General features: G+C 36.0%; 18 protein-coding genes, 1 long non-coding RNA gene, 1 other non-coding gene and 1 pseudogene across 35 annotated transcripts in view; 14 read left to right on the top strand and 7 right to left on the bottom strand.

Moving 5' to 3' along the window:
• The window catches only part of LOC140804143 (uncharacterized), an 8,286-nt gene extending 4,999 nt beyond the window's left edge, over nucleotides 1-3,287 (top strand). For both annotated transcript variants that reach the window (XM_073159971.1, XM_073159970.1), the window contains exons 15-20: nucleotides 72-308; nucleotides 753-814; nucleotides 1,198-1,254; nucleotides 1,362-1,455; nucleotides 2,065-2,205; nucleotides 2,572-3,287. In XM_073159971.1, the coding sequence (XP_073016072.1) occupies nucleotides 72-308; nucleotides 753-814; nucleotides 1,198-1,254; nucleotides 1,362-1,455; nucleotides 2,065-2,205; nucleotides 2,572-2,664 (684 nt within the window). In that variant the 3' untranslated portion in view covers nucleotides 2,665-3,287. The remainder of the gene's footprint in view (nucleotides 1-71; nucleotides 309-752; nucleotides 815-1,197; nucleotides 1,255-1,361; nucleotides 1,456-2,064; nucleotides 2,206-2,571) is intronic.
• Nucleotides 3,288-5,407: 2,120 nt separating this feature from the next.
• On the top strand, nucleotides 5,408-17,527 carry LOC140805927 (type I inositol polyphosphate 5-phosphatase 8-like). Of its 2 annotated transcripts, none has more exons than XM_073162297.1 (10): nucleotides 5,408-5,597; nucleotides 13,611-13,698; nucleotides 13,846-13,899; nucleotides 14,146-14,230; nucleotides 14,404-14,511; nucleotides 14,610-15,000; nucleotides 15,138-15,307; nucleotides 16,558-16,666; nucleotides 16,781-16,929; nucleotides 17,058-17,527. In XM_073162297.1, exons 2-10 carry the CDS (start codon nucleotides 13,626-13,628, stop codon nucleotides 17,173-17,175), a joined length of 1,257 nt encoding a protein of 418 aa, XP_073018398.1. In that variant the 5' UTR covers nucleotides 5,408-5,597; nucleotides 13,611-13,625; the 3' UTR covers nucleotides 17,176-17,527. The 2 variants fall into 2 exon arrangements, with proteins under 2 accessions (XP_073018398.1, XP_073018397.1); XM_073162296.1 differs by having other exon boundaries at nucleotides 14,143-14,230.
• LOC140804484 (uncharacterized) lies at nucleotides 8,947-13,306 on the bottom strand. The gene is made up of 3 exons (XM_073160524.1): nucleotides 11,051-13,306; nucleotides 9,353-10,909; nucleotides 8,947-9,258 (listed from the first exon to the last, which is right to left on the bottom strand). The coding sequence occupies exons 1-3, from the start codon at nucleotides 12,587-12,589 to the stop codon at nucleotides 8,947-8,949; spliced, it is 3,408 nt and encodes a 1,135-aa protein (XP_073016625.1). The 5' UTR covers nucleotides 12,590-13,306.
• A 7,980-nt stretch (nucleotides 17,528-25,507) lies between the features above and the next one.
• LOC140805531 (soluble inorganic pyrophosphatase 4) lies at nucleotides 25,508-29,539 on the top strand. The gene is made up of 9 exons (XM_073161798.1): nucleotides 25,508-25,710; nucleotides 26,580-26,721; nucleotides 26,804-26,832; nucleotides 27,655-27,720; nucleotides 27,798-27,905; nucleotides 28,547-28,612; nucleotides 28,690-28,810; nucleotides 28,965-29,046; nucleotides 29,198-29,539. Exons 2-9 carry the CDS (start codon nucleotides 26,589-26,591, stop codon nucleotides 29,238-29,240), a joined length of 648 nt encoding a protein of 215 aa, XP_073017899.1. The 5' UTR covers nucleotides 25,508-25,710; nucleotides 26,580-26,588; the 3' UTR covers nucleotides 29,241-29,539.
• A 247-nt stretch (nucleotides 29,540-29,786) lies between these two features.
• On the bottom strand, nucleotides 29,787-40,533 carry LOC140805530 (uncharacterized; annotated as a pseudogene).
• Nucleotides 40,534-41,779: 1,246 nt separating this feature from the next.
• Nucleotides 41,780-43,806, top strand: LOC140804990 (protein SLOW GREEN 1, chloroplastic-like). The gene is made up of 2 exons (XM_073161168.1): nucleotides 41,780-42,970; nucleotides 43,404-43,806. The coding sequence occupies exon 1, from the start codon at nucleotides 41,881-41,883 to the stop codon at nucleotides 42,937-42,939; it is 1,059 nt and encodes a 352-aa protein (XP_073017269.1). The 5' UTR covers nucleotides 41,780-41,880; the 3' UTR covers nucleotides 42,940-42,970; nucleotides 43,404-43,806.
• Nucleotides 43,807-57,005: 13,199 nt separating this feature from the next.
• On the top strand, nucleotides 57,006-61,654 carry LOC140804218 (uncharacterized). 2 transcript variants are annotated; one of them, XM_073160075.1, is made up of 6 exons: nucleotides 57,006-57,152; nucleotides 57,270-57,323; nucleotides 58,157-58,245; nucleotides 58,364-60,343; nucleotides 60,640-60,826; nucleotides 60,956-61,654. In XM_073160075.1, exons 3-6 carry the CDS (start codon nucleotides 58,168-58,170, stop codon nucleotides 61,528-61,530), a joined length of 2,820 nt encoding a protein of 939 aa, XP_073016176.1. In that variant the 5' UTR covers nucleotides 57,006-57,152; nucleotides 57,270-57,323; nucleotides 58,157-58,167; the 3' UTR covers nucleotides 61,531-61,654. The 2 variants fall into 2 exon arrangements, with proteins under 2 accessions (XP_073016176.1, XP_073016175.1); XM_073160074.1 differs by having other exon boundaries at nucleotides 57,270-57,544.
• A 1,012-nt stretch (nucleotides 61,655-62,666) lies between these two features.
• Nucleotides 62,667-62,740, bottom strand: TRNAR-UCG (transfer RNA arginine (anticodon UCG)). The gene has a single exon. It is a non-coding gene; the product is annotated as a tRNA-Arg (tRNA).
• Nucleotides 62,741-64,674: 1,934 nt separating this feature from the next.
• LOC140804690 (ankyrin repeat-containing protein ITN1-like) lies at nucleotides 64,675-67,892 on the top strand. The gene is made up of 4 exons (XM_073160785.1): nucleotides 64,675-64,918; nucleotides 65,301-65,882; nucleotides 66,034-66,443; nucleotides 66,574-67,892. Exons 1-4 carry the CDS (start codon nucleotides 64,897-64,899, stop codon nucleotides 67,396-67,398), a joined length of 1,839 nt encoding a protein of 612 aa, XP_073016886.1. The 5' UTR covers nucleotides 64,675-64,896; the 3' UTR covers nucleotides 67,399-67,892.
• Nucleotides 67,893-70,678: 2,786 nt separating this feature from the next.
• Nucleotides 70,679-71,998, bottom strand: LOC140804789 (probable membrane-associated kinase regulator 4). The gene has a single exon (XM_073160921.1). The coding sequence runs from the start codon at nucleotides 71,772-71,774 to the stop codon at nucleotides 70,773-70,775; it is 1,002 nt and encodes a 333-aa protein (XP_073017022.1). The 5' UTR covers nucleotides 71,775-71,998; the 3' UTR covers nucleotides 70,679-70,772.
• Nucleotides 71,999-75,055: 3,057 nt separating this feature from the next.
• On the top strand, nucleotides 75,056-77,493 carry LOC140804596 (ABC transporter G family member 20-like). The gene has a single exon (XM_073160657.1). The coding sequence runs from the start codon at nucleotides 75,153-75,155 to the stop codon at nucleotides 77,379-77,381; it is 2,229 nt and encodes a 742-aa protein (XP_073016758.1). The 5' UTR covers nucleotides 75,056-75,152; the 3' UTR covers nucleotides 77,382-77,493.
• Nucleotides 77,494-78,307: 814 nt separating this feature from the next.
• On the top strand, nucleotides 78,308-81,743 carry LOC140804401 (serine/arginine-rich splicing factor RS2Z32-like). 5 transcript variants are annotated; one of them, XM_073160403.1, is made up of 7 exons: nucleotides 78,308-78,459; nucleotides 78,933-79,048; nucleotides 80,039-80,078; nucleotides 80,218-80,313; nucleotides 80,526-80,722; nucleotides 80,909-81,016; nucleotides 81,160-81,743. In XM_073160403.1, exons 2-7 carry the CDS (start codon nucleotides 78,939-78,941, stop codon nucleotides 81,542-81,544), a joined length of 936 nt encoding a protein of 311 aa, XP_073016504.1. In that variant the 5' UTR covers nucleotides 78,308-78,459; nucleotides 78,933-78,938; the 3' UTR covers nucleotides 81,545-81,743. The 5 variants fall into 5 exon arrangements, with proteins under 5 accessions (XP_073016504.1, XP_073016508.1, XP_073016506.1 ...); XM_073160407.1 differs by lacking the exon at nucleotides 78,308-78,459 and adding an exon at nucleotides 79,770-79,876; XM_073160405.1 differs by lacking the exon at nucleotides 78,308-78,459 and adding an exon at nucleotides 79,770-79,842 and having other exon boundaries at nucleotides 80,039-80,313.
• A 1,629-nt stretch (nucleotides 81,744-83,372) lies between these two features.
• LOC140805257 (pathogenesis-related protein 1C-like) lies at nucleotides 83,373-84,279 on the top strand. Its single transcript, XM_073161509.1, has one exon. It carries the CDS (start codon nucleotides 83,475-83,477, stop codon nucleotides 84,084-84,086), a length of 612 nt encoding a protein of 203 aa, XP_073017610.1. The 5' UTR covers nucleotides 83,373-83,474; the 3' UTR covers nucleotides 84,087-84,279.
• A 133-nt stretch (nucleotides 84,280-84,412) lies between these two features.
• LOC140805258 (protein ALUMINUM SENSITIVE 3) lies at nucleotides 84,413-86,570 on the bottom strand. Its single transcript, XM_073161510.1, has 3 exons — nucleotides 86,170-86,570; nucleotides 85,076-85,321; nucleotides 84,413-84,970 (listed from the first exon to the last, which is right to left on the bottom strand). Exons 1-3 carry the CDS (start codon nucleotides 86,401-86,403, stop codon nucleotides 84,656-84,658), a joined length of 795 nt encoding a protein of 264 aa, XP_073017611.1. The 5' UTR covers nucleotides 86,404-86,570; the 3' UTR covers nucleotides 84,413-84,655.
• Nucleotides 86,571-88,314: 1,744 nt separating this feature from the next.
• Nucleotides 88,315-90,251, bottom strand: LOC140805232 (uncharacterized). Of its 2 annotated transcripts, XR_012112294.1 has the most exons (3): nucleotides 90,106-90,251; nucleotides 89,709-89,769; nucleotides 88,315-89,491 (listed from the first exon to the last, which is right to left on the bottom strand). It is a non-coding gene; the product is annotated as an uncharacterized lncRNA (long non-coding RNA). The 2 variants fall into 2 exon arrangements; XR_012112295.1 differs by having other exon boundaries at nucleotides 88,315-89,769; nucleotides 90,071-90,251.
• Nucleotides 90,252-93,122: 2,871 nt separating this feature from the next.
• LOC140804141 (probable protein phosphatase 2C 38) lies at nucleotides 93,123-96,717 on the top strand. Of its 3 annotated transcripts, XM_073159968.1 has the most exons (6): nucleotides 93,123-93,297; nucleotides 93,521-93,630; nucleotides 94,251-94,415; nucleotides 94,935-95,302; nucleotides 95,766-96,002; nucleotides 96,206-96,717. In XM_073159968.1, the coding sequence occupies exons 3-6, from the start codon at nucleotides 94,271-94,273 to the stop codon at nucleotides 96,443-96,445; spliced, it is 990 nt and encodes a 329-aa protein (XP_073016069.1). In that variant the 5' UTR covers nucleotides 93,123-93,297; nucleotides 93,521-93,630; nucleotides 94,251-94,270; the 3' UTR covers nucleotides 96,446-96,717. The 3 variants fall into 3 exon arrangements, with proteins under 3 accessions (XP_073016069.1, XP_073016067.1, XP_073016068.1); XM_073159966.1 differs by having other exon boundaries at nucleotides 93,521-94,415; XM_073159967.1 differs by lacking the exon at nucleotides 93,123-93,297 and having other exon boundaries at nucleotides 93,334-94,415.
• Nucleotides 96,718-97,263: 546 nt separating this feature from the next.
• Nucleotides 97,264-99,704, top strand: LOC140804399 (large ribosomal subunit protein uL4-like). Its single transcript, XM_073160401.1, has 2 exons — nucleotides 97,264-98,463; nucleotides 99,433-99,704. The coding sequence occupies exons 1-2, from the start codon at nucleotides 97,345-97,347 to the stop codon at nucleotides 99,544-99,546; spliced, it is 1,233 nt and encodes a 410-aa protein (XP_073016502.1). The 5' UTR covers nucleotides 97,264-97,344; the 3' UTR covers nucleotides 99,547-99,704.
• Nucleotides 99,705-101,375: 1,671 nt separating this feature from the next.
• Nucleotides 101,376-107,135, top strand: LOC140804142 (nuclear transcription factor Y subunit B-1-like). Of its 2 annotated transcripts, XM_073159969.1 has the most exons (6): nucleotides 101,376-101,532; nucleotides 101,646-101,900; nucleotides 105,334-105,469; nucleotides 105,702-105,779; nucleotides 105,891-105,941; nucleotides 106,873-107,135. In XM_073159969.1, the coding sequence occupies exons 2-6, from the start codon at nucleotides 101,659-101,661 to the stop codon at nucleotides 106,915-106,917; spliced, it is 552 nt and encodes a 183-aa protein (XP_073016070.1). In that variant the 5' UTR covers nucleotides 101,376-101,532; nucleotides 101,646-101,658; the 3' UTR covers nucleotides 106,918-107,135. The 2 variants fall into 2 exon arrangements, 1 of the variants encoding a protein (XP_073016070.1); XR_012112089.1 differs by lacking the exon at nucleotides 106,873-107,135 and having other exon boundaries at nucleotides 105,334-105,609; nucleotides 105,891-105,947.
• A 1,436-nt stretch (nucleotides 107,136-108,571) lies between these two features.
• Nucleotides 108,572-114,415, top strand: LOC140804744 (PWWP domain-containing protein 5-like). 3 transcript variants are annotated; one of them, XM_073160855.1, is made up of 8 exons: nucleotides 108,572-108,772; nucleotides 108,895-109,001; nucleotides 109,094-109,285; nucleotides 109,395-109,661; nucleotides 110,916-110,950; nucleotides 111,037-111,174; nucleotides 111,595-111,739; nucleotides 111,812-114,415. In XM_073160855.1, exons 4-8 carry the CDS (start codon nucleotides 109,424-109,426, stop codon nucleotides 114,157-114,159), a joined length of 2,904 nt encoding a protein of 967 aa, XP_073016956.1. In that variant the 5' UTR covers nucleotides 108,572-108,772; nucleotides 108,895-109,001; nucleotides 109,094-109,285; nucleotides 109,395-109,423; the 3' UTR covers nucleotides 114,160-114,415. The 3 variants fall into 3 exon arrangements, with proteins under 3 accessions (XP_073016956.1, XP_073016957.1, XP_073016955.1); XM_073160856.1 differs by lacking the exon at nucleotides 108,895-109,001 and having other exon boundaries at nucleotides 109,130-109,285; XM_073160854.1 differs by lacking the exon at nucleotides 108,895-109,001.
• Nucleotides 114,416-116,440: 2,025 nt separating this feature from the next.
• LOC140804745 (uncharacterized) lies at nucleotides 116,441-121,090 on the top strand. 2 transcript variants are annotated; one of them, XM_073160858.1, is made up of 8 exons: nucleotides 116,441-116,676; nucleotides 117,072-117,251; nucleotides 117,348-117,617; nucleotides 118,381-118,415; nucleotides 118,502-118,639; nucleotides 119,068-119,209; nucleotides 119,283-119,941; nucleotides 120,183-121,090. In XM_073160858.1, exons 1-8 carry the CDS (start codon nucleotides 116,592-116,594, stop codon nucleotides 120,957-120,959), a joined length of 2,286 nt encoding a protein of 761 aa, XP_073016959.1. In that variant the 5' UTR covers nucleotides 116,441-116,591; the 3' UTR covers nucleotides 120,960-121,090. The 2 variants fall into 2 exon arrangements, with proteins under 2 accessions (XP_073016959.1, XP_073016958.1); XM_073160857.1 differs by having other exon boundaries at nucleotides 119,059-119,209.
• Nucleotides 121,091-121,577: 487 nt separating this feature from the next.
• Nucleotides 121,578-126,852, bottom strand: LOC140805166 (ribonuclease MRP protein subunit POP4-like). Of its 2 annotated transcripts, none has more exons than XM_073161383.1 (9): nucleotides 126,553-126,852; nucleotides 124,831-125,036; nucleotides 124,337-124,372; nucleotides 124,166-124,242; nucleotides 123,776-124,038; nucleotides 123,038-123,106; nucleotides 122,887-122,945; nucleotides 122,550-122,651; nucleotides 121,578-121,885 (listed from the first exon to the last, which is right to left on the bottom strand). In XM_073161383.1, the coding sequence occupies exons 2-9, from the start codon at nucleotides 125,024-125,026 to the stop codon at nucleotides 121,782-121,784; spliced, it is 906 nt and encodes a 301-aa protein (XP_073017484.1). In that variant the 5' UTR covers nucleotides 125,027-125,036; nucleotides 126,553-126,852; the 3' UTR covers nucleotides 121,578-121,781. The 2 variants fall into 2 exon arrangements, with proteins under 2 accessions (XP_073017484.1, XP_073017483.1); XM_073161382.1 differs by having other exon boundaries at nucleotides 121,579-121,885; nucleotides 124,831-125,067.
• Nucleotides 126,853-138,008: the final 11,156 nt, after the last annotated feature.

The following is a 138,008-nucleotide window of genomic DNA, read 5'->3' as shown; positions in this document are numbered from 1 at the left end:
TGTGCTTTATTTGTAAAAAAAAAATTGATTTTTTGATCCGCGCTGCTATTCACTAGTGTTGCTTGTTGCAGGAACTACCAAAAGATAAATGGTTTTGTTGTGATGATTGTGACAAGATTTTTAGCAGGCTTCAGTTACTGGCTTCCAGCGGACCTGAAGTAATCCCAACATCAGGGTCTGCTGCAATATTTAGAAAGCATGCGGCTGTAGGCCTACACAACATTGCATTGCAATGGCACATTTTGAGTGGAAAAAGTCGCCAACCTGAGCATTTGTTGCTGCTTTCCCAAGCTGCAGCTATCTTTCGTGTAAGTGCATTATTTGGATAAGGTGTTAGACGTAGATCGTATGTGGTCTTGCAATAGCGGCAGTTTCAAACTCATGAATATTATATACAAAATATATTAATTATATGATGTCGATCATAATTTTAAGTGTTTTCGTTGGGAAAAAAGTGTTAAACTAGATTGTATATAGTCCTGCAATCACTGCAGTTTCAACTCAGGAATATTATATATGAATTATGTTAACATAATGCTGTTAATCATAATTTTTTATACTTTTACATTTACTCATCACTTGAGTCAGCAAGAATCATCACTCGCATAGCAAAACTGTTGAATCACTTGTGCTACTTCTTTGTTGTGAATAGTGTTCAGCTGTTGGCACCTGTACCAAGTTCTTTTCGGAAAATATCTTTGTCCACTTTGTTGCTAGTCATTTTTTTCATTTTCTATGAATGGTTTATTCAGGAATGTTTTGATCCTATTGTTGCCAAATCTGGTCGTGATCTCATCCCTGTCATGGTTTACGGGTGAGTTGTCTCTTCTCCATTATTTTGTTGCCAACAGCCTTGACTCCATTTGTTAAAAGGTTGGGGCTTTTTTGAACGTTGTAAAGTGTGCTTTATTGTTTGCAATGACTTACTTTGGTGCACTTGGATATTGATCTGGTAGATTACTACCTGATGCCATTGAGCAAATAATAATTGGATCTTGCATCAGTGATGATTTACATGTGAAACTATTGTGTGTAAAATAACTAATTATTGGTTTTTTAGAAAAAATCTCAGAAGTAAACATCCTATGATATTTTTCCAGTTTCTGAACTGTATGCATATGTATGATTATGGCCTACATCAGGATCTGCCGTTTTTCTCACTCTTAAGTTAATGAAAACATTAAAATTTTGATGCAGGAGGAATATAGCTGGCCAAGAATTTAGTGGAATGTATTGTGTAGTTTTAATTGTGAAGTAAGTCTCACTTTTTTTAATAATCGTGGGTGATTGTTTTTTGCTTTGCGAGTAGGCTACTTTTTTATCCGTTAGAAATGAACATTTGAACTTCTATTTGTGTGCAGTTCTGTTGTCATATCTGCTGCTCTTCTCAGAATATTTGGACGAGAAGCTGCAGAACTGCCTTTAGTGGCTACCAGTAAAAACAATCAAGGAAAGGTAAGGCCATGTTTGGTCGCCTTTTGGGAAAATGAGTATATTTCCCAGATGCAAAAACAAACCATTATTCAACTTTTCATCTCTCTGGAATCAATTTACTGATTGTCATATTATATTCAAGCTCAATCAAGTATGTTTTCAAATTTTTATGTGGCTGAACCTATTAAAAATTGAATTATCCAACACATTCTTACATGATGTCAGTGACATATCTAAAGCATAAAGCGTCATTCATAAAATAAAATCAAACGTTTACTACCTACATCCTACATTTCATATTCTGAAAAGGTTTTCTTAAAAACTCACCATTACGCAAGTCTCTTATCTGTAAAAAGTTACCTTAGAGAGTTTTTAGGCCATGTTTGATGTGAAGAATGCGGGGATTCCATACGGATGAATGTTATTGTTGAACCACGAAACTTGAGTTGATATCCTTGATTTGCATTTTTTTCTTTGTTTTGTTTATTTGATTGCAATTGTTGGAAATATTCCTTGGTATCATACTGTATGGGCTTTATTCTTTATCTCTAGGTGGTTGTTGAGTGTCTTGGTTATCTAAAGAAGACCCGATTTCCGTTAACCTGCACTGACAACTACTTATATGTGTAGGGCTTTTTTCAAGCGTTATTTTCATGCATTGAAGGGTTTTTGTATTCAATGAATGTGAAACACATTGTACTCCCTGCTGCTGAGGAGGCTGAACCCATGTGGACGAAGAAGCTTGGCTTCACAAGGACGAGCCAAGAGCAAGTAAGCACATTTTTTAATTCTCTTTACTTTTTGTGGCCTCACTTTTTCCGTTTGCTCATTTGATTGCTGGCCTTTTTTCCTCGGTTTGAATTTTGAAATGAAAATTGTTATGTTTATGATTTTTTTTATCACATGCATTTCCTTTTACTTTTGCTGATCTGAATATGTGTTGAACTGTTCCCTGAGGGGCAGCATATTAACTGGAAGTATGTTTTTTAGGAAATCATGGTTTCTACAATATTTTAAAGCCGTGTTTTTATACTTGTCATATTCGCCATAGTTTGCATTTCAGCCTGATTCAACTTGTTTTCAGTGTGCGTGGTTTGCTTGAATGTTGTCAACTTTTTATATTGTTCTGTTGAACAGATGCTCAAGTACACGAGGGATCTTCAGCTGACAATCTTTAAGGGGGCATCACTTCTAGAGAAGGAGGTGAAAGAGCAAAAAGGCGCTAGTTAAGAAGGTCGTGTGATGATGTCTGCTAGATCATGAAGGACCTCTCTTTCCGAAAAGCATGTTTGATATTAAGAGAGTCGCCATGATATCTGTTAGATCACGAAGGACCTTCTCTTTCTGAAAAGCACATTGGATATTAAGAGAGTCGCCCCGTGATATCTGTTTGATGATGAAGGACCTTTTCATTCTGTGAATCACATTTCATACCGGAGACTTGAACTGAGCGGATCATGGATCATGGAGCATCGCATCTTTTGTCACGGAGCAGCGCATCTTTTGTCACTCAATAATATATGCCGGCTGCAGTTCTTATGAATATAAAAATCATTGGTCTGCCAATATCTTCGGATTATCAAATCTCAGCAGATAAGATTTCCCATAGACTGGAAGGGAAGCAAAAAATTCCATTTTCTCAGTTGCTGAAGCATAGATCTTGTTTTTAGGTTTCTTGCTTTTATTTCTAGTGGCTCTTTAATCTTCTGATGCAACGTTATTTTCATGAAATTTATGAACAAAGCATATCCGCTGGTTTGAGCTTGTTATGCGCGCGTGGTAATGTTTTTAAGCTTATGCTTCATGTATGAGATTAGTTTGGTGGCTATGATATGGACAAGCTCGTTTGATAATCCAAAATGTTTCTGGACCACTGTGTGTGTGCATATACCGTAAATTGTAATGTAAAATATATATTTTTGTATAAAATGGAATTGAGCAAGAATAATTTTTGTTCCTATTTATTATATTTTGAAGGTACCGTGCCAAGATATATTTGGAGAGCGTGGCTTTATTGTATTTGTACTTTGACGTGTTAGGTCCTTAGCCATTGTGCAGGGGATTATTTCACCCTGCCCGTGCAGGCAGTGCCTGCACGGGAAGGGAACGGTCCGGATCACTCCTCATGAGTGATCCGGGCCCACCATCATGTATAAAAAAAAAAAAAAAATGGCTCAAATTTTTCCGAGCCGTTAGATCTACCCTGCGGGCAGAGTCTACTTTGGCTGGAGCGAAGTCCTTATGAGGTGTCGGACATTTATTTACTGATATCTAAACGACCTTTGCTTTTTACATTTAGTTAATGTTAGGCATGGCACGATACGGAAAATCTTTACAAACCAGTGAAACAAGGCCAGCGGGTTGCGTATCCTCCATCGAATGTTGACCAATATGGCCTAACCCTCAATACTTATCCAAATTATGATCAATCATTGATGATTTATTAGGCCAATATGATATGCCGACCATTGTACCTCAGTCCTCCCGTCAAACAATCAGACACTTTTATTAAGTTTAAATTATTTAATCAAGTTGTATATTTTGTGTATATATATTGATGGATGTAAGTGACGATTTTGATGCATAAAATATGTATTTTCCAAGATACACCTAATCTAACACAATTGATTATTCAAGTCCACAAACAAGAAATCTGATTATTATACAATTATTGCATCTTGGAGAAACAAAATTGCCATTTTCTTTTCGTTTCAAATCGTATTATCTATTTTTTACCGCCGTAGAAATTTATTAAAACTTTTTACTGCATTTTTCTTATGAGAAATGGACCATGTTTTTTTAAAAATTACAAATTACACACACACACACACACATATATACTTATAGGCATTTGTTTCACACACACACACACATATATACTTATTGGCATTTGTAAAACACTTGTCCAGTGGTACTTGGCCTGTCTGTCGCTTAATCAATTGGGGAAATATTTTATCCTTGAACTCTGCCACGTTAATTTTATTGTCTAAACGTATGAATTATTAATTAACAATCTGAAGGATTTGCTTAAATCACTTGTATTTGCCAGTCAACATTGTTAGTTTAAAAAATTATAAAAATGTATTACTTGCATTGACAAGTGTCTGTTGTCACGGGATGAATTGGCTCACTGATACCTAATTCCCAACATTATTTGTTGGATTAAAAGAAAACAGATGAGTAATTGTTATGATATGATCACAACAATTAATATTGATAATCATCAGGTTTTTATAATTTATGAGGAGTAGGTCTCTTGTGAGACATGTCAACTCTACCGATATTCACAATAAAACTTAATACTCTTAGCAAAAAAGTAATATTTTTCATAGATGACCCAAATAACAGATCAGTATCACAAAATACGATCCGTGAGACCGTCTCACACAAGTTTTTGTCATTTATGAGATATCGAATAAACATCTATTCAATATATGAATTACTTGACCTAATTTGAAAGATAAATTTTTTTTTTAGAGAAAAAAAAAGTTAAGAGCTAAAAGAGCCAAACTTGTTCAAGTATTTATGTCATGAAAATTTCTTGTGTAGTATCTATTTAGTCAACAAAAACATGTTTGATCTGGACTTCTCATTTTTGACATTGATTACACCATAACTTAAATGAAATTAGATGCATGTCGATTGTGGTTGTCACTTACCGTCTCACGTCTAAGAAAAAACGTTCATCTTTAGATGCAATGGTACGGCAATAAATTATTAATGAGTAACTCTCTTGTATCTGTGAGACATGTCAATAAAGTATTAATAAGTAATACTTTTTCATGGATGACCCAATAAGATATCTGTCTCTTAAAATACGACCCGTGAGACCGTCTCACACAAGTTTTGACATTATTAATTTATTCACGAAATTAATTTATAAATTGCATTAAAGTTGACCTTTTAAATATCCTCTCCAAACTAAAGTGACATTAATACCCCTCCCATGTATTTATAAATTAAGAGTAAACTGTGCTGTCTTTGTTTTTCCGAGGAAGCTTGAGTTCCCTTCCTTGTCTTGTTCATCAACAGCCAATAAAACGGCACACTCTTCAATCTGCTAAACTGAATAAGTTTTACCTATTTTTCGTCTGCAAAAGAAAATTCTTGATAAGATATAACACGCAAGAGGAGACATCTTTGCCCATTCAATATTCTTTCATGTAAGACAACTTCTATTCTTATGCAGATTAAGTTGAATTATTTTTCTCATGTCCATAAACGTAGCTTATATTAACAGATATGGATCACTCCAAAATATATATTTCCAATTAAATTATGAGTGAGATTTATTATCTTATTGTTTGCACAATATTTGGTGTTGCGGGCGTGCCAGGTGCGAAAGTGCACCGATTTGTGTGAAAATGATAAAAATCTAACTTCTAAAACAAACGAAAGTGAATTCTAAATTTGACCGTCGGTTCTAATCTCCTAAAACAACTATAACGCCAAAATGAAGAAAACTATTGGAATTTGAAGAATAAACCCCTGACATTGTTTATATTTTCAATAAACCGTAGGAATTTACAAGACATAAAAATATAACAAATCGAGTTGATGAAATCTAAAACGAGAAGACGTAAATTGCTAGAAATTTGCTGGAAAGCTTGAAAAACTATTGCTTGAATATTGGAATTTTAGCAGAGAGCTTTTGCAGATTTGTCTGTAGAGTTGAGTTGTGTTGTGTGTCCCTCTCGTTGTGTTAGCCGAGCTTTTGCAGATTTGTCTGTAGAGTTGAGTTGTGTTGTGTTGTGTTGCCGATCTCCTTTTTCTTCCTAGCCGCTGTGTCCTCTTTCTCCACTCCCCCATGATCTCCACTATCTGCTCCATTAATGCCACGATTTCTACCTATCCTCCCACGTTCTTTTTCTCTTCCGCGCTCAGTGATCAGTTTTGAATCGATTAAGAATTAGTCTGTTATGGGCTTATTTAATTGGGCTTCAGAATTAACTTGGGCTTGTAATTAAATTATTTTTAGCCCAAACAATTGCCCCCCGCAAGCATTGGCCCATTGGGCCAAAATGCTTGTGTATGAGCCCAATTTTAATTGTACTTGTAGCGGCCCGTGATTTTATCTGTATGTGAGTTGGGCTTATGATAGTGGGCTGAATAACCCAAGCCCATTCACAATTGGATTTCAAGCCACTGTCTCTTGGTTTTCTTCATTTCCGCTTTCTTCATTCTCCAGATTCAAAACTCCATATCCCACTTTCTTCAACCTCTCTGCCTCTCCTTTGTCCGATTACTCTCGTTGCCGCTGGAAGATCGCTGCCCTTAGAGCTTGCTCGCATTTCCTTCGCCGGCGTTTCTCCTACTCCATCTTGCATAATCCCACACCTCACTTTCTTCATTCAATTTCTAGATTTTAAAATCTGGCCACAACCCCTCTTCACCATTGTGCCTTCATGGTGTTTGTGAATTTGCTCCAATGAGAAATACATTAAAATTTTGTTGTTTTCATTCTCGGCTAGACAGACTCCCCAACCGTCATGGCTCCCCGGTTCACCACAGCTTCTATCGGAATCTGCTCGCCCTGCAAGAGCGAACACTACTATCTTCTCGAGCCATGGTTTTGCGGCTACCACGACCTTACAAGATTTTCCTTCGGTTGTTTCTGCTTCTTCTACAGCTATTGGTAATCTTTCTCCATTTTTCTCGAGTACTATGTGATGCTATTCTTCCTTGAAATTTCTTGTTGTCTTGATTGGAGTAGACTCTTTATTTCTTTCTGCTTTGCATTATTAACCCTGAGGCACTTTGACTCTCCTGGAGAAATTTGAGGGAATGACGACTGGTTTGCCACAATATTGATCACTGCCATGTTACTCTATGTTATTTCCATGTTGGCTCCTTGTAGATGTTTACATGCCACTGCCTTTGTTTCTTTTCTAGTATCGAGTTCCTGTGGGGAGTTGGGTGGTTTTGTGTACCCCACCGACAAACAACTGATTCAAGCCATGTGTTGGCATAACTCCCCGCTAGATCACTGACTCTCTTGTTCAATGAACGTGCATATGGCCATGAATTGGTAGCCAAGAGGTAACTCTAATATTTTCTTTGTGTGTTGCATATCACTTGGGTCACATTCCCCATACCCAAGCAGCCATTTGCATGCATTGCACTTCAGTTGGACCCCTTTCCCGCATACACGTTTATTTACTGTTCTTGCATGCGGTGATTCCGCCTTTGAGTTGTTGACTGTTGGTTTGGTGTTGTGGTTGTTGGGTGACGGATGTGGAACGAAGGTGGATTTGTACGGGGTGTTGTGTATTGGATGTTGGGAATGGGTTTTCTATTCGTTTTTAATCCACTTAACCCACTTCACTTCAATATTTTCAATCAAAACCATATGTTGGCTTAAAACTCCCCGCTCGCAATTATTTCCTCCCCTGGTTCCCTATCGAAACAAAATGAATCCAATATGATAAAAGTGGCCTACTGGCCAACTTCATTTGATCATAACCAACAGATATTTTCATTGGTGGCCCTAAGGCCTACTTCAAATCAAGTCTTACAATAGAGAACTAAACACATACAAAAATGGCTAGTTAGCCTATTTTCATACCAAAGTCCGCTTCTGGGTCCTCTTGTGGCTCGCATAGCGCCCTTGTTCTTTTATGTTCTTCCTTTATTATTCGTTGTTCCGCTCGGTGAGCTCAACTACCCGCTCAGTGTGGTCTTTCTTGCCATATTCTAAGTGGCCTAAAGGCCTACTTCACGAGCCTGTCATTGCACATGCAATCAATCATTTATACGGTGGCTGTATAGCCTACCTTATCAATGATTCCTCGTAACATAAGAATAATAAAAACATCAATCAAATTTACGTAAAAGTGGCCATAAGGCCAACTCCCCACATACTTAACTTCCTTTCAAGTAGCACGAAAGCTACTGTGGCCCTGAAAGTGGCTATAGAGTCCACTTTGTTATCCATATTTCACAATATGTAAGTAATAAAGAACATAGGCATACCAAAGTAGCTCCAAAGGTCAACTCCCTGCTTAATATCAGCCTCTCTGTTTGCTTTTATTTCCTTACCTGACTCCCTAATGAAACAAGATACCTCCAAAATGATGAAAATGGTCTGCTGGACGATTTCATTTTATCAGTTTCTTTATTGAATCATAAACAATGGATATTTACATCAGTGGCCCCGAGGCTCACATCATATGACGTCTCGAAATAACGAACTACACGTATACAAAAGTGGCCAGTAAGCCTACTCTTATATTAAAGCAAAACTTCCATACTCTTCTGTTGTTTGCACAGTGTTCTCATTCTGCTCTTTTATTTCTTCATTCATCGTTGTTGCCTCGTTTGGTGAGCTTTAACTCCTCATTCTCCGGAACTCTTTCCAGCCATGTTTTGGTGGTATGAAATCTCATCCCATGTAATTTCCTTCCAACCAGAATGAAAGCTACTAAGAACTCGGATTTTAATTATTCGAAACAATGCCAAAGTGGCCTCAAATGCCAACTCCCCGCTGGATATTAGCCTTTCTGTTCTCTTTACTCACTCCCTTAACAAGCTGATCAAATCTTGCTTAATTCCTTCTTCCAGCAATGTGCTCACATATACCATATTAGGATCATCAAATTCTCTTAAGTTGATCTCTTCCAACGGGTCTTGCACTTCGTGTTGGCCATCTTCCATTTGAGATGGCGCCATCAACAATTCATCAACTTGGAGTTCATCCTCCTCGTATTCCTCTTCGTGGACAACCTCGGTTCCATAGGTGTCCCATGCTTCCTCTCCCACTACTTTGTCCAGTACTTGCTGCACATGCGCCTTCCATATAGAGGTTGCAGCTACCTCTCTTTCTTTCTGTTTCAAATCAACCATCAATCTCCTCAATCAGCGGCTGAATTATCGGCCTAGACGGCACGAGAACAGTAGGTTTGAGGATTCTTTCCAACACCGAGCTTGGAGTTGGTGTTTGCATGTACAACGGATTTTCTTTCTTGCTGTTGCTACGAATTTTGATAGGCCCAAAATCCCCATTGTAATATCTGACCTCCACTGCACTTGCACTTGTTTGAAAGGGTTGTCCATCCGCTTCTACGACCTCCACGTCATCCCCTTTCCAAAATAACAAAAGCTGGTGCATTGAGGATGGTATGCACTGGTTTGCATGGATCCAATCTCTGCCTAACAACGCTTGGAAGTTGGCGGAGGAGTTTACCACGAAAAATGCACATAAAGATGACATACTCCCCACAGTAACATCAGCGGGGAATACCCCAATGGTTTTGGTAGTTTCCCCTGTAAATGCAGCAACCGAAACTTCCGAAGGAATCAAGTCTTCTTCATTTTTGCCGAGACTTTTCAACATTCTTACCGGAAGAACATTCACAGCTGAGCCATTGTCAATCAAGACCCTAGACACTGGTTTCCCATTGACATGGGCCTTGATGTACAATGGCCTGATGTGCTTGGTCATGGCCGGTGTAGGTTTCTCAAGTATCACCTGTTGGGGCTTATTTGGGTGGCCCTGCTTGATAATCACTCTTGAACTCCCTTCAGGGAGTTTATTTGCATGTTCTTTCTTTTGCACTGATTCTTGGGACATCAACTCCCCATCCTCTTCTTCCATCATCTTAAATCTCTGAGGTAGTATCACTACTCCTGTGGCACAATCCACAGTGATGTGAAACTCTCCAACGTAAAAATTGATTGTTTTTTCTCTTTGATCGTCCTCCTCACTTAACAGATCGTCATCAGCGTCTACTAACTTATCCTCAGTAGCCGATCTTCCAAACTTGGATTTACTCCCCACCTGATCTCTGATGACTGGACTATCAATTGTGGGTTTTTTTCTCAATTTAGCTGACTCTTCTCTCCTTGCAATAGCTCTTTCTCTCAATAGCCGTCTCTTTTGAGTCCTAGTCGGTGGCCTAGGGAACGTTTTGTGTTGGGCCATCCTCCAAGACTCACTGAACTCCCCTCTAGCTGGAAGGACGTATCTGGGCCTTTCTCTCCTGCTCTCAATCATTTTTCCTTTTGATATTTCATCCACACGCCACTCTCTATCTTGGTCAGCTGACTTTTTGTTGATTTCCATCTGTCGCGGCTCTACTCCATATGTATCTCTCTTGTTCGAGTATCTTTGGTATTGATTGCAAGATGACTCCCCTCTGAACCCTTGATTCTCATGCACTGGTCTCTCGAAGAAATGTTGGTTCCTCGGCCGATAGGCCGCGGATTCACCAATATTTCTAGGGAAATGATGTTGAACTGTTCTTACTCGATCAGTATTATTCCTTCCATTAGCTTCAAACAGTTGACCCTTTGGGATCCAACATTTCTTAATTATTAGGTCTTTCACTGCAAAGGATCGGCTTCTTTTCTCCTTGAGAAGATTCTTCAAATCTGTCACATTCACATGAACAGAAGCTACTGGGAGAAAAGAATCATCATCCACTGCCATGGAATCATGTTTGTTAGGGAACTTCAAGATTCCATGGTTAATTCTGTCCTGCAAAATATTTTTGAAAGCCCAACACAATTTAGTGGAATGATTATATGAGTCATGATACTTACAGTATTCTTGACTTTTCAAATCGTCTTTAGCAGGCATTTGATGATCGGGTGGAAAAGTGATGAATTTTTCTTTAACCAGAAAATCAAATATGTCGTCTGTCTTGGAAACATCAAATGTGTACTGCATGTCCTTAGGAGGTTGGGTGGTGCTCTTCCTATCTGACTCTGTGGATTTTCTCTTGAGTAAAGGGACTATGCACGAGCCGTTCGATCGAATCTCGGCCAGGGAAATCTCTTCTACCTCTTGGTAATAAGAGCTCACTGTTGTTTTCTTCTTAGCCGACTCCTCTGTCAATAGTTCCTCGTACTCCCCAACCTTTGCTGCAAGTTCAAAAAAATCTCTGAATTCCATACCTTGAAACTTCTTCTGGAGCTCAAAGTCTAGCCCCTTTTGGGCTATTTTGACAAACTCAGTCTCTGGCAGAAACACCTTGCACATGTTCTTTGTTTTCTTAAACCTATCAATGAACATATCAATTGTTTCTTCTTTCTTCTGAGACATCCTTGACAAATCAGCGATGCACACCTCATGCTCAGTTCGGTAAAACTGAGTATGGAATTTCTTCTCCATATCTCGCCAACTTAAGATTGAGTTTCGGGGAAGTGTGGCATACCAAGAAAATGCTGTGCCAGTAAGGGTATTTGGGAACAATCTCAGCTTCAAATTAGTAAAGTTTTCCAAGTTTTCCAGCTCCCCACACCTTATAGTGAACCTTGCAATGTGTTCAAGGCTAGATTGACTATTTTCTCCAGAAAATAGGCTGAAATCTGGTACCTTGTAACCTTTGGGAAATGGATTGTTGACATCTACGTAGTCGGGGTATGGCTTGAGAAATTTTGGGCGGCCAATTTGTCTCAAGGCCGGCCCATATAGCTCTTGAACAGTTTCTCTCACCACATCATGATCGATCACTGCTGCATTTCTGTTGGGGAGCAGATGGTGATAATAGTTTGCCCCCCGAGTCTGAGCCCCTGTACTGTAACCAGCATTCCATCCTTGAAAACTTCCATCAACTCCCTGATAACCCAAGTGTGGTATATCATCATCCATTCTTGGTTGATACAAAGGATTAGTAATCGCATGGACTTGGTTAACAGGTTGTTTCGAACTCCCCACTCCATCTGTACGTGGATATGGCCGAACTCTTCCACCTAAAGTTTCCTCCCTGTTATGTGAAGGCGTGTACCTTTCTTCCTGTTGGTTTGGGGGTGCGAACTCTGGGCGGCGAGCATCGCCAGCCTTTGAATGTCCCACTCCCTGGTCGAGTTCAGTGAATTGATTACTTCCCTGGACTTGTTTGCTTCCTTGGTCAGCCTCTTTGCCAGTAGTATTTTGCTCTCCTCGAAGGGACTTACTCGGCTTACACAAAATGGATTTCAAACAGTCAGCCATCGCCTTAGATAATGCCAGTGAGATTTCCTCAATCTTTGTATCAGTCAGTTCTCCAATCACCCTGTTTGAGACTTGGTCATTAGTAGTAGAAATCTGTAGATCCATTTCTTCAACCTGTGGTTCAACAACGTGTTGTTCTGGCTGAGGCGCTTGAGTTCCCTCTTGATTCGCCAGAGACTCCCCACCCTCCTGATTCACGTTTTCCTTTCTTCTTGGCGGCATAGTGATGGTCCCACCGGGCGTGCCAAAAATATGTTTGCACAATATTTGGTGTTGCGGGCGTGCCAGGTGCGAAAGTGCACCGATTTGTGTGAAAATGATAAAAATCTAACTTCTAAAACAAACGAAAGTGAATTCTAAATTTGACCGTCGGTTCTAATCTCCTAAAACAACTATAACGCCAAAATGAAGAAAACTATTGGAATTTGAAGAATAAACCCCTGACATTGTTTATATTTTCAATAAACCGTAGGAATTTACAAGACATAAAAATATAACAAATCGAGTTGATGAAATCTAAAACGAGAAGACGTAAATTGCTAGAAATTTGCTGGAAAGCTTGAAAAACTATTGCTTGAATATTGGAATTTTAGCAGAGAGCTTTTGCAGATTTGTCTGTAGAGTTGAGTTGTGTTGTGTGTCCCTCTCGTTGTGTTAGCCGAGCTTTTGCAGATTTGTCTGTAGAGTTGAGTTGTGTTGTGTTGTGTTGCCGATCTCCTTTTTCTTCCTAGCCGCTGTGTCCTCTTTCTCCACTCCCCCATGATCTCCACTATCTGCTCCATTAATGCCACGATTTCTACCTATCCTCCCACGTTCTTTTTCTCTTCCGCGCTCAGTGATCAGTTTTGAATCGATTAAGAATTAGTCTGTTATGGGCTTATTTAATTGGGCTTCAGAATTAACTTGGGCTTGTAATTAAATTATTTTTAGCCCAAACACTTATATTTCGTCTGCACAATAAAATTCTTGAAAAGAAATAACAAGCAAAATATATTGTTCTAAACATTTTCTAACTTTGCTGTCAACTGTTTCATTAATCTACTGCTCTGTGTTTTTCTGCTTGTGTTTGATTACATTTGCCGTTGATATCTCTATCTATAGGTACTGTTTTCTGCTTCTTGTCTGAATATTTAAATCAAGGGAAATAATAAAAAATATCGATATTCTCATCTGAATATTTATATAATATAGCAGGATTTGACTTCATTTATTCATAATATTTATACTACGATGTTTGTTGCAGTGCTTATTCCCAAAGATGGTGGTTCGAAAATGGTTTAATATAAAGAATGGCACGAATGAATTTCATTCAGATCTTTGCAAAACAAAAGGTTAAACTTATTTTTCATTACTTTTGTGTTTTCAAGTTCAAAACTTAATCAATCTTGCTTGCCCTTTTAATTTCTTTGATTTGTGCATGTGATACATAATAAACTGATTCATTGGCGTTAAATATTGATATATGCGTACTGAACCAGTTCATCAAAGAGGCGAAGGGAGAAGGAAAAGTTGCTCCGACGCTGTCGTGCCCGGTAAATTATTATCAATGTGAAATCTCATACACACTAAATTTTTCCTATAATTTTTTGGTTGTGCCATGGGCATGGAAGAATCCTGGCTATTTTCACTAATTTTATTTATAGAAAAAACGATTAATTCACATGGAAATCATTTTTTAGATTGTGGCCAGTGATGATATGCATTATTTATCTTAATTTTCACCTAAAATAAACCCTAGATGGCCTTAATTAATCTAATTATATGGTATTGTCTAGAAGAGTGGCAGATGGAAGCAAATGGCGCAATTGGACGGCCAGGATTCAAACAACTCCCGACATTTGTCACCAATAAAGTCAACCTCAGGTGATGTAAGACCGGTTACACGCAATTTGATGTAAGACCGGTCGGGAGCATTTTTTGTTCGAATTTTGAACCAAATGGTCAATGGATATAATGATTTTTTTTTTACATTTCGTCTCTTCGATTGCATTCGAAGTTAATTGAAATTAATAGAATTGTGTCTTTTTAATTTATAGTATCGTGGTGGGAACGTGGAATGTAGGAGGCAAATCGCCTCACGATGGCCTGAATTTAAGCGATTGGTTACATGAGACTAATACACCGGCTGACATATACGTGCTCGGGTAAGTCCCACACAATTTGCAATTTTTCCAAAGATCTCTAATTTATTATATCTTCCATCCCTTATCTTTAGTTTTCAACTTAGTTAAAAACTTGTCAGGTTCCAAGAAATAGTACCACTGAACGCAGGCAACGTGCTCGGGCCCCAAGATTGTGGTCCGGCTGCAAAGTGGCTTTCCCTGATCCTCCAGGCTCTAAACACCACGCCCGAGCCGGAAGAAGAGCTATACGAAAAACCCAGAAACAGCTTATCTGATCTAATGTCATCAGAAGAAGAATTTTCGTCTGAAGGCAAGGATTCCAATTCTTGTTCCAGTGAAGATGGTCCACCTAGTCCGGGTACAGTAGACCGTAAGTACTGTTTGGCTGCGAGCAAACAGATGGTTGGGATCTTTTTGTGCGTTTTTGTTGATGAAGATTTGTGTGAGTATATTAGCGGATTAAGGATTTCATGCGTTGGAAGAGGCATTTTGGGATGCCTTGGGAATAAGGTAAATTATAAATTGTCACGAAATAATGAAAATATAAAAAAAAAATACATGCAAGGGAATTTTTGGAAAAATTCACTTCTTTTTAAAATTTTATTGTATTTATTGGTTGATTCTTTCTTCCCCCGAAATGAATGCAGGGATCCGTTTCGATTAGCATGAGTTTGCATGGGACTACATTTTGCTTCGTGTGCACTCACTTGGCATCTGGAGAGAAAGAAAGTGATGCTATGAGAAGAAATTTGGATGTTTCGAAAATATTAGACTCCACCAATTTCTCCGATTCACCTTCCACCATTTTGGGTCACGAGTGAGTATTAATGTTTCTTTTCGAATTATATATATATATATATATATATATATATATATATATATATATATATATATATATATATATATTTGGATTTTTTATATAGTCTCTAGAAAAATCGGTCACTTTATTTAGGATAGGGCCAAAATATTTGAAGTTGGTTTGAATTGTATTATCTTAAATATTTTAAATCTCCTTTTAAAAGTCATAAGATTTCTAGGATCTTATCAAAATAAAATAGAATCTCATTCTAACTTATTTTTAGATATTAAATAATATTTAAATTTTATTCACATTAAGTTAAAAATATTATAAACAACTTTTGAATATTACCATACTAATCCAAATTTATAATAATCTCATAATTATAATTTAATATAATTAATATAATAAATAATTATATTTATCTCCAAGCATTTGAAGTTATGGAAACGATTTTTCCATATTCACATATGATTTCTTAAAGGCAAAAACTTGTGTGAGACGGTCTTACGGTCGTATTTTGTGAGACAGATCTCTTATTTGGGTCATAAATGAAAAAATATTATTTCTTATGCTAAGAATATTAATTTTTATTTTGAATATTGGTAGGGTTGTCCGTCTCACAGATAAAGTTTCGTGATATCGTCTCACAAGAGACCAACTCTTTCTAAATTGCATTTCTAGCTCGTCATTAATTTGGAAAGACGTATCGTGGACCATAGACCCATAATTAGAAGCTCTAATAAATTAGATAATTAATTAAACTCTTTAGTTAATTTACCCAATTTATTAACTTCATAATTACTCTACTAAAAATATGGAATTGCATTCTTCTTCATTATGGAATATCTTACCCTACAAAATTGAGTAGTCTATTAATATAATCATTAGATATGGATTAATCTTCCATAGACAATTCCTAACTAAAGCTAGAAATTTTCTGTTTACCTCTTCAATTACTTGTTATTCTCATTTATCATTAATTCACTAATTAGTAGTTCAATTTATAACTTAATTATAAATTAGTTGGGCCCAACACTCAGTTCCAGAATTAACAAACGAGATAATCATCTTTCTACTTCTCGCAAAAAGGAATGGATTCCGTGTTTATGAATTTATATTACCAGCCATATATATATATCTATATATATATATATATATATATATATATATATATATATATATATATATATATACATACATAAATTAAAAAGATTTAATTTGGACAAATTCACGTAATTGAATTTACCTCTTTGATGTTGATGTAGCAATATAATTTGGCTAGGGGACTTGAACTATCGTCTTGCATCAATCAGTGAGGATACATACGAGTTACTGCGAAGGAAAGAATGGCAAGCACTGCTTGAGAAAGATCAGGTATCATCAACGTACCCTTGTTTTGTTTTTTGTCCATTTTTTTAAAGTCAAATTCACAAAAAAAGTTCATTTTAAATAGATTAATTTGAAGTGAATATTTTATATGAAATGCAGTTGAAGATGGAACAAAAATCTGGTCGAGTATTCGATGGATGGAAAGAAGGGAAAATATATTTTGCTCCAACTTACAAATACCTCGCCAACTCCGACCACTACGTTGTGCAAACCTCGTCCCCTAAGCGCAAACGTTGGACTCCTGCCTGGTAAGACTGTTATACTGTCTCGATCGGGTCGGATTATTAAAATGATCAAATTTTAAAGCATGTTTTCATCATTCAGGATTTTGCAACTTACAAATTGATTATCGTTAATTTTATCATTGCATTAATAGGTGCGACAGGATTTTGTGGAAAGGCGAAGGGCTGAAACAAGTGTGCTATGTAAGGGGTGAATCGAGATTTTCAGACCACAGGCCTGTCTATTCTCTCTTCTTAGCACAAACAAAATGACTTCAAAAATTACATTATCCTTGGGAAGTTCATCGGAATAAGTCACTAGGAATCATGAAATGAAGAACATCCCGAAGTTGCAAATGGATTGGTTCACAAACACAGACAAAATATGACGTTTTATCAAGTAACGTAGCAAGCTGATTTTTCCCCGGCTTTGGCAGGATCCGGTCGCGTGATCATAAAGTCCTTCGGCAGCAGTAATTGGAATAAAGACACGGGAGAGTCTCCGGACTGCGCAGAAAAAATATATTCAAAGCATGCAAATTAAACAATTATCAATATACCTCAGACGTTTCGGAATCTGAGTTTGGTTCAGCAGCAAGCCTTTGCTTTTTATATCCCGGGCTATTGAGAAGAAAATCTCCTCCACGTTCATGCTTGTTTTGGCACTCTGTTTTCACTTTTTTTTTTGAATTAATAATCTTAATTTCAGCATTTAATTGCAACATTTGCAACCTGTATGTGTGCTTTTATAATATAAAAATTAAAGAGGGGGACGGACCCTTTCGTTTTCATCCACATCGGCCTTGCTGCCCACCAGAATCTTGCTAACGTTGTCAGACGCATGATATTCTCAATCCAGTTTCTAATATCTAAATGTACAAGTGGTTAACATTTGTATCGATTTGAGACAACTATGGTTGAACTTTGTGCTTTGGCTTATTGGGATTTTTCCGATTTAAATTGTAAAAATGACCTTGATTAGTGGATAGTTAATGGTAAGGAAATATCGTCTCGATCGAGTTGAACAGCCTGGGTCAAACCCATTCCTGCTGTAAAAATTTGAATTCTTCCAATTTTTTTTATATTCAAATTTGAATGTTTCTTGAAAATATATATTACATTTAAATATCAGCATTATGATTTCATTTCATTTCGATAATAATTTTGAATTATGTGTTACTTTATACATTAAATTCTCACTATCTTCTAACATATTAATAAAGTATAAATTTTTGGTACATAATATTACGATTTTTAACTTTTTAGTTAACAGTGTCATCGTGGATTTTTTTTTTATATTTAATGTTCGTAAATTGATGTTGTTGTTATTATTATTATTATTGTATTATGTATCTTAATCATAACTTTATATAAATAATTTTTAACATGTTCTAAAAAATAATTAAAATTTTTATAAAAAACTTATTCTTTTAATGAGTGACGATAATTTTTTTGATTTTTATTTGAATTTTGTATAAACAAAATAATGTGATTTTCTATATTTTTTTTATAATAATAGTTTCATTAAGCCAATATATCGAATGCATTGATATAAAAAGTCAATTTGACGATAGAAGATTGTTCTTATCAGAGTGTTATCTCAAATGGTATAAATATTTTTTATATAATAAATATTTATAGTAATATTAAAATTTAAATATGTTCATTACATAATAAAAATAACTTTTAGTGATTATTCAGACACCCATACTTTACTAATTTTAATAATTAATGGCATAAAATAACAATGTATGCGTCGCATGTGTGAGACACTAACTTCATGCATAAAAAAGGTTAGGACGGGTTATTAATCACTAACTCACATAAAAATAATATATTTTTTTATCATTGTAAATAAAAATATATTAGCTTTTCTAAATAATTTGGGTTATTAATATATAGGCCAGACCGACTAAAATATTCTTGATGGGCGTTTTTGAAATTGGGTCAGGAAGATCCACTGAAATTATTGTGCTGTCCCTCCAAAAGCCCAAACCAGTCCATCACTGTCGTCGAATAAAGAAGAAACGAATGACACGAAAGTAAAAATAGAAATATTTATAATTATGCAAAAAATTAAATAATTTCTATTAATTAATTGATAAATTAATAATTTAATATTTTAAATATTTTTTTTCGATTAAGAGAACAAAAATTTAAAAACTTAAAAATCATTGTGTTTTTACTATTGTATATACCATATTTCTTGAATTAATATAAAAACTAAGATTCATACTTTTTTTTATATAAAAATAAGTTAATATTTTCATTATGCAATAATTCACTCTTCTAGGATATCGATCGAACATACTATTATGTGATTTAAAATATTCAAATTATATCGTTACAATTATCTAAAAAATTTGGTAAAACAAAAAACGTTCGATTTTGAATATAGAGTTGTTTTTAAAAATTAAATAACAGTCGTTGTATCAAATAATTTTCACCGCATAAACAATCAGCAATATTAAATTTTAAGACAAACAAACAACAATATAATAATAGTTTATTTAGTTCCCTCAGTCATTATTGTAATTTTAAATAACTATTAATTTATGACATTTAATGGATCATAATATTAGACACTTAAATCAGTTAGAAGTTAGAAGTAGTTAGAATATAGTTGAATAGCTAATTGTATATAAGAAAATCAGATACATTTTACTTAGCGCAAGTTGTAATTCATAAGTGTTTTCACGGTTCAATGGAAAAAGGCTTCAGGCTTGAGTTCTCAATCTTCTTCCGCAATATGGTATCAGAGCCCGGGTTTCACCGTTATGTGTTGGACTGCCTATAATTAGGCCACCCGTTCTGCCCATAATTGGGTCATTTGTAAATTCCACGCTCCAGATGTTCATTCCTGGGCGTGAGAGGGGTGTGTTAAATGTCCCACATCGGTTAGATAAATAACCTTTGAGTGGCATATATTGGCTTGGACAATCCTCCCCCCTTGAGCTAGCTTTTGAGGTTGAGTTAGGTCCAAGTTCCAATCTTAATATGGTATCAGAGCAAAACATTCATTCCGCAACGACGATCAGAATTCTTTGTACATCGGAGTTCTGAATTGTGAACTCATTCCGGAATCGTGAACATTTCTTTCGGTAATTTTTTTTCGTTCCTCTCTTTTTCAATTTGGAACAAACCGTCCATGGCTCCAGCAAATCCGCCTGGTTCTTCCTCCAGTGGTCATTCCGCCATTGAAGACCCATTGAGCCCTTACTTTCTGCATCACGCAGACAATCCGGGGCTCATGTTAGTATCTCAAGCACTTACAGGAGAGAATTACATCTCTTGGAGTCGATCGATGAAGATAGCACTTTCTGTCAAAACAAATTGGGTTTCGTTGATGGATCGATCACTAAACCAGCAGCCAATGAGTTGATTCTTCTTAATTACTGGACACGCAACAACAATATTGTTATATCTTGGATCTTGAATTCGGTTTCGAAAGAGATTTCAGCCAGCATTATTTTCGCTGATTCAGCCGCGGCAATATGGCAAGATCTCCAAGAGCGATTTCAACAGAGCAATGGGCCAAGAGTTTTTCAATTGCGACGTGAGCTGGTTAACCTGCGTCAAGAACAAGATCCGGTCAGTGTTTACTTCACCAAGCTTAAAGCTCTATGGGAAGAATTAACAAACTTTCGTCCCATGTGTCATTGCGGCCAATGCAACTGTCAAGGGATAAAGAAAATCGAAGAGTATTTTCAGACGGATTATACAATGGCTTTTCTTATGGGTCTCAATGATTCCTTGGCTCAAATCAGGAGTCAAATATTACTGATAGATCCCCTTCCCCCTATCAATCGGGTTTTCGCTTTGATTGTGCAAGAAGAACGTCAAAGGGCCATTGGTTATCAATCTGTTGGCAATACTTCTGTAGGGAGTATGGCATTTGCAGTCAAAGAGGAACAACAACATAGGCATACTAACAACAGAGGATACACGAATTCACAGCGAGAAAGGCCTTTCTGTACCAAATGTAATTTCCATGGTCATACGATTGATACCTGCTACAAGATCCATGGATATCCTCCGGGATACAAACTCAAAGGGAAGTTTATTAGCAAACCTTCACCTGCAGTTGCTAATCAACTATCTGAAAATCATATGTCATTAAATTCTGATGTTAATCCTTCACAGACTGTACTTCAGAAATTTGACAAATCCCAGGTTGAGCAGCTGATGACGTTGTTTGCTCAACACCTATCAACAATGGAACCTCCACATAATCAAGCCAATGCCCACGCTACAGGTATTTGTCTCTCCATATCTGATTCCAGCAAATTATGCTCTCCTGTCAGTTGGGTTGTTGATTCTGGAGCGTCCAGACACATATGCTCGAATTTCTCTCTGTTTCAAACACATAAACCAGTACATAATTCAGTGGTCACACTGCCAAACCATGTTCAAATCAGGGTTAGATATTGTGGTGATGTGCAGATAAATAGCTACTTGACACTTAAAGAAGTACTATTTGTTCCAGAATTCAAATTCAACTTATTATCAGTGAGTTCTCTTCTAGATGACAACAAGTCTATGATACAATTCTGTCATGATTCATTCATTATCCAGGAATCCCTGACAAAGAGGATGATTGGCAAGGGTAGAAAAATTGAAGGGTTATATGTTATTGAGAATTGGAATGACGCTCAAGCTGCTGCTGTAAATCAAATATCAGTGAATACTTGGCACATGCGCCTTGGTCATCCCTCTGTTCAAGTAATGGACTTACTGAAAGAACATTTAGGATACAGCTCATCGAAAATTGATCAATGTAAATCTTGTTACATTTGTCCATTAGCTAAACAACGACGTTTGTCATTCGTTTCTAATCAACATATGTCTTCACATTCATTTGATCTTGTACATTGTGATGTTTGGGGACCACACCATATTCCCACATATAATGATCATCGTTACTTCTTGACATTGGTGGATGATTGCACCCGCTTTACCTGGATATTTCTGCTACACAAAAAGTCAGATGCTCCACAGGTTGTTACCCGATTTTACAACATGATTGAAAATCAATTTCATAAGAAAATCAAAGTTTTGCGCACCGATAATGCGAAAGAACTTGCATTAACTGAACTTTGCCATGACAAGGGGATTCTGCATCAGTTCTCATGTGTACAAACACCTCAACAAAACTCAGTTGTTGAGAGGAAACACCAGCATCTTCTTAATGTGGCTCGATCTCTTTTATTCCAATCACGAGTGCCTACCAAATTCTGGGGAGAGTGTGTTTTAGCTGCCACATTTTTAATCAATCGGGTGCCTTCACCCCGGACTCATAACAAAGCTCCATATGAGCTTCTGTATCAAAAGAATTTCAGCTATCAAGATCTTCGTAGCTTTGGGTGCCTTGCTTTTGCGTCTACATTAGCCGCCCATCGTGATAAATTCTCGCCCCGAGCACGCCCTTGCATATTTCTGGGTTATCCCTCAGGCGTCAAAGGCTACAAGTTGTTGGACATCCAGACTCAAGAAGTTTTCATTTCAAGGGATGTTGTCTTTCATGAGTCCACCTTCCCTTGCTACTTGGGCACAACAAACACAAGTGTTGACCCCTTTCCAACTGTAGTCCTGCCGAAACCTTTAGACACATCATATACAGAGAGTGGTTCTTCATGTATTGACTCCACTCACTTAGCAGCTCCTCCTTCACAGTTTGACCAGATGCATACTTCGTCTACTGATCCTCAAACAACCATCAGTACTAGGACCTCCTCAAGAGTCACAAATCCACCATCATACCTTCGTGATTATCATTGCAATTTATTGCATTCAAGAGCACCTGATATCTCCAAGTGTTCATATACCCTAAGTGATCATGTCTCTTATGATATTTTATCTCACTCATATAGAAATCTGGTGCTCAATGTTTCCTCACAATTTGAGCCTCAATTCTACCATCAAGCTGTGAAGTTACCTCAATGGCGAGATGCTATGACAGCTGAACTCGAAGCTATGGAAGTCAACAACACATGGACATTGGTTCCTTTACCTCCGGGTAAGCACTCTATAGGATGTCGATGGGTATACAAGATAAAATATGCATCAAATGGCTCCGTGGACCGACACAAGGCCCGCCTTGTTGCCAAAGGTTACACCCAACAGGAGGGTGTTGATTTTTTTGATACATTTTCACCAGTGGCCAAGTTAACAACTGTCAAAGTCCTCCTCGCACTTGCTGCTAGCCAACATTGGAATCTTGCCCAACTAGATGTCAATAATGCATTTCTTCATGGCGACCTCTTGGAAGAGGTGTACATGGATGTGCCTCTTGGATATGCTAAACGAGTTCCCCAAGGCACCGAGATCCCCAAACTTGTTTGTAAGCTGCGTAAGTCAATCTATGGTTTACGTCAAGCCTCTAGACAGTGGTACTCTAAATTCTCTCAAGCTTTACTACAACATGGATTCTCCCAATCTCATTCGGACAACACGTTGTTTACAAAGGGGTCAGGAGCTTCCTTTGTCGCTTTACTTGTGTACGTAGATGATATCATAATTGCTGGACCATCGCAGCATGTCATACAATCTTTAAAGTCTTTCCTTCAAAGCCACTTCAAGCTCAAAGACTTAGGATCGCTCAAGTATTTTCTTGGTCTGGAAATTGCCCGCACACAGCAAGGAATTTGCCTCTCCCAGCGTCATTACACCCTGCAACTTCTTGAGGATGCTGGCTTCTTGGCTAGCAAACCACTTCATACACCAATGGAACCTCGCTCGAACCTTAACATTAGTGATGGTCAGCCTCTTGAAGACATCTCGCAGTATCGTCGTCTCATTGGAAGACTACTATATCTAACATTATCACGGCCTGACATTGTGTTTGCAGTACACAAACTCAGTCAATTTGTCTCCAAGCCTCGTACACCACATTTACAAGCTGTTCAGCATCTCTTACAGTATCTCAAAGCAGCTCCTGGTCAAGGCATTTTCTTTCCAGCATCATCATCTCTTCAATTACGAGCATTTTCCGACGCTGATTGGGCTTCATGTGTTGACACAAGAAAATCAGTAACCGGCTATTGCGTTTTTCTCGGTGATGCGCTAGTTTCTTGGAAAGCTAAAAAGCAAGCCACCATTTCACGTTCCTCAACCGAAGCAGAGTACCGGGCTTTAGCCAGTACAACCAGTGAAGTTATTTGGCTCAAACAACTTCTACATGACTTCGGCATGACAACTACTGCCCCAACAACAATATTTTGTGACAATCAGTCTGCTATACACATTGCTCATAATCCTATCTTTCACGAGCGTACAAAACATATAGAAGTCGATTGCCATTTTATTAGAAACAAAATATCTGAAGGTTCAATCAAATTGCTCCATGTGCGGTCACACCTCCAGCTTGCGGATATGTTCACCAAGCCATTATCCTCCACCATGTTATCTAATCTACTCTCCAAGATGTCCGTAAAGAATATATACACTCCATCTTGACGGGGGGTATTAGACACTTAAATCAGTTAGGAAGTTAGAAGTAGTTAGAATATAGTTGAATAGCTAATTGTATATAAGAAAATCAGATACATTTTACTTAGCGCAAGTTGTAATTCATAAGTGTTTTCACGGTTCAATGGAAAAAGGCTTCAGGCTTGAGTTCTCAATCTTCTTCCGCAATACATAAATACATATAATATTATATGAAAAATAATTGTCTTATTAAATTATCTAAACTGTTAATTTATAAAACCGACCCAACTAGAGACCGATAATTTTTTAGATGTTATTAATTTATAAATGTTTTGTTGTATACATAAAAAATATTTTGTTATTATAATATTTAAATTATATATAATTAATTTTATTTGAAAGAAAGAAAATTAACATGGATATATAAATATCTTAAATAATATATTCTATTTTATTAAAGTTGAATACATGATAGTAACCATCTAGGAAGGACACTAACTTTTTCTTTTAACTTTACCCTTATATGATACCAATATTACAATTTTGTTATTTTTTTTAAAATTTCAACACACACTTTTCTTTTTATTTTTTTATATCAATAATTTAAATATCAATTTAATCTTTCTATAATTTATCAAATTTTATTTTAGTCCATCCATAATCGTAAAAAAAAAAAAGAGCAGGTCTCATGTGAGACCGTCTCACGGATCACAATCTGTGAGACGAGTTAACCCTACCCATATTCACAATAAAAAGTAATACTCTTAGCATAAAAAGTAATATTTTTTCATGGATTATCCAAATAAAGATCTGTCTCACAAAATACAACTCGTGAGACCGTCTCACACAAGTTTTTGCCAAAAAAAAATTATACACATATATCCCATGTGAAAAATAATCGGTCTATATTAACAATTGAACTCAGATGTAATATCTGACACGAGATATTTCCGCAATCAGTTCTTCCCTAACAATTGAACTCAAATGTAATATCTGACACGAGATTATTATTCCGCAATCACTTCTTCCCAAACAGGCCCCTCAGCAGAAATTAACCAACAAAAATCCACCACGTGCTCGGGCCCACACATCAGGCTCCACACTCCCGCAAGAGAATCTTTTCATATTCCACGAATTTATGCGTGTGAGAGAATTTTCTCGTCCAAAATTTCCCACTTTCCTTCTTTAAATGGCAAGGCACCACAGACAGCGGGAACGCGTAATGCACCGGCATCTGCAACCGCCCTTTACTCAACTGCTTTCTCTCTCTAGGGTTTCCATCTCTTTTCCTCCATAAATATCTGCACTCTCACCTCATCCTCTCGCTGCTTTCTATTTTGTTCTCCTTCGCTGCTGCTCACCATCCTCTGGTAGTTTCAGGTATGGCTTATATTTGGATCTATCAATGTATATCATTTTTTGTGTTTTCGGTGGATTTAGGATTGCGTGTGTGGTGATTTATGTTGGAGTTCTATGCTTGTACGTTTGTATATCTTTTCCAATCCATTTCAACCGGTTTTTTTTTCTGTTTTGTTTTTTTTACTAATTTTGTGCTATCAGAATATGCACATTTTTGTAAGTGTTTATTGGAAGCTTTGATAATGTTTTCTAGAGCTATTTTTGGTTTTTTATGCGTATTTTGGTTTGTTAGACTTGTTTATGGACTTCTTTGGAACGAGAACGTACTGCCGGCATGAAAATTATTTGGCATGCATGAAGTTGAGCGCTCTCTCTCTCTCTCTGGTCCATATGTTGTTGATAATGATACCGGAGATTCGAGGCTACTAGCTGATTCTGTTCACAGTTTGGCCCTGTTTTGAGTTTTTTCCTCTTTTACCTCGATTCTTTGTAGTTTGCGGTTATGCTCTATTCTTGAGGTATTGATAAAAGTAATATGAAACCAATGGGATTTTGAAATGTGCGAGTATTCACTCAAAATGTTTTGGTTCTTGTCCAGGTTTCTTTACTGTTGAAGTTCATCTTTGTTTTTACATTTTACGCTTGATGGCTTCTTTTCTGATTTACCCAGTCCAATGGCTAGTGGTTGATGAATGATTTACGTTTCTTTTTTATTTCGTTCCTCAAACAGCATTATATATATTATGCCCGAGTCCCTGTGGAAACAATAGTTTTGTTTCATGAATTTTGGAACTGCTAATGTTTCTTGATTTGCTTTTGCTTTTTCCCATATATATTGTCGCCACCTGACGGTTTGGTTAGGAATTTATCTTTAACAATGTTATTTACAGCCTGCTGCTATGGCTTCACCTATTGAGAAGTCAATCAAATCTGATGCTAAAAAATCATCACATCCACCCCTTAACGAAAGAATACTGTCTTCAATGTCTAGGAAAGCTGTTGCTGCTCATCCTTGGCATGATCTAGAGATAGGTATGTAACCTTAATGTCTATCGTCATTCAAAGAGCATGAAGTTAAATAAATTTGATGCTTTCTTTCTTTTTTCTTATGCAGGACCTGGAGCACCAGTTGTTTTCAATTGTGTATGGCCATTGAATTGATTTTCCCCCCTGCATTTTAGCCTAATAATTTAGAGCGTAAATCATGTGAAACAGAGTTGCTCCTTTTTTGTTGAATTTTTATGCAAATTGAATATTCAAGTTTAAAAAGTGTCCGTCACACTGCACTTCTAGCCTCAAACTTACTTGAACTTCACATACATGCAAGAAAACTGTGAAATTAGCATGTTGTAGCTGTGATTTGAAAATCACAGCCTACAGTGTAATTCAACTTTTGATTTTCGGAAATTGGAATTTTCAACTTTTCAATGGTTGAATCGAAAAATGGATGCCTTTTTCTGACTGTACCAACCTTGAACACTTTTTACCTTTTGCTTTGTCGACACTTTCCTTTTAGTAGTCCACTTTGCATGGAGAATGGGTCGGTCTTAGTTCACTAGCCTTATCATATTTTTGAAGTTAGTTTTATGACCCACTGACTTCTATTAGTATACGCATTAAGTTTTAGAGTTGTTTCAAATTTAATGTATTTGGATTAAAATGATGCGGGATCAGCATTCACCGGATATATTGTTGTGAATTTCATATATTTTTATTGGAATCAGCATATACTTGGATAAATTGGATATGAATTTATTTTAGCCGTTTTTAAGTTTCCGTAGTTATGGAATGTTATTGAGATTGACTCATAACATGTGGATGAGTCATTCTTGTGTTTATTCCATATTGTGTCAATACTCTGTACTCAAAGCAGCTAAGCTTTATGTTGGCAACTGAACTTTTTACTGTTCTGGTTATGCTGGAAAATCTTGATACATATGAAACAACCGTACTTAATCCGTGTAGGTAGTTGAGATAGGCAAGGGTAGTAAAGTGAAGTATGAACTCGACAAGAACACAGGTCTAATCAAGGTACTAGGCCAATCTGCACGTACCTCTATTTATGTTGGGTTATTGTTATATATGTTAAGATTCATTGGCATCTGCAGGTTGATCGTGTTCTTTACTCGTCAGTTGTGTACCCCCATAACTATGGCTTTATACCCCGCACTCTTTGTGAAGACAATGACCCAATAGATGTATTGGTCATAATGCAGGTGTGCAGTTCTCTCCCGAACCTTCAGATACTGTCCAAACATGTGTGGATTGTTAGTAATTTTCCAGGAAATATGGGACTTTGTTGCTTAAAAGATTCGCTGCCACGAAAGTTGAGTGCTTGTTTGTAAAACAAGTTCCATGATTTGGCTGCTTGTTATCACACGCAACTTGGACACACATGTATGTGCTGTTGTCGTATGTATCAGTGGCAAGCACAATTATCATATGATTGTCGATATGAATAGATTTTATCTTGCCATGATTTGCACATGCAGCTCCTCAAATCCAATAGGTTGAACCTTTAAACACTAAGAATGCAGCGGTACGTTTTAAGGAAATGATGCACACAACGCACTTTCATGTCCTTTGAAGGCTTACATATGAAACAATGTAAATCATTCCCCTCCAAGCTTCTCAAGGTAGAAATTAAGATTAAGACCTATGTTATGTGAAACCGGATCGCACAGGTGTATTTAAAAATTTCTCACTGGTTAATGTACATCTTCTGAGTTGTGCGAATAGCTTTTATATCTTTGAATCTTCAACAATGAAAATACGATATGGAAGATATAATTTCTAATTCCACTTTGGAAGCTATATTGATCTTTAGACTTTTAAGTGTTTCTGCAACATAAAACAGGAACCAGTTCTTCCAGGGTGCTTTCTCAGGGCTAAAGCAATAGGTCTTATGCCCATGATTGATCAGGTATAATACTTACCAATTTTTTACAATAATCATACTAGTATCTTGAAACAAAAAGAATCACATTGCTATGGGAACAGGGAGAGAAAGATGACAAGATAATTGCTGTCTGTGCTGATGATCCTGAATATCGGCATTATACAGACATCAAAGAACTTCCACCGCATCGCTTGGCTGAGATCCGCCGTTTTTTTGAGGATTGTATCCTTCACGATAATCAATTTATCTTGCAGATTTTTCTGTTGACCAAATGGTTTCTGGTTTTTCACTGGAATGTGTGTGTGACTGCCAGATGTGTTCTTTATATTTAATAATGGACTTTATGCATTTTCTTGTTACCTTAACTATCAATTAGACAAGAAAAACGAGAACAAAGATGTCGCAGTCGATGAATTTCTTCCAGCCTCGAAAGCTTATGAAGCTATCCAGGGTTCCATGTAAGTGATTGCATATATGTATCTACAGAGAACATCACAACACGTGTGCTAAACCCCGATGATTTCTTTAGTTTCGCTGCGATATGTTTTTTTCATTCAAGGTCATGTATGTGGTAAATGACTTAACTCCCTCGTAACTTTTCACCTCCAGGGACCTATACGCAGATTATATCGTGGAGAGCCTACGACGGTAATTTATTTACCACTTCGAAGGGAAGATTTGTGTATCGTTATATCAAAAACTGACTATTTCAGTGTCTTTCTTTGGTTTGAAAAATCCGTACAAGGCTGTTTCTTTTGGCTGTATGATATTATATGATGGCGAAAACTGATCGCTTGATAGATTGTTTTAGTAAAGTGATCCATGAAGAACGTTTTAGTTATTTGCTTTGTAAAATGCGGATGCCTGACAAATCTTTTTTCCCCCAAATTATGCTATCCGCCTGGCCACTTTTATTCCTTTGATTGAATATTTGAATTGTCATTTTCCTGATATCTTCTATTATTTGGTGATAAAATTAACTATTTCGTATATTCATTTGAACGGAGTTGTATTAAAGATTGTCATTTGCACAAAAAATGTCATAAATTAATGTGGGTGTGTGTACGCATTTTATGAACCAGTGTATTCCAAACTACAAAATAATATACCACACATGCAATGTTTGCTCGTGGGGCTCTAGTTTCTATCATATGTTTGTATGTAATTGTTATTATTATTATTAAAGTAAGAGGGTCGCATGCTATCTTTTGATATTTTTAAGTGAACGTCAGCAATCGGCCCTTTGATTTTTAAAAGACAAATGGAGCAATTAAGGTCATTCAAGTAATTTTAAGGCCTTGAGAATAAAAATTGACAAATCACAGGGACTCGGGACTAATCGACGGTCTGATTTTCGAGGGCATCTGCATAAATCTCTGCACACTACCTCCAAATTTATGGGATGTATCTCCGGGTGTAACGGACATTTTGTCTAGTGAGACATCGAATTCATCAAGATCAAAAGCCATCCTCGTTGGAACTCCTGTCATGGCCAGCGATTGGAATACCTATCCCGTTATAGTCATCACAAGCCTCAATGTCGTCTTCGTCTTCATCACTCGCGCCTTCGTCGTCGTAAGTACTTCTCACCATCGACCAGGAAACATAATTTGGCCGGATGTATCTTCAAGTAGATTAGTCAAAGGAAATAAGAACAAACTTTAAAACAGACTCCATAGGTCCCTCAAACTATTTTGTGTGTATAATTTCTAATCAAAATCCTAGACCCACCCAGATTACAGAAGTAAATACATGGGAGAAACGAGTAACAAACACAAAAAACAAACCTGTCACATTTCAATAATAAGCATGGATCAAAGGGAAAAAACACATCAAGTCTATCCATCCCACCAAATGCACGAGAATGTTCCGATTCTAGGAGGCCATCGTCGGCAAAGATTTGAGGCAGTGAAAATATGTGATTGTCCTTCGCCAACCGGAGAAATTCTCCCACTATTGACGGCAAGCATACCTGGACAGAAACCAAAACATGGAAGACCAGAATCAAGAACAACTCACACGGTTAACTTGGTCAGAAATTCAGGCATGGACAGAAGAAAACGACAATACAACTCAGGTGCTCAAATTTTTACCTGTAATGGTTTCAATGGGTGCCCAAGGATATCGTCAATATGCATATGAAGTAGAAGTAATTCGAGACTAGGTATCACAAGCATTTGTCTCATGCGAAAGCACAGTATATAGTGGCCTACATAACAGAACAGTTGAAAAACATTTAGAATCAGATTCCTTGCATGTTCCTTGGAAATATAAAAGCACAAGTTCGCAAAGAACTGGTAACATAAGCTATCACCACAGCTACATTAGTACGGTGGCAGTACAGGGGTTACAGGTACCTGTCGCCTTTATGGTCATAGAACCATATTTGAACACTAACGCTTATCACTCTTGTCAATTTCACCACTTACCCAGATTCATACTCGAGTAGAGGTTAGAATAGAAATCCAAACATGTAGAAGCGAATTCAACAAAAGCCTAAGTTTTTCATTACTGATGTTTTTCCCCTCTCCATGTATTATGCCGCACTCACAAATCACATCTTATCTGGTCTTTCGCGATGATTCCTTCTATCTATCTCATCCTTACGCCACTAGAACCCTTCATCGCCACCATTTTTATGTTCCTTACAGTGTCATCAGATAAGAATGTCACAAGATAGCTTTGCACCATCTACTCCAACCATAAGTCCATAACCATAACTCCATAACCATAACAGTCCCAGGTGTAGTTCCAGATCAACAATGGCACAAACGATATCTTTTCCACCTTATGTCTTTATAGCTCTATCAATGAACAGACCAAACAACTACTTTTACAGAACATGAATGTGAAGGAGATCTGTGTTAACAATAATTTGGACCAAGCAAAGGTTAGCATACAGACTCTAAAATTCAAAAAAGGGAAATTAAAAATAAAAGAAACTAATGGAAACTCAAGCTTGTAATTATTGAGAATAGCTACATAATCAACTCCTTACACACCTGGCATCCAGCATAAAAGACTTTATGTGCTTTTGGATTAATGTCACCAACCTGCTCCTTGCAGTACACATAACACCAGTTCACCACACTGCAATTTGAAAGAAAATGGATCAGTAAAAAATTTGCATCTTGTCCATCAATCCTTTTCGTTCAAGAAACAAAATGTCATACGTAATACGAGATGAGAATCAACCTTTCCAGTATAGTTGCAATAAGTGAGATGTCAACAAATTTTGCGCGCGCTAAATAACTAGCAAGATATGAAACAGCACTCATTCTGCATGTAACAATAAGCAGGTTATATATCTTGATAAGTTGAAACATAACAAGCTGAATGATAACACGGAACAATTAGAAAAGGTGAAAAAGGTGTTATATGAGATAATACAGTGACAAAAATGTAGATAAACCTAAACAAAATAATTATTGAAAAAAGAACAAATCTGACTAGCGATAATCGGTGTAACTCCAATTTACATGGTAGGAAAAAACTAAACAATCCATTAACAATCATACCAAGAATAAACCATAAAGGCAATGAATATCCGGAAAAAATAATACCTAATTTACACACTTCTCCAGCACTCACTCCAAGGATGTAAGTCAAATATTCAATCCCCACAGACCCTTCATTTTTTTGCAACTAGATAATTTTCTAGCAGCAACTTATTATATCATCCGATGGACAAACGAATATAAGATTGGACATATTAACAACAAACTCAAGAGATTCATAATTTTGCAAGTTAAACTGAGTATAAAATATATTACGCTTTTTCTTAAGAGTGATAGGATTCTTTGCTGTGTAATTTCAAAGTACATAGAACAATAGCATGCCATTTGCAGATAAAAAAAAATATACAAATACAACATAAATCTGTGCCAGGAGTTGAACAAAGAACATCAAAATTTCATAGACTCACTTCTCAACAAAAATAATATTTAGTTTATACAGTATGAACATTAAAAATAAAGCTTCAAGAAAACCTTAACCCTTACCTAAGTTCAGGATTGGGACCACTAACAAAGGTATTTACAAGCATGCTGACAAATTTTTTTCCACAACTTTCAGGATCCAGAGAGCAGGTGTAGAACATGATAAACTACAAAAGACACACAGCAAATATGGTTAAAAGTAAATGACAGCTTCCAATAAGTAAAAATGTGAATAAACAAAGAATTGATGAAAAACTACAATATTTTTAAATTATCCCAAGAAATGGCAAACACCTGACAAAATTTTGATTTATAGGCGGTCAATATAGTTATCCGAAATGATTGGAGAAGAGTCTCAAACACCTGAAACATAATTACAAGGTGAACAAGGTATGAAATTTGCATCATTAAAATGGCAAATTAAAGGAACGACGTAGATTTTACCTGAACTAGATGACCACTCTCACTACAGGTTTTAAGATGTTCAAAAACAAGTACCATTAGATTATCCAGCTTTCTAGCAACATCAACTCCACTAAACCTTTGTATCAGACTTTCCCAATCAAACTGGCACATAAATGAGATTATATTACAAAAATGATGCATAAAGTCAGAAAAAAATAGCCCATAAAAAAAAAGTGTTATCAGAATTCTAGAGAACAGTTTAACGTGTCTATGTTCTGGTACAATGTGAATATTATCCAGAATCACAAACTTCCTTAAGTTTCCAAGGTTATTGCTTCAAATTAATATCAATGTCTATATAAATAAATGAAAAAAAGTTCATGTTATCAGTCAACATCGAGTAGACATTTATCATTAATTAAACATAAAAAAGTGGATCACAATGAGGCCGTGCTGGACTAGATAAGCAATATCACCCCCACGGAGCCCATTAATATAAATATGTACTATTATAAAATCAAGAGACACCATAAATTTTCTACTATCAATTTTAGTCATTGCCACACGACAAAAAAACTGCTGTTACAATTTCCTCAGATAGCAATTTCTGGTTTTAGTTAAAACACCTTCTGAACAGAGACACACCCTTTTCTCCTTCAAAAACCAAAAACCAATTTTCTAAAACACAAGAGGAAAATAAGAAAAAAGAATTTTTTTAAAAAAAGACATTGCTCAACAAAAGGACTTAACTGAAGCCAAAAGTCGTGAATCATCAACAATGTTTGATTGAGTTTATTCTGATAGTATTTCAATAGAAAAGACACACTCAAGCCCTATAACTGTTTCAAATTACAAGAAATGAAGAATAATAAAAAAATTCTTCTAGTCCGTCCAGCGTAATAAAATAAGAAAAAAATAAGACTAACAAATGTAATGAATAAACGATAATAGGCAAACCAAAAGAAATGGGAAGGAAAGAGCACCTCATTATAATCTTGTTGAATATGATCTATAGGCACTTCAAAGGTTTCGAGTTCCTTACCCTTATGAAAATCATCCTTCAAAATGTCATTCCAATCTATTTCTACCTACAATGAGGACCAGCAGATCAGTGAAAAGTCTTCAAGAATTAATTTCACTCCTTTAAACAAACTTACATCCAAATCTCTAAGGCAATCCACAACTGCAAAAAGCAGCATTGAGCTTCCCACAAATCCACCAATCCTACCAGTCAGCAATCTCAACATATTCTCCACATATGTCTCAATGAAAACCTAAAGGAATGAGATATCAAGTTACAATAACCATACAGTAAATAGAAAAGACAGCCAAGAAACACATATCTGAATAGTGAATACAGCTTCATGTTTTCATGTCTCCGCTCAATTGCAAAGGAAATTAAGGTTGAGTGCTAAATGCTAGGGGTGTGGATCTGATTTTAGGAGCGATATGGTTGAGTTCTTTGGGAGAGGTTCCTACAAGGATCAAGAGAAGTAGAGATTCAAGGGGACCCTTCCCTCCATCGGTCCAACGTATCTCTCCGATCTATAATCAAAACAGTGGATGTAGTGTTTTGTGGTGCTGTGTGGGTCACGATGGAAGAAAATGATGAGCATCGGGGTGAGAAGATACAGACTCCACCGACAGAGGAGGGAAATTTGTTGGCCAAGTTTCAGAATATTTTTGAGGATTCTAAGGGCTTGCCCCCCAAAAGAAGTGACGAACATAGCATCCACATAAAGGAGCTTGTGGAGCAGTGGTATTGAGGCCTATAGATATGCTCATTGTCAAGAAATGAGATGGAACGGCTGGTCAAGGAAATGCTCGCGGCAAGGGTGTTTCAGTCCAGTGTTATGTGGGAAGGTCATTTGAAACATCTTAGAATAATAGTGCAAGTTTTGAGCCATCACCAGCTAGTTTTGAATCAAAAGAAATGTCAATTTGGGCTAAAAGAAGTGGAATATTCGGGCATGTGGGTTAAGGTGAAGGAGAGTCAATGGATGATAAAAAAATTGAGTGTGCAGAAGTGGCCTATGTCCTTAAATGTCAAGGAATTTCGAGGATTTCTAGGGCTAACCGGGTATTACAGGAAGTTCATAAAAGGTTACGGGATAATAGCCAAACCTTTAACTGAGCTCTTGAAGAAGAATAACTTAAACGGAACCTGGTAGAACAAAAGGCTTTTGAGCAGCTCAAAACAGCCATCAGCACTGCCCCTGTTCTTCGACTGCCTGACTTCAATAAGGCATTCATGATAGAGTGTGATGCTTCAGTTTAGGGAAGGGATAGGAGCAGTTTTATCTCAAGAGGGGAGGCCTATTGCATACTACAGCAGGGCCTTAGCAGCTCGGGCTTAGCCAAATCAACATATGAGAAGGAGTTGATGTCTCTGGTGATGGCAATTCAGCATTCGTGAGAGAATTTACTGGGTAGGAAATTCACGATTATGAGAAGGAGCCTGCTACAGCGGAGAATTAGTACACCTGACCAACATCATTGGTTATCTAAATTATTGGGATATGAGTTTGATATCAAATACAAGGCTGGGCGGATGGATGGGGAAGATGATGCACTGTCCAGAATGGGTCAGGAAGTTGAATTATCAATGCTGTCAGTTCCGATATGGTTGGAATGGGAAGAGCTCAAGTTGGAGATGAAAAATGATCCCCAGTTGCAAACAATAATTAAAGGGTTGCTGGTGGGGGTGACCATGCTTTTTACTAACTGTCCAATGGGCGACTAATGTACAAAGATCGTGTGGTCATCCCCAAAATTTTTGTTCGGGTGATGAAGTTGATTGAAGAGTTTCATGTCACACCCATGGGAGCCCATTCTGGGGCTTTCCGAGCCTTAAAAAGGATTGCTAACAGCTTCTACTGGAAACGAATACGAAAAGATGTGTACCAGTTTGTGTCTAAGTGTGACGTCTGCCAACAACAAAAATATATGGCATACCACATATCCCTGGGGAGTCTTCAGTGGTTGCTCAAGATTTGCACGATAGAGATGAGCTGTTTTGCCAGTTAAAATACAATCTCCAAAGAGCCCAACAGAGAATGATTAAGTATGGCAACAACCACAGAAGAGATGTTTCTTTCCAGGTGGGTGATATGGTTTTTCTGAAGTTGAGGTCGAATAGACAACAATCCATTTGCAAGAGGATATATCAGAAGTTAGCCGCACGGTACTATGAGGCCTTTAAAATCACTAACAGTATAGGGAACGTTGTTTATGAGTTACAGCTGCCGCCAGGATCAAGAGTGCATCCAGTGTTTCATGCATCTTGATCGAAGAAGTTTTTGGGCAGTAAAGCGCAGGGTAATGCAAAACTGCCAGAAGCATTAGAAAAAGACTTGGCTATTGCATATGAACCAGAAAAGATTCTAGCAAAGAGGTTCAAGAAGCGTGGGATGGAGCAAATTTTACAACTACTGGTCAAATAGAAGGGTCGCAGCGCGGAGGAAGCCACTTGGGAGGATGCAGATGTATTACTGACTCAATTACCAGATCACCACCTTGAGGACAAGGTGGATTCTGAAGGGGGGATAATGATACGGGTTCAAGGAACGTGGGCCTGAAACAGGGGCCCAAGATCCAATATGTATATTTCGGAGAAAAGTAGGAAATATGTGGGGGGAGGGGAGTAGAAAAAGAGTGAGGGTAGAGAGAGAAAAGTCATTCAGTTATTTTTTATTGTGGATGGTAACTAGTAGGGATGTAAATGAACCAAACGGTATGCGAGCTATTCGAAGCTCGGCTCGATAAAAAGCTCGTTTGAGTTTGTTTGTTAATCATATCAAACCAAGCCCAAGCTCGATTTTGACCTCGAAAATTTAATCAAACCAAGCTCAAGCCTAAGATATTCGGCTCGTGAGCTCGCAAACATGTTCGATAATAGGCTCTCGAGCTCGAGCTCGAGCTCGTTTAGGTGGCTCGTACTCGAGCTTGAGCTCGGCTCGTTTAGGTGGCTAGCAAACATGATTTTGGAATGTTCAATAATATACTTATTTATGTTTTTTTTTTGCTCTTATTTGTGTCGTTTTGGTTATTTATGAATGAATTTACATTTTTATGTCTGATTTAAAATTAGTTTATAGATATATTTAATTTCTAACAAGCTCGATTCAAAATCAAACTCGAGCTCAATTCTATGCTTATCGAGCTCGAAAACGAGACGAGCTCAAGCACGGCTTGATTAACATGTTAAACGAGCTTTTAACGAGCCAAGCTCGAGCCTGGCTTGATTAACATGCTAAACGAGTTTTTAACGAGCCGAGCTCAAGCTTTTAACGAGCTTAGTAATTTCAATACAAACCAAGCTCGAACCTGATAATAGAAGCTCGAATCGAGCTCGAGCCTCAAACAATTTTAAACAAACCAAGCTCAAGCCTGATACTGTTTGGTTTGGTTTGGATCGTTTACATCCCTAGTAACTAGCTGAGCTAGGGAATATAGAGCTTGTTTCTGGATTTTTCTTATTATTACTCCATCACGTCAACATACATACTTTTTTACTTTATTGTGTTCTTCATTTTCTTGTTAAGCTCAGGTGAATCCTATCAGTTTCATGGTGATGGGATTATTGATGTTCGCGAATATATACATATTGCGTGAATTGTGTGGATGTTATGTGCAGGGGCAAGGGTGTGTGAGTGAATGGCATCAGAAACAACATTTCCTAATACAGTGTGGCTCGAGGATGAACCAAACAGACGTTGGTGGGCATGTGATCCTTAGGACCGAAAAAGGTGGGGATAGATCGCAAATGCCAAGAGGTTGCATGGACAATTGGCGACTCATGGCAAGCTTCTAGGCAAAGGAAAACATTAATAAATCGATCTCCCACCGGAATGAGAGCTATTTCAAAACCGTAAGTATGAAACTTTGCATTTGCAGAGAGCTTAAAAGATTTTATAGATATTGCTTATATCAATAAGGTACATCTTCTTTTCGAGAACTCGTCACGTGAGAATTCTAAAATCAAGTATGCTTGACTCGGAGCAATCAAGAGATGGGTGACCCCTCGAAAATTTCTTAGGATGCATGTGACTAAAGATATAAGCAAACTGAAAAGAGACGTGGTAGTATAGTGGAGACAGCAGTCGAATATGAGGTGTTACATGCTCACTTATGAAGCCAATCATACAGGGCATACTTGAAAATAAAATTATGTTGACTCTATACTTACAGGTAAGTGAGGCCAATGAAATGCGAGAGAAGTATTGAAAGCCTCTTTGTGGAGTTTAAGTTAAAAACTTTGGCAGATCACTATTGTAGCCTCCGAAATCATGCGACAGAAAAATTTAAATAATAATCTTCAGCAAATTCTCAAAGTTGGTATGTCACTATGTCTGAATTTAGCTAGATCGCCAAGTTACCGCAATAATAAAAAGTAACAATATCCAGAAATCGTGTAAATGATCTTACATGTTCCTTCATCTTTATGTTTGGCATCCTATCTATGACTATCTTCTCAAGCTTCCTAGGTGAATGGACAAGACTCATCCTGGCAATTTTTAGCAAAGTTGAATGGACACGATCAAGAACTTGGTTCTTCTTAGTGAGCCCACGCGATTGTTTTAATAAATCCACAAAATAAGATGCAGAAGAGGGAGAAGTCGGTGGCATGAAATTGATAACAAGCATTTCCAAACACAGATCAACATATTCTCCTCTTGATGAAGCCTATAACAAGGTGGAAAAATAGCCGAATGGTCAATAACAAAGTATTAAGTACCTTAATACAAAAATTCCAGCAAATAGATAGGACACTTACAACTAACATACCAAGTGTACGAGCAATTCAACCAATGCATCCATAACATCAGTACCATACTCCCACAGGCTCATTCCAAATATCTGAAGTACCACAAAATATTGAATAAATTAAAAAGTAAGTCAAATCAAGAAAAGAAAAAAAAAACTTGATGCAACTGCATGAACTCACAGCACCAAGAAGAGACCGATGGTGGGTGATGTCTATGCAACGAACAGCTCCATTCACAGCTTTCAAACATGCCTGCTAGTTCATAGAAAATATTAAGTAACTCATAGGATAGTCTATGATGGATACCCACTAATTTACTTGGAAAAACAACAGCTTACCACAAGAAGGGCCACCTCCTCAGTAACAAGGCGTTCTTTACGGTATAACACTGCAACAAGCTGGTTATAGTAGTCGCAATCACCCTAAATTAGGTAAAATTTAGCATCTATTAGTAGGATTGATAGTGTAACTCAATAAGATTGATCGAACAATAACAAAGAAAAACTCCAACAATCATTATATGATTACCTCAATTGCAGCTTTAAGAGCATTCCTAATTTGTTCATCCAACTCAGAATCTGTGAAACTTGGCTCATATATGACAGGTGCTCTCAGTTTGTATCTTGTAACCTCAACCGAAACACTGGCAGTAAAATTGATAATTCAAAAAGAATTCAATTATCTAATCATTAGATCCCTCTTTGCTTTCCTAAAAAACATTAGATGAAAAGTTGGAGAGGTATTGAAATTAAATTTCAGTTAAAAAAACAGAGAGAAATGCTAATATATTTTAGGCGCCGTTAAATAAAAGAAAGTAGACAAATCAAAAAGGGAAAAAATTAAAGGAAATAGAGTGCTGCATTAATTAAAGAAGTAATATAGCATCCAATAGACAAATCAAAAAGGGAAAAAATTAAAGGAAATAGAGTGCTGCAGTAATTAAAGAAGTAATATAGCATCCAATGATTCACACACGACGTCTAAATTCCACATAAACGTTTTCTCACCAGTCTTCGGCGTAAATCTATATTTTTGGTAAAATTTCAGAATTTTTACACATACTCTATCTATTTTTTTATTATGAATTTCAATAAATAAAATTATGTCCACTAAAATACAATTTAATTTAACACAAAAAATGGCTTTAAATGATCAAATGCACTCTCTTTCATATAACTATCAGCCCAACATGGACAGGATAGTTAGTCCTTGATGTCATGGTGTCAAACATGCTATGCAATGTATGTAAAAATAGGGGTGGGTTTGTCAGCTTCCTCGTGTTCTGGTTTTTTTGGGTCGGGTACCCAAAAATGGGGTAGCATTTTTACTATCTGAACCCAAAAAATCATTACCCGATCTTCGGGTACCAGGTTCCCGAAATTTCAGGCCAAATTCTGAACAACATTCTGTAAGCCCAAAACTTTTACGGTTTTACATATATTAATGGATATATATGGAAATTAATTAAACAACAAAAAAATCAAAAAAAAAAAAACTGCATAAAAACAAGAAGAAAAACCTGTGAATCTTCATACATTGCAACCAACAAAATAATAACACATTATATCGAGAGAGAGCGCGATAGCTGGGCACTGAGAAATAGATTAAAACCGTAATTAAGATGTAGACCCGAATGGTAAAGGGAGGCTGCGACTCTCGCGAGACGATGGTTCGAGTCGGTCTTCTTTCCTCTGCTTCAATGCTTCGGCCTTCTAGTTTCTTCGAGTTCGAGTGATGGACTCAGAGATGAAAGGAGAGCAATGGCCGGGGAGTCGCGGAGATTGAAGATTGAACTTGGATGATCAATTTTCAACCCTAACCAAGAAATTGAAAGATGAGGGTTATCAGCTATCGCCATCCCAAAACTCTATTTTAAACCAACTCTATTCTAAAATAGCGCAGTTATTATACCAAATACAATATTCATCTCCAACTCATCTACTTCAAATCTTACTCTAAAAAAAAATATTCTCGAAATATTCTTTTTTATTTTATTTATTTCATTTTAAAATACTTTATAAATTTATATAATTAAATATTTTAATTTTTATGATTTTATATTTAATTATTAAAATTATATAATATTAAATTAGAATAATAATATCATATTATTATATAAAAAATATTTATAAATATTAATATAAATATTTATAATTAAAAAAACAAAAAAAATTAAAAAAAAAAAGGAAAATAGCTGCGCCACATTTGGCGCAGAGCTTTTCTCTGCGCCACAGCTCTGCGCCAAATGTGGCGCAGAGAAGAATGGTGCTGCGCTATTTTGCAAATAGCGCAGCACCATTGGAGAACGCTATTTTACTGTTTGGATTGGAGATGCCCTGAATACATGAGGAAACCAAGTCAAAATAGTAGTATTTATGTATATAATTATGGTAGGGTACGGCCGTACGTTAGAGATGGGCCCAGGTAGTTTGGTCCTAACCCGAACCCGCGCAAACATTTTCGGGTGGTTCAAGTATCTAGTCGTGTTCGGGTTTTATCTAGACCATCTATTCATAATCGGGCCGGGTTTCAGGTAGTAAATGAAAATCAGATAACCCGACAGGGTACCCAATTACAAATAAAAAAATATTGGTCTTAATATTAAATTTACTCACTAAGGACTTAATCTTAACTTTGACGTAGCATTCGTCATTTTTTTATTGTTTTTATTTCTTTTGAAGTATGTTTATAAATTATAGTGGGTCTCATGTGAGACCGTCTCACGGATCATAATATGTGATACGGGTCAACCTTACCCATATTCACAATAAAAAGTAATACTCTTAGCATAAAAAGTAATACTTTTGCATGGGTGACCCAAATAAAAGATCTATCTCACAAATACGATCGGAGACCGTCTCACACAAGTTTTTGTCTATAAATTAATATTAAATATTTGTAATAGTCGATAAATTTGTAAAACAAACAACTTTGTTTTAGCCCAAACAAGGTGGGCTAATTGAATCGAAAGAATTTGGGCATTATGGGTCTTTTGGTATCCAAACAAGGTGGGCTAATGAACCCAATGAATCGGGCACCCTAAAGAGCACTTTCTAAATCATTATGCGACTATAGTTTGAACTTGGCGGTAATTGAGGAACGTAACCGGAATGTCGTCATGCTCCCCCTGTCTCCTTCATTTTTCATTCCAAAACCCTCGGATAGGGTTCTGAATTTTTGCTATGGCCATGGCCACTCTGAATCTCACCGCTTCTAAAGCTCCCAACATTCACGATCGGCTCAATCCCCTCCGTTCATCTTTCTCTCGGTCTTTCCTCTCCCTTTCCTTCACAATCCCCCCTCCAACTTTTCCTCGCTTGGTTCATTCCACCACTAAAGCCTCTTTTCAACCCTCAAACCCTGAAATTAACCCCCAAAAACCCACTCCCAGATTTCCATTTATTTTAGATTTGCCTCCACTCAAGGCCACCCTCATCGCCGCTATCGCCGCCGCCGCTCTTTTCGGTTCTCAGTTTTATTTTGCGTTGAAACCGGCTTCTACTGCTCGAGTTTCGCCCCAAATCACTGTAGAGTCCACAGAAAAAGATGTGGTTGTGAATGAAGAAAGAGAAAATTTTCTTGAGGAAAAATTGATCTCCAATCCCTCCGATATTGATGGGCTCAAGGATCTACTTGAAATCAAGATAAGGAGCAAAAAGGTCTCAGAAGCTGTTGGGATTCTCGAAAAGTTGGTACAACTGGAGCCTGAGGATGTGGAGTGGCCTACATTGAAAGCGCATATCTATGCTGGTAGTGGGGAGACTGAATTGGCGAAAAATGGATTCTTAGAGGTACTGAAGAAGGACCCTTTACGCGTGGAAGCTTATCACGGGCTGGTCACCGTGGCATCGCGGGAGGAATCGGGCGAGGACTTGGATAATATTAATGAGAGAGTTGAAGAGGCAATGAAGATGTGTGAAAAGGAGAATAAAATGAGTGATATGAGGGATTTTAAGATGTTGCTCGCGCAGATTCGGCTTCTTGAAGGGCGATATGACACTGCATTGAAGGTTTACCAGGAGTTAGTGGAGGAGGAGCCGAAGGATTTTCGGCCGTACTTATGTCAAGGAATAATCTTTACACTATTGGGAAACAGCAATGAGGCGGAGAAGAATTTCGAGGAGTACAGAAGATTGGTTCCTCAAGGGCACCCTTATGCTAGTTATTTCGATGATAATGTGACTGCCACCAAGATTTTCGCTCAGAAGATGGAGGAGGAGGGAGCAATTACAAAGAGTTGAGAATGTAGCAGTACAACAGTTGCTTGTGGAGGTATTCTTGATTTAGTGGTCTCGGTACTGTGAGGTTTTGTGCCTTTTTCTACCGACGCTAGTAACTTTTATGGTCTTCTGCTTTTTTTTAGTTTTAGTTTTAGTTTTAGTTTGATAGGACTTTGGATTGTATATATCTATAGTATGTTCCTGCGAGTGACAGGTATGAGTTGGTTTTGTGGCTAAAAGGATTATCTGCCGTTTTGAAGTTCAAGGTTCCTTACACAATGCCAGTTAAATGGTTGATCTTGTAATGAAGGAAACACTGATGGCATGCATGGTATGTTTTCGCATAGGGTGATAAATTATGATTAACAGAATTGTGCTTTATCGTAAGTGTAGAATTTTGAATTTAACTTATTTGTCAATTATGATCAAGAAAACGAGCAGTTGTGATTCAGATTATCCTCTCAGATTCAAGAACTTGTGTGCAGAAATTGTATATGAATCAAGAAAGAACACAGGAGCTTTTTTAGGTGGTTCGGCAGAATGAATATCTACGTCCACCGGAGTCGCCACTAGACCAGTCGTTTACAAGTTACAATCAATCGAGACTCAAATCAGAACTCTAGAAAAATGTTACTCTTGTTTCTCTTCTTTTTTTTCACTAGTAGAAACACTCTAGATTATTTCTCTCTTTTGATAACTAAGCTCTCGATTCTCATTTGTGGAAAGTTACTCTTCTAAATGATCAATCTTCCTTTTATACTTGATCCGCATGGAGTCATCTAGAAGCTTTGGTCTGCGTTGTTGATTCATCAACTGCTTCCAACTCCAGCCCAGTTGAAACTGAACAACCAGTTAATTTGTTTCCCTTAATGTGACTGTCAAAATTGTTTTGTTTGAATCCGACGCTTGCTTTCACAATAAGGTCTGACTTGATTTGGTGCCAAATGAGTATGTTGATAATTCAAAGTTACGTGCATTGGGTATATCACTTACCGTTAAATGATGTGGGATATAGTGTGATTAACATGATGTGGCAGTAGTCATTTCATCTGGCGTAAATCACTTATGTAGCAAAGAAAAGGCATTTGCTGACTATCGTTGTATAGATTGAGTTATCTAACTATTGATGCGTGAGCAGTTTATTTAACCACGTTATCTGCCAACATCTTAGAGTATTTTCTGAAGTTGTGGATGGTTTAACTGATTTGCACCATAGCATGTCATTGAAAAATGTTTCTTGTTCTTAGATTTTGGGTAAATCAGTCGCCCTGGTTTGGTGATTTATCATTTTTCTTGTTTTAAACTCGTAGGGGAATAAGCCCTATGATTCTATACTTTTCCATTATCAGAATACTTGCTATTTCTCATGGTATATTTCGTTTTGGATATTCGAAGTTGTGGCTTTATGATACATCAATCTAATATGAGTGGATTAAATAAACATGTATTAAGTGATAACTTTTTCGTTTTAATTCAACAATGATACTGATGGTAGATTTTGGTGATGAGATGCTACAATACCGTGTTCATCTCCAAACACGGCAGTTCCATATTTGACCTCACATATAAACTAAAATGATATCAAAGTAGCAGCAAGAACTCAACCTAAATTTTCTCTTCTAGATTCAACTTGGGTGCCTGATTATTGTGTGATTTTGCTGTCACACCAGTGTAAAACCCCACATATGCAGAAATTTAAGTTAACCCATTCCCAAGTATTCGTGCAGGAACCCAACACTTGCAGATATGTTATGGTTGCATTCGTTAGGTATGCCCATATCATGATGCACTTGTGTTATGTTTGGGCTCAAAACCCCAATTTGTTATTGTGCCGAACACTCTAAAAAGTTTCCATCTCAAATTAATTTTATTTCATGCTCTATGTGATTTGATGAATGAGGTATTGTACGCGTAAAATACTTTTAACAATACATATAATTTGTCTACATATAAGAACATCAAACACAAATTAATTACACATGAGCTACGTGTTTAAAACTTGGTTTTACAAGTTACTTAAAAACAATAAAAGATTTGGAGTTTTTGTTAAAAAAATGGGGGCCGTATTAGTTTATAAATCGTTGGTGTAAATCGTTGGAACACAATCCGGAATTCAAGGCTTGCTATCTTTTCTTGGCTTGTCGGTTTGTGTGGAGGGTAAGACAATAGCTAGATAGTGCATTCGATTTACACGCCAGACGGCCAAATTTGTGGATCGATTCCATTGATTGTTGTCGGCTTTTGAGTGAGGCCAAAGTCTAAATTCAATTATTATTATTTTTACCATTTTTAAACGGTAACTTCAATTAAGTGTCGTGACTAAAATTTCGTTGGGAACTAAAGACTACAGCTTTTTTTGTATGTTGACTTCGTTTTTTATAGTTTATGTCCATTCCGCTAATATATAATTAAACTTTTAATGTGTGTGTGTGTATATATATATATATCCATATTATGTGTGCATACATTTTAATATAAGGTGTAATTTTATATGTGCTTTAGAACTTTGACTTGTCGAGACAATTATTTTATCAATTTCCGCATAAATGCAAACCTGTCTTTGTCGTGTCTTGTCTTGTCTTGTCTTGCAGATGAATGAACTCTCGAGTTTTTATTATTTTTTTGTCACACATTGCAGAAATGTTTGAGGTAATATCAATGGGTTTATTATGTACTTATTCGAGTGATGGGTGATAATGCATTCGTTTTTTTATAGAATTATTACAGATGCTGAATAGCTATTAATATAGTTTATAGCGTATTAGAGTCGTTAAAACGAGCTAACCAGATAGGATGACCTGTTTTTTGAAAAATTATCAATCTAACTCGTCTATAAAAAATCAGACCATTTGAGAAATTGTTTACGATTTTTTTTTCCCGATTAGATAACTTATAGTCTATCGCTAGAAGCATGTCTCCGGCGCCATTAAATATTTTTTGTCCATTATATGTTGAATTGCGCTTAGAAAAATAAAAGAAAATCATCTCCTCAAGTTGTTGCACTGTACACACACGGGATAAATTAATCGTACGAATAATAAAATAATCTGCCGTCACACTACTTTTATAACTTGGTGACTCATCGTAAATGTTTTTTTCAAAAACATATTTTGTTTCAAATGTCAGTTACATCATTGTTTAACACAGTACATACAATCAAAATTTCAAATAATTCGATGATACCATCAAATAAAATAACATAAGAGTGTGACTCGAAGTAATATCTATTTGTTTGGGCTAAAATTAAATGGAGTCCAATTAATTTTGGTTTAAGGCAAATAAGATAAATTGGTCGACAAATTGAAATACAACCCCATTAATTATTCAAAATCATGTGAATTGGTTTGGCGTGGTTCAGTTGATTATTGTGGGAAATGAAACAAGGAGTTAAGAAACTGCGTCGGATACCATACAATAAAGAATAATCGACACATCGCTCAAACTTGTAAACGCTCTGCAAAATTTAGTCATTTTACTTCAAACATATTCTATCTTTTCAGTCTACTTTAGAGTTTTTGAGTATATTTTCACACTTGTTTACCGGTTTCTTGTGGGTTTTAAATACATATGATATTATAACTGTTGCACAATATATTGAAAGATAAATTACAGTGAACTTTCGTCAAAATCGGTGAACTAAATGGTGAAGAAATACAGTAGAGCAAAGCTTAAAGTAAACCAAATCGAGACATGTACGAAGTACAGTGTCCTTAAAACAAATTCGTCCTCTCTTGTATGTGCTTCAAGGATCATCTTGGACGTCTGTTTCCCAGGATACAACGGAACAACCAGCACGAGACACTACTAAGACGACCTGAAAACGTACCTTCACTTTATCACCAAAATTTAACTGAGGCAAATAGAAAGCTAACAATATGAAATGCAAGAGAATGTTTGAAAGAGATCTTGAGTGTTTGTAAAAATCATTTACATGTGTTTGAAATGAGGAAATGAATACGCTATTTATAAGCCCGAAGATGCATACCAAGAGTCATGCAAGATTAATTAACCCAATTAATTTTCTCATTAACTCAAGGATATGAATAGCCAAAATCCTTCAATTAACTCAAGAATGTGAAAAGTCATAAGACACTTGCAAAATAAGACCTGAAAACGTACATTCACTTTATCACCGATATTTAATGGATGTCAGATAGAAAGCTAACATTATAAAATGGAAGAGAATGTTTGTAAAAGATCTTGAGTGTTTGTAAAAATCATTTACATGTATATGAAATGAGGAAATTAACACACTATTTATAAGCCGTAAAATGCACACCAACAGTTATGTAAGATTAATTAACTCAATTAATCTTCTCATTAACTCATGGATATGATGAACCAAAAAATCTTCAATTAACTCAACAATGTGGAAAGTGAAAAGATACTTCCAAAATCACGAGTCACAACTAACTCAAGAATATGGAGAGTCAAAAGACACTCCCACATTTATAAGACATAATTTTTATTCAAACTCTAAATTTTATTCAAATTTCCAATGTAGTCAAACTTGTTTTCTACAAATTATGAATTTTTAAAAGTTCAATTTTCACCGTTTCACTCAATCTGGTGCATCGATCGGACCTGACATGCTCACATTCTCATAAATTCTAGAGCAAACATCGTTCTAAAAGTGAGAATCTTGCCTAAATTATTGTTTTTGAAATTAGCACAAGAAAATGTAAAAATATAAAAACCATACATGTAAATGTGCATAATTTCTTGTGATGCACGAAATAATAGATGAAACATATTTATCATGTAGATGATTTCGGGGGCCATAAACGGGTTTGTTGCTGTGGTTTTTCGTATATTTAAATAGGCAAATTGGCCTCTTATTCACTATATTTGGTGAATCCATTAACTTCACGACATCGACTCCACATTGTTGTGGTAGGTCGATTCAAAATTAATAAAAGAGAGGGCAAGTTTGAAACTGAAGCCACACTTTGTTTAAGATCTCTAACTAAGAGTTATCATTCTCCTCATATAAAAAAATAAACATATTTATTTATGATACTCCCGTAATAGTTTGGGTCATCCATGATATTATATGAATAGTCCAAAACAGAATTAAATATACAGATCATTTTCTTTATCAGCCGAACATGGATCACCCGGGATATTTTCTATATAATTTTATCGAATGATTTTCTATAAAATTTGTTGTTTAGTAAGGCAGTGATATTTTCTCCGGAAATCAAACATATATTATTATCTAAAACTTTCGAAGCAACACCCAAGAGGGCCAATATATTATTAAAATCACTTGGAAAAATATGATGAGTATTTGATTTTATATTTCGGACGAAGTAATTTTAGTATTCATGTTATGTGATACAAAAAGGTGTTCCGTTGGATTACTAAGGGCATCCGCATTGGTGGGTGTTATAACACCCACCACCTCATCAAAAATCGTGGTGTCCACATGCCACATACACATTACATTAACACATCTATTCTCCCACATTCATTTTAACATTCACACTCATTATTTGTGGGTTCCGCTGCCCACTCATTCATCTCACTCTTATTTTACATTAAATAAATTCAATTTCAAATTTTTTAAGAAATTAAAATTATTATTATTTTATATTAATAATAATTTGTTTTTATATATGTAACAACGTTTAGCGACGGTTATTTAAAATCCGTCACAAAAAGCGACGATTTAGCGACGATTTAAAAAAACCCGTCGTTAAATGTCCGTTTTTTTGGTCGTCCATAGATAATTCAAAACACGTGGGACCCGTGTGTCAGCAGATCGACGACGGTTTTATAAAATCTGTCGCTAGTAGCGACGGATTTTATAAAACCGTCGCTAAGTGTGGAATTTTTTTTAAAAAATAAACTGCCACATGGGGCGTTCATCGGCGTTCATACAGATGAACGCCCCATGCCCTCTCTCCTGTGAGTGGGCGTTATAACGCCCACTCACATTGGAGAGGGGTGTTAAATGGGTGTTGATGTTGCTGAAATCGGTGATGCTCATTGGGAGGTCGGATTTCACTGGTGGAGCTCGGTTCAAACCTTCGAAGGGTGGTTGGGAGGTCGGATCTTCACCTTGGGAGCTCGGATCAAACACCTCGAAATCAAGAAACACAAACAAGAGTGTTAGAAGGGGGCCGAAAGGTTGTTCCGGCGTAGCCCCTCCGACGCTCAAGTCAGAGAACATAAAACTGAGAGAGAGTAATGTATGTGCAGAGAGAATGTGAATATATGAATTGAATAAAACAATGAACGGAACCTGGTATTTATAGGAGAATAATAGAGTCCTAGTTTGGCAGATTAGGATCTTCAGAATCTTCAGAAGATTTGATTAGATCTTGCCCAGATTTGATTTAGATATCATGCCAGATTTAATTAGATCTTTAATGGGCTTTACCTTTCTGGGCTTTGATCTCTGTGGGCTACGCGCTTAATATCTGAGTAAGAGCTCTCGTAGATATGAGCCCGCCTGAAGCCAGTACCTTATGGGAGGTCGGCTCGGGAGCTCGGCAGAGGATCTCCAATCGCCCCGATATTACCTTCTTGGAGGTCGGCTCGGCTTGGGAGCTCGGCGTGGGAGGTCGGCTGACCTCCCCAATCGAAAGAACTGCTGTTATGGGAGGTCGGTTGGGATGACCTCCCAGATGACCTCCCGCGCTTCCCTGAATGCAGAGTTCTCAATTAGATGGGCTACCGAGAGCGGGCCGAGCCCATCCTCAATCCGGGGGTATCACGAGTCCCCCCCTCAAGTCGAGCTGACGTTGTAAGCCAAAAGCTCGTTGTGGTTTGAGCTCTCGGTGGCCCATGGGTTATCCTGAGATAGGTCGGCCAGGTACTTGGAGCTCGGCAAACATTAAATAATAACATGATGAGGTCATACTGAGAGAGGTCGACCGGGAGCTCGGCCCAACACTTAATGAAATAATAACACGAAGAGGTCATCCTGAGGGAGGTCGACCGAGAGCTCGGCCCAACACTTCATAAAGTAATAGCACGAGGAGATTATCCTAAGAGAGGTCGGCCGGGCTATGGGAGCTCGGCCCAACACTTGATAGATAATAACCTGATGAGGTCATCCAGAGAGATGTCGACCGAGCTATGGAAGCTCGGCCCAACACTGAGATGATAACCCGAGGAGGTCATCTCGAGGGAGGTCGGCTGGGAGCTTGGCCCAAATAATAATCCGAGGAGGTCATCCTGAGGGAGGTCGACCGGGAGCTCGGCCCAACACTTCATAAAGTAATAACACGAGGAGATTATCCTGAGAGAGGTCGGCCGGGCTATGGGAGCTCGGCCCAACACTTAGATGATAACCCGAGGAGATCATCCCGAGGGAGGTCGACCGTGAGCTCGGCCCAACACTTAGATGATAACCCGAGGAGGTCATCTCGAGAGAGGTAGACCGAGAGCTCGGTCCAACACTTCATAAAGTAATAATCCGAGGAGATTATCCTGAGAGAGGTCGGCCGGGCTATGGGAGCTCGGCCCAACACTTGATAGATAATAACCTGATAAGGTCATCCAGAGAGATGTCGACCGGGCTATGGAAGGTCGGCCCAACACTTAGATGATAACCCGAGGAGGTCATCCTGAGGGAGGTCGGCTGGGATTTCGGCCCAAATAATAAACCGAGGAGGTCATCCCGAGGGAGGTCGACCGGAAGCTCGGCCCAACACTTCATAAAGTAATAATCCGAAGAGGTCATCCAGAGAGAAGTCGACCGGGCTATGAGAGCTCGGCTCAACACTTAGATGATAACCCGAAGAGGTCATCTCGAAGGAGGTCGGCTGAACTTTTTAATGAAATAATAACTCGGTAAGATCGTACCGTGGGAGGTAAGTTTGGCCGTGGAAGGTCGGCACAACCCTTCACAAAATAATAACTCGGTAAGATCATGCCGTGGGAGGTAAGCTCGGCCATGGGAGGTCGTCACAACCCTTGAAAAAATAATAACTCGATAGGATCATGCCGTGGGAGGTAAGCTCGGCCATGGGAGGTCGGCACAACCCTTCACAAAATAATAACTTGGTAAGATCATGCCATGAGAGGTAAGCTCGACCATGGGAGGTCTGCTGAACCCTTGACAAAATAATAACTCGGTAGGATCGTGCCGTGGGAGGTAAGCTCGGCCATGGGAGGTCGGCACAATCTTTGACAAAATAATAACTCGGTAAGATCATGCCGTGGGAGGTAAGCTCGGCCATGGGAGGTCGGCACAATCTTTGACAAAATAATAACTCGGTAAGATCATGTCGTGGGAGGTAAGCTCGGTCATGGGAGGTCGGCTGAACCCTTGACAAAATAATAACTCGGTAGGATCATGCCGTGGGAGGTAAGCTCGGCCATTGGAGGTAGGCACAACCATTCACAAAATAATAACTCGGTAAAATCATGCCGTGGGAGGTAAGCTCGGCCATGGGAGGTCGCGCTGAGGGAGCTCAGCTCGGCCATGGAGCTCGGCCCAATACTTGGGAAAATTATGAAACTTTGAACAACGGATTTCTTGCCGAGCTGAGGTGAGTATTAACACCTGTCCATCGTGATCGTGGTCAGACGAGCTATGCTGACATCAGAGCTCCTGAACTGAGTGTAGATGAAAAACCTTGTAAACTTGGCGTAACCAAGATGAGATGAGCTTTGAGCTCCTGAACTGTCTAAGGGTGAAAACCCTTATAAACTTGGCGTAACTAAGATGAGGTGAGCTCTGGGCTCCTGAACTGAGATCGGGTGAAAACCCTTGTAAACTTGGCGTAACCAAGATGAGATGAGCTCTGGGCTCCTGAACTGTCTAGGGGTGAAAACCCTATTCAAACTTGGCGTAACCAAGATGAGCTGAGCTCTGGGCTCTTGAACTGACTGGGGGTGAAAACCCTTATCATACTTGGCCTTATCATACTTGGCGTGACCAAGATGAGGTGAGCTCTGGGCTCCTGAACTGACTGAGGGTGAAAACCCTTTTCATACTTGGCGTGACCAAGATGAGGTGAGCTCTGGGCTCCTGAACTGACTCAGGGTGAAAACCCTTATCATACTTGGCGTGACCAAGATGAGGTGAGCTCTGGGCTCCTGAACTGTCTGAGGGTGAAAACAATTATCATACTTGGCGTGACCAAGATGAGGTGAGCTCTGGGCTCCTGAACTGACTGAGGGTGAAAACCTTTATCATACTTGGCGTGACCAAGATGAGGTGAGCTCTGGGCTCCTGAACTGACTGAGGGTGAAAACCCTTATCATACTTGGCGTGACCAAGATGAGGTGAGTTGTGGGCTCCTGAACTGACTGAGGGTGAAAACCCTTATCATACTTGGCGTGACCAAGATGAGGTGAGCTCTGTGCTCTTGAAGTGACTGAGGGTGAAAACCCTTATCATACTTGGCGTGACCAAGATGAGGTGAGCTCTGGGCTCCTGAACTGACTGAGGGTGAAAACCCTTATCATACTTGGCGTGACCAAGATGAGGTGAGCTCTGGGCTCCTGAACTGACTGAGGGTGAAAACCCTTATCATACTTGGCGTGACCAAGATGAGGTGAGTTGTGGGCTCCTGAACTGACTGAGGGTGAAAACCCTTATCATACTTGGCGTGACCAAGATGAGGTGAGCTCTGGGCTCCTGAACTGGCTGAGGGTGAAAACCCTTATCATACTTGGCTTGACCAAGATGAGGTGAGCTCTGGGCTCCTGAACTGACTGAGGGTGAAAACCCTTATCATACTTGGCGTGACCAATATGAGGTGAGCTTTGGGCTCCTGAACTGACTGAGGGTGAAAACCCTTATCATACTTGGCGTGACCAAGATGATGTGAGCTCTGGGCTCCTGAACTGACTGAGGCTAAAAACCCTTGTAAACTTGGCGTAACCAAGATGAGGTGAGCTCTGGGCTCCTGCAAAACATGGTGAAAACCCGTGTAAGCTTCAATAATTTTGAAAGAAAAAGTGTAATTTCAATAATGTAACTGAATATAGCATCGAATACTTAGGTCCTTTCTACAAAAGTAACTGACAGAATAAAAGAAATTAAAGGTATAATATCTAAGTGATGTTATTTGCGGAGGTTGTAAGCATTTCATGGCCTCCTCAATTTCTTCTCTGCCAGATCTTCGAAGTAGTAGGCACCCGAGCTAAGCTTATCCATCAACTTGAATGGTCATTCCCATCTTGGATCTAACTTTCCCACGTCCACATCTTGAACCTTCTTCCAAACTAAGTCTCCCACTTGAAAGCTCCTTTTGAATGACCTTCCTATTGTACGATTGGGCTGTGCGTCTCTTGTAAGCTTCCATCCTTATGGCCGCGGCTTCCCTCTTTTCTTCCAAGAAATCTAAGTCTGCTGCTCGCCTCTCACTGTTTCGTTCATCATAGAATATTACTCGAGAGGTCTCTTCGTCATCTCTGCCGGGAGCACTGCCTCATTTCCATAAACTAAGCTGAAAAGCGTCTCCCTGATGCCAATCTTCAGAGTGGTTATGTATGACCATAGCATGCTTGGGAGCTCTTCCACCCAATTTCCTTTTGCATTCTCACGTCTACGTCTTTGCTCAATCTTCCCACAGACGGCGCCAATTGATGTTGCTGAAATCGGTGATGCTCATTGGGAGGTCGGATTTCACTGGTGGAGCTCGGTTCAAACCTTCGAAGAGTGGTTGGGAGGTCGGATCTTCACCTTGGGAGCTCGGATCAAACACCTCGAAATCAAGAAACACAAACAAGAGTGTTAGAAGGGGGCCGAAAGGTTGTTCCGGCGTAGCCCCTCCGACGCTCAAGTCAGAGAACATAAAACTGAGAGAGAGTAATGTATGTGCAGAGAGAATGTGAATATATGAATTGAATAAAACAATGAACGGAACCTGGTATTTATAGGAGAATAATAGAGTCCTAGTTTGGCAGATTAGGATCTTCAGAATCTTCAGAAGATTTGATTAGATCTTGCCCAGATTTGATTTAGATATCATGCCAGATTTAATTAGATCTTTAATGGGCTTTACCTTTCTGGGCTTTGATCTCTGTGGGCTACGCGCTTAATATCTGAGTAAGAGCTCTCGTAGGTATGAGCCCGCCTGAAGCCAGTACCTTATGGGAGGTCGGCTCGGGAGCTCGGCAGAGGATCTCCAATCGCCCCGATATTACCTTCTTGGAGGTCGGCTCGGCTTGGGAGCTCGGCGTGGGAGGTCGGCTGACCTCCCCAATCGAAAGAACTGCTGTTATGGGAGGTCGGTTGGGATGACCTCCCAGATGACCTCCCGCGCTTCCCTGAATGCAGAGTTCTCAATTAGATGGGCTACCGAGAGCGGGCCGAGCCCATCCTCAATCCGGGGATATCAGGTGTTATAACACCCATTTAACACCCCATTGTGGGTGCCCTAACAAAAGCATGTTAATTTTGTTTTGTTGATATTTTGAAATATAATTTGACACATTAAAACATTGTCATGGACTAACTAAAATCTAAAAGTAAATTCAATATTAAATATTAAGGAAAAGAGCATTCCAAGAATGATGCAACAGTAATATTACATAAATTTCTATCAATAAGAAAAATACATAATTTCGAAGGTAAGTTAAATCAATGTGTACATGTATATCAACACAATATTATTACGTTTTAGACATTTAGAATAACTGAATTTTGGTATCATTGTCTGTTTTAATAATTTATATAAGGTAAGTCTCTTGTGAGACGGGTCAATCCTACCGATATTCACAATTAAATGTAATATTAGCATAAAAAGTGATACTTTTTCGTGGATTACTCAAATAAAATACCCGTCTCACAAAATACAACCCGTGAGACCGTCTCACACAAGCTTTTGCCAATAATATATGCATATTAATAAAGTTCTAAATTTTTGATGTAATTTACTATAGCTCGGTGAATAAGATCTTTATTTTCTAAACATTAAATAGCTAGTACTATTCCTATTTAGATCCCAGTTTTTCTCAATTTTCTATTTATTTTTAATTTATATGTCAAAATGACAGTATAGTCCATCGCTATCCTGATTTAAAATAAACTAAATGAATTATAAAAAATTCTATATTAAAAATATTATATTATTTTATATGTATATATATACATGAAAATTCTATGTTAAAAATATTATATTTTTTGTATGACACACATATTTTTATATTACTTTATGGTACACCTTAGATGATAAAAATCCCAAAACGATGTTTTTGAAAAATGAAGATATCCGATTTGTACAATTCGAAAAAAACAAAATAAAATAATGAAATCAACTGTATTATTGATTTTATATGTAATTTGGATGTTAACTCCACGAAAATTAGGCCCACAACCAATTATATGTCGTGGGGTTTGTTTTGCCATAAATACCCTCCAAATCCTAACCCTAATCCTAACCTCCCCGATTCTTCCAACATTTAATCACGTCGCTGTATTTTCCAACCGTTCGTCGCATGGCACAATCAAATCACTCCACGTGGCAGAAGGTCCCCCACGATCCCACATTATCACATGACCAACGTTACGTGCAAGTGTCCTCGTGCATTTAAATTTTCTATTAGTAGATGTGAAGTAATATTAAGTAAAATTTAATTTATGTGTTTTAATTACATAAATTTATTATTTATAAAAAATTTATATGATTTTGTGCATCACGTGACGAAAACCAACAGTGTACCATCAAAATTTAATATCGATTACGTGTGTTATCAACTGTTGAAATATTTGTTGGGAAGAATATTAAACTTTTGGTTGTGTCGTTTTACGTTTTTTTTATTGGGTTGTCAAATTTTAGTCTTAATTTTGTATATATCATTTTTAGACAATTTAATCTTTTATTTAGTATAGATTTTATATCAATTCTATATAGGAAAAAACACTAATTTTAAAAAAAACAAATATATTTAGATTGAAATTTAAATTTAACAACATAGATTAATTTTTTTAAAAAAACTAAATATGCTAAAAGAGCGATTTTAATATATTTTCTCGGTCTAACTTTATATTTGGAGTATTTGTTTTTCTGTTTTTCTTTATATTAGTAAAAATATACATATGCAACGCATGTGTTATTATTATTATTATTTTTAATTTGATCAAATAATACTAAACAATAAACAAAAAATTATTTTCAATTTATAAGAGTTGTTCAATTTAAAAGAGATGTTTTGTTTAGAATTTTTCTATATAAAATATGAAGTGACTTGATGGATATTTTTAGTATAGTAAGAAAAATAATTATAAAAATAAATATTTAATGTCATCTAATGTAAATCTCATATTTAATAATACAATGTACATAAAAATAAGAATGTTCATGAAGAAGTTATAATATTTGATTTATTTTGAACATCAAATGCCTCATTTCATAAAAAATATAGATAATACATAGAAAACATTACTTATGTATATCATTAATTTTTTTTTAATTTTGTAATTATTGCTTCCATCATAAAAATTAATGTCTCACATGTCAATTTTGTGAGACATATTTTTGATACCAAATTCATGAAAACATATAATTTTTATGTCAAAAGCATTACTTTTATACGTAAATATAAACTAGATCAACCCGTTTCACAGATTTACCATCAACGACTTTAATAAAATGAAACCATGCTAGTTATTAATAGAGTGGATCTTATGTGAGACCGTCTCATGAATCATAATCAGTGAGATAGGTCAACCTTAAAAGTAATACTCGTAGCATTAAAATTAATACTTTTCATGGGTGACCCAAATAAGAGATCCGTCTCACAATTACGACATGTGAGACTGTCTCACATAAGTTTTTGTCTTATTTAATATTGTTCAAATTGTGCGTCCAAATCTTTGTTCAAACCAATAACAAAGATTGTGTCCTAACTCTGCGTAATATATTAATAATTTTAAAATGTAATCTTTCGCGTTAAACACTGAATATGAGAAAAGAGAGAAATCTAGACATTAACACAAAATACACCAATAAATCAAAAGGAGTAAAATTCATTTAAAATCGAAAGAAGCATAAATAATAAAGTAAATTATGCATATATTATGCATTTAATTATACAATATGATGAAATTAAGTAATCCAATACTCTATTATATTGCTCGTGATTGTATGTATATGTATGTATATATAGGAAGGAATGCTTGTGCAGTGATACATAAAAAGGTGGTCTCCCCCATCGTATTTCAAACTCTCGTTTGAAAATGAGGCTCACTTGACCAAACTTCTCGCAGTTCCCCATTAATGTCTGATAGCATCCTTACTCCTCTCTCTTATCCAATTCCTCCAACGGTATGTTGTTGGGTTGTAGGCTCGGAGTTTGTTTTTGTTTTGTTTTTTTACGTATTTGTGTAACCTCTCTTCTGAGTATTGAAAGATCTGCTAAATGGGACTTTTTTTTCCTTGCAGGTGTTTGAATTGAGCTGAGGAGAAGTCAGGTTTGTAATGGCGGAGGATTTCGAGGTTATCTCGAGCTTTTTCCCGAGAATTCGGATCTGATTTTTGAATTTCCTGTCCTGCTTCTCGGAATTTTCGGCTTCGTTATTCGAAAAGAAAAGTTTTTTTTCGTTAAAAAATTATTTTAAATTTTGCTTGTCTCTCGCTGTCGGGTGTGGCTGGAAATTTCGAAAGGAATATGGAGAGAGCTCGACACAGGAAGTCCAAAAGTGTTTCTGGCTTAGATGGTATCATCTCGTTCGTTAGCTGTTTTTTGTTTAAATTTTCCGATCCATCAGCTGCCGACTATGTGATTTCATAAGTTTTGTTTTTGGGTCTTTATCTAAAGTTTTAGGCTTTTAGCTTTCATGTAAAAATTAGGAGGACGACGAAGTTGAACAGTTTCTCCGTCTTTGTCCTGTTGCACACTAAGAGAAGCTTAAATAAAAAAAAAAAACCCCGAAATTTTCACTCTCAGGGTCCTGATGATGCGTGAATTAGTGAATGAGATTGAGATGAATATTGGTTTTATTCATGCTGTGTCTAAAATATATTTTGTTTGCAAGAGTTATGAAGTGGGATAATCACTCTGGTTTTATTAGCATTTTTTGTTCCTCCATGGAATTCTCTACTTAAGTTAAGTTATAATTGTTGTGCCATGTCTTTCCTCCAGGGAAACTTTACTAAGTCTATAAATTAAAGCAAAAAAAAAAATCATTCTATCAGGAATCGATATCTGAACATACAAAGCTCTTTCCCTGACGAATTTCACTGTGACTTTTAATGTTTATTATGCTTTTTTGTTACTTTTTGGTAACCCTTTGTGGCTTTGATGGCTGAGTGATTTGTATTCTTTACAGGAAATGGGCAGATGCTGAAGCAGAAGGACTGCTCAAGATTGTCCATGGATTCTCGTGTTTATATCGATGGAAACACCAAGAATGATATGGTGAGTTTATCATTTCTTTAATCTCTATGATTTAACAGTAAGAAATTAGGAAAATCATTTGCTATTTTGCTTAGATGCTGCCATGGTTCTAAAACTTGCTAATTAAACTTTTCCCCAGCCATTTGTGTTGGAATTTGGCCAAAGCACTTCAGGAAGAGCCACTGGAACACCGATGAAGAAGTTACTGGCATGTGAACTAGCAAAAGAAGTTGAACCAAAGAGACGCTCGCCAAGTATTATTGCCAAATTGATGGGCCTTGAAGGGCTGCCGTCCCCCAGTCATGTTCATAGACAACAGCAATGGTTTGCAGAAAACCATCAGCCAAAAAATCATTTAACTAAAGCCCAAAGGAATACCCTACTCTATGATGGGCGATCAAACAGCAAAAGTCCGATGGAGCAGCTAGAATTTAAGGATGTTTACGAGGATCTGGAAGCATCACATGTAGTTAATCAGCGTCGTTCGTCGAGATGGAGTGCGAGCTCAATGCTTATGAAACCTGAAAAGGTACTCAGCCAGCAGAAGTTTATGGATGCAAAACATCTTTCTGCTGACGAAAAATTTCAGCATTTTAAAGAGATGAATGGCACCTTAGGTTCGCTAGATTCTAGTAAGACCATGTTGCTGAAATTTCTCGAGAATCCAGATTCTTTAGTTGTGAAGAATTTGCATGATCTGCAAGTTGACCATTCCAGGAAGCCATCGGATTATGCAAATTATGACAGCAATTTCAAAGCATGGAAAGCAGCCAGAGATATTTCAACTAAACATGACAACTGTTCTCATCCCAACCGCAAAGACGGTCTTCTTCTCGACCCACACAATCGCCATATAGCTCATATTTCTTGCCAGTCTACAAAGGTTCGACCAGACAACAATGCGAAAAGGATTCTTCCCACGAGGATTGTTGTTCTGAAGCCCAATCTTGGGAAGGTTCAAAATGGAGGTGCACCTCTTTCGCCACCTGATCACTTGCATGATTGTCCCCCACATCTCAGGAAAATGAACGGATATTCAAGTTTTAACTGTACCAAGACAGTAACATTTGGTAGGAAAGATTCTTCTTATAATATGGGATTCACAAAGCTCATGTCAAATGAAGCTAGAGAAAAAGCCAGGGCAATTACAAGACGAATGAAAGATGCTTGTGATGGGCCGATGGATTTGATGTCTTCTGGGTTCAGAGGATATGCAGGAGATGAGAGTTCGTATGATTCTTTTGAGAGTGAATCTGATAGTGATTCAGAAATGTTTAAGCTGACGTCTAGAAATTCTTTTGAGAGCAAGTGTGGATGCCCATCTTATAATTCTGTTGAGTCCCATTTCAATATAGAGACGAAAAAGAAACTATCTGACGGGTGGAAGATGGCTCACAAGTATCAAGATGCAGAAATTGTTGCTAAGGAGAGGTCGTTGGGTGAAATGCTAGCCAAGCGTGATAAAGAAATGAAGCCTAAATTTTCGTATGCTAAGACGAGTCTCAACAGTACAAGCAAAGAACTTGGTAGCAATAATGGATCTGCTAAGTGGAATGGTCCTCTAGGCATCAGCTCTAGGGATGGTCGGGAGGATGAAATAAAGAAAACTTCATCTAGATCGAGATCTCTTCCACCATATGTTGGTGGAAGAAGCCAGAGAAGAAGCAAATGTCGCGATGTTTTGTCTACAGCCAAAACTCTGGGACATAGTGACCCTGTTAGTAATGGTGGTAATACGGTTGTGAAAGCAAATCTACGTTTGAAAGAAGGCACTTCGTCCAAAGATTCACAATCTAGGCCCAAGAAGCCTCTTCCTTGTCTGAACAGACCCATTAATGATCTAGATTCTTCATTAGAAGCCAATTTGGAGATCCAAAGGGACACGAAGATTGTGAACTTACCCGTAAAACAACCGATGTTTCAGACTGTTTTGGAAGATGAAATCCGTGCAATTCCGGAATCTGATGCAATAAAGACTGCGGAATCTGATGCAATAAAGACTGCGGAAAATGGAAGCTCAATTTTACCTCGGAAACATTCTAAGTTGCTTCCAGAGCTAGAATCCTCCGCCGTGGATAAAGAATCTGCTGCCCGTGACCCAGAAGATACCCTTGTCCAGGTTTTGGTTCTTCACTTTTTCAAACAATTATTCTTTTTACTTGCTGCATGATTGGAAAATTGTACGAGCATCTCATTCTCTCTGTGGCTTGTCTCTGTCATTCTCTATTCCTCCCGAATATTTTAAAGGTTTTGTCCTCTTGAAATTCTTTTTTCTTTTTTCAAATTTAAAAAATATAATTTCTCTGTTGCTTGTCTTTCACCTCATACGTAGGCGATAGAAGTTCTCATGGGGCAACATAAATTTTACTTTTTACTGAGTTTATTCAATTCATTTAATTGTTCATGATTTTCCAGAAAACACACAAGGTACCATCTGATCAAGATTCTCCTACCTTGGAGCGGCAGGGAATTGAGCTGGACTCTTCAGAAAGCTCAAAGGAAGCTGATCATTTCAGTCCAATGTCAGTCCTTGAGATCCCTTTCACAGAAGATACGGCATCAAACACTGACAGTTTTGAGAGAGTCGGTGCTGAACTTCGTGGTATGAAATTAGTTGTACCATACTGTATTAGCAACTGTAATCCAGTGTGTTTCCAAGTTGTACGAGACAAACATAAAGCGAGAATGATTTTGTTTGATGTTCATTTTTCTTTTGCTTTGTTTGTTGCAGAACTTCGAATGCAGCTGCGACTTCTTAAGATGGAGTCCGGCAAATACACCGAGGAGGAGGTTGCACAAGAATCTCCAATGTGTTCTGAAGGGCAAGACACGTCCGACACCTGGGAATCTTCCTACATTTTTGACGTGCTGATGGACTCTGGTATTGAAGAATCTGGTCTCCATATATTTAAAACAGCGTGGTACACCCCAGAGTGCCCTCTGAATCCCAAGTTATTTAATGACCTCGAGAAGAAATACAACTATAACACAACTGTGTTGAAGTGTGAAAGGAAGTTACTTTTTGACAGAGTGAACTCTGCATTCTTGGGGTATTTTCAGCAGCACGTCGATACATGCCCGTGGGTCATGGAGAAAAGATTGAAATTGCATCCAGATTTGCAGAAAGAAGAGTTGAGAGAAGCTTTTGAGAAGTTGATCGGGCAAGACTTTGCGATCGAGCGGATATCAGAGACAATACTCCATCCGGAGACTAAATGGTTCGATTCGAAAGAAGAAATCGACGTGATAGGTAATGAAATTGAAGCGCTACTCGTAGATGACCTGATATTAGAAGTTTTCATGTAACTAATGTAACTTCTTAAAACTTACTTGTGTAGTTTAGTTTGTACAATTGGCGGATGAAAGGCTTGGTTTAAAGGGACGGAATCGAAAATTTAAAATATATATATATGAAGTTGATTATAAGCTACTTGTTTCGTTGATCTAGTCTTTTACATTAGATATTCTGAAACAAAATTATTGGCATGTCTATTCCGTTCACGAGAAGTATTTTTCAAGAGTAGGTGTCTTTTGACACGGTCGCACGAATCTTTGTATTCTACCGATATTCATAATAAAAAATAATACTCTTAGCATAAAAAGTAATATTTTTTATGGATGACTCAAATAAGAGATCTATCTACAAAATACGACCCGTGTGACCGTATCATACAAATTTTTGTCATTTTTCAATAGAATCCATACGTATCTTATTTTATCTGTCGTTCAAATTTAATATTTTCAAATACTTTGAAATTATTTTATGTTTTTTTTGTTTGAGAGAATAAATTATTTTATGTTAGGTCACATCCAATTTCAAGTTCTAATGCATGAAAATCAAACTCCTGGCACAATGCATATTATTTAAACATCAAATACAAGCGTCAAATATTAGAAAGATAATCAGATTACATAATATTCACTTAGCTACTTCAAGGTGGAATTTGTATCATTTAAAATTGCTTCAGCCCATAAATCGATTTAAACAATTTTACTTTATCAAAAGATCGCAACTTTTGCTCGTTTCAAATTATATAAAAATTTGAGACCGAAGGCTTGGCCCAAAATTTTTTTCATGTATTGACTCAAGTTCGAGTCTTCCCCACCCATAGATTAAGATATTATATATTTATATATATATATATATATATATATATATATATATATATGTATATATATTTAAACAATTAAACTTTGTATGGAATAAGTATTTTAACACATATATTATAAAAATTACAAAATCAATAACAAAACATTGAAACATAACTTTAAATTAAATAACAAAATAAAAATATCAATATATACAAATTAAATTAAGTGATCAAATTTAAATGCTTGAAGTTGAAAGTATTTAATATTATAATAAAACAAACAAGTAAAAGAAAATTCTATTAACCTCATGGAACCACTCTCATCGGATTAATGACAATAGTGACAAAAAACGACCACAGTGGGAGTCGAACCCACGACCTTCTGATCCGAAGTCAGACGCGCTAATCCACTGCGCTATGCGGTCTTTCTTGATTCAACATGTTATATGTTAATAATTCCTTCATAATAGGCTACGTCGGGAAAAACTAAATTCGATGCGTGTTAATTGACGCCTTTATTATACATAAAATTATAATTATATCTCTTATCAGGACTTAATATGAAATTTTTCTTTTTATTTCCTTAATTAATTAAATCTACCTTCCTTTCATAATAACAAAGCAAACTCAATTATATTTAAATATTACAAATGATAAATAAATATGATATCTTTTATCTTTACATACATTTTCCTCATGTTTTAATTTTTATTATATTTAATCTCTTAAGAAAATAAAATTAATTTGTAATTTTTCATATGTCGTAACATCATTAAATCATAATTAATTTTTGAAGCAGCCCGCAAATGCGACAAAATTCAAGGCCCATGGTGACGGGTGCACCTTTATTTTTCGAGAGCCGAGAGGTTGTGATAAAAACATATATTATTATATTATCTTGCTAAAATACCCACCCTTTAACATTTTCCAAAAATAATTAAAGATATATTATGCAATATAACACATAATATATATATATATATATATATATATATATATATATATATATATATATTCTATTTTATTTTTTCAACTTGATTTATCTCAATTCTAAAAATAGAAAATGAAAATTGAAATAATTATATTAGAATATCAAGTAGGGACAATGGCGTGTGCCAACTTTCTATTGTTTTTGATTAGGTATCTTATGAGACAGTCTCACGAATCTTTAGTATTACATTATGTCAGTTTTTCTTTTAGTTACATTTTGAAGACATTTTCTTCATGTTATAATTTTTATTATATTTAATCTCTTTAAAAAATTAAGATTTATTTAGAATTTTTCATATGTCGTAACATAATTAAATCTTAATTAATTTTCGAAGCAGCCCACAAATGCGACAAAATTCAAGGCCCATGGTGCGGGTGCCCCTCTATTTTTCGAGAGTCGAGAGGTTGTGATAAAAACATATATTATATTATTATCTAGCTAAAATACGCACCCTTTAACATTACCCAAAAAAAAATTAAAGATATATCATTCAATATAACACATAAAATCTATATGTTATGATATACACGCAATACGTGTGCCTGATTGATATTTATATATATTGCTCGATTGTCAATCAACAATTCTATTTTATTTTTTCAACTCGATTTTATGAAAAATATCTCAATTCTAAAAAATAGAAAATTAAAATTGAAATAATTATATTAGAATATCAAGTAGGCACAATGGCATGTCGTGTGCCAACTTTCTACTCTTTAATTAAATTTGAGTAAGTTTCTTGTGAGACGGTCTCACGGATCTTCATCTGTGAGACGGGTCAACCCTACCGATATTCACAATAAAAATTAATACTCTTAGCATAAAAAGTAATATTTTTTATTGGCGTGTGACCATTTCACGCATGTTTTTCCCATTAAATTATGAAATTTGAGTACTTTTATTTAATATTCTAAATTATTTATAAAATTTCTAAATCCAATCATACAACTTTAATATATTAGTCTTTAAAAAAAATGATTACAAGTTTTGTCAACATTCTTTTGCTTACCTTTTATGACCCAAAGGTCTAAACACAAAATATAAATATTATGACAAAAACTTGTGTGAGACGGTCTCACGGGTCGTATTTGTGAGACGGATATCTTATTTGGGTCATCCATGAAAAAGTATTACATTTTATGCAAAGAGTATTACTTTTAATTATGAATATGGGTAGGGTTGACCCGTCTCACGGATTAAGATCCGTGAGACGGTCTCACATGAGACCCACTCAAATATTATATTATATGATATTATCTTAAAATAAAAAAGTATAATTTTGACTAAAAAAATTATTATTATTTGTGGCCACATTAAAATATTCTAGAAGAAAGTAGACATGATAACGATAATCTCTCTCTCTCTCTCTCTCCTCTTTTTGGCTAAATATAGTTGAAAATGGAAAATGATCGAAACCCCGAAGCGTCAACCTGTTTTCAGGCCCCCCTCCATCTACCACTCACTTTAATCAATTCTGCTGCTCCGCCGTTTGCCGCTGCTCCCGTTCCTCGGACTTCTCCAATGGATCTAAACAAATGATTCTTTAGCAACGAATAAAGAAAAGAGGAGAAGGCGTTTTCGTTCGTGATTATGGGTGGCTTCAATGAAGAAGGTACGCAATGGATTATCTTTTACGCTTAACAATTTTTTTTGGTGTTTGTTTTTTGTTGCTTGATTGCCAATATATTGATTTTCTTAATAATGATGATAACTGCCAATTTGCTGTCCCCCCGGGGAGCTTATATTTTTCGTCTTCAAGATTTTTGTTTTTTTAATTCTCAATCATCGATGTATAATGATGGGAGTTTTTATGTAATGTGGGGTTTTCGGTGATAAATAAAAGATCCATTTTTTGAGAACTAGGAATGTCTTACGATTTGAGCTTGTGTTGACACTTATACGTGATTTGATGTTTCTCTTAATCCCGAATGCTCCGCTGCAGAATTTTTACGCAGATGTCTTGATTTTAATCAGATTACGATGATTGATAACAGGTGAGAAGGATCTCGAAATGGGCTTTAGTCTCGAACCCCGGACGCCTTCCCCTTCCCCTTCACCTTCCCCACGTTCCCCGGCGATAGTAGTATCAAACTCTAGCAAATATTTCACGGCGTCAAACTCCGGCAAAGCGTTGGCAGTCTCAAACTCGGGCAAATCTTTGGTTGTTTCCAATTCCGGTAAAGCATTGGTTCTTTCCAATTCGGGCAAAAGAATTGACCAATCTGGCAAAAAGAAGTACGTGAAACAAGTCACGGGTCGACACAATGACACGGAGCTCCATCTGGCAGCACAGAGGGGTGACGTTGTGGCGGTGAGGGAGATATTAGGCGAGATCAATGAACAGATGCTTAAAACGTTGAGTGCAGCTGAGTTTGATGCTGAGGTAGCAGAGATAAGGGCTGCTGTTGTCAACGAGGTTAATGAATTGGGGGAAACCGCGCTTTTCAAAGCTGCAGAAAAGGGTTCCATAGAGGTGGTGAAAGAGTTGCTGCCTTATTCTACTAAAGAAGGAATCAGGGCGAAGAATAAGTCGGGTTTTGATCCATTGCATGTTGCTGCGAATCAAGGCCATCACGGTAGTTGAATATAACTGAATGCCTGTCTATGAGCTTTTATACTATTAATTTTTTTTTTTGTAAAATTGAGAATGACCAAGAGGATCTAATGTAAAAAGCTCTATATTTGATAATCATCTAATATTGCATTGCTGCTTCTATATTTTTACAGATATTGTTCGGATTCTGCTAGAGCATGATCCAGAGTTGAGCAAAACAGTTGGTCAATCGAATGCAACTCCCCTCATATCTGCTACTACAAAAGGGCATCTAGCAGTGGTCCAAGAATTGCTTTTAAAGGATTCTAGCTTGCTGGAAATAGCGAGATCTAATGGAAAAAATGCATTACACTTTGCTGCTCGACAGGGACATGTAGATATCGTTCAAGCTTTGCTCGAGAAGGACCCTCAATTGGCTAGAAGAACCGACAAGAAAGGCCAGACTGCTCTGCATATGGCTGTTAAAGGCGTTAACTGTGGAGTCGTGAGGTTGCTTCTGCGTGCGGATGCAGCCATTGTGATGCTCCCAGATAAGTTTGGTAACACAGCGTTGCATATAGCCACTCGGAAAAAACGTGCTGAGGTGAGTTATCATTCCAAGATTGAATATGCACACTTTTTTTCATTTGATATCAGGCCCTTTCGGTTTATGGTTGTTTCTCAAACCAAGGTAACTGTCCGAGTTTAAAATATTGTTAATACTGTAATTGTAGATTGTGAATGAGCTCTTAATGCTCCGTGACACAAATGTAAATGCCCTGACACGAGACCACAAAACAGCTCTTGACATAGCCCAAGGGCTCCCTCTATCAGAGGAAACAGTAGAAATAAAAGAGTGCTTGACTCGGTATGGTGCAGTCAGAGCCAATGAACTAAATCAACCACGTGATGAGCTTCGTGAAACTGTCTCAGAAATCAAGAAAGATGTCCATACCCAGCTTGAACAGGCCCGTAAAACAAACAAAAATGTGAACGGTATAGCAAAGGAACTTAGGAAACTCCATAGAGAAGGAATCAACAATGCTACAAATTCGGTGACCGTGGTGGCTGTTCTCTTTGCCACTGTGGCCTTTGCTGCCATTTTCACTGTTCCAGGGGGAGACAACGATAATGGTGTGGCAGTAACAGTAAGCAACCCATCATTCAAAGTCTTCTTTATTTCTAATGCTATTGCCCTTTTTACGTCATTGGCCGTTGTTGTTGTACAAATTACTGTGGTTAGAGGTGAAATAAAATCTGAGAGACGGGTCGTGGAGGTGATCAATAAGTTGATGTGGTTGGCCTCAGTCTGCACTACAGTGGCTTTCATTGCTTCATCTTATATAGTTGTTGGTAGGCATAATAGATGGGCTGCAATTCTTGTTACCATCATAGGGGGCGTTACCATGGCAGGGGTTCTCAGTGCTATGACTTATTATGTGTTGAAATCTAGAAGGATAAGGCGAGTGAGAAAGAAGGAGAAGTATTCGAGGAGTGGAACTAATTCATGGCGACATTCAGATACCGATACAGAATTCAATCCGATATATGCTATTTAATGCTATCCATGGTTGCAATGGATAATATTGTGGTCAATATTCATTGTGATGCGAAAAATTCGATACCGAAGAAGGTTTAAAATAAATGTAAATGGAACCCCGAGGTCAGTTCTCCACAACTTTGATCAAGATTTGGATTACATCAGGTTTGCTTTTATATAAAAGAAAGCGCCAAAAGCAATGCATTTATCCACTAAGTAGGTTTTTTAAAGATGTATAACCTGAAACAGGTTCTTGTAGCTGGATATTTTGGATCAAGAATTGAGACCCTCCACAATATATATCAAAGTTTGAACTTAAATATCTTCGGTAAATGTAGAGACATATGAACCCTTTCCTACTGTCGAATCGGTTCTGTGTCATAATTTTATGAGTAATTACATTGTGCAATTAGTCCTTTTCTTGTAGCATAGGCTTACTTGAATCCGTGACTTGTAAAAGATTCAGAAATTTTCTTGATTCGAGCTACATGCATCTCTTCAAGAATGATGTTATTTTGTTTGAATATTGACTATTCCACCTTGTTGTAAAAAAAAAACAAAAAAAACTCAAAGTGGTAACCCATTTTTCCAACCTACTGAATACCGATAATGCTGAAAATAAATGATGTGGGCATTTTTCAAAGAAAATGTCTTCTTGAGAAAATATTTTAGTTTTCTTTGCAATTATGTTGAGGACGTATATTTTAGAAAAATAATACTAAATGACAATATGACGGTTTATTTCATCCTACCTATGTGGGCATTGCCCCCATGATAGGATGGATGGTCAAGATTTGTCCATGCATATGTAGGACCCACAATTTTTTTTTGAAATTGTATGTTTGGCAAGATCTTGGCCATCCATCCTCTCATGAGAGCAATGCCCACATGGGTAGGATCTCATTAACCGACAATGACATAACCAACGGGATTATTGGAACTGTTTTGGTCAATGTTCCTTTATGCTTAACTTTTGAATGAATCGGGCACTTACAAATGCATTGAACCGTGCTCGAATCCAACAAAATGGATCACTCCAACTGTACAAAAACAACACTCGCTGGCTAAATCATTGTACCTTTCTTATCCTCCATTTCAATGCTCTAATAATTCATTCCTTCTTGGAAGTACGATAAAAACTAGAGTATATTTTTTATGAGACGATCTCACGAATCTTTATCTGTGAGACGGATCAATCCTACCGATATTCACAATAAAAATTAATATTCTTAGCATAAAAAGTAATAATTTTTCATTGATGACTCGAATAAGAGATCCGTTTCAGAAACTACGACACGTAAGACTGTCTCACACAAATTTTTACTTAAAAACTATAAATAATTTTTTTAAAAAAAATATATCATCTTAATTAAAAGTAAACTCTTGAATAATAATTAACACTTTGTTTTCGTCGTTAAGTGTATATGCTGAGCCGTTACAATGTTTTTTTTATAAAAAAAAAATAAAACTTTATGCACGTGGTAAAATAATAAATTCCGTATTTTTTGCATTAAAGATAAAAAAATGAGGACAAATATTTATAAAACTTTTGTATAAAAATGCTTTTTACAACAGCTTTATAAAAGATTTTCAAAGTTGTTTTAAGAATAAATACGTCTTTTGATAATTATTATAATAAAAAATTTACATTTAATAAATATATATCTAGATTTTCATCATCTTGATTTTTAAAAACATGAAAACTTTTTTCAGTTATTTTTAAAAAATATATTTGAAAAATATCTTATTCAAACACATTTTAAATATTTTTCCTTTATAAAATATCTGTTAATAATAAACTACAGAAGCCGGTTTCTTATTAAGTTTCAATCATTCAGACATTTTTGGCAGTCATTATTATATATCACAGAGTCAGGTTCAGTATTTCAGACAGGATTTAATGCATACCCGAAACCCGGAATCATATCTGGAAAATAATTGAGGATATTGGAATTATTACAGCAACTTAAATTAATGCTATGAAGAACGTACGTGGTCTTTTGAAACCAAGAAGGTGTACTACTTACTACATTCAAGTCGGACCCAATAGATAAAGAAATAGAGTCGATTTAATGCTTTTGGAATCTAATTTATATATTTTCCAAAAAAAGTCCATAAATATTTCAAATTACATAATACTTCGCAACATAAACTTCTTCGAGCGCGAGATTTATTCGAGTTTGATCTATGTGATAGCGACAAAAACCTCGACCCATGCGTTGAAGATATATAAATTCTACAATCCTTTTATTCGAATATTTGCTTTGTTAGCTTTAGTTTGGAGCAAAATTAACACAGCATCCGTGCATGGAAAACAGAAAGTTGAACCCCACTTTAAGGTGTTGTAATGATATGAGTGTGTGAAAGTTTTAATTTTTAAATAGTTTCTGACGTTTTTTCATATCTCAAAAGTGCTTAATACTTTTCTTTTCTTTTACGCTTTTGCCTCTCTTTTTTTTTTTTTTTGGTTATTCCTAAAGGCGGGTTCAGGTTTGCGCTTTCGTTGAAGGATATTTATCCGATGTGTCACTTGAGGTGAAATTTTTTACTTGGCCCGTTTAAAATTAATTGACAAAAAATTATGTGAGACAGTCTCACGAGTTGTATTTATGAGACGGATCGTCATCCATGATTTCTTATACTAAGAGTATTACTTTTTACTGTAAATATCGGTAGGATTGACCTGTCTCACATATTAAGATCCGTAAAATGATCTCAAATGAGACCCACTCAAATTAATATTAAAATTGGACAAATTGTTAGAATAAAGCTAACGATGTTAATTAATAAAGAAAAAAGTTTGAATTGTCGATATCGCCCTTGGGATAGAATATTGTTGGTTGAGTGGGAATGGGTTGTTAGGTCATTTTCACTCATTTGAATCAATGGAATACTTGTACGCATCACGTGCGTGCAAATGTACGCATCGAACAAGTTGGAGTTTGGTTTTCAGCTTTAATTTTACAACTAAGTTTGTGATTTCAGCTCAATTTTGTCTTCACGTCAAATCTAAATGCAAATGAGTAGGTGTCCGTCTCACGGCTTTTATTCATAAATGAGTAGATATTCACAATAAAAAGTAATATTCGTAGCATATAAAATAATATTTTTTCATGGATGACCCAAATAAGAGATCCGTCTCACAAATATGACCCGTGAGATCGTCTCACACAAATTTTTGCCAATGCAAATTACTTAGATATTTTTTTATTCCATCAGCATTTTATATCTTTGATTTTGAGCAATAATTAATAATCTAAATAACGCCCAAAAAAAAAAAGAAACTTAATTATCTGGCATTGCGATAATCAAAAAAAGATTGAAAACAACCATTTTATAATTTACATAGATTCTGAATTAATTATTCAGAAAAATCATAGAAGAAAAACATTATTAAATGGTGCAAATCCTTCTTGAATTCTTGGCTTTCTGAGAGCTCTTGCAATGTTCGATAGCTGCCTCAATTGAACACTCAACTTCGGTGACACTACAACTCCTCCGAAACAACTGTAACTCGTGAAACCCATTCGAATTTAAAGATGATGAAGACGAACCAGTGGAGGAAGAGTTGGAAGAAGATAAAGACAAACACTTGGCCGGAGAATTACGCAGTTTAATTGCCCCGGAGAATGATTTCCTATGCACCTGATCCTCGTTAGTCGCTTCCTTATCGAAGCTATTGATTATATTAGCTATTGTTGGATATGAGGCTCTTGCATTCTGTACTCCAATCGACTTTTTCTTGGAGATTTTGATGTACTCGTTCGAACTCTCGTCCATTTTTGACAGATTATCAGCTTCTCTAGCAGAAGAGTGATCGTCGGAGCAAGCAGATTTGGTGAACAAAGATTTCAAATAAGTTCTTGAAGCTTTGAGCTTCTGCCCAAGAACGGAATAACGCTTAATCAGCTTAAATTTCTTGGACCATGACTTTTTTCTCGAGTGATTACCATTAACGAAACTGCTTAGTTCAGCAGACCATTCAAAGAAGTAATCATCAGGGTTCAGTTCACAGCTTACCCTGCAAGATTCCGATGGAGAAATGTTGCAAGAATCTAGAGGGGTATTTGAGTTTGTACAAGGTGCCGTGGAGCAAGGAGACAGGAATGGCATCGTGTAGTAAAAGTCTTCTTCTTCGAAATCTTCGCCGGCTGCGGATGCAGTGTGGAGGAGGTTTTGGACCATCTGCAGCCGCGGAGGGAGGTGGAGAGGGAGGAGTTTGCCCTTGTAGAAGAGCTCATCAGCTGGAAAAATGGAGGTTTCATTCTCACAGCAGGATGAAGACATTTGAAACTCGAATTCTCTGCTGTATGGAGATGAGTTTGCGGAGCAATGCAGCATAGAATTGAGTTCCATGTCGATGAAATCTTCATCTGTTACAAGATTCTTGGCCATTTATTTTCATGAAAAGTGAAATCAATGGCTGGATTCTAATACTTTGTGCTATACTGATGATGATAACAAGCTTAGCGAAGAATTATGGAGGAGAATGGGCGGAGCATCCTCTTAAAAGGGAGATGGTGGACACAATAGAAGTCAGAAGAAAAGCTTTGAAACTGTCAGTAGAAATAATACCTTTTTTTAATTAAAAAAAAAAACACTTTTAATTTTACAAATAAACCAACTTTTGGAATGGATATATGCAAAAATAGGTACCCAAGAATAAGGAAACACATTTAATGTTGTCGAAAATGGCAAGTTCCTTGAATGTTGCTAGATTTATCGTTTATCTTCGAGGAAAATTATATTTATTCAAAATTTGAAGTTTTTTTGCACATAACGTAAAATTTCTTTAATTATTACATCAACATTAATGGGATTTTCAAATTTTAGATTTATAAAAAATTCTTGAGATTTTGTTTCTTTTCGAATGATGGTAATGACACCAAATACTAGTAAAATCCCTTATCCGTTTGTAAATAAAAAAAGACAAAAATTTTTGCGAGACGGTCTTATGTGTCATATTTTGTGAGACATATTTATTATTTGGATCATCTATGAAAAAATATTACTTTTTATGCTAAGAGTAATATTTTTTATTGTGAATATCGGTAGGGTTGACCCGTCCAAAAAAAATCACAAGAAACCTACTCATAAGAAAAAAATTGTCATATATTTTTTCAAAATATAAATTTTCTTTTCATATTAAAATTTAAACATCTAATCCTCAACAAAATATTTGTTTTACAAAATAAAAAATTATTTTGATTCGGAACGTCGTTTAGTTAGGTATGCTTCTACTTCTACATTCAATAAACTAAATTCGAAAACAATATACAATTAAAATTGAAATCATCGGCCCATTATTCACAAGGGGAAGTTATTTAAAAATCCCCAATCATAATATTTCTTTGTATTCACTTCCTACCCACAAAATTGTGGTACTATTTCATACAAAATGTGGTACACTTCATGTGGAAATGTGGTACACTTCATGTGGAAATGTGGTACTAAAAAAGTACCTAGGGACTGAAAACAAAGAAAAAAGACGGCTGGGGACTGAAACCAAATTTCCCGTATTCAAAACCTTGTATTTCGGATCTATCATAATAATAACAATATATAAATAAATGTCATTTAATGGAAAGAATTGATTTCTCATTGAATCACACGTTGACTAGGTCAGGACATGGGCAGCTTCATATCTTTGCGTGGGTCCGATTTCTCTCCTACTCATTAAAAATATGAATAATATTATTTTTTATTTTAAATATAGATCGAATTGATCTATCTAATAAATAAAAGTTTGTTTGATCATGTCCAAGACTATCCGATTATTTGGCTGGAGGGAGCCCAATTATAATTATGAATTATTAATTTTCCTGATATCAAAATTAACAATCTTTTATTAAATATTATTATATTATGTTATATTTCGATTATTTAAATCTTAATAATTTTATTAAACCTACAAAAATACTTGGGGAGTCAATTGTGAGATTTCTATTTCACAAACAAAAGAGGAGGCCTACACCAGATAGGTCACATGTAATCTGACAAACTTCAAAAAAGTGAATGTGTGTGTGAGCTCTTTTTCGTCCGACGTGGCAAAACAACATTGGTACGATAGATATATTTGTGTGAAACTAAATACTTCTTACCAAGAAACACGCTTTCTAAAGTTGTACTATGTCTTACATTTCCAAAATCAAGACAGGCATTTAGCCTCGCAAGTTTTTCAGTTGATGATAAATAGGTTCTTGTCTTGTGCAATAAATTAATTATAAATTATCATATCTGGAAAATCACATATACTACATACTTCAGGGTGTATAATCGCCATAAAATACACAGAACGCTTTTTAATTTTTTTTCCATTTTAAAAACTGATACTCACGAAAAATTCAGAGTCCGATTCCAACAATTGTCACTAGTCTAGACGCAGGTTTCGAAATTATCATGAGCCTGAAATCACGAATAAGATCGTTAGAAGGGGGTCAGGGCCAAGAAGGTGTCACAGCATAGCCCATCTGATGCTCAAGTCAAAGACTAATGATATAAGTTGAGAGCAGCTAAGGGTGTTACTGAAAAATAATATCGTGAATGAATAAATTAAACATTCAAACCTCGTATTTATAGGAGAATACTTGGGCATGTGATGAGCTTTCTACTTTGGTTGGGGATGAGCCAGAGAGTTTGGGCTTGACCTTAATAAACTCATCCATGGGATATCAAAAACCTTTTCGAATTCGACACCTATAATATAAAGTTTTGTACCCCTTAAATATTAAGTACTCGAATCAGAGCTTAGGCTCAACTTCAAGATTTAGGAATACCAAAAGAGAAAAAATATTGGTACTCGATTTAAAATATTTTAAGAGATGTAATTCAAATGTAAGGAAGAAATTCGTCAATATTTTTCAATTGCTTCATTTGTGGTGCTATCCAAAACTCCCACTTAATTTATTATTGCTAGTTTTGGATACGATGGCGAAAGGGGTAGTTGCTGGTTGAGCTACATCAACTAACCACTTTCATACTAAAAAAAGCAAACCAATTATAAATTTAAACACACCTCCAAATTTTTTTTTTTTTTTCATTTTTAGTCATTTTTTTTTAATGTGGTGCATCTGTTGCCGATATGGCGATGAAGTACTGTAGATGAAAAATAATTAAAATTACTATTAAAAAATAAAAGGAAAGATGGATAACTAAAATTGAAATTTGATAAAATTGATGACTAAATTACAATAAATCAAATATATAAGATTAAAATTGCAGTTTTTCTTTTAACAATAAATAGTAGTAGTTATGTTTTATCGGGAAATTGATGAAACAAATATTCTTTTAAAAATTATAGGCATATTAAAGAATTTCTTGTTTAACATATCTTTTTGTCAAGAATGGGATCCAACGATCAGGACGAAGCTGAAGTGCTATGGCTCAAGAATTGACAAATAGATTAGTGACGTCGGGTTGTTCATCCCTCTTAGACTATATATATATATATATATATATATATATATATATATATATATATATATATATATATATATATATATATATATATAACTCACACGGTTAGTTGTGCATGTTTTAGCCAATATTTATTTATATGCATAGACAACTAACCCGCGAAAGTTGGTGTAACTCCTCACCTAAGTACACTAATCCATATTATATATATTTATATCCTCTCAACTTTCAAAAACCAAACGAAATAACTCTTCCAAATGGGTCACAATTTGCATTCATAGTATGCTCCAAATTCTTGAGACACCAAAATGACAAGATCCTCCTTGATCTGATCGATCCTCTTTCTCGAGAAGAATCATGTTTCGAGCTGAATGTGACAATTATTCCATGGAAAGTGACATTCCATTTTTAGGCCCCAGACATGCCATGGAGCTCCAAGAATTCAGTCGAAAGCCTAAACGCAGTGGCTCGCACACGTTACGCGAGCTTCTGCAATGGGTGGGAGACTCCACAAATGATGAATATCGTCGAGTTCTTGAGGTCCATGGTCAAGCTTTCCAGCATACATTAGTTCCCTTTACTCTTTCATTCCACAACCTTACATACAGCGTAAAAAATAGTCGAAAAATCCGTCCTGCATGTTTTAGCAGCCGGAGTACTGGTTCAAATATTTGTCAGCAATCATCAGGGACCGTGTCTGGAAACGAATCTAGGATGAGAGTTTTGCTGAATGACATCTCTGGGGAAGCTCGGGAAGGTGAAATCTTGGCTGTTCTTGGAGCCAGCGGGTCGGGGAAATCAACAATGATTGATGCGTTAGCCAACCGCATATCTCGAGAGAGTCTCAAAGGGACCATATCTTTGAATGGGGAAGTTTTGGAGTCAAAACTTCTCAAAGTAATATCAGCTTACGTCATGCAAGATGACTTATTGTTTCCAATGTTGACAGTAGAAGAAACCCTCATGTTTTCGGCAGAATTCAGGTTGCCAGAAACAATGCCTAGGTCTCGCAAACGAGCCCGAGTTCAAGTCCTGATCGATCAGCTAGGCCTACGCAGTGCTGCCAAGACTATAATCGGAGATGAAGGCCACAGGGGAGTTTCTGGAGGCGAGAGACGTCGTGTTTCCATTGGTACTGACATAGTTCATGACCCTATTTTGCTGTTTCTTGATGAGCCCACATCAGGACTCGATTCCACCAGTGCCTACATGGTGGTAAAAGTCTTGCAAAGAATAGCACAAAGTGGAAGCATTGTGATCATGTCCATTCATCAACCGAGTTATAGGATTTTGAGCCTTTTAGACCGTTTGATCGTTCTGTCTCGTGGCCAAACTGTGTTTAGCGGCTCACCAGGGAGTATTCCTAGATTCTTTGCAGAATTTGGAAACCCAATTCCTGCAAACGAAGACAAAACAGAATTTGCACTAGATTACATTCGAGAGCTCGAGGGGACACCTGGAGGAACCAAGAATCTGGTGGATTTCAATAAGTCGTGGCAAAAGATAAGAGATCCTCAAAGTATTATCCCCTCAAACGGCCCTAAACTGTCCCTCAAAGATGCGATAAGTGCAAGTATTTCAATGGGAAAACTAGTTTCTGGAGCCACAAATATGGACTCCAACCAGTCTTCCTCATTCTCATTGTTTGCTAATTCCTTCTGGACTGAAATTTTAATCATAGCCAAGAGATCAATCACAAACTCCAAACGAGCACCAGAGCTATTCGTGGTACGTTTTGGGGCAGTTCTTGTTACAGGAATGATACTCGCCACTATGTTCCGGAAGCTCGACAATTCACCTAGAGGGATTCAAGAAAGGATAGCCTTCTTCGCCTTTGCCATGTCAACAACATTCTACACCTGCGCAGAAGCCATACCGATGTTCCTCCTCCAAAGATACATTTTCATGAGAGAAACAGCTTATAATGCTTATCGTCGTTCTTCCTTCGTCCTCTCTCATGCTATAACATCCATTCCTTCTTTACTGATCCTGTCACTCACCTTCTCTGCCACGACCTACTGGGCTGTTGGACTCGACGGTGGAACCTCTGGCTTCCTATTCTTCTTCACGTTCATGTTTGCCTCATTTTGGGCCGGAAGTTCGTTTGTCACCTTTCTTTCTGGCATAATCTTCAACGTCATGATGGCTTACACAATCGTGGTAGCCATTTTGGCCTATTTTCTTCTCTTCAGCGGCTTCTTCATCTCTCGTGACCGAATCCCACCGTACTGGATTTGGTTCCATTATGCTTCTCTTGTTAAATATCCTTATCAGGGGGTGCTGCAGAATGAATTCGATGATGCAACCAAATGTTTTGTGCGGGGGATACAGGTGTTCGACGGCTCACCATTGAAGGTTGTTCCTGATAAAACGAAACTTATGATGCTGAAAACCATGAGCAAAACGTTGGGAATGAATATCACAGGATCAACGTGCTTGATTACAGGCCAAGATATATTGAAGCAGAGTGGGGTTACTGATTTGAATAAGTGGAGTTGCTTGTGTATTATTGTGGCTCTTGGGTTTTTCTTCAGGATCTTGTTTTACTTTGCTTTGCTACTTGGAAGCAAAAACAAGAGGAGGTAAAATAATACATTCGAGCAAAAGAGGATTTCTCATTGTATCTTTAGAAAATTCAACTCTCGTTAATCTAATTGTTGTTTGTAATCATATTTGTAACTATACTAGTATTTGAAAAGATTATTTTATGAAAAATTAATGATTAAAATTAGTAAGTATTAGTTTTTGAATAATGATTTAAAATTATTGATATCATGTAATGAATATATTTAAAATTTAAAAATTATTATAAAAAATATTATATCAAAAAGATTATGTCATTTGAGATAACCATCAATTAAGAAAACAATATCTTGTTATTAAATTGATTTATTTATTTTGATCAAATGAATGTATTATTAATAAAAAGAATAGAAAAGTGTATTTAAAAAAGCATATATTATTTTGTTTTCTCAAAATTTTAAAAGATAAATAAATATTTTTCAAAATATTAAATTTTTTTTTGTAATTTATTAGATTGATAAATTTTGATTTAAATTTTTTGAGACATGTTAAAAAATATTCATATTAAAAATCTAAATAATAATAATAATAATAATAATAATAACAACAATTTACATATAATCAATATGCAAAAAATTCACGACGACAGTCTTTTTAAAAGTTGGAATATATAATATTATATAAAAATGTATGATTCATACAAAATATCAGATTATAAATTTATTTTATAGGTAAAAAATGTTCTAATACAAAATATCACAACAAATTCATTTTGTAAGGTACAAAAGATCACATTTTATAAATTGAACAAATGATGACATTACGTTCGTTAATTTGATTAACGTGATTTGAAAGTTGGCTTTTGGGTTTAATAATCACGAGTTGACAAAGTTTTTTTTTAAAAAAATATCACAATACATTAGTTTTTTTGTTTGGGCCGATTGATTATGCCTTAATTGGGCTTTTAGTTCATGGAACAATTCCGGCCCATATCTTTGATTCCTGACGCTCGATTCCACCCAAATCATTCGAATCGTCAACTAGCACCGGCTGTATTGACATTCCCATAGACGCGTTCGTCAATTTGATCCCTTCAAAAACTAGGGTTGCATTCGCGGCATTTGGGAATTTCACCTTATAGGTAATCTCACTCTTTCGGGATACATTCATGTGGTGCAATTTTCGTGTTTTGTGGTCATGAATTATCTTTTTGAGACTCAGATCTGGACTATGATGTTATCGTATCACGATTGTGTTCTGATAAATTGATTTCGCGGCTATTTTCAATGTTAATGATTTGATTAGTCTTCTTGATTTTTCAAGTGGTGTTTCCTGCTTTGGTGCTTTCGCCCCGAAATCATGGATATTGTTCAAATTTTCCATTTCCTCTAATTCCACTGAGAAATTTTCGGGAAATTGGGGTGGAAATTCATGCCTGAGAGAGAGGGTTTTTTCTGAGTGCTGGGGTCACTGTCCCAGTTCTTGTCTGAAGGATGGTCGAATTTTTCATTTTAGTCCTCGTGTTTATGCAATGCCATCATTGATCCGCGATAAAAAATTTGGCCACCATTTCATTTTTCATGCTTTTAAAATTTACAAATATTGATGTTTCAGATTGAAATGCCTCGCGAAGGTGATCGTTATGGCAGTAGCGCTCGCCTTTATGTTGGGCACTTGTCTTCAAGGACCCGTTCTCGAGATTTGGAGCATATTTTCAGCAGATATGGAAGGTAACTACCAGTTTTCGCCTCTCCCTGGCTTTACACAATGTTTGCGCTTCCTTTAATTTTGAAATTGTTACGTTGTTCCTGCTTACGCATTCAACTGGCGGCTGCATGAATTCTTATTATTCATTGTTGTCCCTCCTAAAGGAAAATCTATATCTACTTCCGGTATATGTTACCATTTATGCTCTAACTCGTCCGTCTCCTACTCATTCTTTGCCACCATGGTGCAGCGGGGTGTCCTTGAGGTGTACTTCTCTATGAACCATGAAATTTTACTTTTTAGCTTCTTTTTTACAATAATGGTGATGGGTGTGCCAAGCACTACTCTCTTATGGTTCTTCAGCAGCATTCCACTATGAATCACTGTGGAACAGAAGCTGGAAGAGCTTGAAACTATGTGCAAAACTGTTCTAGAAACTAGTTAGTGATGATGTGAAGTTATTGTCTACTTTCCACTGAAACTTAATTCAGCTGTTAAAAATTGTTTTGTCTAGATATGGAATAATGAGTTCCTTGGTACTTGGTATCTAGCCTAGTTTTACCTCTATTTGCTTCTGCATCAGAGGTTAGCTACATATGGATGTGGTTTTGCTTCTTATCTCCTAGTTAGAAACAGTTGCTCTCCAAGCATTGTTCTTACTGGAGTCTTTTATAATCGTGTTTTTGCGATGAAACTATGGGCCCGTAGGTGTCATTAAATTTAACTTGCATGATTCTGTTGAAGGTTTATGACCGTGTATGCTTCATCTGGTGGTCATTGGTGGGAGGGTGAACTTTGCCTGACCTGGTGGTCAATGGTGAGATGGTGGACTTGATGGAATCTCACTCAATGTTAGAAGCTTTTGGCGAGTCTTTCTATGTTGTGTTTTGATGTTTTTATGGAATTGCAACAATCAAATTGGTGTTTAGTTCTTATTGAGGACCAATTGTCATGCACCCCAGTACTTGAGTAAGTTTTGATGGCCTTACTATTTCTGGCAACCATTTCCGCAGAGTACGTGATGTGGACTTGAAACGAGACTATGCCTTTGTTGTATGTACCACCACTCTTTTTCTTACTTTTAAAATGTTTACCAGTATGTTTTTCATTTTATTCCTGGCTGATTTGTCATTTTTCAATGGTGCGATATCGGTGTCCTGTGTTGGTTTTGTGTCCATGCGATATTTTACAGGAATATAGTAATCCTCGAGATGCTGATGACGCAAGATATCATTTAGATGGTAGAGATGTTGATGGACGTCGGATCACTGTTGAATTTGCTAAGGGGGTAAGAAACCTTTAGCTCTTGTTCAGTTAATCTCTGTTGACTTTTACTTTTGCATGAAAAATAATGACTGCCTTTTTTATCAACAGATTTATGCATCAGTGTCTTTAATTTTTCAATTATGCGTGTCGATTGTATGAAATTACTAAATAATTTCATTTGCTATTTCTATACATAAAAATTTCAGCTGCAAGTTTTCCATGTTTGTGGTGCAGGTTCCTCGGGGACCTGGAGGGGTTCGAGAATCTGGGGGAAGGGGTCCCACACCTGGGTCTGGACGCTGCTTCAACTGTGGCGTCGATGGCCATTGGGCCCGAGATTGCACATCTGGAGATTGGAAAAATAAGTGTTATCGCTGTGGTGATAGAGGTCATATAGAAAGAAACTGCCAGAACAGTCCTAAAAAGCCGAGGTACTTTTGTCCCTGTGACTATAGTGACTTGTTTTTTTTTTTTGCATTTAATGTGGCTTGCATAAGTTAGTTTCACAAACTCTGCTAGTTTTAAGTGAGCCTGTTATCTTGCTAATCATTAGTTCTTCAGAAACCGAGCTTGTTATGTGGTTGTCGGTTTGTTTCCTCATGTACATTTTGCTCTAGGCGCGATCGGAGTTTTTCTCGTTCACCCATGAGGTCACGTTCTCCACGTCGTGGCAGGAGTCGGAGTCGGAGTCGGAGTCGGAGTTTCAGTAAAAGTCATAGTTACAGGTAGGTGGTTCCATCAACTAATTTTTTGGTAGCATGTGGTATGTAATTATGGAGAAATTTCAGCTTAGATTGGATGTTTGATTCTAACAAATCCAGAAAAATTTCTTTAGTGTACACTAGCTCACTTGAAATTTTTTTGCCAGCCGTTCAAGGTCCCCCATTAAAAGAAGTCGAGATGTTGAGTATGATGAGAGGAGATCAATGAGTCCATTCGGCATAAGCGCTGAGCCAAAGAAGCGTGCTTCTCCCTCCAAATCTAGGAAACACAGCTCAACACCTGTTATAGACAGCCCAAGAGAAAGAGGAATCCTTTCCCCTAGGAAAGGAGACATCGAAACGGGTCAAGATGGCTACAGTAACAGTCCACTGGAAAGCCGTTCCCCCAGGAGAGGCAGAAGGGAAAGGGAGGAAGATGGTTATAGTGACAGTCCCAAGGAGACTAGTGGAAGCCCCCTAAGCCCAAAAACTACAAGGTATGAAGCCGATGATGATGATGCACGCTCTCCTAGAGGTAGCAGGTCTCCTTAAACAAGTGGTGTAAAAGCTGTTGGAACTTTTTTCGGTTGTTGTAGGTTCTTGAGAATGTCGGTTTTGCCAGTCTTTTTTATGCGCTTCAGTTTCATTGGTACTATTTAACGGCAATGTTAAACTGTTTTTATTTAATGTATGTTTTGTATGGAACTTCTTCCAAAAAGAAAACTAATGACTACTTTTGAGGAGACACGATGATAGGAGGCTTGTCGGGATGAGTTCGACCTATCCTTGGGGATCCTTGAGGCACTGCCCCATGCTTGTATCCAATTATCAATGATCCACCACCGTGGTCAAGTTAAAGTGAGCATAAACCATAATCTGTAATCGGCAATAAAATTGTTCATGCCCTTTTTTCTCCCTTTAAATGGAACTCAGAATTCATGTCTGTCGAGTAGTTGTGCTAGCTTATTGGGATTTTGTATCATACGTATTTTTTTTTATTGAAAATTAAGAGAGTGTTTTTCAATTAAAATGGCACCGAATTGAAAACATTCAAATTACTTCAATGTCATCCTTCATCAGCTTTTTTGTGATTATTTGGTTATCTTTTTTACATAAAATTTATGTTTCGTTAGTTCGATTTTCGTAAAGTGTGATCGGTCTGAGTTATCGGAAAAAGTTCGGTTAATTGGATTTTAGAATGTTGTTCGACTTTAATAAGTTGTTCACCCATGTTATTGTTTAACACGAAACGAAGCCATCTTAAATATTTTTTATTTTACGCTTCACTAAACATGTTCAAATTCAATTTCTAAAAGTTATAAAATTGTTTTCCTAAAAGAATCTGGGTTTCAGATTCTTCTAAACATGATATAAGAATTTCTTCTTTGTATTTATGTTGGAAATTATCTTACGTGAAAAAGAAAAAAAAACATGTATTTTATTTTTTCGCCAATGTAGATCAAGTTACGAAGAATAAGAAACATATCTCGGACCAAGATTGGCCGCTAGAGGTGATTAACTTGCGGAGGCACTGTATCGAGAATCAATGAAGCTTACTTATCCCATTTTGCTTCTTTTCCCTCTTATAGATATTAAACTCGAGAAGAAAGATGCAAATTAATCAACTCATATTTTCCCTAACGAGTTATGAAAACGGGAGAGACGATGATGTGTTACTTCATTATTTTGCCACTTTTATCATCTCAAGGAGTCTACTTTGAAGAAACTGAGGATTACTTTTCAAGATCTCTGTACGCTAACGGATCCATATACCAAGATTTTAGAGGTATGGGAAATACTGAAATTGGCAGCGGGAATTGGTTAGGAGAATATGAAGCTTACTTTGGTGACTACTGGGGAGGAGGTGAAGCCTATTCGGATAGACGGTATCAAGAAGACAGCTCATATCAAGAACAGAAGGATGACATCTTTAGCAATAACAATGATCATATGGAGCAGGATTACAGTGAAAACCAGTGTTTTGGTTATGGCGATTTTGGAAGGAGACAATACTTTACGAGCAAATCTTTGGATATTTGCAGATCCCTCGAGGCTTGACGATCGAGCTGGTAAGATGTTGGTTTCATCTCCACATTATATGAGTAATGTGACATCCTGTAAAATAGAATAGTGCTTTGAACAACAGTTTCCATTATGTGCACTTTGCCGTGCAAGTAGTAGCTAACGGTTTGGCAACTGATTGCCATCAAAAGGATTTCTATTTGTTTTACATAAATTGCTTATATAATATTATTTCTCTAATTCTTCAATATATAATATAATATATGGTTCCAAAAAGATTGCGCGCACACACATTTATATATATATATATATATATATATATATATATATATTGAAAGGCAAATATTGAAGTCTTACTTTCCTCATTTGACGCTGCTCTCTTGTACAGAGAGTGGCTCTCAGAGAATATCAACCCACGGCCAAATAATCAACCGAACAAAGAAAATAACAAAACTAAGCGATGTGGAAGGCTAAAAGTCTCGTATTCTTGATCATTTCCGCCGCCTTCATTGCTTCCCCGGCCGCGGGGGTGGTGCACTCTGTCCCGAAAAACAAGCTGAAAAGGCGCAACCCAATCAAACCCCTTCCGCTGCCGCAGCAATTCTTGCCCGCATTCAACTGGGAGCAAGAAGAATACCTCAATGCGCACAATTTTCTACGCCAGAAGGTTGGGGTTCCCCCATTGACGTGGGATGCAACCTTGACTGCTTCAGCCCACGCTTGGGCGGAGCAACGCCGCGTGGACTGCGATTACCGCCACCACTCTCCAAACGGATACGGCGAGAACCTGTATTGGATGGATTACAACGTTCACACGCCAGCACAGGTGGTTCAATCTTGGTTCAACGAGCAGCAGTTTTACGATGCTCCAAATAACGTTTGCCGGTGTCTGCCGGAGAGAAACGGCTGCGAATGCGGGCATTTTTTGAACGTGGTGTGGGGCACAACGAAACGGGTGGGATGCAGCGGTGCCGTTTATTGCGATGGCAATAAAGGTGTGTATGTTGTTTGCCAATATGATCCTGCTGGATTGATCATGGGAGCAAACCCCTTCGCCATTGCTGGATTGTGAAGAAACTGCATTTTCTGTAAGATTACACGAAAGAAGTCGGAGTTTCTTGAAGAAATTCAAAGTCACCGCTTATATTTGTCATGGTTTCATGGTAGATATGGAGTAATAAACGTGGGTATATTGTTTCACGCCATGGTTGTTTTCAATAATTGTATTTCAACTTTTTAGAAATTTCAATTTATTTCACATGCTACGTGACTCTGTTCAAAACTGAAGCTTTTATGGCTTATTACGAGATCGTTAAATGGAACAAGTCAAAAGTGGATTCTTTCAAAAATAATCATCTTAGGACAGATTCATTTAATATGATAGATTACGTAATGGGATTAGGATTTGAAATTATGTACAAGCGCCGTCATTCTTCAAAAACATACATATGCCAATATAGTTGGACAAAAGGAACAGAAAAAAGGTCTCGCACAATTCATAAATGAAATGGGATATTGTACAATTCTAAGATTTAAGAATCGAGGACATCCCTTTTCAGCATTTTTCGAGGATTTGCATAATGTAACAGAAACGAACTTTTAGCTAGATCTGGTTCAAGAAATCGAAGCACGATCCGTATTTCAATCTAAAGAAAACACAGCCGTTTCCAACTGGTAAGCCTTGGTGAAGAACGAAGGCCAACAAAGATAAGTTGACATGATACTACTCACAGTTGAAGCCCCGACGAGCATATTCATCACCACAATCTGCAGCTGGATAGCCTCCAAAGGAGAGGCTCCTCCCATTATGAGGCCAGTCATAGCCCCCGGAAGTGATATTAGTCCGACAGTTTTCGCATTATCCAACACTGGGGAAAGCGCAATAACCAGTGCCCTTTTCACTTGCTGCAGTGTCGCCTGTCGTGGAGTTGCCCCAAGAGCCAGAGCTGTTTCTACCTGCAAAAGCATATCAATTAATCTTAGCAATAAGCATAAAACAAGTGAACCTGCTGTTGCCTCAAAACACGGCCTTTTTCCTCTTTCTAATTTTTCGGGACATACCAGATTCATCTGTATCTTGATATCGTCTCGGAGCTTTTTCATTGTGACCCCGGTGACCGTCATTGCATTGCCAACCATCATCCCTGCAACGGGGATGATGTATCGCGGGGTGAAAGGGAAGACTCGTAAAATCACTAACAAAAACATAGTGATTGCCGTTCCCACTAGAATAGACGCCCCCGCCACATACTTCCCTCTTGGAACGTGCTTTGCCCGTTGCCCGGCCGTATAACCAGCAACAGTAACCTTAAAATGAACATGAAAATGTGGTAAAAATCAAGACTTGAGTCAGTTTTTCCTTTCTCCTTTTTCAGACAAAGAGTATATAGAGCTTGCATATCAAACATTTCATTTAACAGCAATCGGCGTCAAAGCAACAGATAAGAAAAAGAATTCCATGAAGTCACAGACGGATTCCCATAAAAATGGAGAAAACCACATCCACACTTGAAAGCAGTTTTTTATTTGTGAAAGTACAAACAACTATCATGTCGTATTCCTATTAAATATAATAGAATACTTCCATTAAAAATTTCGTCTCCTATCTAACCAACTCTACGCTAGGTTCAGTGGCCCAAGACTAGTAGAAATTTTCAACCATAAGACAAGTCAGCGACACCAAGTTAACATATATAATATATTACTTGATAACACAGTAATTTCCATGCTCTTTCTTTTCTCACAAGCCGTGCAAGAAACCACAAACATTAAATATATACAGATATATATAATTTAATATGTTGCATGTCCACGGTACAAACTTAAGTGAATATCGATGAATTTATATCCACTTAAAGTGTTTTCTTGAAAACAAAAGGAGAGTCGCTCACAAATTATTCCGGACACAAGTACCTGGAGGCGAACAACTTTTCCTAGATAAACTATTCAGTACATAAAGAATGAAAGGTTGTATAACTCAGTAATAATCCAGGGATACGGTATAAACAGAACATAATTCATAAAATGATATAAACAAACTCATGCAGTAAAAGAGAGAAGGAAATATAATGAAGAACAACCGAAATATAAATTAGAATCCTTTCAAGATTTTAAAAAATGAGAATGATAGCTAAATAGCTTCAATTTATTCATACCATGAAAAGATAAGCCAGGATGATCCACGCAGCATTTTTTTGATTGAAAATAAACTGTAGAACAAACCCAATGACAGAAAGCTGAAGAAAAGCCCTGAAAATGGAATAGACCATTTCCCACTCCAATCCCAGCTGCTGCAAGTAAGACAAAACTACCGCCAGCACCACCACCGCCATTGCCAGCACCGGCTGTATCATACCCTTCAAGAATTCCGGCAGCCATTGCCAGTCCATTTGTGCCACACTATAGACAGTTGAATCCTGGACAAAAAAAGTTAACCGAAACGTGGGCACGAATATATGTGGGGCGTAGATACGACCTTCCCCTGATGAGCTCAAAGTTTTTAGGCGTTGAAAGATGAGATTTGGGACAGGACATTTTATTGTAAGGTACGTACGATATACATCTTCCCCGGAATAGGTACCAGTTGGACGGGATCTCGTTGACTACTAGAGGAGATTATTTTAAATATTAAAAAAAAATAGTTGGGGACAAAGTATTTAGTGGTAGATAGATCTTACTATGTTAGCACTACCATCACTTTATTTCAACGGTAAGATCTTGTCACACGTATAATTTCAAAAAAAAAAGTGGGTCATATATATATATATATATATATGAACAAATCTTGGTCATCTATCTTATCATGAGGGCAATCCATACTTACGTGATCCGTCTCATAAAATATTTTTTCATGGATGACCCAAATAAGATATCTGAAACCTCATGTCAGATTTTTTTTTATATTTGCGTGGATGAAGGTTGATATAGGAGTTTTTTTAGGAAATATTGAAAATTATATTAAATGTTAATAATGATCAGAAAATGATATAATAATAAGATTAAAAAATATAAAGAAAAAAAAAAGAGTGAATGATATGGGTAAATTCGGGTGAAGAAACTTACGACGCCTCTTTATTACTAATTTTTCAAAATAGTAAAATATGATTTAAAAATTTAAATTCGTGGTATGTATTTTCTCCACTAATATAATATCGATACACAGACATACACATTACATTTTTTTTATAATTAATTTGATTTATATGTAAATAAATATATCACAATCGTAAAAAATAATGACTGGTCATATTACAATTTTAAATGATTATATTTAAACATGGATCATATTGTCATTGTAAAAACGAACGAGGATGTGATGGAATATGAAATAATGAAAAAAATAAATAAAACCAAAACACTATTTTTTGTTTTTGTTACAGAGATTCTTAACAAAATAATAAAAGATGCAGAAAAATATTTAAGGACCGTCACATAATTGATTGATGAGATGTTATCTTTTAATACTTCAATCATATATTAAAATATTCATATCTCAACAGAAGTAACAATAACATTGATTGTGTTAATAATACAGAACATAAGTTATCAGATGTTACGCGGATTATACTTTACAAAGCATCACAGAATATCAATATCATGCCTAAAGAAATAAATTTATAATCTCATTCTTGAAAATTCATTCTCGGCATGTATCAAAATTATAGAGGTGAGAACATAAAATTAAAATGATACAACGAAAAGCAGAGGATGTGATGGCTTTTTTGCTAATATGAATAAGTCTGTCTAGATAGAACCTCGTTTAAGTACTGACATTCTTGGTCAGCAAACATTTGGGGGTATGAGATATATAAAAATAATTATATTTATATCTATATTCTCAATTAAAAAAAGGTATCTTTAAATAATGGTTTTTGAACTTTTTCATCTATCTTTGTACTTAAATATTGAATATTAGACGATTAACCTATTCATTTATCCAAATTTTGGATGTGGTTATTTTATGAGAAGTGGCGCACCAGGTTCATTAAATGATGACAAAAATTTGTGTGAGACGATCTCACGAGTCGTATTTTGTGAGACATATCTTTTATTTGGATCATCTATGAAAAAAGTATTACTTTTTATTCTAAGAGTATTACTTTTTATTGTGAATATCGGTAGGTTGATCCGTCTCACATATAAAGATTCGTGAGATCGTCTCAAAAGAGACTACTCTTAAATGATACATGTACATAATACAAAAATGTTTAATATATCATAAACTATTTTTAAATAACTAAAGAATATATTTTAAACAAAAATATCAATATCAATTGATGACATGAATTCAAATAAAAATATTGTAGGGTTCACAAGATGATCGATTGAAATTCTTGTATCAAAACATATCAAGTGTGTTAGTGCTAGCACTTTTGATGTAGTATACACCGATCCGTTGGAGAGCATGAATGTTTAATTACCACTGGATTATTTCGATAAAGATAGGACATAGGCGAACGAAACTGGGACTTGGGTGAATGTCTCGGCCCAAACATAAATCACATAGTGCAGTGAATGGTTCTGTAAAAATTAATGGTACTTGTGTTTCTTCCTCAAAAACCACTACTTTCCTCTTCCTTCCTCGTCCCACTATTGTCCACGTTGTTTCTTCTAAATTTAGTTTTTTCAGACTTTTGAACAGTTTTCTGTTTCCTCTTGATCATCTTCATTGCCAATGTTCTCAGAGGAATATTTACATCCAGCGGCTCTAGCACTTCTTCCAACTCACGCCACTCGAGATCTTCAAAGTCACCGTCTTCGTATTCTACCCTATACCAGCCAGCTTCCTCATTGTATCGAATTACTTTACCGTAAAAGAACTGTTCCCCAAACAATTTTTTAACGCTTCTCCCTTCCAACCATTCGCCAAAGCCAGCAAGTCTTTGAGGTTGCGCATCCGTAACAATGCAAGGAAAGATATTGGCATTGCTTGAAGGCAGTGAGGGTAGCCCGTTTATCACGATGGCTGGTTCTCCAAGTATCTCAAAGACTCCGGTTGACGAAGTCTCTAATAAATCGTCATTCCTAGAGTCATCCATTCCTCTTTTTTGAAAAAATAATTCAGTCTACATACACAAAATTGAGTCATTAGACCATTTCATGAACCGGCTATTACTACCATATTTTAGTTCATATTTTCAGGAAGTAACAAAAAGTGAATGAACCGATAGCAAGTACTTAAATTTCCAACCAAATTTTGGATGATGCTAGAGTATATTAGTTACGTGCAAATGCAAAGGCAGTATAACAGTGGTAAAAGAGATCTGCGAAAAGAATATTCTGATATTGCTGCCGTGGAGCAAGGATTTCTCTGCAGTAGATAAAGAGCCATCTGGTTCAGGCAATCAAGATACTCTACAGCCGTATGTTGCCAAAAATCAGGCATAATAAGCAACATCTCACAGTGAAACAAGCTTTGTATGCCATTCTATTAAAAAAATATCAACATTAACCCCCATGGTTAGAGACAACAATATCCTGCAGATCGAGTTGGAAAAGAGGTCATATTTCTTGGGTTGTTCTAAAATATCAGTCAAACTCTCTTGAGTATATTCTTGAATCCTTGGGGGCATTAACAAAAAACTCTGTTTTTCTCTACCCCAATAGAATTGATTAAATAAACACTTAATCAGGTTTTTCCATAGCCTCTTCTTGAACTAGCAAATGACACGACCTAAGCACCATAAAGACAAACCTCTCCAGCTTCGATATACCTCATTGCCCATAGAGCGCAATTCCACTACTCCACAAATTATCTAACAAAAAAAATTACAATAAACGCAGAACTCATTTCATCACAGACATTGACAAAGACAGCTTTGTTCAATTTCGGCATCAGATTTTTTTGCATCAAAGATTTCCAAATAAACGAAAATAACAAGTGAAGAGAAAAATCATTCACAACGATAAAGTTGAAATAGTTTACAGATCATTAATTCACTGAAGGAAAAATCAATTAAACGCTAATGGTGCACGGTTCACATGGAATAAAACAAGAAATGTAGATATCAGCCAAGAGAATGAAAAATTCGGCAAAAATATGGAAGCAATACAGACCTGTGTGTTATCTTCAAGAATCTAAAAAAATTTACAAGCTCTCGTCTTCGGAAACCCTAATCACCGATAACCTGCGTTCGTTGTGCTTCCACTTTCTACGTTCTTTCCACCTGAAGTTTAGGCTTCGTTTCGTTTGGGAGCATTTATATATGTAATAGAAAGGAAAGTAAATGGAGTGGCAAATAACCTTGGTTTTTTAAAATGACAAAAATTTATGTGAGACAGTATCATAGGTAGAATTTTGTGAGATTGATATTTTATTTGAGTCATCCATGAAAAATATTATTTTTTTATAAGAATATTATTTTTTATTATGAATATCGGTAGGATTGACTCGTCTTACAGATAAAGATCCTTAAGACTGTCTCACAAGAAACCTATTCTTTGAAAAATAAACCAAATATTTTCCAAAACTACTTTTCATAATATTTCGCAACATGCACGATATCGTACTAAATATGAAATGATTTGACTTCTTTATCAAACACTTTGGATTTCGATTTAATCATAAACTGAAGCTTCGTGGACTCGTCCATTGAGCCTCCTCACATTCTGCTGGCTTCTTATAGTTAGTGGGCTTTCGAGAGTTGGGCTAAACAATAACTTTGACACTTTTAAATGTGTGGATAAAAATAACAATTATTTTTTAAAGAAAAAAATGTGACAAGCCTAAATTGGTGTATGTTCGATTTTATTTATTTACCTACCTTATGGATAAGCGAACATTCATGTTTTCATAATGGTCATTGTTTAAATGTCCGATCCATACCCGTCCAGGTACAAATGTTGAATATAATATTACCTGACCCATAGCCGTTTAAGATTACCCAAACCCGTCCCAAAGGGATGGGGTCTTAGTTGAGTTCTTCTTATACTCTTTACTTATTGACATCTCTAATTTGTATCTTTATAAAATATTCACATGTTGTTAAGTTAAACGTATATGAATGAGAATAATAATAATACGAATGACCTATTGGAAAGTTCTTTTGCATCAAGCTGCTGACGTTGTGCTGCTTAATCTGGTTGACACATTATCTCTACTAGGGGACATGACCAACGATAGAAAAAATATAAAACTGATTTCTAATATATATGTGACAACATCAATTGTTATACATGCACCTCCTAGAACTTATGAACTTAACAGTGTGACCCATTAATATCAAAGTAATTTGCACTGTCACGAGTAAACAAAAATAAAATTATGCATTAATTAACAACTATAATTTTGACATATTATTAAATGTTTGATTCTAACAATTTATATTAGAGTGAGTAATATGTTCCAAGTATCCCCAAATCATATTTTTATACTTATTTGAGAGATGTTAGGTTAAGCGTGCATGTGTAAAATTGATATTGAGATTGATGATCTCGTGAGAAGTTCTCGTGCGTCAAAATATCGATATTTTGCCGCTTGATCTGGTTGATTAGGTGGATCGTAGAAGAATAGTGTCAGATACTAATGAATAATAATATCTCTGTTAGAGGAAGAGTCAGCGGTAGAAAAATAATAAGATTGATCTCAAATTATCTAAAAAAGAAACGAGACATCATCAGCAAATATAAACTCACATCTCCAAACTCAAAGACCTAGCAATATCACTCATCTTTTGTCCTAATGCCTCATCATTGCGCGTTTATCCTCAGTCTTCTCTCGCTCATCTGCCAACTTGCTCAAAAGGGCTCGGTGTCACTCTTTATTGTGGAAAATGATCATTATTTATAAGTTGGTGGGACCAATCAAGTGAATCTGCAGCTAATAATTCAGATAAGAGACAAACCATCAATTTTGATTTATTTTGTCATGTTATTCTATTTATACTATATTAAATAATTTATTTTTCTAGAAAAATCTTAAGCACTTTATGTAAAACTATAGTAAAAAAAAGGAATTATATATTTTTTAAAAAATTACTCATACACCCACAGACTGCGTGGTCGGTATGATATATCGTATCAAGATTTCGGATACTGTATATCATACCGAAAATATTTATATGAGAAAAATGATACCGTTACCATACCGACTTTTCGGTGTATGCTGAAATTTTGGTACGATATCGGTAAAATACCGTCATACCGAAAATATATATAAAAAAATTCATTCTATTGTAATTCTAAGGCCATTTATCACCAATACTAAACAAATTCCTCAAGACAATGAAAGAGTCCGGGAAAGATATATACAAAACAAATATATCAAGAGAATCAAAAAGACCGAGAAAGATATATACAAAACAAATTCATCAAGACAATAAACATCAACCGCAACATGTGTCTGGAGATCCAAGATATCAATGAACACCAATAAACTTCAACCGTAACATGTGCGACTTCTTCATCCACTATCTTAGCAACAATGTTTAGTTTCCGAAGCATGTCAACTTTTTAACAAGTCAAGACCCAGCATCCAATCTTTTAGCTAATTGTAAAGTTAGGCGACAAAGATAAGACTTCTCAACAGTTTAAATTCTCAGCTATGAGTCGAGTTGCTTCACTAAACAGTAATTTGGAATATTCCAACATGATGAGTCTAAATAGAAGTTAAATTCTTTATTTTGGTACGATATCGATATATATCGTTTCATACCAAAAATATTACCTTATGTTTTTAAAAAATTTAGCTTTATTATTTAAAAATATTATATGTTTTTTAATTTATATATATTATTTCGGTATTTTCATATATATCGAAAATTTCAAATTTCATACTGTTATCGTATCAAATATTTCGGTATCGGTAACCATGCCGAAAATTTTGATATACCAAAAATTTCGATAAATTCAGTATTTTTAAATGTGATAACCTCGATATACAAAAAATTCGATATTTTTCCCCATTCCTAGGTAAATACACTATTATTTAGCATGTAGCAATAGAGCAACATAAGACAACTTTTCATCTTTTTAACATTGTTTGTTACATTATTTGTTAATTATAAAGTTTATTCAATGTTAGCCGATTTATATTGATTTGGGATTCTAACGTCATAAGATTCTCGTCAAATATATCAAATAAACTTGCCAATGAGCATGGCCCCTATTTTTAGTGAGAGGTCAGATGAGCAAAATTTTCCTAGAATGGTGGTCTGTTACTCATTAGGTTAAAAGATGAAATCTTGACCAAGTAAGTTGGGTGGGGAAAAGATCCTGGAAACCTACAAGAGAGGAGAGGAAGAGACATTGATGGGAAAAGTGAAGCCAAAAACTATTCAATGATGGTAATATTGCCATAAATTTTCATAGCAAAAAAATTTATATAAAAAGGCTGGTTGTTTAAACTGAAAAATTTCCCTCAACCCTTTGTCTATCTACGTGCAACCCCCAGAATCATAATCTGTGATCTCAATTCTGACAACAATCTTGAGAGATTTTATTTCGCTAGAAAAATTCCAAGACCCAGTTTTTTTTTATCCTTTTGCCCATTTGGTTTCTCTTACACAGGAACAAATTCTGTCGCCATCAAATCTGATATGGGTTTGTACAGCTAAGGCTGTTGTTGAAAGGTAGCGCAATATAATGGAAGGTCCACACGTATTTGAACAAGGTTCAAGGTATTCAAAGGCAGGAGAAGCCTTCCATATTCTCTGAACTAACCCAGATTACTGTTTCTCTCTGTTTTTTTGAGACACTTTTTCAGGGTGTGATTTTGCCCATACCCTTTTTGCCCTCTTATTATTTCTTTATTTATTTTTATCTTTCTTGGTCTGTCTGGTGCACATTAATGGTGTCTAGGCCTTGTAGTGCTGGTGGGTATATAGTTTTGAGAATTGGGGTTGTGGGTTTGGAACATAAGCAAAAGCTGGAGTTGAGGTTGGGATTGATGAATATATTGTTTGCTGGTTCTTTTGGATGATGTGTTTTTTAGGCTTAATTTAATTCACACATATTTATAGATGGCGTTGACTTATGTAAGAATTTTGGAGGAGTCGTTGAACTATGCATGTTTATTAGATCATCCGGACATGTAGCTCATATATTGTAAATCACTACTCCAAATCAAGTAGTTGCGTACAAATGGTGAAGCCTTGTTGGAAACCGTTGGTTGAGGGTGATGGAAGTTGGAGAAGAGGTGACGGGAATCGGCGAGGGGGCGATATGAATGGCAAGAATGATGGATTGTTGTGGTATAAAGATTTAGGACATCATGTAAATGGAGTATTTTCAATGGCAGTGATTCAAGCCAACAGGTTGATGGAGGATCAAAGCCAGCTTGAATCCGGACCATTGAGTTCACTTGATTCGGGACCTTCTGGTACTTTTATTGGAGTGTATGATGGTCATGGAGGACCAGAGACAGCTCGATATGTCAACCAGAGCTTGTTCAAAAATCTCAAGAGTGAGTTTCTTCCCTTGGGTTACTAGTTTTTCTCAGTTTTCAATTTCCCAAGTTTTTTGGAATTCAATTATAGAGCAATTTCAATGCGTTATTTCAAAAAGATGCATGCTAAATTGATGAAGTAAGACTCCATGACCGGGCCAATCTACGTCAAAAATACAAAATATACTTGTCTTGGAAAATTAAGAAAGCATGGCGACCACGCCTTGCTGATCCTCTGCAGTGCCCCCATGAGTAAAGCTGGGTATTAAATGTTGTAAGAATTGGTGGCAGATGGTTTACCTTTGAGTCACTTCGTAGTTCGTATCCATGAACGTGGAAAAATGTAGTAAAGCATCTTTTAGTTAAAAAGTTTCTGGGATTTCCCATAAACCAGCAATTTGCATCTTTTAGTTAAAAGGTTTCTGGGATTTCCCATAAACCAGCAATTTTTTCATCATCTTGCAATGAAGTTTTTCTTAAAGATTCGATGTTACGTGGTAACATTTATCGTAATCCTGTAATCTTTTCTTGAAACAGAGTTCGCTTCACAGCATCAAGAAATATCTGCGAATGTTATTAAAAAAGCTTTCTTGGAAACCGAGGACGAGTTTCTTTGTCTGGTGAAGGAGCAATGGCTCAATAAACCGCAAATGGCTTCGGTGGGAACATGTTGTTTGGTAGCGATAATATGCAACGGACTCCTACACATTGCCAATGCTGGTGACTCGCGTGCTGTATTAGGCAGGGCAGATAAGGCTATTAGAGGGGTGACCGCTATTCAATTATCAACCGAGCACAATGCTAATCTAGAATACATTAGGGATGAGTTGCGATCGTTGCATCCTGATGATCCACAAATAGTGGTTCTGAAGCACAAAGTTTGGCGTGTGAAGGGTATCATACAGGTAAAATCTTAGCTATTGTTCCTCTCTTCAGATGAAGTTTGTTTTTGATTCTGTGACGGAGGGGTATGGAGTGGCTGGTGGAGCGATAATCGCCCCCCTTTCTTTTATATTTTCTTGATCTAGTATATTCTTTTCATAAACACAGAGAAAAATGTAATTTCACCCCCACTGCATTTGATAATATTTCTAGTTTTTTAGTAGGTCCTTTGTCGAATCCCGTGCTCCATCAGTAGTTTCATTGTCTATCAATAGCAGTTATTGTCACGTTCCAGAGCACGAGATTGAGGCCATAAAATGAGACTTTTCACATAGAATTCCCCTTGTAACTACTTTTCATCTGTTATTCAATTTGCAATGATGTAATATCCAAATCTGTAGAGAAATCTACTTCCCAGATTTTATAGACAACTCTTTCAACAAATTAACAAGAGCTTTTACGCATGGTATTTTGTTGACATACCAGATATCAAGATCCATTGGAGACGCTTATCTCAAGAAGCCAGAGTTCAACAAAGAACCCCTATTGGCAAAGTTTAGGTTATCTGAGCCCTTCAGCAAACAGATTCTTAATCCAGAGCCATCGATATTTACGCACAAACTGAATTCCAAGGATCAGTTTGTCATACTTGCTTCCGATGGTTTGTGGGAGCAACTTAGCAACCAAGAAGCAGTTGACATTGTTCACAGCCACCCACATCAGGTTCGAATGATTTTTCGTTATGCAAAAGGCACGTTGATTTCTGTTAATTTATTAAAACCATCATTGTGCCACGGGCTCCTGGAAATAGAACAGGTGTTTAATAATCTCTATGCTCTCTGCAACTTGCCAAATTAAATTTATGCTCCTCTTTTTAACTCATTCTGAACTTTGTTAACTATTAGAAGTTTGTTTTCTCGGGGCAGGGTGTTGCTAAGAAACTTGTTAAAGCAGCTCTTCGAGTAGCAGCAAAGAAAAGAGAAATGCGATATTCAGACCTGAAGAAAATCGATCACGGTGTGAGGAGGCATTTCCACGATGATGTCACAGTCGTGGTAGTCTTCATTGATCCATCTGCTATGAATAGAGGGGCCTCTTGTGTTAGTTCCACTGTTTCAATAAGAGGAGGCGGAGGTGGAAGCGCCGTTCCCTTCTCAATTTCTTAAGAATAGCTCGATCTTATACTTGTCGTGAATCTCTTTTTGAAGTGCCATATCGACCGGATGTTGGTCACTTCTGTATTCCGATGCCGCCGAGTATATTCCAATACAACCTTTAGTCATGGATGGAGATGTGTAGTGTAGCTTGAATGCCTTGTTCACCTCTCATTTGTTCTGTAGATTTTTTGAGGCAGTGAGCACTGATCTGTTTGCTGGAATAAATCATTAAGATTATCAACAATTTGTCTCTAGTTTCTGTTGATGCGATCTGTTTTGTATTCCTATGAAGGATGTCCTAATTTTTGTTTTCATATCGCAGCATGAACTCTTAATTTTGTACAGATTGACTTCTCTTTTCTTACATTTAATAAGACTCATGACGCCTTTTTTAAGAAACAAACGTTGTCAAATAGCATTGTTTAGATATTAGAAGAATGCAAACAAACTCGCTCATAATTTCTCAAATTGTATTTTGGGGATTTTGGCGAAAATCCTCAATCAAAACATTTCTTTGGTTCACTCTCTACCCACAAAATTGTGATACTGTGTCATACAAATGTGGTATACTTCAAGTAGAAATGTGGTACTAAAAAAGTACTCAGAGATTGAACACAAAAAAAATCGACGACTGAGGACTGAAGGTCAATTTCCCGTTGTATTTTTGTATTGAATAGATGAACGAATCAGGTGCCTCGTATATTAAAAAATAAAATACCCGTTTGTTTATTTCCACGAAAACCGATTATATAATTTATAATATTGGGCCACTGGCTGACTAAACGGACATGTAATAGCCCATTTTATTAACAAGGCCTTTGTACAATATAAACCGGACTTCACTGAAACCCTAATTCCCAGTCACCGAAACCCTCCAGTTTCCTCGCACTCTTCGATAAGCACCAAAAATGGCCGCGGCCGCCGTTCGTCCACTCGTCACCGTGCAGACCCTAGAGAACGACATGGTCACAGACGGTGCCTCTGCCGGAGCCAATTCTGTGCCTCTTCCTGACGTTATGAAGGCGTCGATCCGTCCTGACATTGTGACATTTGTCCACGGTCAAATATCAAACAACGCACGACAGCCTTATGCTGTTTCGAAACTCGCTGGACACCAAACCTCAGCAGAGTCGTGGGGAACCGGTCGCGCAGTTTCGCGAATTCCCCGTGTTCCAGGTGGAGGAACCCATCGGGCGGGTCAGGGTGCCTACGGAAACATGTGCCGCGGTGGAAGGATGTTCGCCCCGACCAAGATCTGGCGCCGCTGGCATAGAGCGGTGAATGTGAATCAGAAGAGACACGCTGTCGCTTCGGCGATCGCCGCTTCTGCTGTTACTTCTCTTGTACTGGCGAGAGGGCACAAGATTGAGGAAGTGCCGGAGCTTCCTCTTGTTGTGTCGGACTCTATTGAAGGTGTTGAGAAGACTCACGCCGCTATCAAAATTCTGAAGCAAATCGGAGCTTTTCCTGATGCTGAGAAGGCCAAGGACAGCCACGCTATTCGTCCTGGGAAGGGGAAAATGCGTAACCGTAGGTATATTTCGAGGAAGGGTCCTCTTATTGTGTATGGTACTGAAGGAGCTAAGCTGAAAACCGCATTCCGCAACATCCCAGGTGTCGAGATAGCACATGTTTCGCGCCTAAATCTATTGAAGCTCGCTCCTGGTGGTCATCTTGGGAGGTTTATTGTCTGGACCAAGTCTGCATTTGAGAGGTTGGATGAGGTTTACGGAACTTTTGATAAACCATCGGAGAAGAAGAAGGGCTACGTGTTACCGCGGGCTAAGATGGTCAATGCTGATTTGGCAAGAATTATCAATTCCGATGAGGTGCAGTCTGTGGTGAAGCCTATCAAGAAGAACATCAAGAGGGCTACTTTGAAGAAGAACCCGTTAAAGAATCTGAATGTGATGTTGAAGCTTAATCCGTATGCAAAGACTGCTCGGCGGTTGGCCCTCTTGGCTGAGGCAGATCGTGTTAAGGCTAAGCAGGAGAAGTTGGACAACAAGAGAAAGAAGATCACACGGGTACTGCCTTTACAGCTTTACCTTGTTGATTTTTTTATCTCATCTCCTTTATTTAATTGTTTCATTCTAATACTGCTGATATCTGTTATCGTTGATCCATATCATATGATGGTTATATCTTCGTATGTTGTTAAACATTGCGTGGCTCAATTTTACGTGTGGTTATGACAAATTGATTATTCGTACTGTTGTGTGCTACATTTGCAGGACTGGTTGCAATAGTCTATTTGTCTTATGACTGCGTCTACTTGCTGTTATCTTATTCTCCCTGGTTACTTGCTCTTAAAATCCAGGCACACAAATAGTATATATTTAATTGCAACAATTTAGCCTAAGCTTGTGATTTGATAGGATGATTTGAATTTGAGGGAAGATTTGATGTATGAATTTAATTACTCCAAACATGATCATGGATTTGAAACCATTTCTTCAATCCAAAGGCAGCCTTCAGTGATTTGTTTGTGATGGAAGCTGTACACCAATTCAAACACTTTGCTTTATTATTAAATTGGAACTCGAAATTATAACAGATTTATTGTATTTTGCTTTTCATGAAATAGTAAATGCTGTTTGTTGTATGCTTAATTGCTTATAGACAGTGTTTAGACATCCACATTTTACTTAGTTGCATGATTGCCCGATTACTGAATTAGCAACCTTGTATGCTATGTAAGAATTCATATTGTTAGTACATTTTTAAACAAAATTTATTATTACATTGATTATAAAAATGTGAGATGTTATGTATGCATCCGTCATTATTTGTTCCATCCAAATTGTTTATATGGCGTCTTCTGCATCAATTTTTTTGGTTACCATTGATAAACTGGTCGTATGGAAAGTGTTCATAACTATAGAGAATTGTCCTCGACCTTGCGTTTCTCAAGTGTATTGATATGCTTTATATCCTCGTTCTTAGCTTCCATGACTTATAATTTTTTACCCTTTTCTCACCACTTCTTTACATAGGAGGAGGCATCAGCGATCAAATCTGCTAGCAAGAATTGGTATAAGACGATGATCTCTGATAGCGACTACACAGAATTTGAGAACTTTACAAAGTGGTTGGGTGTGTCTCAGTAATTGAGTGTCTTTATTACGGATTTAAATCGCCATTTTATTTTGTTCACTGTATTTGGAGTTGAAGCATATTGATCAGCTACCCTTTTCTTGCTTTTTTTTGGTGCTAAAGTTATGTGCGTACCATGAAAAGTTCTGTTTAGATATTTGATTTTGAGGAATTTGCACTCTTCTTTCTCGTAAGCCTACGTTAAATTTTGGAATTTGGGAGCGCTTATCGACCGCGTCTTCTTCCTCTCTCGGTGCCGATGGAGTTTCGGGGGAATAAACAAATGTTTCCACATTATTTAAGTATTTTTTCTTTAAAAAATAATAAAAAATCAGAGGTATTTTGGTCTTATGTTACCTAAATCATTAGTCAATCCTACTCAAAAAAACCAAACCATACCAAACACAAAATTATGACAAATATTACACATCTTTACGGGAGCGGAGGGGAAGTATGGGCAAAAGTGGGCAATTGTTAAGTGGGATTTTTGGTCAAAATGTTTAATTATTCTAGATCAATAAAAATTTATCCAAGTAAGAACTATTAAATTATAATTTAATAGCAAACATGTTAGAATTTTTAATACTTTTTCAGTTTTCATGATGTCTTCCCTCCTTTGCTTGGTGATGCATTTCATGCATGCTTTAAATAATATAGATTTTGTAATTTAGAAGTTGATCTTGATATATGATATTTGATTATATAACTTTCTTTATCTTAAATGTGGCTGAATGGGTTGATTTAAAGGGAGTTTTATTTTGGTGTGAACATTTTTCATGTGGTGAATAATTGAAAAGTGTACGATAGAATGCTTACATGAATTTTTTTGTTAAGCACTAGTAATTTATAGTTTTTTGTTCAGCTTAAAGTTTTCACGTTGCAGAAATATAATAATGTAATTTTACGATTTAGTAACTGATCATAAGAGCCAATGATTGAAATGAACAAAAAAATAAATTTTTAAAATTTGATATTTTATTTTGCAAATTTATTATATGTTTCCAATTTTTGGCAAACAAAAATGTTTATATTATTTTTATTTTGATTCAAAAATATGTTTTAATTTGTACGTGATTATGAAACCAAAAGTAAAACAACCACTGATACTAGATGATTTAGATCGAAAATAAGTTATCTTTTTTAATTCCACAATTTTTTTAAAATATTTTTTTCATATATTTAGTTTTATTAATATTTTGATTATGATATTTTTCACATCATTCTTACTTTACAACAACCACTAAACAAAGTATTTATAGGGATATAACTCGGCAAGATGCTTCTTCCAGACATAATTTGTCCACTTGATCAAAAATTTCTAGCTGTCAAATTTTTATCACTCATTTTATAATCATTCAATAATCATATCTTTCAGATCAAACACTCTGATAAAGTTTATGTATATTTATTTCTTTCATAAATTGGGGAATTTTGATTTGAACATAATGAAATTCAGTTTAATCAAGTTTTTCCCTTTTATAATCTAATCTAATCTAATTTAAAATTTAATCATTCAGGATCTTATTCTTCTTGGTGTGAAATAATCGACTTCATAACGGTGAAGATATAATATTTTGGCATCTTATTTCTGCTTTTAAATTAAATAAACAATGTGTTTATCTATTAGTTAAGACTATGATTGGTTAAAAAACATAAACAAATATTTGTTTACAAGAATTAATAAACCAAATTAAATGGCCATTTATTAAAAATAATTTAAGATGCACTGAGAAATTTAAAAAGGTGGAATTTGTATTAGAAGATCTTATATGCTAAAAATATAAAGAAAATAGTATATTAATCACAAATGCTCGGAAAAATTTAAAAATAAAAATAAAAGAGTAAGACGTCGTCGTATGAGAAACAGCAGGTTCTCCTAACTTAAATATCGTTAATCGCTAAACAAACCAACGGTGCTGATAACCTTAGATCAAAAACCCAATCTTTCATCTGAGTCGTCGTCTTCTCCCAATTCTCCACCCTCCGATTCTCATACAAAGGTACGTATATTTAGCATTCGCAAACCTTCTCCCTCCTCTCTCTCCCTGCTTTGTCCAAACATATCTGCGTGTGTGCGCTTAATTGATCTAGGGTTTTTCTTTGGAAATGACAGGGTTTTCGATTTCATGGCGGACGGGCATCCCTCTTTGGTTCAGGTATCTCCGGGAAGTCCTGTCGGTGGAAGCCATGACAGCGGCGGTGACCAGAGCCCTCGCACTGGTGTCCGAGAGCAGGATAGGTTTCTGCCGATTGCTAACATCAGCAGGATCATGAAGAAGGCGCTCCCCGCGAATGGGAAAGTCGCCAAGGATGCGAAAGAAACTGTCCAGGAATGTGTCTCCGAGTTCATCAGTTTCGTCACCAGCGAGTATGGTTATTGAGCTTTAATAATTATGTCTTTGTAGTTATATTTGCGAATGAGCGTATGAGCATCTTTGAGGAGTTGGCAGTGTTGTGGAATTAATAGTCGGGATCATGACGGTGATATAATACAAAAAATAATCAACAAAAATTCAAAAATTCACGTGTCAATATAGGTTTACTGCAAATATTTATTATAGAAAGAAATATCACAAGTGTATGTAAAACACTCAATCTCATACAATCCCTGAGTAGAATCGAAAAAATAATTTTCTCCAACTCACCCAATAGAACCTTTGCAACACCCAGAAACCCTTTTCTTTTCCACATCTCTTGATCGTGCTCTCTCAATTTTGGAATGTTTAGCCCTGCTGGTGTGAATGAAAGAACATGTTTTCTTTGATAATGAAGCTTCAATTCTTTTGTCAAAAAGACGTTGCTGCCGTCCGATGAATTTTGCACATCCACCAACCATCATAATTGCCATACAAATTTAAATTATTTTTATCTAACATTTCTTTCACTTGAAGACAATCATGTCTTCAGGCAACGAATGCAGAAGCTCATCAAACGAAGTCGAACACAACTTCAGTGGTTAGTGTCTTCGTGAGCATATTATTTGGATTTTTATTTTCAGAAATCTTTTCAAGCATCATTAGTCCATCTTCCGGTACCGATCTGATGAAATGATATTGAACCTGTATATGCTCCGTCTTAGCATGATAAACAAATTTTTTTTCTAAATGAATAGCACTTTGGCTGTCACAGTATAACGTGTTACCCACAAGATTTTGACTCAATTCATCTAGAAAGGATCTCAACTATACCATCTCCTTGCTAGCTTCTATTACCGCAACGTACTCAGCCTCAGTAGTCGAAAGCACTATTTTCTTTTGCAGCTTAGACACCCAGATTATCGTTGTACCACCTAATGCGAATACATATCCAATATTAATTTTTCTATCCAAGTCAACAAAACTTTGTAAACCCAAACTTGACTTCCTGAAGCATAAGATGAACTTGCAGTATCTTTCAAGTACTTGATAATTCATTTAACTACTTCTCGGTGTTGTTTTCTCGAATTGTTCATAAACCTGTTCACAACTCCCACTACTTGTGTTATGTTTGATCTTGGCCGCGCCATTGAATACACAAGGCTTCCGACAACAGAAGTATAAGGAACTTTGTTCATATAAGCCTACTTGTGCTCCGTCGATGGTGATTGTGTTTTGGTTAGTTTAAAATGACTAGCCAAATGAGTGCTCACATATTTAACTTCATCCATATTAGTTTTGCTAATCAACTTTTTTACGTACTCTTCTTGAGATAACTTCAAGATTCCATTCATCAATATCTCAAGATCCTCATTCCAAGGATTTGCCTTGTAGCACTCAAATCCTAATAACAAATTATTTTGATAAATCTTTCTTGAGTTTATCAAACTCCTTCAGACAAGCATATGTATAACTAATCATTTACGTATACTAGTAGAATGATATAAGAACGATCAAACTTTTTTACATAACAACAATGCCAGCCTGATACCTCAGGAAACCATTTTTACTCATTAATCCATCAAACTTCTTGTACTACTGTCTTGGAGCTTGTTTGAAACTGTGCAAACTCTTGAAGTTTGCACACCATTTTTTCTTTCTCTTGTATTTCAAAAATCCCGATTGACTGTTTTATATAAATTTCTTCATTCAAGTCGCAATGAAGAAACAATGTCTTTACATCTAACCGATCCAAATGCAAGTTTCTGCCGCCATTAATTCAAATACAGTTCTGATAGTGGTTTACTTTACTACTGGATATAATCTCGGTGTAATAAATGTTTTTTTGTGGAAAACCTTTTACAATAGGTTTTGTCTTGTACCACTTGCTACCATCATGTTCTTTTTTTAACCGGTACACTAACTTGTGTAATAGCTCTTTGCCTTACGGAAGTTCTGTCAACTCCCATGTTTGATTAGATGACAGTGAATCCAATCAATCCATCTTATCTTCCATGACTAACTCTTACTTGGTTGATTCATCATTTTGCGTTGTCTCTTCATAGATCTTTGGTTCACCTTTATCTGTCAGCAAAATATAATGAAGTGCAAGGGAGTATCTCTGAAGCGGTTTAATTGTTATAGAAAATCTTTTGAGTTCAACCACTAGAGTTTGTGGGTCGTCATCTTGTGCACTTCCTTCTTTTACTGCTTTTCAACTCATTCACATGAATATTTATCAATGACACTTCATCAGCTTTCTTGACTTCAGGACATTCATTTCCTACTCCAATGCTTGACCTATTTTGTACAATACCTACTCATTGAAGATTGCATCTCTGCTCCAAATGATCTTCCGGTATAATCAAACTAGTTATCTCCATAATCGATAAAGAAACACTTTTTGAATTTTGGGATAAAGTTTTGTTCTGCTAGCTGAATCAATATGAACATTGGATAAACATCCAAACACTTTGAAGAAAAAAATGTTTATTTCTTTACATATCCATACATCTTCGGGTATTTGCAGTCAAACGGTACCAAGGTCTCCTATTGATCAAATATTGCAGTGTTAACATCAGCCAAGGGTGATTTTGGTAATCCAGAGTGCAATTTCGTGCTTTTAACGCGTTCATTCAAGGTTTTGTTCATCCTTTCAACTACACAATTCTGTTGAGGTAAACCAAAAATGATTTTTTTCATTTTGATCTTGTTCTGTGCGCAATATTTCTTGAACTCATCATCTTCATATTCACCACCATTATCAGACAGTCATCACTTCACCTTCAAGTTGGTCTCATTCTTAACAATGACTTTCCACCTTTTAAAGATCTTGTAAACATCATATTTATTTTTCAGAAAATAAAGCCAAACTTTACTGCTCGAATAATCGATAAATGTGACATAATATCACGAGTCAGAGAGAGATGTCGCAGTTCCAACTTTGTTGTTTTCGGTTCTCTACCGTCATTTGAAATTAATTTTCTCTAACTCTCACAAGGACCTCTTTGATTTTGCACATCCACCAATCATCATAAATGCCACACATTTAAATGATTTTGACTTAACAGGCAGTTTCTGCTGCGTGATTATACCTTCAATTGAAAAGGAAAAAAAAAGATCAGTTTTTTTGTACAATTCTTCAAAAAAGTATGTTTTGCCCCCAAACAAACTTGGGTATGCCTATCTGTCTATGCTGGTCGCTGGAGCATGCCAGGATGTGACTGCCTAAAATTTTTTCAGGTTTAAAAACATGTAGTTATTCTGATTATTTGTAGCCCTTGTCTCAGTATTTTGTATGAGTATGTTCATAGAATTGCTTTGGTGGCTTGTTCGAGTGACGGTGATGAATATCTATGTTCATGGTTTTGCGTATGAATGTGGGTACTTTTGTGCTACGTTGATGAAAACACAACTAACTCGTTTTTGGATGGTTCTAATGTCAAGGGCAAGCGATAAGTGCCAAAGAGAAAAAAGAAAGACCATTAACGGGGATGATTTGCTGTGGGCTATGGCAACACTAGGTTTTGAGGATTACATTGATCCGCTAAAGATGTACCTGGCTAGGTACAGAGAGGTAATTGTTTCTCTCTAAAGGTTTTCTTGATTTCGTTTTTTACTCTTGTTTGCTTGAAGTAAATTATTTAGTTTTTCTTTACATGCTGCAACTGATACTTTCCCTTGTTTTGGTGCTCATGGTGGTGGCTGGTGTGGCAGATGGAGGTGAGTGAAATAATACAATTCCCCTGCAGTTTGTTTTTCTTTTTGTATTTCGTTCTCTGACAATTAAGGAAATTTTTATTTATCCTCAACAGGGTGACACCAAAGGATCTGCTAAGGGTGCTGAGGGATCTGCAAGGAAGGATGTATTGCAACCCACTTCCACTTCTCAGGTCGCATATCATATACGAACTCATATTCATTTGTTTTCTGTAGTTTTCCACCAAGATTAGTAATGGTTATTGTTGGGCAATGTTGAATTGCTATTTCTGTCAATTGTACAGCTTGTTAACCAGGGTTCATTCTCGCAAGGCATGAATTATGGTCACTCTCAGGTACACTTCATTTATCAGTATCACTGTATCTGATCTCTAGGTCCTGTACTCGTATTTCAAGTTATTTATTATGTATGTGTTACTTATGCATGTTAAGTACTTTGTCTAGGAGCTTTCTGAACACTTCAACATCTGATTGATGGAATTGACCTAACAATTATCTACGTTGTGGAGAAAGTTCGTAATTTCTTTAAGTTATTTTTTTCTTCTCAGGTTTATTAAAGTAATTGATAATTTAAGGAATGAGGTAGAATTTGCGGCTTACAAATCATGAAGATGTATTATTGTATTGTCAAAACTACTCAAACTAGAAGCTTTTTAGAGAGAGACTGAAGAAAGTCCAGGAAAAATGCTTCTATGCAGTTCACCTTAACATAGGAAGCCAGAACATAATGTGGAGATGTTAATGTGTTTTTTCTTTGTTTGATGCCAAGATATTCTGACCTCCACTATTATCTATGTTGCTCTAATCCAGTGTGGCTCAATTCCAAGAGCTATACTTGTTAATTCCGATGGTTCTACCCTGACTTCACAGTTGGCTATACATGACTTTCCTAACTTTGTTTAGGTGAACCTTGATCAATTTGGTGGTAAGGGCGAGACAATAATTAAATCAGTATTTCTTTTGATCGAATCAAGCTAGATATGTTGTTTTTAGGTAATTATATTCGATGAATTACTCTGCTGGATTGATTAGATGGATCTTACTGTCCTATTGTGCTCCATCTGAAATTAGAACATGAATGATAACATCACCTTTTCTTTTGATTGAGTCAAGTTAGATCGTTCATTTTTGGGTCATTATATCGAAGAACTCAGCTGCTGGATATATTATAATCAAAACACGAGAACCCGCTCCATTATTCACCATATGCTTTCCTGAGGCTTTTAGAAAATATTGCATTTCAACAGGTTTATTTTGTGATTGCAGTCACAAGCTCAGCACATGATGGTTCCAATGCATGGAATGGATTAGATGTTACTTGCCCATCTTTGGTCAGGGTCACCATTTCATCCTCTGCTAGGGAACATTTTACTCAAGTTCAAGATACATTTTGTGTTTTCTTGTGCTGTAACTCTTGCATATTATTATTTTTTCTGTGTTTTGTTGTCAGTTTTATCGCACTTGAAGTTTGTATATCACAAATCTTTCCGAATAGGGATGTGTTGAATAAGATTTTAACTTTATATTTATCTCTTTGTCATGATAATTCATTTGTTTTTTTTTTGCTTCTGATTCCTTTTGAATTATAGAAATAATAGAATCACCCCTGAAATATAACCGTCGAAGAAGTTAGAGGCCAAGCTTAAAGAAAATCCACTTAAAGCCCCATAAAATTTCTCTTATGTCCAAAAAAGTATATGCATGTACACGACAAAATTAAAACCTTCTTGCAGATTATTACACACAATCATAGTTTTTTTTATTACACTTGATCCTCTGATTTAGGACAATGATAAGATGAGAGCTTGAAGTGTGCACCAATGGGGGTAATGAATGGCTTGGAATTCATCATATTAAACCCATTTAGGACTTTAGTAATATATCTCTGTTGTGTAATATGTAGCAGTCTCTTGGCTCTATCTCTGTATGTTTTCATGCACTAGATTTTTGAAACTTTACCTAAATCTTTATTCAAACTCAGATCTTAGAAGCTTCTTTAAAGTGTCGATTTCAGTCTCCTTATTGCTTGCAATTAACATATCATCCACGTATAAGATGATATTATATCTCTGTATTTTATGATAAGAGCAACATTTCATTTCCTATCTTCACAAAACCCTCTGCATTTGACATATATATTGTCTCATCTAGCTCACTCCATTTGCTCCATTTAAAAGTTATAAAAAGCTACCATATATAATAACATTTTAATGGATGTATGTTTGACCACGAACCAGAAAGTTTCATTAAAGTCGATCTCCTATTGCGAGTGTAAACTTTTACCTTGCTTTATATCTAGGCTTTTCTTCAGCTCCGAGAATTCTTTTTTTAATCTTGTAAATCCAATTACCACCAACTAACTTCTTGTTATTTGGTTTATCCACAAGAACCCAAGTGTCATTCTTGTGGAGTGATCGAATTTCCTCATTCATAGCCGACTGCCGAAGGTGACTCGTCACTTTTTTTAAAAAATGACTTCCTCAAATATTTAAAAAATCAAGCACATTTAGTCATTTACAAGGGGTTTTGTGATTTTATGCATTGAGTTTTTCGTTTTTTGAAATTTCAAAAGAGGTACTAACTCCTAATGCAATTTGCCCAAAATAAATTTATTGAATAAACATTAAATTTTAATATTTAATTAATTAATTATTGTCGTTTTGTTATAAAGCAAGAGCATATTGTTATGAAGCGAGAGGAAGGGGTTGATATAAAAAAAAATTTGTGGCGAAATGAAAAATAAATTTATCGAATAATAAATAAATAGTTTCATTTTAATTAGTTAATTTTAAAAAAGTATTTTATGCTTGATATTTTATTTCAATTTCCATAAACACGCTTCCGCAATTCAGAATCATATTTTAAAATTGAAATTTAATTAGTTTCCTATATTTGTAATTTTTAAACGATTAAAGTTTAGAATTTAATTGTAGAAAGAATTACGAAATATTATACATAAAACTCTTGTATTCTAATTCAGAAAAAACCTCCGCCGTTGCATTCTCCTATCAAACAAACCCTACGATTTTAACGACCGCAGTACTAGGATTTACACTTTCTGATCCATTGCGAAATTGGAGATGGATTACCTCAGAAGATTGATTTCGAGGCGCGATAGAAATCAGTCTCATTGATCTTTCATCTCAAAACAATTTTCAGTTTTCAGGTACTTTTTGTGATTTCTCGAATTTTTATGTTTTTTTTTTAATTGGGATTATGAAGTAGATGATCTTCCACGTGTGTGTTGGTTGTACGTTCTGGGTTTGAGGCCTCCTGTGTATGTAAAAGTACACAGTACCAGGATCCCAGATATGTGGATTGGAATTGGATTATTTAGGTATTTTTTCGTGGGTATGTTGTTTTACTGAATCGAAGTACGGAGCCCTTCTCACATGGTGATACAAAGTGTTTCTTTTTGTTCAATTCAGTTTCTGTTGAACTTGTGTCCAGGAAATGATATATAAAGTTTTGTTGTGTTTTTCTTCAGGAAATTTGACAGACCACAACATTCATGACTTGCTAGGAGATGCAAGTGCTGAAAGAAGAGCTGGCACTGATTGTGCCATCGAGGAATTTCCCGTACTTCATGAAACAACTGAACCCAAAATAACCCACAGCAAAGGGAAGTATAACTTGCGTAAAAGTCTAGTCTGGGACAGTGCCTTCTTTACTAGTGCAGGTACTGTTTGTCAACTGAAGATTTGTCAACTGAAGATGCAATGAATAATGTTCGTGGAACTGTCCGATCCACTACTTGCAGCTAGTAATTAATCTATTTTGCAATTTAGGCATTCTGGATCCAGAACAATTATCCACCATGCTCAAAGGACCAGAAAAAAGCGATAAGAAATTATTGCCTGGAGTTGAAGAAGATATTTCAGGGAATGAGTCCATATCCACTTTTGAAACTGATATTTTGACTGTAGATAGTCTTGAAAATGACTTGTTTGACGACATCAGAGCTTCTGTCCAGAGATCCAATGAAAAGGCATCCAACACAACAAACTCTAGCTTCAAGATAGAGACCATGGATACAGATAGCACTGCCATTTCATGTGAGCTTACAGTTCTATGATATTTTAGTTTTTTTTTATCCTCGTGTGTTTTAAGGATATTTTCTTCAGATATATAGGTGCTTGATTGGGATGTTTCGGGTTTTCATGTAATTGTCCTCACTTCTGTAATTGGCTGTCTTCAAGTTAATTAATCAGTTGGGAGAAACTAACTTTAGGACCAGTATCTTTTATGTCTCTTATTATAAGTATGACATCATGACATCTCTTTTAGTTTCAGCTATTACTATTTAGTTTTGGAGGTTTGCAGATCAAGTACATGCAAGATGTTGAATCCTATAAGTAGACATGGTTAGAGATAGTACGATATTAAATTCAATATCCAGCCTTGTCACGAGCTACTATATTAACTTTTACGAAAAAAATAGTGTTGCCTGAATGATATTTGCATCCAAAACGTGTATTCCTAGTTTAATGCATTAGTCTAAGCATATAGATGAGTAGGTTTCCTGAAGGGCATATTTTAGATTGTGTCCCAACTCAATATTTATTTTAGTAACTTTGGAAGGTTGTCAATCCCTAGGTTTTCTCTGAGAGAAATTATTTACATTCTTTTAGAACTGCAGTTGACAAGTTTTGCTTAATGTTTATCATGTGTGAACCAAGGTTCTAAAATTTGCTAGGCGTTAGTCGGTCGCAAGACCAACGCCTAGAGCCTACGCCGCTAAGTGGATGTTACGGTATCAAAAGACTTGTAATGGTTCTTAGAATAAATTTCAACCCAAATTTTGTTAAAATCCAATTGACACCTGGTTCATTCCTCCTGCTTTGCTTCTTTTGCTTAAGGCGGGTCAAGATAATAGGCAACACAAGAAAAATCATATAAAGAAAAAAAGTACCTTTAGGACCTGGTTTAATTTTCTTATTTGTGCAGAAGTAAGCAGGCAAAAAAGGTGAGAGTAGCGTGTTAAGGTAAGCGCAAGCCAACAGAATCGTGTTTTTAATTGGGCTTTCAATCCCAAAAAATTAAAAGCAGAAATCTATAATTCTTTCTTATGGCATGTTCTGATTTAATTGGGCTTTCAAAAATTAAAAGCCAAAAAAAATTCTCAAAAAAACTTTAAAGCCTAGGATCGCCTAGGAGACCGCCTAGCCCGAGTTTTAGAACATTGGTGTGAACCTAGCTTGCTTGTTAAATTATTTTTGAACTAATATGATTTTGTGCACCCACTGGTGGTTTTCTTGTTTATCTCGCTCGTTTAAATATTCTTGAACTGATACAATTACGATAAACAGCTCTGCAAAAGGACTACCTTGCTTCTGAAAGTAAGGTGAGTCTGGTTTTTCAACCTGAACAGATATCTGTTTACAATAGCTTTTCCGGTTCTAATTACTGGAGACTATGGCAATTCAACAGAATCCGAAACCAACTTTAAAGGAAAACAGTGGCCTGCAAATTATTAGGCTGTTAAAAAGTCAGCCAAAACAGAATATGTTGAAGTTAGGATCCGGGATAGCTTTTAAGGAGGATGGTGGTCATTCACAGGTGGCACAGGTAAGTTTTTTACTCGAAACATATGATCTAATATTATGTCCTATCAAAGAAATGAACTTTGGGTGCCATCAGTATACCATCCCATAATCACAAATAAATCTGAACAGAGCTAGCTTATCTAATTTGAAACCTATTTTTTGCTAATCCTTATTTGATATATTATAAAAAAATATTTGATTTGACCTTGCTTCTCATGTGCCCAATGACATCATGATATTTGCTTCGACAATGTGTAATGAGGCTTGAGATCCAGTTTATGTTGAACCATTTTGTCTTCTTTAGAGCTACAACCTTCATTTATTTAATTTCTCCCTCTTTTATTGAGAAGGTTGAAATGTAGCTTCAATTATTTTATTAATTTCATAAACAGAATTTGTTCTCATTGATGACTAACACCAACAATTATTTTAATCGTTGAAGTCTACGGCCATGAATGGTGAATCAAATTTAGTGCCTAAGCCACCCAAGGCTGTCAGCAGGTCGATTCTGGATTCAACAGTAGTAACAAAGCAGGATGATTTGGGGAGAATTCGTGCCAAATCTGAATGTGGAAACTCAAAACCTGGTACTGCAAAAAAACTTTGTCATTTACTTTTGAAACATGATTGATATAGAACTAATAGTGTTTATTTGACAGTTTTGGAGAAGGTGGCTCAGCCACCAAAACCTTCCATCTTAAGTGGTGCTCAAAGGCCTTTGCCAAATCCTGCATTGCCATCCAAATCTTCTTCATTGTGTTCTTCGACTATTAGCACAGATTTAGATAGTAAATTAGATTGCACACGTGAGGGAGCTGTTCTCAGCGATGTGAAGAAATATGGAACTGGGAATGATATAGATAGCATTGTTTCCAATGAGGTGGAAGATGCGAAGAAAGTTGGAATTGGGAATGATACAAGTAGCATTGTGGCTGCTGAGGTGGAAGATATGAAGAATTTCGGTACCAACCATGATGGTAGTAGCGATGTGGATTGGAACGTGTGCCGAAATGAGATTGGTGAGTCAATCTTTGTAGATGGAATGGCCGTTAAAGAAGCTGTTAACAACAAAGATGTAGATAGTAAATTAGATTGCTCGCGTGTGGGAGCTGGTCTTTTTGTCGTTAATGAACATGTGCCAGATGGTGGGTTGGAGAGCAAGGGGTTAAATAATGTTAATAGTGCTGACGTGTTGTTGCAGAGAGGATGTGGAGGAGAGTGTGTGACCGAAAAGGAAGGAGAGTATAACGTATCAGATCTCGTATGGGGAAAGGTCAGGAGTCATCCATGGTGGCCTGGGCAAATTTTGCCACCTTCAGCAGCGTCAGATAAGGCAATGAAACATTTTAAGATAGATACTTATTTAATTGCATATTTTGGGGATCAGACATTTGCGTGGAATGAAGTGTCAAAAATGAAGCCTTTTCGGACGCATTTCTCAGAGATGGAGAAACAGAGCGATGCAGAAAAATTTTGCCGTGGTGTTGGTTATGCTTTGGATGAGGTTGCTAGGCGAGTTGAGCTCGGGCTGTCATGTCAGTGCATACCTAAGGAGGTGCATATTGAGATAAAATCCCAAGTTATTCAAAATGCTGGTGTCAAAGAAGAATCAAGCATTAGAGATGGTGGAGACTGTTTATCAACTGCAACATCATTTGTACCTGGAGACTTTTTGCAGTTTTTAAAGTCATTGGCAGAAGCACGAGTGTCAGAAACAGATAGATTGCAGTTTTGGATAACGAAAGCTCAATTTTTGGCTTTCAGTCGATGGAAGGGTTGCCACCAGCTTTTGATTTTTCAAGAACATGGTGGATTGTTGGAGAATGATGCTCGATTTACTATGGAGGAGGGGGAAAGGAGTTCTCGAGATTTTGTGAATGGAGGCCTTTCATATTCAATTGATGCCATTAAAGTTCAATCGAAAAAGAGAAAATCGACTGCTCAATATGTCTCTTCTCGAAAATATAACCACGTATCAAATAATGAGCTCTCAAAGATAAAGGAAAAATCCATACCTGTCTTGGCAGCATCTGCGAACTTGAGTTTACAGGATGATGAGAAGAATGCGGTGAAGAGTGGCACAAAGACAGTTTCTGCTGGTAAAAGACGTGGACGCATTAATTATGTTTCTAATGCTAATGCTAAAGCTAAAAGACAAAAAAGTGTGCTCAGGCCTAGAGATACATGTTCTAGTCAGGCCATATTCAGTGGTGGTGGATCAGAAGTACGATTTAATGCTAGAAAATCTACAGTCGAGGAAATGATTCCAAGTGAGTTCAACCCTGATGAGATTCTTTTAAAGTTAAACTATGCTGCAATAAATCCCCGGCGAGGGTATTTCATCTTAACTCCTATCATGGGCTTGCTTCATCAAATCCGATACTCAGCATGCCTGGAAAAATCACATTTACAAAATCTGAATAACCATTCTGAAAAGTTTGAGAACAAAAATACATTCAGCTTGGAGGCTACAGTTCTTCGTTTTGAAGGTACGAAGGACTCATACTGGACTGATAGAATTATTCAAGGCTGTTCTCGAGAACAGGTGATGCTCGAACCAAAAAAGGCTGCTACGAAGGATGCCTCTGGTGCTGAATTAGAGGCCAGTATCGGTATGATTGCAACCTTGGACGATCAAAAGCAAGGAGATTCTGTTAGTCTTCATTGTGAAGCAGAAAACTCATCTACTCAAGTTGATGAAGGGTCTGAGGAATATTTTCCTACTGCTTTACTCCTTAATTTTACAAATCTAGATTCCATTCCACCAGTTGAGAATCTGAACGAGATATTCAGGCGTTATGGACCTTTGGATGAGACAGAGACTAAAATATTAAATAAAAGCAAGCGGGCAAAGGTTGTCTTTAAGAGAAAAGCAGATGCTGAAGCTGCTTTTAGCAGTGCAGGGAAGTACAGTATTTTTGGGCCTTCACTCCTAAGTTACCGCCTTCACTGTGTTGCTAGTAAACCCTGTGCAGCCTCAAAGGGGAGAAGAAACTCACATCCATGAGAAGCTTTGCATTTTGAATTTGATGGGCATCAGTTTAGGCATTTCATGTTTTCATAAGATCCAATAATTACCGCACACGTTGGGCTAAATATTAGAAGAGCGTGCACATATGTTTGATATAGCAGCTGACCTATTGTTTCATTAGATTATTTTTGCTTAGACAGTAGACTTTAGTACGTTGTTTGACCCCAAAATCAACTTGTACAAGTAAATTCCCTTTTGGTGTTAAATTTATTTCAATGTTTTATTCGTTGGTGGTTTTAAAAGTTGTTTGGGTTGTGCATGAAATATATAGAACTATTCTTGTACTGAATATGCTGCTTTATGTTCTTTGTTTAATTTATCGTTCTCTTTATGATTCATGTTGACCTATAGGCAGCATATTCCGTATCTGACTTGCACAGCAAATCCTTGAAGGTGAAACCAATATTGCCTTCCCTTCCTTTCTCTATATCGACTTTATCCTCGTATGTTTAGTCCTTTTTTGTTTTTTTGTTTGCATTCCCCCTTTGTTTTGTCGTTGCATTGCATGAATGAATTTTGATTAAAACATTTTATTTATTTTTCAAAAGTTTATCCTGAGTTTAGAGAATGAATATATATTTTTTCAAAAAGTACAAATTATTGTTATTTATTAGATGAATAAATTTTGATTAAAGTATTTTATTTATTTTTAAAACATGTTTAAAAAATAGGGAAATTGATAATTCTAATCCATTTCAAAGTCAATTTTTATGTATTTTTAAACTTGCATCATTCAATATTTGATAACCAATTGAAATCTAATATTAAGATATTCAATATATATATTGTCAATTATAAATCCTTTAAATATAGTTAATTATAAAAACCTCTTATACATTGTTTTTCACATTAACTATTATAATAGTTATAATTTAAAGTTTAACCATAATTTTTATCTTATATGAAAATAAACTCATTCTTTTATTAATATAATTCAAAATACAACTTCAATTTTAATATGACACATAAATTTGATTTATTTTTAGTAGTAATTTAGTTTGAATTTTAGTTTGTTTGATATATTTTAAACCTATTCATTAATTGATTGATTTATTTAAAATTTCCAGATGACAATCGTATAAAGTTTAAAAATAAAAATTTATAAAAACAAATCTCCTTAAAACTAATGTTTAAATTATATAATATAATATTTTTTTATTGCAAGAGCAATAAAAATTCATAAATTGACCATTTGTACACCCCCAATATTTTTACGTATTTATAGAAAAAAAATTTAACCAAAATTTCACGAACCTCTACTAAAACTTAGGATAAAAATTTATTATTTTATATTTTATTTGTGAATGGTAAAAAAAAGTATGGGAAAATGTTAGAATATTAAAATTTTAGTTGTTTTTTAAAAATAAAACTTTAATTGATATAAAAAAGGCAAAAATTTGTGTGAGACGGTCTCACGGACCGTATTTGTGAGATGAATCACTTAATTTGGATCATCAATGAAAAAGTATTATTTTTCAGAGCGAGTATCATGTGAGACCGTCTCACGGATCTTAATCTGTGAGACGGGTCAATCCTACCCATATTCACAATAAAAAATAATACTTTTAGTATAAAAAGTAATATTTTTTCATGAATGACCCAAATAAGATACCAGTCTCACAAATACGACCCGTGAGACCGTCTCACACAAGGTTTTGTCTATTTTTTATGCTAAGAGTATTACTTTTTATTGTGAATATCGGTAGGGTTGACCCGTCTCACAGATTAAGGTCCGTAAGATGATATCACATGAGACACACTCTTAAAAAAATTAGATAAGGTGGAGCTTTTTTTTCTTTGAGAGTGTAAATTAAAAGTGAGTCTCACGTGAGACTGTCTCACGGATTTTAATAAGTGAGACGGGTCATCTCTATCCATATTCACAATAAAAAATAATACTCTTAGCATAAAAAATAATACATTTTCATGGATGATCTAAATAAGAAATCTGTCTCATTAATACGACCAGTAAGATCGTGTCATATAAGTTTTGGCAAAAACTTGTGTGAGACGGTCTCACGGGTCGAATTTGTGAGACGGATCTCTTATTTGGGTCATCCATGAAAAAGTATAATTTTTTATGCTAAGAGTATTGCTTTTTATTGTGAATATGGGTAGGGTTGACCCGTCTCACATATTAGTATCCGTGAGACGGTCTCACATGAGACTTACTCATAAGTTTTTGCCGTAAATTAAACTCCACCGAAATATTAGTATAATAATATATAAATAAACCGCCTCTTTGGCAATTCAAAAACTTTCCCCTTTGCGCTCTCGCGTCATCTCCTTCCTTGTATACTCTCTCCCATTGCATTCACCTATCAAACCCTACGAGTTTAATACGGAGATTCAGATATAACGATCGCATAATTAGGATTTACACTTTCTGATCCATCGCGAAATTGTAGATGGATTTGCCTGAAAAGATTGATTTGGAGGCCATAGACATCAGTCTCATTGATCTTTCGTCTCAAAACGATTTTCAGTTTTCAGGTACTTCTTATGATTTCTAGAATTTTTATGTTTCTTTTTTGGAATGGTGAAGTGGATGATCTTCCTTGTGTGTGTTGGTTGTACGTTCTGGGTTTGAGCCCTCCTGTGTATGTACAAGTACAGTGTACCAGGATCGCAGATATGTGAATGGTAATCGGGTAATTTAGGTGTTTTTTTTAGTGGGCATGTAGTTTTACTGAAGCGAAGTACGAAGCCCCTTTCACACGGGGATACAAAATGTATATTTATTTTTTGTTGAATTCAGTATCCATGACCCATTAGTGTTATTTCCAGGTCATGCTATATAAAGATATCTGCTATTGTCTCTTAGTTTGCTCATGGCACATATGATTATATGTCTTGTTGACAGTTTTTGTTGTAATTTTCTTTGACAGACCACAACGTTCATGACTTGCTAGGAGATGCGAGTGCTGAAAGAAGAGCTGGCACTGATTGTGCCATCGATCAATTTCCCATACTTTATGAAACAACGGAACCCGAAATAACCCACAGAAAAGGGAAGTATAACTTGCGTAAAAGTCTAGCCTGGGACAGTGCCTTCTTTACTAGTGCAGGTACTGTTTGTCAACTGAAGATGGAATGAATAATGTTCGTGGAACTGTCCGGTCCCCTACTTGCAGCTAATAATTAATCTATTTTTCAATCTTTAGGCGTTCTGGATCCAGAAGAATTGTCCACAATGCTCAAAGGACCAGAAAAAAGCGATAAGCAATTACTGCCTAGAATTGAAGAAGATATTTCAGGGTCAAATGAGTCCATATCCACTTTTGAAACTGATATTTTGACTGTAGATAGTCTTGAAAATGACTTGTTTGGCGACATTAGAGCTTCTATCCAGAGATCCCATAGAAAGTCATCCAACTTAACAAACTCTAGCATCAAGATAGAAGCTATGGAGACCGATGCCACTGCCATTTCATGTGAGCTTACAGTTATATAATATTTTTTGGTTTTTTGATCCTCACGTATTATAAGGATATTTTCTTCGGATATCTACGTGCTTGATTGGGATGTTTCGGGTTTTCATGTAATTGTCTGCACTTCAGTGCTTGGCTGTCTTCAAGTTAATTAATCAGTTGGGAGAAACTAACTTTAGGACTAGTATCTTTTATGTCACTTACTTTAAGTAATACATCATGACATCTCTTTTAGGTTCAGCTAATACTGTTTAGTTTTGGAGGTTTGCACTTCATGTATGTGCAAGATGTTGAACCCTATAAGTAGACACGGTTAGAGAGAGTACAATGTTAAATTCAATGTCCAGTCTTGTCACGAGCTACTATATTATATTAAATAATATTGGCAATTTAATTTACTTTTACGAAAAAAATAGTGTTGCCTGAATGATATTTGCATCCAAACGTGTATTCCTAGTTTAGTGCATTGGTCTAACCATCTAGATGAGTAGTTTGCCTGAAGGGCATATTTTACCACTTTGTGTCCGAACTCAATATTAGTTTTAGTAACTTTGGAAGGTTGCCATTCCCTGGTTTTTCTCTGAAAGAAACCATTTGCATTCTTTTTTAGCTGCAGTTGACCAGTTATGCTTAATGTTTATCAGGTGTGAACCTAGCTTGCTTATTAAATTATTTTTGAACTAATATGATTTTTTGCAACCCAATGGTGGTCTTGTTTATCTCGCTTGTTAAAATACTATTGAAGTGATACTATTACGATAAACAGCTCTGCAAAAGGATGACCTTGCTTCTGAAACTAAGGTGAGTCTAGTATTTCAATCTGAAAAAATATCTGTTGGCAATAGCTATTCTGGTTCTTATTGCTGGAGACTATGGTAATTCAACAGAATCCGAGACAAACTTTAAAGAAAAACATTGGCCTGCAAACTATTAGGCTGTCAAAAAGTCAGCCAAAACAGAATATATTGAAGTTAGGATCTGGGAAAGCTGTTAAGCAGGATGGCGGTCATTCACAGGTGGCTCAGGTAAGTTTTTTACTTGAAACAATAGATTTAATATTATGTCGAATCAAAGAAATGAACTTTGGGTGCTACCAGTCCACCATCTCATGATCACAAACAAATATGAACAGAGCTAACACGTGTATCCAATTTGAAACCTATTTTTTTGCTTATCCTTATTTTGATATATTATAAAAAAATATTTGATCTGACCTAGCTTCTCATGTACCGAATAACATTATGATATTTGCTTCGTCAGTGTGCAGTTAGACTTGAGATTCAGTTTATCTTGAAACATTTTCTCTTCTTTTGGATCTATAACCTTAATTTCTTTAATTTCCCCCTCTGTTATTGAGGACGATGAAATGTTATTTCGATTATTTTATTAATTTCATAAACAGAATTTGTGCTCATTGATGACTGACACCGACAATTTGTTTTAGTTGTTGAAGTCTACTAAGAATGGTGAATCAAATTTAGCACCCAAGCCACCCAAGGCTGTCAGCAGGTTGATTCTGGATTCAACAGCAGTAACAAAGCAGGATGCTTTGGGGAGGAATCGTGCTAAATCTGAATGTGGAAACTCGAAACCTGGTACTGCAAAAGAAATTTAGTTGTTTACTTTTGGAACATGATTAATATAGAATTAATAGTATTTATCTGACAGTTTCGGAGAAGGTGGCTCTGCCACCAAAACCTTCCATATTAAGTGGTGCTCAAAGGCCTTTTCCCAAGCCTGCATTGCCATCCAAATCTTCTTCATTGCGTTCTTTGACTACCAGCTTGGTGCAATCTACAAGGTCCCACGCTTCAAATGATATTTACAGCAGTATGTCCTCTAATGCCTCTGCAAAATCTTCACTTGCAGCAGTGAGAAGAAATCCAGTCAAGAGCAGCAGCTCTCTTTCAGCTTCATCTAGTCCTATCCCCAAAGTTCCATCTAGAGGGGCGTTGAGAAACAAACCATCACCATCTACTCTTTCGACTTACGTGAAGTCAACTAAGATCTCCTCTAGTGTCTCACCAGCTAGTTCAATTAGTGAATGGTCTTCAGTATCATCTTCTTCTTCCATAATTAACCAAAGATCTAGCAACTCAAGGACCAGTGTAGAGATGGATTTTTGTATATCTTTAAGCAGTGACACCACTCTTTTAGATCCAAGTAATCATTCTGCTAACCGACTAGCGGAGGGACAAGAAAATCATGAACTTGGTTTGCCTGGTAACAGGTCAACAAAATCCTCAACACGCGTGAATTCCCTTCAGACTCTTGTGAGACCATCCGGATTACGAATGCCATCCCCCAAAATTGGGTACTTCGACGGGGTTAGTTCTCAGTCTTTCTCTCGTTACTTTTTGATTGTAAATCCTCAACAAGGGATTGTTCTGGTTCTTATGAACAAAAAAGTGGATCATTCATTTAAAACAGGGTTGTTAATATATTTGTTGCTGCTTTCTTGAGATAATTCGCGAAAAGTGCATCTGAGATATTTGCAAAAACTAGAATTTATTCTAAAGTTACTATTTCTGCCCAGTGCTGGGAGTCCAATTTATTCTACCTTTTCAGGTGAAATCATCAGTTTGCACCCCTAAGAAAACAATTGAATCCCCATCTAGCTTGCATACTGTGATTCCTAAGAGTGGATCTGCTGTCTGCAGTTCAAATCGAGGCTCAAACATCAAGCTGAAAAGTGATAAGACTTCAACAGCTAGAACAGTTAATGCTGCGGCACATATTAAGCATAATTTTCAACAAGCCATGATTCCAACATCCTTCCATACTTGTGTTGTGACGGATGAAAAAGATTCTCCCAGCTGGTCTCTTGAGGGTGATGGTTATAAAACAAGAGTTATTTCCTCAGAAGCACAGAAACAAGTGGTTGATGCTGGTGCAGGTTCAGGTGCAGTTAATGAGAATGTAGCTGGCTTGGATGTGGATAAAAATATGGGTTTTGGGGGTGTCAAAATCCCTCTTGTTGAAGGGATCAATCCTTCAGGTTGTATTGGTTGGAAAGTGGATGAAGGTGGAAGGGTCGAGCAGAATCACCTTGAGAATAATTCCCATCAAACTTGCAATACTGGCGACAAGGAAAATCATCATGCTAAAGATCCAGGGGAGATGTTAAAAGGGCTCAGTGTAGATCTAGATCCCTATATACCCAGCTCAATGGCGGAAATTTTTAAGGAAATATCAAATTGTGCTCCACTCTTGCCTAAAACTGCCACCGAGTCTGCAGTTCCCAGATCCCCATTTGCTCCCAAGAATTGTTTCTGTGATAATGAGTTACTTGATGCATCTAAGGAATCTGCTAGCTTGGTTGCAGATAAACCAGCTTTTCTATAGCCTTTGGACGAACACAACAGCTAATAATAGATGTCAGCTGTATTCTAGGGGTATGTTATGTATCGGTGATTCTTGCCAAAATCAATTACATGAATTTATTGTTTGAAGTTATTTCATATCAACTTTTTATGAGCTCGCATGGCGATTGCATATTTTGTTTTGTTATGCATACGTAAACAAATTATCCTCGTCTGGAAAATCATGTTCAATTAAGTGTCATCTACATGCATGAAAAACCATTTTATCGAAAGGTCTCGACTGCTCTTCAATCTCGTAAAGAATACAAGAAATAAAATGAGTTGAATCATATGAATTGCATTTGAAAGCTGCTCCACTTTTTCCTGTCCATGTTTCTGTAAATATGTCAGATTAGGCTGTTGAACAAGCTGTCCGTTGGATTGCCATGCTCTTTTTCATGAAGATATGGCTGCTGGAAGAATGAGATCATGTGCAGAGCGTGGTTAGCCGTAAAAAAAAGTGTTATTTCATCATACTGGTGCCTTGTGTAAATTTTTTTATAATTGACACGTTTATCAAATCTCTGCAGGAGTATTATGTAAGTTTAAATTGTCAAACTCTACTTGTATCCCATGTAGTTGTCGCAGCTAGGTTATCTGTTTCCATCGAACTTTCGAACAAAAGAACATTCATTTGCAATGATTTTAAACTCGTTGACTACTTATGCACCATGTCAGCTTTACCAATCCGTTCAAAACCTTAAATCATTGCCAACAATGATTTGTATAGACGAAAGTGGGGAAGATGACAAGTTGGATAAACTACATCAGAACTGGAACATTACGACTACGGAGAATACAAACATCATGACCAAGGAATTAATCTTCTCGATGCAAGTCCATCACCAAGTAGGGTAATCTTCCAGCAATCAGCTTGTAGCACGAATACAGATAGCTTTTTCGGTACAACTGCAAAGAATAAGCGCAAGATCAGAAAATTTTTGAATGTGTGCTTTGTGCAAGCTCGTGAATCAAAACATGTTCCACAATATGCAAAGAACATTCCGAAGAGCAGGGCCCAGCAAGCCACTCACATAACATATCTAAGGAATTAAATGTCTTCTGTATGCTTCAGTTTAGCATGAGGGCAAGCGACTTCAAGTATCTGAACTAAAAGTCAGGCAACAAGAATACACAGCATGGATATTGGAAACATCTGAAGAAGTGTAGATCTAGATATGATCTAGGGGGCCACTTTCCCACATCCCACTATTATCCTGGACTCTTAATCTCACTTAATTTCAGACATAAACGAGACAAATGGATCTTTTGCCAGCATTTGAACTCTACTTTTGACAATCAACCGAGAGCGGAGCAAGATGGAAAGTACAAACACAAAACTGGTGCTTGAAGAAACAAGCATCAAGATCAACTTCTTATCATAGAAATTACAGACGAACTAAACCAGTACATAAATACACACACATGCAAAAAGCATGTAGCATCTCACTCTTTAGCAAGCAAGACAGCATATCAAACTGCATGAAATTAAAGGATGCATTTACCAAAAACCTGTGTTGATAATAGGAAAACGAATCAAAGCCAAAAGAATCTCAGAGATATAGGGCACCACCTCTGAATTTGTTGTCCTGGGTAATAATTCCAAATGTCTGCTCAGTTTCTCGGATCATGATGCCATATGTTCCAATGTCGGCAACTATTTTACACCTAACAACTAAAAAAATTAAACAGAAAGTAAATACCACATGACAGGAGTAGAATGATGCAATAAACCTCATTATAACATTAGAACTATAGTTGGTCTACTGACAATATCCCAAAAACACTGCAAAGTCTTGCGAAGTAACAGCGTCGAACAGAAGATTATCAGATCAAGCAAAGTTCCAAAACACTATGGGGTTTCTTAGCACATACTGAAAGCTACTTGGGCAGAAAGTTATTTTTCTAACCTAAAATGGTAGCACCATGAAGATCTGCATTGAGAAAATACTGAGCCAACTGATCTTTCCTGTCAGGGCATCCAATCACACAAAAATCAATATCATATATGAGATGATATAATAACAAATAATAAATGAAAAAAATCAGATTGCCACTAACCCAACATTATTCAGAAGTCGCGATGTGTAAGATTTCCACTTTTCATGCATAGACTTGAAGATTTCGAAGCTGAAACCAAGTCAAACTATATGAGAATTGCTAACAGAATCAATGAAATCTTAGTAACCAACCTCACAAATTTATACAATTACTCGATGAATTATCATTACTTGTACTAATTATATTAAAACTTAGCAGGAGCACTGACATTACATGGCCAGGAGGTCCAGGACGTAAATTTTAATTCAGATTATGTGCATGCCAGAAAGAAGCCTACAGTGTTTTGTCAAAAGACGCTAAAGACCTAGGCCTCAAAATTTTCGCTCCATTTACTACTCCAGATAAGCCAAATATGTCTTTCCTTTAATCGTGCCTCCACATTTTTATATCCCAGTTGCATAGTTCCATGAGAATGAAAAGCAAATGATGGGCATCTTGTCCTAAGAATTAGAAGCACTGAGAGTTGAGGAACGTGGAAACAAAATTATATCAAGTCCGGTGAAAACATATATAAACTTAAGTAAACATTATAACCATACAATTTCCCTATAGAAAGAACTTTTCTTGCTTGTTTGATTTATTATACTGTTACAAGAAAAGACATCAAGAAAATCAAAACATAAATGTATCTTGCAATCACAAAGCATATATATTCTTGACTGAGTATTGGAAAAAATGTGTAACAAAACTGGGAAATTTGAGAACCAAGAAAAGATACAAAAGGACCAATGGACTCACTTATGGAATTCTTCAGGCATGTCATATGTTCCCTTCTTCTTATGCTGCTTCAAGGACATATGCTTTTTGGAGCGCTTTGAGCATTTCTGACGGGCCTGAACATGGGAATGGTTGGAGAAGCCACGCTTTTCGACATAATTATCAAGGAGTATTGTATTCTCAATTCTCATACTTTTGGATCCCTGAATGTACTTCTGAGCGGCATCTCCATGTTGAAATAGATCATGCAAGATATGATCCACTGTGGCCTTTTTATCAGAAATCTACGTACAAGAGCAAGTTAAAAAGTAGTGGAAATATAATGAATTCCTGTCTCATGAGTATCGGCATAAAACTTCTACAAAAATCAAAATTCACAAGGACAAGCTATAGTGAAGACTGAAGAGTCACCTGGTTACAAGATGGTACGAGTTTTTCATTCACAGAATGAGAAAGTTCAAAGTATGCTGGCTCATTTAATTCCACATCTGCAAATTAGGGTAGATACAACTTGTATTACAACATTGCCAAATTTATTTTCCCCATGCATATAGAAACACGAATCACCATATACAAACGTACCTTGTTTTGAAGTATGACCAGAGAAACAAATATTGCCTGCAAGCATTAATGAGAAATAACAAACTCATACATAAATGAGTTTCACACAAATATATTTGAAGTTAATTTGCATGAAGTATTACGTGCCACATACATGATCCTATTATGACTTCTTAACATTACATCCAACAAGTCAAAACACATCCACAATTTTAAATTTTATGAAACAAACTACAAAGATTCAGTCATTTCACCAAGCTTATGCGATCTACTTTTTTCTTTTGACATAGACATCCTCACATCCATCTTAGGTACCTTACTCAGTTTCACATGACATTATTATAACGTCATCAAACAGACCTTAGAATGTGTGCTAAATCTGAAAAGTATTTTATCTATAGACTTTGGACAGTTCAACAAATGAATTAAATATAGGAATTTTTCAGTCTCGCCGATTAAACCATTATTCGTTAGAAACAAAAACAAAAGCAAAAAAGGTAAAAACAAAATAAAACCTTTTCGAGAAGAGGTCTTTAAGGAAGGTTTTATAACCACATTATCTGCAGGTGGTCGCTTGACATCAGACGTAGCTGGATTCGTATCTTCCATTGGCCTTTTTTTGGTCTTCTGTTGTTGTGCATGAAATTCTTCCTTTGCTTGTGCAAACCTTCGCTCCAGGGCTTCCAGTGTTCGTTTCCTTTGATCCTCCATCGTTGTCCCACTAACAAAATTTTTACTTCAACGGAATAGAACTGGATAGTTAACATCAAGTGAACTTCAATCAAATAAAGGAAAAACACAATAATACAATGTAAAAGCAGCAGTCAAACACTTAATAACCCTTCTGAAAAAATCGAATATGGTATCACTGAAAAAATAAAGCCACCGAGAGTTTATGTGATGTGAAACTCATCAAACTGCAGAACTAGGGATAAAAATTACAAGATTAATATTAATTGGATCACCTTCACAAAAATCTATAAACATAAAATATAGCTTAACTTAGCACATAGCCACATACACAGTAAATTCTTAATCCTTGCTATTTTGTTTACTGTTTATGGGATAACAATAGAACAAGATAATAAATTAATTCCTATACAATTAATCCTACTTAGTTCCTCTAAAATTCAACTAAAATAGAATCAAAAGCCCATATTTCACAATGTTTTGAATTGTTGGAATTTTGAACGAAGATTGCCAGATGATGTTACACACCATTGTACATAACATGTGTTGGTATATGATTGGCTACTAAGTTGACCCATTCTTATATACTCATAAATAAGTCATATTGTAGAACCCACTTTAGTTTTAGACAGAACATTTTTGCTTCTCGTTCTTAGTAAGAGCAGCTTCTCTCCATTTTTGCTTATTTCTCATTCCTCACGATCACCGATCAATTGATTCGGATTACATAATCTGTGTGGATTTAACATGGTATCAGAGCCAGGGTTCCACCGTTATATGTTGTACTGCCTATGATTAGGCCACATGTTCTGCCCATAATTGAGTCATTTGTAAACTCCACGCTCCAGATGTTCATTCCTGGGCGTGAGAGAGGTGTGTTAATTGTCCCACATCGGTTGGATCAATAACCTAGAAGTTGTATATGTGGGTTTGGACAATCCTTCCCCCGAGCTAGCTTTTGGGGATGAGTTAGGTCCAAGTTCCAATCTTAACATGGTATCAGAGCCCTAAAGCATCAAAAATTTTGAACGAAGATTGCCAGATGATAGCTCTAAGGCATAAAAAATTTACTCCTATAATATTAAGTTCTCGAAAAACTTAAATTAATATTTTTAAAATTCAAAGGTAACTTTTAAAAGGTGAAAAAAGTATTTAAGATGTTTATTTTTTGCCAAAGCTTAAATTAAGGTCTTCCTGAGTGAAAGTGCAACCTTTTCAAATCGAATAAATGTTCTCATATTACTCTCAAAAACATAATTTTTACAAGCTTAAGATACTCTACAATCACTTCTATAAAACATCAAGTCACAGCTGCAGCAGGGCTGCTCATGTGCGACCTTTGTTGGGGCTGTTTTGGAGACATTTGAGCATTATGGATCCTTTCTCGACTATATTCTCAATCCTAACAAAACTCTTAAACAGTCATATAAATGTTCCAAGACCAAAAATTGGTTAGAGTAGGCTGCGTGCATTTTTAAAATAAAAACATTCAAAGTCCACCCAAAACTGATGTTAGATGAAAAATTAACGAAGGCCGATATTTATACCCTTATGAGGCCTGATTATTGTTCGTAAACAGCCAATAAACGTCCACTGATGTCTTCTTGGCGTGATGGTTTGAAGAAAAAAGGAAAACGTCTGGTCACAGCCCAATTCTTCACGGCACTTCTTCCCGCGCAGGCCGTTGTTCGTTTCCTTGCTCTCTGTCACAGTTCCGGAGACTTCAGGCGGTGATGGCTGACCGGAGGTCGTGGGGAGGTGCGTGTGGCAAGGGAGGTTGGGGCTAAGATGCTATATGTCGGCAGGGGAAATTTTTTTCTGTTTAATTTTGTTTACTTTTCCTTTCTTAAAAAATTAATATTTTGCTAATTATTTAAAGCCTGATATTAGAAGCCCAATTAATTAATTTCATCTAATTTTATATTAAAAGTTTCAAATAAATCCGATGGTATCACCACATTGGCGGGGAATGTTACATGGATTTGTTAATGGGACAACAATTCTTCCTTTGATCCAGTTCTATTCAGCTGAAGTGGCGTTTACGAGATGTGGAAAGAATTACTCATGATCCTGATCTATGCAAGTAAAGAAAATATTTTTTGGCCATCATTCTTTCATATTTCATTTTCCAGTCAGAGTCCAAAAAGGCAACACGAGAGATCACAATATATCAAAATGATTTACCCAACTTCAATAGCAGCAAAAATGGCTCCGTTAATTGGTCGTACGAATAAATTTGGCCATCTCACAATGGTGGTAACTTTGACGATGCCATATCTGGCGATCTGTTTAACCATTACACTTTCCCGGTCTCTTTGTGCTTGAATTCAGGAGCTTTTGGATTCTTCTTGTTTGATCGTTTATCTCACCATTTATACGGATTCTCCACCAACTTCTTCCAAGAATCATCCCCTTCTTTATTCCTTTTTCTTTCATAAGTCCATGGACCTGCTGGTTGTATCTTGGCATAGATTGGTTTCACAACAAACTCCACTTTTCCAAGTCCAGCCAACACCAATTCTGGAGCCCCATTGATCCAAAGACTCTCACCAGTTGCCTTATGTTCAAAATCTGGGAATTTTTCTTTAACCAATCCGTTAGATTTGTGCCCACGATAATCCCACCACTGCATGATAAGATCCCTCCAAGAATCCCCATCTTTATGTTTGCTATCAGTCTCTCCCCTCATCTCCTTTCCTTTTTCCAGTTTAGAAGAATCGTTGAAGACCATCCGGCCTGTGTTTCCACCTGAAGAAGACTCAGCTGGTGTTGCTGCCGAAGAATCATAAAAAACTGGTGGTTTTAACAAAATCCTGAGCAGAATTCCATCATCGCCACTCAGAAGAAATGTTCACCTCTAACTTCTCAGCCACGGGACTAAAAGACTTACAATTTCTACCCAGACGTTAAAGATCTTTTTTTTCTTCCTCTCGTAATTCAAAATAGTCATTTTCCATCCCTCCACAAAGTTGAGATTTTCGGCCACAACATGAACTTCCCAAGACTCTCGCTCAACACCAACGGCATTGAATCAAAACTCAGCTGCCCACGAACAAAAATACAATCATTCTCCTCCACATGACGAGCCACAACATGAGCCAAATTACCCTCAAACACAATAGGAATCAACAAAGACTTCTTATCGACGTCTTGCGGAATGACTGTGGCAGCCCAGTGTTTCCCACAAGAAGAGGACTCGAACTTCACCGAAATCTTCACACGACCAATTATATTCACAAAATTCGCAACCTTTGCTTGATATGGAATCTCTCTCGGCCGACGCCAAAGATTTAGTGCTTCCTCTTGTTTCTTGACACTGAGAAAAACTCGACGATGGTTCAGAAGATTTCTACGTTTTAGGATTGCTAGATCGCTGTTTTTTCCGGGTGTTATCAGCAGTTTTGGTGGAATAGATATTTGCCTGACGGCACCATCAACTACAGTACTGACTATGTTAGTCTAAATTTGATAGTGTACCCTTACTCGCCATTACTACACTGTGAATTAGCCGAGGCCAATAAATTGGGATGGAGGGTCATAATTTTAAAATATAAGCATCCGCGGCAACATGTTGCGAGAATTATGTATTCAAGTATCCCGTCTCCTTTTCCCTTTGTGTTGTAGTCTTCAGTTGGATAGCTCTTTCGTTATGATGTTGCATTTGTTGGAATTAAAGTTGGTACTTGCTGCAACGTGAACACTTCGTCTTTTTCTCAAGATTTTTATCCATGTCTTATTGTTGCTTTTCGAGATTTAATCGGGCGGGAAATGAAAGCCAATTCTTTGGGTTGCATAGAGGAGACAATCCTGGAACAACTTTCGAAGCCTCTACTCCTGCTCTTAGGATTTTGGGCTATAGGTTGAGTTGATAGAGGGGCCAGTATAAACGAATGATCCGCACTCGCTTTCAAATTTCAATGAGTATCCCATTACTACACATGCTTTATAAATACTTAACCCGCGTTGATTTGTATTTCGTTTTCTGCAGTTTGTTCGTCTTGGCTATAGCATGGACTGAAAATATTCTGTAAGTGAAGATCTTCTCTGTATCACCGCATTTGAACTGGCTTGAGCTTTGATTTTCTTTTTGAAAACTTTTCATATACTGCAATGATATAAACCAATGGAATTATATGTGATGTAACTGGTGTAAAGAAGCATTTTACCTTAATTTCAGCTTTAGAAATTGTGTCATCTTTTCCATGCCCTCCCTCCTCTTGTGGCTGGATTTGGAATCCTCGTGTTAACTCTGTTGGCTAATTGTGTTTTTTGTTTTTGGCTTTTCTTTTGTATTTTCCTTTCAAATTTGTTGGGATGTTGGGTGGGTTTGAATAACAACAAGAAATTTGTTTTCAATAAATTCTATATTCTTATCCTTTTTTTTTGTCGCTCACTCGCTGGTCCCTTTTCGGATCACCAGCCAGATTGGCCCCTGCACACTTCTGGAGTCACCGAGGGCGTACGTGGTTTTGTCTTTTTTTCAATAGAAAGTGAAGTGTTCTTTGTACTGAAAAAATTGTCGATACTTTTATTCTGTAAGGAAGAAGGTAGTTATACCCGGGAGAAATCCTTAAGTCGGGTTCCATAAGGCCTGTAAAGCCAAAAGGTAAGGCAGGGTAAAGCCTTGACAGTATCTATCATATTCTTGAATGGACAAATTAATACGATCTTTTACGAAAAATAAATCTTCAAATAGTAATACTAAGAACAAAGAATTAATTATTTCTGAAAATTTCGAGAAAAATATTCAAAACTGGAAAATACCAGCATCTTCTAATATGAAGATCTACAGATCTAATGGATTTAATTTTAAATCTGACTATATTATTAAAACAATTGAAGAAGCAATTCCTCTAAAAAGAGGATACGACTCATTTAGTTTATTATCTCAAAACCTTGTTAATATTCACAAGCAAAATTACAAATTTTTGCATTTGGGAATGATACAAGTAGGTTTAAAACCTCTTACCAGATTATGCCTAAATACTTCAGCTTTAATCTTGGTAAGAGACCAAAGGCATAATAAATTTGAAGATTCCTTATTAGGAATTGTAGAGTCCTCATTATGCGAAGGACCAATACATTTTAGTTGTTTCCCTAATTTTCCAATTTCTCTTTCTGATCCAAATATCATGAAAGCCCTCACCTTAAATATAAAAACTGAAGGTTTTGATATGATAGATGGAACAGAAAATGTTGTTCTATTATATAGAATTTGTTACAAAGTCATGAATTCAACAATATCTAATTTTAGAATCAATACTAATCAAATTAGTTCAAAAAGAGGAGAAACTACTCTTTTTATAACTGATATTACTAAAAGCAATATTATGATTCCTAAAACAATTAATTGGAGTCAAGTTACTTTGCCAGAAATCTGGAAAATGGAAAGTATAGCCCCTTCTCTAAAAGAAGAATCTAGAAAACTAGAAAGTATAGTTCAATATGTTGATGGAGATGTTGAAATAAAATTCTCATCTCAAAGACATCTACGAATTAAACTTCCTGAAGAAAGTAGAAATTCTACTTCTTCTATATCTGATTTTGAAAAAATTAGTATATCTGGTCTTCAAAAGACTAATGATAATGTATCTCATCCAGAATATAAAGTGGATATTCCCGAATCTAGTACTTCACGATTTCAACGAAGTTATTCTGTTAATAATAGAAAATCAGACTCCCCTACTTTTTCTGATATGTGATATAATGTTATGGTTATTAATAATAACTCTATCCAAAAGAGTTTCGATAAGATTAAAAATCTTAATAAGAAAAAATGGTTTTTAAGTTGTTTAAATACTAGACAACAAACATTATATGTTTCAAGATATTTAGAATGGATTGAAGAAACTAAATTAAATTTAGATTTTTTCAAATGGATGGAAAATTTATATTTTCCATCAAGAAATAAAATATTTCCAAATTTTAAAGATGAGTTTTTTATAAATACTCTTGAATCAACATATAAATTATATGTTCATGAAACTGGAGAAGAATCTTTTGAGATTCATCCTCCTTTTACTACTTTACAAATTAAAAAAAGTAATAAAGAAATTTATGCTACCCCTATAAAATCAGAAATAGGGCAGGGTAATTTTGACCATATTATTCAACAGAATAATTTTACCAATCTTACTTTGCATTCTATAAGAAATCAGACTACTAGAATTGAAGAAATTTTATCAAAGTCTAAACCAGGAATTTCTAGTGGGGAAAGTTCAAAAACTTTGATGATAAAACCTCCTCCTAATCTTAAAAAAGAAAATTTTCTTTTAAGTTCTAAAAAGGATGATGATTTTATGGAAGGTCTAATAGATCGATTACAAAAAATCAATATTAAAGAAAAAGGTTCTATTTCGGTAATTAACAAATCTGAACAACTAGATAATATTTCTAGTTCGTCAGAAGATGAAATGCAGATTAATAAAATGCATAAAGTATCAATTGTAAAACCTTTTTATAAAAAGGCAACACCTGTTGATCTTCAAATTGAAGAGAAAAAAGATTATGTTCAGTTTAATGGAGAAGCTATTACTGAATGGAATATAGATGGAAAATCTGAATATCAGATTAAAACTATTATTAAACAAATGTTAATATATTCTTCTGCAGCCAAGATAAAAGGTAATAATGATAGGCAAATTGTTCAAGCCATTATTACTGGTTTCACAGGCCAACTTCAGGGTTGGTGGGATTTTTATCTTTCTAAAGAAGCAAAGAATAAAATTCTAAACTCTTCTATAGTTGATCTTAATGGAAGAGAAGAATTAGATGCTGTAAATACACTTATTTATACAATTTTATCTAATTTTATTGGAGCTAATGAACTCCAATTAGATAGATCCCAAGAACAACTAATGAATTTGAGATGTCCAACATTATCTGAATTCAGATGGTATAAAGATGTTTTTATGACCAAAGTTTTAACCAAAAATGATTGCAATGCAAATTTCTGGAAAGAAAAATTTATATCCGGACTTCCGGTACTTTTTGCAGAAAGAGTAAAAAATAGATTAAAATCTAAATCTCCAACAAATTCTATAGATTGGAATATTCTTACTTATGGAGATTTATCTGCAGAAATAACTGCAGAAGGAATTAATCTTTGTAATGATATCAAGTTAAAAAGACAACTTGATATGCAAAAAGAAGAAAATAGAAATATTATTGGTGATTTTTGTGAGCAAATAGGCTTTCAACCAATACAATATCCTAAAAGGGATAAGAAAAAGAAACGATTTCCTTTTAAAAGAAAGAAGCATTACTTAAAAGATAAAGAAAAATCTAAAAGATATTCTAAGAAAAGGTTTAAAAAACCTATAAAAAATGAATCTAAAGTTCCAGTATGCTGGAAATGTAGAAAAATTGGACATAAAGCTAATAAGTGTTATGTCAAGAAAAAGATTAATAATCTCAATATAAACAATGATTTAAAAAAATCATTGATAAACATTCTTCTAAATAAAGAAGAAGATTCAAAACAAAAAGATTTCTATATTAATATTATTGATGAATTATCAGAATATTCTAATAGCAGTTCAGATAATGATTCTGATAATGAAATAACGGAAAATAGAATATGTGATCCAAATTGTGATTGTGACACCTGTCTCATAAATTTTATGGGATTAGAAATAAATGTAATATCAAATGAAGAAACTTTCATTTTAGATCTCATAGATCAAATTAACGATCCTATAGAAAAAAGAAAAGCTATAGAACATTATTTAAATATGGCAAATCATAAGCCTCCTAAACTTGTACAAAATACAGTACAAGAACATGAATTATATTCTTACAATAAAATATTAGAAAAAGCTAAACAAAAAGAAAGAGAGCCTACTATTTCTGAATTAAAAGGAGAAATAGATCAGATAAAATCTGAAATAAAATATTTAAAAGAAAGAGTAAATACTCTTAGTATCAATAATAACACTTGGGAAAAAGATTCGACTTCTGATGAAGAAGAAGAAAATATTTTACCAAAAAATGATAATGATCATGAAATAAATCAAATGGTATGGATCAATAAAATTGATCAGATTATTTCTCAAAAATGGTACTCAAAAGTAACATTAATTATTAATAAAAAATTTAAAATTACTATTGAAGCATTATTAGATACGGGAGCTGATGTAAATTGTATCAGTGAAGGAATTGTTCCTTCCAAATATTATAAAAAGACTACTCAATTTATAACAGCTGCTAATAAGCAACCTCTTATAGTTAATTACAAATTGTCTGATGTGGCAATATGTAATTCTGGAGTTTGTTTAAATACAACTTTTATTCTCATCAAAAATATATCTACTCCTGTGATTTTAGGAACTCCATTTTTTCAAATGCTGTTTCCTATTAATAAAATTAATGAAAAGGGTTTATATACCAACATTAAAGGTAATGATTTATTTTTCCCATTCACAACAATACCAGTTTCAAAATCTATTAATATTTTACAAAAAATAGTGTGTAATAAAGAAAATTTTATTACTTCATTAAAAGATGAAATTCATTTTAAAAATATTAAAGAAAAACTAAATTCTGAGAAAATTCAAGAAAAAATAAAAATTACTTCTGAAAATATATCTAAAGAGATATGTGCTGATGTTCCTAATGCCTTTTGGAATAGGAAAAAACATGAGGTCAGTCTTCCTTATACAGATGATTTTTATGAGGATAAAATTCCTACAAAAGCAAGGCCTATAGCCATGGGGCCTAGACTTTTAAATTACTGCAAAGAAGAAATTGATAGTCTTCTTAAAAAGGAGTTAATCAGACCAAGTAATAGTCCTTGGAGTTGTCCAGCTTTCTATGTTGAAAATGCAGCCGAAATTGAAAGAGGGGCTCCAAGACTTGTTATCAATTATAAACCGCTTAATAAAGCATTAAAATGGATAAAGCATCCATTACCAAATAAAAGAGATTTATTAAATAGATTATTTAAAGGAAAAATATTCTCTTCTTTTGATTTAAAATCAGGATTTTATCAAATTCTTCTAAAAGAAGAAGATAAATATAAAACAGCCTTTACTGTACCATTTGGCCATTACGAATGGAATGTAATGCCATTTGGATTAAAAAATGCTCCAATGGAATTTCAAAATATAATGAATGAAATTTATAATTCTTATATAGATTATATTATCGTCTATATAGATGATGTCCTTATATATTCTGATAATATCGATCAGCATTTTAAACATTTAAATATATTTATTCAAGTGACTAAAAAAGCCGGTTTGGCAGTAAATCAGAAAAAAGTAAAACTTTTTCAAACTAAGATAAAATTCTTAGGACATTATATTGAAAATGGAATAATAATTCCTATTGAAAGAGCAATTGTTTTTGCTGATAAATTTCCTGATAAAATCACTGATGTAAATCAATTACAAAGATTTCTTGGAAGTCTTAATTATATAGGAGATTTTTATAAAGATCTCGCTCAAGATTGTAAATTATTATTTCAAAGGTTGAAGAAAAATCCTCAACCATGGACTAATAGTCATACTCTTGCCATACAAAAAATAAAAGAAAGAGTTAAAGAACTCCCTTGTTTATCTATTGCTAATCCAGAAGCATTCAAAATAGTTGAAACAGACGCCTCTGATATTGGTTACGGAGGAATACTAAAACAGAAAATAGATAATACATCTAAAGAAATTCTTGTTAGATATACGTCTGGAACTTGGAATAATACTCAAAAGAATTACTCTACAATAAAGAAAGAAATCCTTTCAATTGTTAAATGTATTACAAAATTTGAAAGTGATCTTTTAAATAAGAAATTTTTATTACGAGTTGATTGCAAATCTGCCAAAGATATTCTTTTAAAAGATGTTAAAGTAATAGCATCTAAACAAATATTTGCTAGATGGCAAGCAATTTTAGCTTGTTTTGATTTTGATATTGAACATATTTCTGGAAAATCTAATTCTTCACCAGATTTTCTAACTAGAGAATTCTTGCAGGGATCAGCCTTGGAAGACAGTCTTAAAAAGACCAGCCACCGGGAAGAAGCCCATGAATAAACCACCTTTCAAAAGAGGTGCTACTGTTACTCAGCCAAATATGGCTAACACAGAGGAAGAAAAGTTTGATCCAATAAAAGAGTTTGCAGATGATCCAACTGCATATGACATTCATTATTATAATAATGCTATATTTGCCTTAAAGGGATCAAAAGAGGAATTAAAATATCCTTATTTAATTTCAGGATGTCTTAATTGCTGTCCTGTTGATAAAGACCTAAAAGGTTTATCACCTATTCATATAGCTCAAAGCTATTTAATTAAAGATTTGCAACCCATATTGGGAAGAAAAACCAGAGAATATTTTGAAACTATTCTAGTCGAAACTGGCTCAGTTGAAGTCCAACATATGGATCGCAATCGCGATTACGCTTTTTCTAAAATGATAATAAAAAAGATTATCCCAGCTGCTAATTGGGGTTTACCCCTTGGACAAGCACGTCAATTAAACACCTTTCAGGCAATGCCTAATATGTTTAATTACCATGATTATATCATGGCCTGGGATATCATTGTTTTATATGAAAATTCTCAAAGAAAACATTCATGGTGGATAAAATTCCAATTAGATGATATTCATCAATTTGTACCAAGTTGGTTTAAAACTTTTTTCTTCTCATGGGGGGTAATGCCTTCCATTCTTCCAAGAAATGTTAAAAACATATGGAATAAGTTTCTAAATGCAAACACGCAGTTTGATGGTTTAACAGCCATATTACAATTCGCCATTAACTATAATGTTCCTTGGATTATTCGATGGGAATATGGACTACAGGATATGGCTAAAGAGAAATTTGAACTCAAATATACCTCTACTTTCTTAATCAGAAAAGTTCTCATCAAATGGTGGGGTAAAGAAGATTTCTTTGCAGAAGGCAAAGTATATGACCGTCAGGGGGTAATAGCTTTGGGAGTTGCCAGAGAAACTATGAAGAATTTGAATCATGATACCCCAACACAAACCACATTACTAAAAGAACTTTTTCAACATCTGGACATGGATACCATTACTTCTATGTTCACAGAAGTTTTTGGTGAAAAATCAAATTTACCCACTCAAGAATCAACATCCTCAAAAGGAAAAGAAAAAATGGAAGATGATACACAGATGACTGATCAAGATGATCTACAAGATGCTCAGGACCCATATGAGGGTGACGACATATTTGCATTATTGAATGCATGAGCTGGAAGTCACTAATGTCAGTGGAAGAAAAGGCAGGACATCACGAGACTCATAGTCTTTGTAATAAAGTATGTTTTATTAAGTGAGTGTTTTACTTTCCTCGTGTCATGTTTTTATTAGTATAAACACTGTAGCCAGTATATGTATTGTTTTGCTATTTAAGGAGTGGTTGCCCTTTGTGAACCACACACCAAAATTCTCTACTACCTTCTGATAATAAGAGTTTCGAAGTTTTCTCCAGTTCTCAATTTCATCAGTTTATCAATGTAAGTTTATGTCTTACAATTATATTTATGATCCTCCATTTGATTATATTATGCCATCTGCAAATTATATTGTAACTTTAAAAAAGAAAATTAAATTAATCAAAACTCAAATTGAGGTTCTTGAAAATCAGTTAAAAGACCCCGAAATCAATCATGTTTATAAACAGTGGTTTACATATCCTCATCTGGAAAGATCCAGAATTACCTTAAAGGCTTACGAGAAACAAAGTTCACATTTAGCTGCTTAAAGCCGAAGATTTTAGCTGAAGATTTGAAGATTTGAAGATTAAATCTTTTTTATTTAGAGATTAAATCTTGAAAGTGGTATCAGAGCCATTGTAATTGAAGAAATTCTTCAGAAATTAATAAAAGTTATTCTTCTATTACGATCTTATTCTTTTATTCTGTAAGGAAGAAGGTAGTTATACCCGGGAGAAATCCTTAAGTCGGGTTCCATAAGGCCTGTAAAGCCAAAAGGTAAGGCAGGGTAAAGCCTTGACAGTATCTACCATATTCTTGAATGGACAAATTAATACGATCTTTTACGAAGAATAAATCTTCAAATAGTAATACTAAGAACAAAGAATTAATTATTTCTGAAAATTTCGAGAAAAATATTCAAAACTGGAAAATACCAGCATCTTCTAATATGAAGATCTACAGATCTAATGGATTTAATTTTAAATCTGACTATATTATTAAAACAATTGAAGAAGCAATTCCTCTAAAAGGAGGATACGACTCATTTAGTTTATTATCTCAAAACCTTGTTAATATTCACAAGCAAAATTACAAATTTTTGCATTTGGGAATGATACAAGTAGGTTTAAAACCTCTTACCAGATTAAGCCTAAATACTTCAGCTTTAATCTTGGTAAGAGACCAAAGGCATAATAAATTTGAAGATTCCTTATTAGGAATTGTAGAGTCCTCATTATGCGAAGGACCAATACATTTTAGTTGTTTCCCTAATTTTCCAATTTCTCTTTCTGATCCAAATATCATGAAAGCCCTCACCTTAAATATAAAAACTGAAGGTTTTGATATGATAGATAGAACAGAAAATGTTGTTCTATTATATAGAATTTGTTACAAAGTCATGAATTCAACAATATCTAATTTTAGAATCAATACTAATCAAATTAGTTCAAAAAGAGGAGAAACTACTCTTTTTATAACTGATATTACTAAAAGCAATATTATGATTCCTAAAACAATTAATTGGAGTCAAGATACTTTGCCAGAAATCTGGAAAATGGAAAGTATAGCCCCTTCTCTAAAAGAAGAATCTAGAAAACTAGAAAGTATAGTTCAATATGTTGATGGAGATGTTGAAATAAAATTCTCATCTCAAAGACATCTACGAATTAAACTTCCTGAAGAAAGTAGAAATTCTACTTCTTCTATATCTGATTTTGAAAAAATTAGTATATCTGGTCTTCAAAAGACTAATGATAATGTATCTCATCCAGAATATAAAGTGGATATTCCCGAATCTAGTACTTCACGATTTCAACGAAGTT

The sequence above is a fragment of the Primulina eburnea genome, chromosome 11 (assembly GCF_022965805.1).
Source record: "Primulina eburnea isolate SZY01 chromosome 11, ASM2296580v1, whole genome shotgun sequence".
NCBI classification, from domain to species: Eukaryota; Viridiplantae; Streptophyta; class Magnoliopsida; order Lamiales; family Gesneriaceae; genus Primulina; species Primulina eburnea.
Note: the sequence above shows the minus strand (reverse complement) of the source record. Positions and strands in the feature narration are given on the sequence as shown.

What these genes read in the sequence shown, in the direction of transcription:
- LOC140804690 (XM_073160785.1), top strand. Translation starts at nt 64,897, where the DNA reads ATGGGTGGCTTCAATGAAGAAG. An exon ending in TGCGAATCAAGGCCATCACG is followed by an intron (nt 65,883 to 66,033) that starts GTAGTTGAATAT and finishes ATATTTTTACAG; the next exon opens with ATATTGTTCGGATTCTGCTA. An exon ending in CTCGGAAAAAACGTGCTGAG is followed by an intron (nt 66,444 to 66,573) that starts GTGAGTTATCAT and finishes CTGTAATTGTAG; the next exon opens with ATTGTGAATGAGCTCTTAAT.
- LOC140804745 (XM_073160857.1), top strand. Translation starts at nt 116,592, where the DNA reads ATGGATTTGCCTGAAAAGATTGATTTGGAGGCCATAGACATCAGTCTC. An exon ending in CGATGCCACTGCCATTTCAT is followed by an intron (nt 117,618 to 118,380) that starts GTGAGCTTACAG and finishes TACGATAAACAG; the next exon opens with CTCTGCAAAAGGATGACCTT. An exon ending in AAATTGGGTACTTCGACGGG is followed by an intron (nt 119,942 to 120,182) that starts GTTAGTTCTCAG and finishes CTACCTTTTCAG; the next exon opens with GTGAAATCATCAGTTTGCAC.
- LOC140804596 (XM_073160657.1), top strand. Translation starts at nt 75,153, where the DNA reads ATGTTTCGAGCTGAATGTGACAATTATTCCATGGAAAGTGACATTCCA.
- LOC140804789 (XM_073160921.1), bottom strand. Translation starts at nt 71,774, where the DNA reads ATGGCCAAGAATCTTGTAACAGATGAAGATTTCATCGACATGGAACTC.
- LOC140804484 (XM_073160524.1), bottom strand. Translation starts at nt 12,589, where the DNA reads ATGCCGCCAAGAAGAAAGGAAAACGTGAATCAGGAGGGTGGGGAGTCT. An exon ending in ACGACATATTTGATTTTCTG is followed by an intron (nt 10,910 to 11,050) that starts GTTAAAGAAAAA and finishes AATATTTTGCAG; the next exon opens with GACAGAATTAACCATGGAAT. An exon ending in AAACACCAACTCCAAGCTCG is followed by an intron (nt 9,259 to 9,352) that starts GTGTTGGAAAGA and finishes GATTTGAAACAG; the next exon opens with AAAGAAAGAGAGGTAGCTGC.
- LOC140805927 (XM_073162296.1), top strand. Translation starts at nt 13,626, where the DNA reads ATGGTGGTTCGAAAATGGTTTAATATAAAGAATGGCACGAATGAATTT. An exon ending in AGATCTTTGCAAAACAAAAG is followed by an intron (nt 13,699 to 13,845) that starts GTTAAACTTATT and finishes GTACTGAACCAG; the next exon opens with TTCATCAAAGAGGCGAAGGG. An exon ending in GCTGACATATACGTGCTCGG is followed by an intron (nt 14,512 to 14,609) that starts GTAAGTCCCACA and finishes AAAACTTGTCAG; the next exon opens with GTTCCAAGAAATAGTACCAC.
- LOC140804990 (XM_073161168.1), top strand. Translation starts at nt 41,881, where the DNA reads ATGGCCATGGCCACTCTGAATCTCACCGCTTCTAAAGCTCCCAACATT.
- LOC140805257 (XM_073161509.1), top strand. Translation starts at nt 83,475, where the DNA reads ATGTGGAAGGCTAAAAGTCTCGTATTCTTGATCATTTCCGCCGCCTTC.
- LOC140804401 (XM_073160403.1), top strand. Translation starts at nt 78,939, where the DNA reads ATGCCTCGCGAAGGTGATCGTTATGGCAGTAGCGCTCGCCTTTATGTT. An exon ending in CTGTTGAATTTGCTAAGGGG is followed by an intron (nt 80,314 to 80,525) that starts GTAAGAAACCTT and finishes TTTGTGGTGCAG; the next exon opens with GTTCCTCGGGGACCTGGAGG. An exon ending in AACAGTCCTAAAAAGCCGAG is followed by an intron (nt 80,723 to 80,908) that starts GTACTTTTGTCC and finishes ATTTTGCTCTAG; the next exon opens with GCGCGATCGGAGTTTTTCTC.
- LOC140804744 (XM_073160856.1), top strand. Translation starts at nt 109,424, where the DNA reads ATGCTCAAAGGACCAGAAAAAAGCGATAAGAAATTATTGCCTGGAGTT. An exon ending in AGATAGCACTGCCATTTCAT is followed by an intron (nt 109,662 to 110,915) that starts GTGAGCTTACAG and finishes TACGATAAACAG; the next exon opens with CTCTGCAAAAGGACTACCTT. An exon ending in GTCATTCACAGGTGGCACAG is followed by an intron (nt 111,175 to 111,594) that starts GTAAGTTTTTTA and finishes TAATCGTTGAAG; the next exon opens with TCTACGGCCATGAATGGTGA.
- LOC140805166 (XM_073161383.1), bottom strand. Translation starts at nt 125,026, where the DNA reads ATGGAGGATCAAAGGAAACGAACACTGGAAGCCCTGGAGCGAAGGTTT. An exon ending in AAAGACCTCTTCTCGAAAAG is followed by an intron (nt 124,373 to 124,830) that starts GTTTTATTTTGT and finishes TAATGCTTGCAG; the next exon opens with GCAATATTTGTTTCTCTGGT. An exon ending in TCATGGTGCTACCATTTTAG is followed by an intron (nt 122,652 to 122,886) that starts GTTAGAAAAATA and finishes TAATTTTTTTAG; the next exon opens with TTGTTAGGTGTAAAATAGTT.
- LOC140805531 (XM_073161798.1), top strand. Translation starts at nt 26,589, where the DNA reads ATGGCTTCACCTATTGAGAAGTCAATCAAATCTGATGCTAAAAAATCA. An exon ending in AGAACACAGGTCTAATCAAG is followed by an intron (nt 27,721 to 27,797) that starts GTACTAGGCCAA and finishes TGGCATCTGCAG; the next exon opens with GTTGATCGTGTTCTTTACTC. An exon ending in TTATGCCCATGATTGATCAG is followed by an intron (nt 28,613 to 28,689) that starts GTATAATACTTA and finishes CTATGGGAACAG; the next exon opens with GGAGAGAAAGATGACAAGAT.
- LOC140805258 (XM_073161510.1), bottom strand. Translation starts at nt 86,403, where the DNA reads ATGGACTGGCAATGGCTGCCGGAATTCTTGAAGGGTATGATACAGCCG. An exon ending in TCCTGGCTTATCTTTTCATG is followed by an intron (nt 85,322 to 86,169) that starts GTATGAATAAAT and finishes GTTCATTTTAAG; the next exon opens with GTTACTGTTGCTGGTTATAC. An exon ending in TCAAGATACAGATGAATCTG is followed by an intron (nt 84,971 to 85,075) that starts GTATGTCCCGAA and finishes ATGCTTTTGCAG; the next exon opens with GTAGAAACAGCTCTGGCTCT.
- LOC140804141 (XM_073159966.1), top strand. Translation starts at nt 94,094, where the DNA reads ATGGTGAAGCCTTGTTGGAAACCGTTGGTTGAGGGTGATGGAAGTTGG. An exon ending in CTTGTTCAAAAATCTCAAGA is followed by an intron (nt 94,416 to 94,934) that starts GTGAGTTTCTTC and finishes TTCTTGAAACAG; the next exon opens with AGTTCGCTTCACAGCATCAA. An exon ending in TTCACAGCCACCCACATCAG is followed by an intron (nt 96,003 to 96,205) that starts GTTCGAATGATT and finishes TTCTCGGGGCAG; the next exon opens with GGTGTTGCTAAGAAACTTGT.
- LOC140804399 (XM_073160401.1), top strand. Translation starts at nt 97,345, where the DNA reads ATGGCCGCGGCCGCCGTTCGTCCACTCGTCACCGTGCAGACCCTAGAG. An exon ending in AGAGAAAGAAGATCACACGG is followed by an intron (nt 98,464 to 99,432) that starts GTACTGCCTTTA and finishes TTCTTTACATAG; the next exon opens with GAGGAGGCATCAGCGATCAA.
- LOC140804142 (XM_073159969.1), top strand. Translation starts at nt 101,659, where the DNA reads ATGGCGGACGGGCATCCCTCTTTGGTTCAGGTATCTCCGGGAAGTCCT. An exon ending in CTAGGTACAGAGAGGTAATT is followed by an intron (nt 105,470 to 105,701) that starts GTTTCTCTCTAA and finishes TATCCTCAACAG; the next exon opens with GGTGACACCAAAGGATCTGC. An exon ending in TGAATTATGGTCACTCTCAG is followed by an intron (nt 105,942 to 106,872) that starts GTACACTTCATT and finishes TTGTGATTGCAG; the next exon opens with TCACAAGCTCAGCACATGAT.
- LOC140804218 (XM_073160074.1), top strand. Translation starts at nt 57,496, where the DNA reads ATGGAGAGAGCTCGACACAGGAAGTCCAAAAGTGTTTCTGGCTTAGAT. An exon ending in AAGTGTTTCTGGCTTAGATG is followed by an intron (nt 57,545 to 58,156) that starts GTATCATCTCGT and finishes TATTCTTTACAG; the next exon opens with GAAATGGGCAGATGCTGAAG. An exon ending in AGTCGGTGCTGAACTTCGTG is followed by an intron (nt 60,827 to 60,955) that starts GTATGAAATTAG and finishes TGTTTGTTGCAG; the next exon opens with AACTTCGAATGCAGCTGCGA.